Below are 106654 nucleotides of genomic sequence, written 5' to 3'. Positions count from 1 at the left end.
CAATTATGGGTTGGGGTACACGGTGGTAGCCCGTGGCTTTCCGAGGCTTGTTTGATCAACATGTCCTCTTCTCTTTTGGTATTTACATTTTTATTTTATAATGAAAGTTAGATGGGATCCTAGACTAACTTTGTGAGAATGGAGTCGCGCCCATTCTTGCATCGCGCTAAACTTTTATTTTAAATGGTCATTTGGGACCAAAATGATTTGATGGATTGGACAACCTCGTCTATTGCTTACTCCAACTAAATTAATTAAATTAAATATAAAGAGTCAAGTGTTTGGAATTGATTAGCAAGTATGTTAAGTCGATTGAATTGTTTAAGTGTGGAGTCTTGATTAATGAATTTATGTTGTATGTTTATTTACTTTAATTAGTTGAGCATGCTAGGCTTGGTACGTTGTAGCTTGTATGTACTCAGCTTTGCTGATTGCGTGCTTTTGTGTGTTTTCTTTTGGTCATGGCCTTCGCCTTTCAATGACCTTGTGATGATCCAATTATTACACTTGTATTATTGGGGAGCAGTATTGCACAGGTTAGCTTGATGATGTGAAGTTCGGGGATTTGACATACGCATTGTCAAGGGATTGGTGTGATTGAGAGTATTCGTTCTTTGTGTTGAACTTATTTATGTTTTACTATTTTAATTATGTTTTGGGATTTTGAATATTGGTTTGGTTTTAATAAGGGCCTTTATGGTTCCAATTTGTAAGCTTTGATTATTGGTTTCTAAACTATATTATTTTAATATTTAAGTTGGATTTCCGCTGCGATACTTTGATAAAGCCTTAACGTTTTAACACGTGGCGGTAACATGCCAATGGTTCTCCTCTATTTTTATTTAAAGTAGGTGGTTTGGAAAAGGGAGAATTATTGGGGTGTTACACAATTGGACTCCCAGAGGGTATTAGGGACCATGGTAAACATTTCGGCAATTTTTATTTCCGGACGAAAAAAAGTCAGAAAATTCCAAAATTGAAGGCTAATATCCACGCTTTTTGAGAAATTTTGGAGGTTTCGGGGCCCGGTGTCGAAAAGTCTTGAAATTCTATGGGATACATCTCGGGGTCATATAATACCGTTTGGAACCATATATGATCATTATTTGTGGTCATAAATGTTCGAGGTAGGCTTGAGTTAATGAAATATGTGCAAGTTGTAAACCGGTAAATTGGTCGTTCAAAGGCAAATTAGATGGCTCCACCCACCTAATTGGACCCCCGGAGGGGATTAGAGACCATGGTAAACATTTCAGCAATTTTTGTTTCTGGACGAAAAATGTCAGAAAATTCCAAAATTGAAGGCTAATATCCACGCTTTTTGAGAAATTTTGGAGGTTTCGGGGCCCGGTGTCAAAAAGTCTTGAAATTCTATGGGATACATCTCGGGGTCATATAATTCCATTTGGAACCATATATGATCATTATTTGCTGTCATAAATGTTCGTGGTAGGCTTGGGTTAATGAAATTTGTGCAAGTTGTAAACCGGTAATTAAATTGGCTGTTTAAAGGCAAATTGGATGGTTCCACCAACCCAATTGGACTCCCGGAGGGTATTATGGATGTAATACCCCGTATTTTTAATGTATTTTATAAATTATTTATTTAGTTATAAAATATATTTTTGGTCAAACTATTTTAATTATTGGATTATAAATAAAGCAAGTATTTATATTTGGGTCAATAAGTATTTAATCCAAACGTAGCCCATCTTTATTATGAACCCAATCATCCTATTTTTACTTTTGGGCCACCTATTTCATCATTTAAGTCCATTATTTTTATGAAACCCAAACATACCCTAACCTACTCTACACTATAAATACTCCATTTATCCCCAAAATTTTCCCACACAAAGTCAACAAGTCAAAAGGTTAGTTTCTCCTTATTTTTCCTTTTCTTTTCCCTTTTCCTTTTTCCTTTTTCTTTCTTTTTCCTTCTTTTTCCCTTCCATTTTTTTTTCTCTTGTTCCCCTTACGTGAGGTCCATGGGTGGGTTCCATGAACCCACTGCCAAGTCACCCTCCAGCCGCCGGACCACCTTGTCGGACGATCACCTTCCGTCGACCACCAGCAGCCGGCGGCTGTAGCCACCCCAACAACCATCGGTGGTCTTCCTCCATTCTCTCTCCTCTTGTTTTAATTATTGTTCTAACTATTTATAATTTGGGTTTTTGATTTTAATTGTTTAAATATGATTAGTATGTTTGGTAATTATATTTTAATATAATGATTAAAGATGATAAATTTTAGATTATAAAGTGTTAAATTTTCAGATTTTATGAAGTATTAAAAGTTAGGGTTTTAATTATTAAAGTGTTGATTTTTAGGGTTCTAACTTACAATTGATTTGGGGGTTTTATATACCCATTGATTGTAAGTGGTAATAAAGGTTAAAGATTGTATCTTTATGGAGTTTTAATGAAATTTTAGAGCATGTTTAATTAAACTAAATGTTTAATTTGGTTTGGAATATTGAAAAAGAATTTTATTATGTTTCATATAATTTTTATTGATGCTATAAGCATGAGGAAAGAGTTATATATGTGTTTATGTACACGAGGAATAAATTGTATGTTGGTGCCTTAGTGCACTTAAGGTGTTTTTAACACCGAGGGATAAGATTTGTGGCGCTTTATGCGTTTAAGGTGTCATTGGCACCGAGGTAGAATTAAAAAGGATTCAACATTAAATATTATGTGGTCACTAATTATTCAAGAATTAAATTGGTGTGTTTGATTGTTTGAATAATCATTGTTGATTGAATGATTATGGTTTGAGGTTCATCACTGAGTTTAATAATCAGTAAATAACGTAAAGTAAAAGAGATTACGCACCAAAACTCTTGGAACGTATATACCTCGAGTATGAACATATGGGGGGAGTTATGGGGTTTTGTATTTAACCATAACTTCTACTGGAGTACAGGACGCTGTACATTCCTTTTATTATTATTATGCGCAGGAATTCCGCCACCTATATGTGGTTTTTGATGCTGGCACGGTTAGCTCCCGTGTCAGTAACTTCAATTTATTGGGGGAGGTTAGTGGGAAACCCGTTCGATGCGTAATCAACGCTAAATAAATTATTTAGTGTCTAGTGAGAATTTTTATTGAATGTGGTATGCTTGAAAAATAGGTGCAACAAGGTAAGTAGTGTATTGATAGAGAATTGTATGCTAGTGTGTTAATTGCGCTTATGTACTCAGCTTTGCTGATTGAGTGTTTTGTGTGTTTATTGGCCCTATGATGACCCATTTTTAATGGAGAGTAGTGGAAATAGGTAGAGATAAGCTTTTCATGTGTTGAAGCATATTCATGAATGGGCATGAGTGAAGAACATATTATGCTAGTTTCCATAAGTATATGATGTGTTTATCGCTTTAACTATTTATGATAATATTACTATGCATGACTAACGAAAAGGGTTTTGAATTTGGTTTGGTTTTAATAAGGGCCTATAATGGTTCCAAGTTGTAGGTTGATTTTATTTGACTTTCGTTGACTTTACTTTCGTTTGGTTGATTTCTTAAGCTGACTTGTTTTTGAATGGTTTTGAAATTAGTCTTCCGCTGTGTGTCATTGATAATTGCCTTAGCCGTATTCACGGTGGCGGTAATGTCTTATAATTTCCTATTTCGTATTTTAAAAGAGTAAAACAGGTATTTTAAAGGAAAGGAATTTCTAGGGTGTTACAATGGAGCATGATAAACATTTCGAAAATTTTTATTTCCGAACGTAAAAAAGTAAAAAAATTCCAAAATTGAAGACTAATATCCACGTTTTTGAGAAATTTTATCGGTTTCGGGGCCTGGTGTCGAAAAGTCTTGAAATTTTAAGGGATACATCTCGGGGTCATATTATGCAGTTTGGAACCATATATGATCATCATATATTGTCATAAATGTTCGTGGTAGGCTTGAGTTAATGATATCAGTGCAAGTTGTAAATTGGCAAATTTGTCGTTTAGAGGCAAATTGGATGGTTACACCCAACCAATGGGACTCCCAGACGGTATTAAGGACCATAGTAAACATTTCGGCAATTTTTTTCTGAGCGAAAAAAAGCCGAAAATTTCAAAATTGAAGGCTAATATCCACGCTTTTTGAGAAATTTTGGAGGATTCGAGGCCTGGTGTCGAAAAGTCCTGAAATTCTAGGGGATACATCTCGGGGTCATTTAATGCCATTTGGAACTTTATAAGATCATTATTTGTTGTCATAAATGTTCGTGGTAGGCTTGAGTTAATGAAATCGGTGCAAGTTATTAACCGGTAAATAGGTTGTTTAAAGGCAAATTGGATGGTTCCACCCACCCAATTGGACTCCTGAAGGGTATTAGGGACCATGGTAAACATTTCGGCAATTTTTATTTTCGGGCAAAAAAAAAGTTAAAAAATTCCAAAATTGAAGTGTAATATCCACGCTTTTTGAGAAATTTTGGCGGTTTCGGAGCCCGATGTCGAAAAGTTTTTGAAATTTTAGGGAATTCATTTCGAGGTCATATAATGTCGTTTGGAACCATATATGTGTAGGAGTTTATATGTACTACGCAGCGGAAAATCATGAATCATATTCAATCAAGTACTTAATCCCAAGAACACATGCATAACACACAAGACACATAATCATACCTTTGAAGCGTGAATTTCACGTAGCAATTGATTGACAAATCATGGAGAGAATAGAACCCAGGTGTTGCTCCTCTATTTAGTCCACGAGCTTCGAACGAGCCGTCCACCAATACTAGATTGGTCGAATGATTGAGGAAAACTGCGATCACCACCTTTAATGGACTAAGCCGATCGACCACCACGAACCACCACAACCGGCGCCGAGGAGAAGAGAGAGGAGAGTTTGAGAGGGTTGGTCTCGTGTTTGCTAATTTGGGTTTTGATCTTACTGATCAACTGAATTCAAGTTACTGCAAACCCTAGGCACCTAATTTATTTATAATCACATTATAATTAGACTAGGGTTAGGAAGCCCAAAACCCTCAAACTTACTCCACATGGCCGGCCACACTAGAGGATGAGGCCCATCATGGGCCTTGTCCTCTCGTGCTCGATCTAGACCCTTTGTGTGACCTTATAGGATCCGTTCAATTGGGCTTTGGGACTTTGGGCTATTTTACTAGCCCAAAGATCGTTAGTACCTCTACCTATATATGATAAAAAGACGACCCAAATGTTCGAACTTAATTATCTCCATAATTTAATCCATTTATATATCTAGTAAGTGCACACGACGAAGACATAAATCCTTCAATATGATCATTATTTGTTGTCATAAATGTACGTGGTAGGCTTGAGTTAATGAAATCGGTGCAAGTTGTAAACCGGTAAATCGGCTATTTAAAGGAAAATTGGATAGTTCCACCCAGCCAGGTGTACTCCCGAAGGGTATTAGGGACTATTGTAAACTTTACGGAATTTTTTATTTCCGGGCCAATAAAAGTCAAAAAATTCCAAAATTGAAGTCTAATATCCACGCATTTTGCGAAATTTTGGAGGTTTTGGGGCTCGGTGTCGAAAAGTATTGAAATTCTAGAGAATACATCACGAGGTCAAATAATGCCGTTTGGAACTATATATGATCATTATATTTTGTCATAAATGTTCGTGGTAGGCTTGCGTTAATGAAATCAGTGCAAGTTGTAAACCGATAAACTGGTCGTTTAAAGGAAAATTGGATAGTTCCACCCACCCAATTGGACGCCCGAAGGGTATTACGGACCATGGTTAACATTTCAGAAATTTTTTATTTCCGGGCTAAAATAAGTCAAAAAATTCCAAAATTTAAGGCTAATATCCACACTTTTTGATTAATTTTGGAGGTTTTGGGGCTCAATGTCGAAAAACCTTAAGAATTAGGGGATACATCTCGGATCATATAATGTCGTTTGGAACCATATATGATCATTATATGTTGTCATAAATGTTCGTGGTTGGCTTGAGCTAATGAAATCGGTGCAAGTTGTAAACCGGTAAATTGGTTGTTTAAAGACAAATTTGTTGGTTTCACTCATCCAATTGGTCTCCCGAAGGGTAATAGGGACCATGGTAAACATTTCGACAATTTTTATTTCTGGGCGAAATAAAAGTAAAAAAAACTCCAAAATTAAAGTCTAAGATCCATGCTTGTTGAGAAATTTAAAGATTTCGAGGCCCGATGTCAAAAAGCCTTGAAATTTTAGGATTAATTCTCAGGGTCATATTATGTGGTTTGGAATCATATATGATCATTATATGTTGTCATAAATGTTCGTGGTAAACTTGAGTTAATGAAATCGGTGCAAGTTGTAAACCGGTAAATAGGTCGTTTAAAGGCAAATTGAATGGTTCCACCCACACAATTGGACTCCCAGAGGATATTAGGGACCACGGTAAACATTTCGCCAATTTTTATTTATTGGCGAAAAAAGTTCAAAAAATTCAAAAATTAAAGGCTAATATCCACACATTTTGAGAAATTTTGGAATAGTCTTCGGGGCCCGGTGTCTAAAAGTCTCGAAATTCTAGGGAATACGTCTCAGGGTCATATTAATGTCGTTTGGAACCATATATGATCATTATTTGTTGTCATAAATGTTCGTTATAGGCTTGAGATAATGAAATCGGTGCAACTTGTAAAACGGTAAATTGGTCGTTTAAAGGTAAATTAGATGGTTCCACCCACCCAATTAGACCCCTAGAGGGTATTAGGGACCATGGTAAACATTTCGACAATTTTTCTTTCCGAGCGAAAAAAAGTTAAAAAATTCCTAAATTGAAGGCTAATATACACGCTTTTTGAGAAATTTTGAAGGTTTCGAGGCCAGGTGTCGAAAAGAAATGAGATTTTATTAGATACAACTCGGGGTCATATAATGACGTTTGGAACCATAAATGACCATTTTATGTTGTCATAAATGTTCGTGGTTGGCTTGAGTTAATGAATTATGTGCAAATTGTAAACCGGTAAATTGGTCGTTTAAAGGCAAACTGGAAGGTTCCACCCACCCAATTGGACTCCCAAAGGATATTAGGGACCATGGTAAACATTTCGGCAATATTTCTGGGCTAAAAAAGTAAAAAAATTCCAAAATTGAAGGCTTAATATCCATGTTTTTTAAGAAATTTCGAAGGTTTCGGGGCTGGTGTTGAAAAGAAATGAGATTTTAAGGAATACATCTCGGAGTCATATAGTGCCGTTTGGAACCATAAATGATCATTATATGTTGTCATAAATGTTCGTGGTAGGCTTGAAATAATGAAATCGATGCAAGTTGTAAATCGGTAAATTAGTCGTTTAAAGGCAAATTGGATGGTTCCACCCACCCAATTGGACTCCCGGAGGGTATTAGGGACCATGGTAATTATTTCGGCAATTTTTATTTCCGGACAAAAAAAATCAAAAAATTTCAAAATCAAAGGCTAATATCCACGTTTTTTGAGACATTTTGGAGGTTTCGGGGCCCGGTGTAGAAAATTATTAATATTTTAGGGGACACATCTCGAGGTCATATAATGTCGTTTGGAACCATATATGATCATTATATGTTGTCATAAATGTTCGTAGTAGGCTTGAGTTAATGAAAACCGTGCAAGTTGTAAATCGGTAATAAATTGGCCGTTTAAAGGCAAATTGGATGGTTCCACCAACCCAATTGGACTTCTGGAGGGTATTAAGGACCATGGGAAACATTTCGGCAATTTTTATTTCCGGACGAAAAAAAGTAAAAAAATTCCAAAATTGAAGGCTAATATCCACGCTTTTTGAGAAATTTTGGAGGTTTCGGGGCCGGTGTCAAAAAGTCTTGAAATTCTATGAGATACATCTTGGGGTCATATAATACCATTTGGAACCATATATGATCATTATTTGTTGCCATAAATGTTCGTGGTAGGCTTGAAATAATGAAATCAATGCAAGTTGTAAACCGGTAAATTAGTCGTTTAAAGGCAAATTGGATGGTTCCACCCACCCAATTGGACTCCCGGAGTATATTAGGGACCATGGTAAACATTTCAGCAATTTTTATTTCCGGACGAAAAAAAGTCAGAAAATTCCAAAATTGAAGGCTAATATCCACGCTTTTTGAGAAATTTTGGAGGTTATGGGGACCGGTGTCAAAAAGTCTTGAAATTCTATGATACATCTCGGGGTCATATAATACCATTTGGAACCATATATGATCATTATTTGTTGTCATAAATGTTCGTGGTAGGCTTGAGTTAATGAAATATGTGCTAGTTGTAAACCGGTAAATTGGTCGTTCAAAGGCAAATTGGATGGTTACACCCACCCAATTGGACTCCCGGAGGGTATTAGAGACAATGGTAACCATTTCAGCAATTTTTATTTCCGGGCGAAAAAAAGTAAAGAAATTCAAAAAATTGAAGTTTCAGCAATTTTTATTTCAGCAATTTTTATATCCACGCTTTTTGAGAATTTTTGGAGTTTTCGAGGCCCAGTATTAAAAAGTCTTGAAATTTTAGGGAATACATCTCAGGGTCATATAATGTCGTTTGGAAGCATATATGATTATTATTTGTTGTCATAAATGTTCGTGATAGGCTTGAATTAATGAAATCGGTGTAAGTTGTAAACCAATAAATTGGTCGTTTGGGACCATGGTAAACATTTCGATAATTTATATATCCGGACGAAAAAAGTCCAAAAATTCCAAAATTGAAGGCTAATATCCACGTTTTTTGAGAAATTTCGAATGTTTCAGGGCCCAGTGTCGAAAAGTATTGAGATTTTAGGGGATACATCTTGGGGTCATATAATGCCGTTTTGATCCATATATGATCATTATATGTGTTTATAAATGTTCGTGGTAAGCTTGAGTTAATGAAATCGGTGCAAGTTGTAAACCGGTAAATTGGTCGTTTAAAGGCAAATTGGATGGTTCCACCTAGCCAATTGGACTCCCGGAGGTATTAGGGATCATGGTAAACATTTCGGCAATTTTTTATTCCGGGTGAAAAAAAGGCAAAAAATTCCAAAATTGAAGGAAATATGCACGCTTTTTGAGAAATTTTGGAGGTTTCAGCCTTGATACAAGCACGAGAGAATGATTATTTCTCACGGATAAGCACCTAAACCGACTCCCAAAGGAGTTGATAGATTTGATTATTAGCAAACGTACTCGACATTGTAACCCTTTGTTGCTGCTCGGCTGCCTCCTAACATCTTGGCCGCACTATCCTTCACCATGCTATTGTCGCTACTTCTCCCTCCCATTGGTGTGCTTAGCCCTTATAATCCACTACTCATCTTCGGTACGTTCCCTCCAATACATGTCATTAGAAAGTGCCACTCGGTTGGTTGAGTGTTGAGTATTATAGTGCTATATACCACCGAAAAGACGTAAATTAATCAATCATCATCCCCCTAGCATTTCTAAGGCTCAAAAAAAATCTAGTCATATAGAGGCACTTGAAATTCCATGCTAAATGAGCAAAGAGTCAAAGACACCGAAGTAATGGGAGGCTAACTTTATACTAGTATGTCAATCCCTTGAAAGAAATTTAGCCTGATCAATATAAGAACTTCAGATCAGCGGAAAAAAGTTACAGTACATCAGATAGAGGACATAATGTTATAAAAACCAAAAAAATAATCAAAGCTCTGCTTTGAGCTTGTTTCTGTGCTTTGATAAAGAGAGAGAGAGATGTGTGTGAAGGACTTTTTCTAAGGCTCAATACCACCCCAGAGTGTATTCATGCACAGATTAAGCACCCATTTGTCAAGATATTATAATTTGGGTCAAGACTCAAGAGTATGTTAATTGCACTATAAATCTGATTGACATCAATTATACCAATATATTTTGTCATTAGTATATGGGTTCATTTACTTGAAATACAACCCAGGGCCAAGTGTTTGCTAGGGATCATAACAAGACAAGCAATACTCGGGTTTGACTTGGCTGGTTGGATCGACTGGAAAAGCTATGAGTCTATGACGCAAGCTCAAGATTGAAACACCTTGCTCAATTCAGCTGGCAAAAAGATTTGAGCTCCAGCCTAACTCAAGTGAAGTAAATACAAGCAGTTTGCAAGCTTCGTCCTAAGAAATAGTACTGCGTATTAGCTTTGCTTGCAATTCCTAATGCTAAATGTAAAATAATACAATACTTAATTTGTAATTCCTCTATAAACATTTAGGAGATTTTCACTAAGGCAATTTGTTTAATGTTGAAATACAAGAATAATAGAAGATGCATTAAACAAAAGTTGGAATGCGCTTTTATGAGCCAAGCACAATTTTGTTTGTTACACAGACTTGTTATACCAAGTAAAGTTCAAGTTCATGGCAAACCCGTTCAAGTTCAGGGCAAACTCGTTCAAGTTGAACCTTCATAAGGATAAAACTCGAGAAGCTGACGAGTAAGTTACCACTAAGGCAATAATCACACCACACAAATAAATAGCTCAAAATGCCAAAAAGGATAACCATGAGAATAATTACTCATAAAGCAATCGTTGAATTACTATTAGATCATAGAATTTATACACAAGATTCATAGTAGGATCTAAAAACCCCAAAAGGCAGGTCCATCCACCCCAAAAAGATCAAAAGGGGAAAACATAATTGGGGGGGGTCAGTCTAAAATCTAAAAATTAAAAGGGCATATAACTGAAAATGACAGATGATAAAAGGTGACCTAGTCAAATAAGCTTAATTAAGATTCATTAAGCTTGTGCTTTTTATCAACAGGGTTATCAACAGGGTTGTTGTTGTTATTGTTGTTGTAATTAAGCTTCTTTGAAGAGCCCTTAGCGAGGTTAATTGGGTATTTAAGGGCATTAAGCTCAAGCTTTCTAAGGGCAGCTTTACCAAGATCAACCCCACAAATATCAGAGAGTCTTACAAGGTATAGTAGCACATCAGATAGCTCTTCTCCTAAATGTTGCTTCTCTTCTTCCTTCCAACCTGGTAATCCTCTTGGCACCTCCCCTTTCCATTGAAATATCTCAGATAGTTCTCCTACTTCCCCAACCTGTAAGAAAATCAACGGCGACACTGATCAGTAAGAGTAAGGCGAAATAGCTAACATGTTAGCTATCAATTTATCGAACAAACAACAAGTCTAATATTACTTTACTTGTTTGACGGACAATTTTGTTGATTTATTAGGTGTTAGATTTAGATAGCAAGCATGATTAACATCTTTTCTTGAAATTATAAGCATTTAAATTGTCCACAATATAGCCAATATGTTCCTTTGATTTAACAAGACCCACATCAATCAATTGTTCCTTGACTTGATCAAGGTATAATTTTGTCAATGTACTAGATGTTAGGATCACAAACATGATAAGCATATTATATCGAAAAATTGAAGCATTGCTAAATGTTTGCTATTGAATTATCGAATGAGCCCCACGTCAATCAATCGTTCGTTAACTTGATTATTTAAGGACAACTATGTCGATTTACTAGGTGTTAGATTGTGAACATGATAATCATCTTTTCTTGAACATTATAATCAATTTCAATTTTCCCACAAAACTAAATAAAATTATAATTATGTGCATGACACACAATTAGCTAGGAGTACTTTTGTCTCAGATCATCTACTACTACTACTATGGTACAAGGACCACAAGATTTAGCCATTTTTGGAGTTTTTTGTATTTTCCTTCAATTTTCCACCTTTCATCTTACAATCCAAAACCCAGAAAACCAATAATTCTAACTCAAATGGGCATTCAAAAAATCCTTGAAATACTAATGAACTGATAAATTTTTCAAAAAAAAAAAAAAAAGGTTCTATTTTTAAAAGTGCAAAGAAAAACTCAAAAATCCAATAATTATTGTGACTAGAAAAAGTTTTTGAGTTTCCCAGAAATTTGCAAAAGTAACAAACTTTGCTGAAAGCTCCCCTTAAAAATACAAAAAACCAATGCATATACAAAAGAAAAAGAATTTCTACATTGAATAATGTATTAACAAAGCAAGAAACAAATAGTATTATCACAAATACAACAAAAAAAATTAAGAGAAAACAAAAAAAAAATGGTTTAATTGGTAGAAATTTCTAGGGTTTAGCATAAATAAAATGGGGTTTAAGAAAATTACCAAAGCTAAAAGGAGATTTCTTGGGCTATGAAATTGATCCCAATCTCTTTCCTTAGCAAAATCCGCCATTTTTAACTTCAAATCTTCGAGACTGACACTGTTTTTCTCCTCACTTCCTTCCATCTTTCTCTCTCTGCAATTGGAGTTTTGAGATTTTTGTTATTGTTTTTGTTGTGCAACCAAGTATTGTTTTTTGTTTGAACCTTTTCAATTTGTTGGTTTTGGGCTTTTTGGGAAGTGAGTAGACATACTTTCTAGTCAATGGCCAATTTATTTTCTTTGGCTACGTGTAAAGCATATTTTGTTTAACATTTTTCCGACCATGGAAGTTGAAACCATCTCATATTAAATTTATGGTATAAATATTTCTAAGAAAAAAAAAATCATTGTATGAATGTACGAGTATAACCATATGGAATAGAGTACTTTCTAGTAAAGGCCTGTTTTGATTCACTTGACTGAACTGAACTGAATATTTTATGTGAAAAGGAAATTAAAAAATGAATTGAAATGAAATTAATGCGAAGAGAACAGACTATAAGTACTCCCTCCATTTCAAAAAAAAAAAAAAAAATTGGGACACTTGACTTTTTTTTTTTTTTTATCAACTTTGACTATGGTTTATTGTTATTATATTACGGGCCTGTACTGATACGATTATTTTCAGTTCAGTTCAGCTCTAATAAGTTCAATTCAACTCAATTTAGCTCTAATAAGTTCAGTTTAGCTCTAATAAGTTCAGTTTAGTTCAGTTCAGTTCCTAATTTCCTTCTCTTATAAATATTCATTTTAGTTCAGTTCAATTTCAGTTCAGCTCTAATAAATTCAGTTCAGTTCAATTAAGCTCTAATAAGTTCAGTTCAGTTCAGCTCTAATAGGTTTAGTTCAGTTCAGTTTAGCTCTAATAAATTCAGTTTAGCTCAGTTCAATCAATGTGAACAGGCCCTACATCAAGTGATCACCAATTTATAGTTAAATGGCAACTTCTTTTTATTTATTTATTATTTATTTAAACAATAAGTTAGTCGTATTGTGAGAAATATGTAATGGGTTTAATAGTTTTAATTAGCTTAAGTCCAAACAATGGTTATTAATAAGTTTTAATTAAAATAGTTTGGACATGTTGGTGAAAAATTAATCGGAATAACAAAACAAATGATGTATCTACGCGTGTACGAAGAACATTTTTCTAAAAAGGTTATTCCCCTCATAGAAAAAGGGTGGAGAACGGATATATTAAGCTTTTATCTTACGTGTTTGTGTCAAGTGGCTAAGACTTTTATTATAAATATACGTAGTATATAAGCCACTTAGCCCACTTGTCTAAAATAACACTTAGCCCATTTCATAACTCATATCCAATTGTTTATAATATAAACAATACATCATCTTCTTATTCTTTCTACAGGGATAACCTCCCACTCGGCCACTCATAACATAATTATTAGAAATACTCCAAGATGACAAACTCATATAATAAAGTTTATTAAGAGTTAGGTTCAGCTAATAGCTTAAAAAAGTTTCATACTCCGTATATAGGAATCAAGAAGTTCAGTGAATCCAATTACGTGAAAAATCGAAAAGTAGCACGCATTGTGATATTTGTCAAGGTAAAAGAGGAGGAAGAACAAAGGTATGGATGCTCTCCTACACGATAAGAAAGTATCCTAGTAACACCTAACACGGCAACACATACATGTGCGCACAACAATTATAAAGGATGTACATACACAAACACAACTACACAATACATATAGTTCACGGCAATTATAGTTGGATTCCCATCCATCAACTATATACATTTGCTTGGAAGGGAGTGGGGGGATTCCCTCATCTCCCCCTCGACTCTCAAACGTTGACCTGCAGAGCTATATTGAATTAACCTGTGAGAGATTCCAGTTTTATAGGGTCTTTCATCTTACCTTATAGTTGGTGTATATAATCGATTTTTTTTTTTTTTTTTTTTTTTTTGTTAAAATTAGCTCATTTTTACTTGACTTAATTAATTTTTATCAAACTTAAATTATATTGACTAAATATTATTTGAATAAGTTGAATATATAGAACATATATACAAGATAAAGCATTACGACATTAGGCCTATCTCCAAATTTAAGAGTACACCACTTTCAAGAGGTCACATGGAATTTTTTTAGAGTAGGAACCCATAGTCCTATATCATGATCTTATCCCATATACATTACATTACCAAACACAAAATTGAAGCACTAGATTGATACCGTAATTTACTTGCAAACATTTATATGATGAAAACACAAAATTACAAAACACACTTGAAAAAAAAAAAGATATATCCGAACATACCAAGTTCACTAGCATACACATATGCATTAAAAAGTTGGTACATACATACTATCTATGATAGATAGTACGATCATCACTACCATTTTATGCTTAAACAAAAACTCTAGGAGTAGAATGAGCACCAGCACCACCATTGCAGTCCACCTCTCGTAGCTCCGTCCTTAGGCCTTTCCCTTCTGCATTTGCCAAGGGATGGATTCCGTGCTCCAACCCCTTCATGTATGCTCGATTTTCTCTTTCTTTTTCAAAGTTCACATTGTACTTCTTCTCCACATCTATATAGAAAATGCAAAATTAAGCACAAGAATTCAAAAAGTGTACGGATTGCATTTAGTTAGTTGGAAATAAATCCTTATTTGGGAATTTTATTTACCTCCGCATATATGAGAAAAGTCATAGAAAAACGTACAATATCAAAGCCTTAATTACAAAAATGACGACAAAAGAAAACCATTTTAATATTATATATCCAGGCCAACATCTAGCTAACAACTTTTTTCTTTTTCAATAACAGTTAAATGAACTATGTGTTAGAGTTAAACTATGTGCAATCCACCATCCATCAAATATTGTCTATATCATTATGGACGTTACCTAATACATTAATTCATATTCTAAAATAAATTACGATTTAATTAGAAACATGCAATCAAAACCTCCGATTTGTAAGATATACCTGAAGCAAGATGACTATAGAGTTGTCCATCACGAGTTAAAGCCATCATAATTTGGGGTAGTCCTAAGGGGAGATTATCCCCGCGATCAACCTGCCAAAAATGGATAGTCTTCCCATACGTTTGAGCCACCTTAGCGAGGTCCGGGCGCTGCATAGCGCCCGGAACCCCGGGTAAGAACAGCACCCCACTCTTAACCTCGTACTCATGAGAATGCCAGAGCCGCTTCTCGGCATCAGGCAGCGTCATGAAGAGGTTCTCTGATACGATATACTCGATACCGATCAAGCGGGCATCGGCCTCGGGGCTGTCATAGATCAAGCATTGACGCATTTCTTCGTTTTGGTGTCCGCAAAAGTGGTGCGCTTCTACTTGACGAGTCATGTCATTTCCGTAGAAGTGGAACCTATGGAGAGGGCAAAGTTTTGAGATCGAAATTAAAGTACTACTTCCGTTAAATGTTATTTGTAACTTTAGAACATTTTATATTTTAAAAATAATACTCCAAAGTTGCATATAATAATTAACAATTAACAGAGGTAGTAATTATGGATTTGCATGCAAAATATTGGCAAATTAATTAAATCTTTAAGCATTACAAATAGATTTACACATATGTTTTTGATTAATCAAATCAAATCTTTAAGCTTTGAATTAATTTTCATTAATAGTTAATTACATAAAAATAAAGTCAAAGTAGTATATCGACATGTATACAAAGCCGACTAAGTTATTGGGAGGGTGAGAGGGAGTAATCATTAAGTTAAGATTATTCATTGGTAAAAATAAAGTTCAAACGAATTAATCAATAAGCTACGATTATTACTATGGAAAAAAAATCATTATCAATTATATTCATGTTGATCTCAAATAAAAAATTATACAATAATGACGTGTGATCTTGTTAAGACTCATTTCAATATCTATCCATATAAGTTCATAACATCAACTTTAATTTTAAAATTTTTTAATTGAAGATAACTAGAAAAAACTCACAATCAAAATTATACATTAGCAAACATATATAAGCAAAATAATATATTAGTATGCATAAAACTTTTCAAATTGTGCATGTAAAAAAAATATCATCGCAAAAATAAATTAGAGAAAAAATTACGCGCAGAGATGTTGGTGGATGGCGTTTATAGGGCCAAACTTCTGAACCGCGGCGGTGGCGGTCTCGAGCATGGTGGTGCTGGTCTTAGTCGGCTCGCCGGGAACTACAGGATGAGTTGCCATCTTGTATGGTTGTATCTTTTTTTCCTCACACTTGTATATTTTTGATCAACTTATTATTGTACGTGTTAGTTCATGTTCAAAGGCAAAACTATAGTAGTGTTTATATTTTTGGGAAATAGGATGTATTCAACACTTGGGTTTTCATGCAACATTACACGTACATGCTTGAGAGGAGATCTAGATATAACGTGGCTTCTTTGCCTTATTTTTATTTCTTTGGGAATTTGCCATTTCTTTAGGATCTGCCACCCATACGCTCGTATGATTTAGCCAAAGCTTACCGGTTTCGGATTAAATTAGTATCGCAAATACTCTCTTAATGTTTACTTTATTTAATTTTTGATATTTGACTCGCACATGCTTTGATTATCTATAAGAAAAATTATTTCAATTGATCTTGTTAATTTAGTTGTTCGTAGTAGTTTCATAATATCTTAATTTTGTATAAAATCATGTAGTTTACCATAGTAATGATCAAATGCATTTTTTAGAGATTGTAAAAAATCTAATGGGGCCAACATTAAGGGCATATTCTCATTAACTATACTGAGTTGAACTGAAGTGAATTGAAAATAATCGTATCAGAACAGACCCTAAGATCGAAAATTTTTCTACAAACTTCACCGTTAAAAAAAAATAACTCTGTAGCGATATACTTCCTGTTATGTTACCTTTGGTTGGGCCTTGAATTGGATTATTGAAGTCCAATATATTGGGCTGATTTTGGACTTTGTTGAAGCAACACTTACTAGCCTAGCCCAACCCACTTATCATTTTATCAAGCACAGTAAAACTTAATAGGTTGGAGTAGTTGACTAGTTGGTAGTTGGTACCGTAATATACTGGGTAACTGGAGTAATATGACGTAGGACGTACAATAGGGGAGTAGGGGACAACTCAAAACCTTGAAGATGTTATGAAATATATAGAAATTAGAGGATTAAGAGAAGAAGGTAATAAGAGAAGTATTACTACTTTTATGTATTACTCTTGGTAATATTTTTGTGCATCATACAAGTGAAATTACATGGCTATTTATAGTAGTAAGAACCACTATTACATTGTGGGCTATAACCTTAGAGGGTGGCAATTAGGGTTGGCTACTACATTAAATGCAATGAAGAATTGGAGTGTGGACATTCACACCTTGACTAATTTAATTAACTCTTAACACTCCCCCTTGAATGTCCATACAGAATAGGGTATATGTTGCCTCGTTAAAACCTTGCTAGGTAAAACCCTTTAGGATAAAAGCCATAGCTAAGGGAAAAGAGTACAACAATACATTACTATATGCTTTAGTGTACTGCCTCATTAAAAACCTTGTCAGGAAAAACCCATTGGGATAAAAACCTGATCGAAGGGAAAAAGAGTGCAGTGCATATAATGCTCCCCCTGATTTTAACATAGTTTATGAAGACGACGCATCCCAATCTTGTGGACCAACCGCTCAACACTCTTCGAAGGTAGGGACTTTGTAAACAAGTCTGCAAGATTATCAGATGATTGGATCTGTTGGACATTTATCTTCCCTTCCTTCTGCAAATCGTGTGTAAAGAACAGTTTTGGGGATATATGTTTAGTCCTATCACCTTTAATATATCCTTCAGTTACTTGTGCGATACATGCAGTATTATCTTCATAAATGATGGTTGGACTTTCAGTTACTTCTTTCATCCCACATTCTTCTTGGATATTGCCGATCATTGACCTTAGCCATACACACTCACGTCCTGCTTCATAAAGGGCAATCAACTCAGCATGATTTGATGATGTCGCAGTTAAGGTTTGCTTTGTTGATTTCCAAGAAATTGCAGTTCCACCATAGGTGAACAGATATCCAGTTTGTGACTTGGCGTTTTGTGGGTCTGATAGATATCCAGCATCTGCATATCCGATGAGGGTGGCATCTTGCCTTGATTGATAAAACAAACCAAGATCTTTTGTTCCTCGTAGATATCGTAGTAAGTGTCTTACTCCTTTCCAGTGTCTCTTCGTTGGTGCGTTGCTAAACCTGGCTAACAAATTCACAGAAAAAGCTATGTCTGGTCTAGTATTGTTAGCTAGATACATTAGAGCCCCAATTGCACTTAGATATGGTACTTCAGGACCAAGGACATCCTCGTTTTCCTCTCGAGGTCTAAATGGATCATATTTCATAGTCAAAGATCGAACAATCATCGGGGTGTTTGTTGGGGTCGCTTTGTCCATGAAAAAACGTTTTAACACTCTTTCGGTGTAGTTAGACTGATGGACGAAAATACCATTATTTAAGTGCTCAATTTGCAATCCAAGGCAAAATTTAGTTTGTCCAAGGTCTTTCATCTCAAATTCTTTCATCAAGTATTTTGCAGTTCTTTCAAGTTCATTTGGGGTTCCAATGATATTCAAGTCATCAACATAAACTGCAACAATTGCAAACCCTGATTGTGATCTCTTAATGAAAACACAAGGACTGATTTGATTATTCTTGAACCCTTCTTTCATAAGGTATTCACTAAGACGATTATACCACATCCTCCCAGACTGTTTCAATCCATAAAGTGACCTTTTTAATTTTATGGAAAGTAAATGTCTAGGCTTGTGGTTTTCTGGTAATTTTAGTCCATCTGGGACTTTCATATAAATATATGTATCGAGTGACCCATATAAATATGCGGTTACTACATCCATTAATCGCATCTTTAGTCCTTCTGAGACTGTCAAGCTTACCAAAAATCTTAACGTAGTTGCATCAACTACGGGAGAATATGTCTCCTCATAATCAATCCCAGGAATTTGAGAAAAACCTTGGGCTACAAGTCTTGCCTTGTATCTTACAATTTCATTTTTCTCATTTCGTTTTCTCACAAATACCCACTTGTATCCAACTGGCTTTACACCTTCTGGTGTAAGGGTTATTTTTCCAAACACTTCTCGTTTTTCGAGTGACTTTAACTCTGTCTGCATTGCCTCTTTCCATTTTGGCCAATCATGCCTGCAACGACATTCTTCCACTGTTCTTGGTTCACTATCATTTTCGTCAGATGCCATTTCAATTGCAATGGAATATGCAAATATTTCATTTACGATAACATCATTTCTATTCCAATAATTCCTGGTAGAAACAAAATTTATTGAAGTTTCATTGTTATCGATGTTATGGTCATCTTGTTCATCCCCTTTCGGATTATCATCTTTTTCTCTATTCTTATCTGTACTTTGTCTTTCTTGACCTTCTGTAAGGGGAATATTGTCGATCTCATCAGGTCTTTTTAATTTTCTTGGTTTAGAGTCTTTTGAACCAAGTGGTCTTCCACGCTTTCGGCGTGCTAGAGATTCATTTTCAATGATCTTATCACCAGAAGGAATTTCAATTCGTGCAGGGGCATTTTCAGCTGGTATATGTGATTTTGTCACTTTCTTTGCATCTATAAATGCATCAGGCAGCTGATTTGCAATGCTTTGTAAATGAACAATTTTCTGAACTTCTTGTTCACACATATTTGTTCGTGGATCAAACATTGACAATTGTGTTGCATTCCAAATGATTTCTATTTCTTTCTTTCGTGGGTCCACTTTCTCTCCCCCTAAGGCTGGGAATACTGTCTCATTGAAATGACAGTCGGCAAATCTGGCCGTAAATAAATCACCGGTCATTGGTTCAAGATATTTAATTATGGAGGGTGATTCAAACCCAACATAAATTCCCAGCCTTCTTTGTGGACCCATCTTTGTTCGTTGGGGTGGAGCAATAGGAACATACACCGCACAACCAAAAATTTTTAGATGTGAGATATTAGGTTCTCGACCAAAAACTAATTGTAGTGGTGAGAACTTATGATAAGCAGTTAGTCTCAACCTAATTAGAGTTGCCGCATGTATTATGGCATGACCCCAAGCAGATGAAGGCAATTTTGATCTCATCAATAATGGCCTTGCAATCAATTGTAGTCTCTTAATTAATGACTCAGCAAGTCCATTTTGTGTATGAACATGAGCTACAGGATGTTCTACAACAATTCCAATCGACATACAATAATCATTAAATGTTTGGGATGTAAATTCCCCTGCATTGTCAAGCCTTATTCTTTTTGTTGTATGGTCTGGAAATTGTGCTCTTAGTTTAATAATTTGAGCAAGGAGTTTTGCAAAAGCAACATTTCTACTGGATAAGAGACTTACATGTGACCATCGAGTTGAGGCATCAATTAATACCATAAAATATCGGAATGGTCCACATGCAGGATTAATTGGTCCACAAATGTCTCCTTGAATCCTCTCTAAAAATGTTGGAGATTCAGTAGCAATTTTGTTCATAGATGGTCTTATTATTAATTTGCCAAGTGAACATGCAGAGCATGTTAATTCATCTGATCGAGGGATTTTAACATTCCTAATTGAATGTCCTACTGAATTTGCTATAATCTTGTGCATCATTCCTGTACCAGGATGACCCAAACGATCATGCCATAAATTTAGCAGATTCTTATTATCTAACTTCTGGTTAGATATCAAATTTATTTCAACTGGTCGTATATCTATATGATATAACCCTGAAGAATATGCTGGCAATTTCTCATACACATGTTTCTTGCCATGTTTTTCTGCCGTGAGGCATAAATATTCTTTTTGATCCACTATCATTGTTTCTAAATGAAAACCATTTTGACGCACATCTTTAAAACTTATAAGATTTCTTCGAGATTTACTCGAATATAAAGCGTCAATAATGATTAATTTTGTTCCATTTGGGAGTATTATGCAAGCTTTTCCAGAACCTTCTATTAGCTTGGCTGACCCAGAAATGGTATTAACATTTGCTTGAAATAATTTTAACTTTAAAAAATATTTTCTATCCTTCAGAATAGTGTGTGTTGTTCCACTGTCCAAAAGGCATTGAAATTTGGAACCAACTTCGGGCAGATCCATATCTTCATAAAATAATAAGTATAAGATTAGTTTAAGATAATTAAACTGGACGTACTTTATTAATAATGAATAATTAAGAGTACATAACTTGAACATGAAAAAAAAAACATACAAGAAAAGTACATAATGAAAACATAATACATATCATAGTAATTGATGAATTATCTAAACATGATTATTCTCTCCAAAGATAAATTCACCACTAGCTTCACCATTGTCTATGTGGAAATCAGACACATCAAGGCTAATTCCAGGGACATTTTCTTCATTAACATAATTTGTTTCGGCATGTTTTTCTTTCCCTTTAATGGAAGCCTGGTATAGTTCTACCAGATGTTTGGCCGTACGACAAGTACGTCCCCAATGTCCAGTCATGCCACATCTATAACATGTGTCTTTTCCTTTTGTGGTGGCTTGATTTTTGTTTCCTTGTTGATGCCCCCTTTGAGTGTTGTTTCTAGGGGGAAATTGGCCTCTACCACGGCCATAACCACGTCCACGACCACGTCCGCGGAAATTTCCACGACCTCTGCCACGGTTATTATATTTTCCACGTCCACCTCTATGAGCAACATTTGTCTCGGGTGGATTTGAGCTTTCTACAGCATTTGTTTCATTGAATGCTTGAGACCTAGTTGGTCTTAGGTTGTGATTCTTCAACAGAAGATCATTATTCTTTTCAGCAACCAATAATGTAGAAATAAGCTCAGAATATTTTGCAAAGCCTCTTTCACGATATTGCTGTTGCAATACAATGTTGTTAGCATGGAATGTAGAGAGTGTTTTCTCTATCATTTGTACTTCAGTGACTGGTTGATCACAATATCTCAATATTGATACGATTTTATATAATGATGAATTATAATCACTGACAGATTTAAAGTCCTGAAATCTCAGGTTTGTCCACTCAAATTGTGCTGAAGGAAGGAGTACCCTTTTATGGTGGTCATATCTTCCTTTCAAGCTATCCCATAGTTCTCTGGGATTTTCCACCATTAAATACTCAGTTTTCAAACTGTTATGTAAATGATGCCTTAAGAGAACTATAGCTTTTGCTTTCTCTTGATCAGTTGGAACTTTAACTTGAGCAGGGGCATCTTTTTCGTTTCCTGGGATGGTAATTTCTTTGATTGTATGTTCCAATCCCTGAGCCTTCAAATTCATTTGGGCATCAACTGTCCATTCAAGATAATTATGTCCAGACAAGTCTAATACGTCAAATTGTCTTTTCATCAAGTCTCCCATTTTAACTACAATCAAATAGGTAATTATTATTAAGCCAATTAAGCAAGTGATAATTAAAGTAATCAAATTGTAATCATAATAATAATCCATTTAAAACATATTTGCTTCTCCCCCTTGGGTTATTATTATGATTTACATAAAGTTAAGCTAAAATTAAACATGATAATTACGTTAGTTAAACAATGACAACAACAATAATAACAATAACAATGATAATAATAACAATAACAATAAATACTACTACTATCACTACATCACCGACAACGACAACAACAATAATAATAATAATAATAATAATAATAATAATAATAATAATAATAATAATAATAATAATATTAATGACATACATTAATGATAAGACAAAAGAAATATTTATTATAACAAAATGCACTTATAATCTACCTAGAAGACAAAAAAAACTTGAAGTACTACGGAGATTACATGCATGAATTCTCTTTGTCGAAAAACCGAGCGCTACTTATGTAAAATGATGAAAATCATCATTGCCATTAATAAAACTACTAGGGCCATAATTAAAACTAAATATAGTTTTAATTTCCTTAAATCTTCTTCGAAAGTAAAGGGGTGTGGTGGTTGTCGGTTGTCGACGGGGAACATGGTGTATGACCGGTGTAAATGGAGGAAGAAGAAGAGGAGATAATTTGGGTAAAGTTTAAGGAGGGGATAAGGTTTGTATGGTGAAATAAGGGGGTGTAATCCGCCTTTTATAGGGGGGTAAATTATCCGTTTCAGCTTTACACTACTGTAAAAATATCATACAATGTTCTAGTAGACTGGTAAAATAATCGTAATCAAACTATTAATATTTACAAACGTAAATAAGTATCACACTGGGATGCAAGCCGTAGTGGTCCGAGAACCCTAATCTATTCATGAGGTCAAGGGTTCGAAAACTGAAAGAAGCATAAAAGTGTGTAATCTAAAAAATTAAATAAATATAAAGGCTGCATCATTTTTTTCATTTTAGTAATTATGCACAAGTAAGTAAGTATAAACATGATTTGTGTGACCATGAAATTTACTCTATTAACATGCATACAACAAATATTTCCACATGCAAAAGTAATTATATATTACTTTCTATAACCATGCATGAGAGTTACCAAACTAAGTATCATAAATAAGGTATGTATTGATATCCTCATTTTTAATCAACATGGCTAATAATGTGGAGTAATTTTGTGGAGAAATATATTGTGAGTTTCTGGTATAGAGGATCCCATATGGGCAACTATAGAGCATACTCCTCAAAATATATTTTGTGAAGGAAATTGAATCTTTGTAAAAATTGGATAATCGGTATAAGTATACCTGATTGAAGATGGTGCTGATAACGTGTTATGAAATATATAGAAATTAGAGGATTAAGAGAAGAAGGTAATAAGAGAAGTATTACTACTTTTATGTATTACTCTTGGTAATATTTTTGTGCATCATACAAGTGAAATTACATGGCTATTTATAGTAGTAAGAACCACTATTACATTGTGGGCTATAACCTTAGAGGGTGGCAATTAGGGTTGGCTACTACATTAAATGCAATGAAGAATTGGAGTGTGGACATTCACACCTTGACTAATTTAATTAACTCTTAACAGAAGAAGAATTTTGTGTCTTTCTCTACTTTGATCTTTCAAAGCACTTCCAAGCTTTTTCTTCAAACTGAATTGTACTTCGTATATTAGTTATTTATTTTTATAGGAAGTATATATTTAATTTATATTCTCCACCTTTTTTTATTTATGTTTTTTCTATTTTTAGGAAAAATAATAATTCCAAACCTTACATGATAGATTAAGTTATTAAGATAAGCATGCATATAACTCAAGTGGTATTGCAGCAACGACTTTAGGTGCATAAGATTTAATGGACATTGTGAAACTACAGTAAATAGTATAACTTGACATTCTATACGAGAAATACTACTACGGATTAGTAATATCATATCCACAAAGCCATATGTAAATGAAAGTATTCTACTTTAGGATAGAACACTTTTTTTTTTTTTTTTTTTTTTTTTTTTTTACGACGGCAACTAAACAAAACAACTAGTTTGAAAAGCTATGTAAATTAACCCTACATATATTAGCAATCTGATGGGCTTGTACGATCTGATCTTTTCCTACTTTGCAATTGATACAGCTCTGCAGCAGCTCCCTGTTTGTATCAAATCTTGAATTTGTCCAAAGAAGCATTACTTAAAAGTACTATTTTTTTATTGTTTTTTTTTTTTTTTTTTTTTTTGTTAGAAAGAAAAATGATTTCATTAATAAAAACTAGTTAAAGTACACATTTGTAAAATCACACAAACAAAAGGATCATATGAAGTATGAGAATACTTTTCTAGGAAAAATCTACAAGACTTTACCTCTGAAAATATTATCTAAACCCAAAAATTAGTTACGAATATAATTTCACCAAATTTTAAAAATAATGTTCATGCACTACCCATGACTCACTAGCATGTCTCTCATGGTGTGATATACTTGTGACAAGTTAAATTAATATCGTGCTATTTCATAACCGTTACTCATGCTTGACCTGACCCAACCCAACCCAACCCGACCATGCCTAACAAGTAACGAGTATGAAACTATAAATCACCAAGATTATCGAAAAGAATTGAAAGTTTATGCCTTATTTAGATGATAACAAAATTTAATTGCGAATGAATTCTAACCGTTGATATAATCTAGATCTGACGTGTCAAAGATCTTCCTCCTATGTTTTCATTTCTTCACCCTCTCTCTGGAGCTTTTCACTTTAACGCTGCACCTCTCTCTCTCCTCCATTGAAGCGTACTTCGAGTTCTCCATTGAAGCGGTTTTCTGAGCTTTCTCTCCTCCATTGATGCAGTTTCTGAGGTTAGATGTTTTCCCCATTTTGATTTAATCATCAAATATCTATTTCACAATCTAGGGTTTAGTTTCGTACTGTTGTTAACATTTTTTGTCAGTAAAATCAATTTAGGGTTCTTTAAAGGTGGATTATTGGACTTCTGATTATAATTACTGTAGTTTTGAAGGATTATAACGAGCGATTTTGTTGCTTGAATTTTGCTTTGTGCAAATTTACGTTGAATTCTTTAACGAGGAGATTTTTTTTATGTGATTTCGAGCTTAATGTGAAAATTGAGTCAAATTTGGTTGCTAATGTGTCGCATTTTTCGAGCCGAATCGAGTCTACGAGCCGAGCCTTCATGAGTCTAGTAGAGACCCTGCCAAGCTTGGGTTTTGAGGGTTGTTAGAGCTCTGAGCTCAAGGCTAAATCTGATTAAGCTCGAGCCGAGTTTACTGCCCGGGCCTTTTTTTCGGAAGGCCGGTGGTTGGCTTGGATAACGCAGTGTTGCGTGCCCGCCCCTCCTGGCCTGGTTCAGGGACGGGCATGCATGTATGAATTGGCTAGATGGTTGGATGTTTGTTTATTAAAATGAGGGTGCTTTTTCTTGTTGTTATTGTTGATTCAGCTAGAGATTCGCGGTAGTTTTGGCAACTATGGCTTCCAAAGGTCCAAGGTCTAAACTTGATCACGAGTCAAGAGCTCGACGTCAAAAGGTTAGATGATTTTTATTTGTTTTTCTCTTTGTTCAATTTCAAGAGTTTCTGTTAATTAAGGTCTTATGTTGCAATACTTGCACATGCAGATAATCTATTTTAGGTGTTATAAGCAGAACATTGGAGTAATTGTCGTATGTTGGAACTATAACGGAAAACGTGCTCGAATTATTATTTGATTTTTAAAATCTATAACTTGATGAACATTACACTTACATGTGCAAAATAACCTATATTTGTAGAGTGCAAGTTCAAATTCCACTTGGTGTTACTGATCTGTTGGTTGTTGTATGCGTGAAAGTATTACAAATCGTGCGATAGCCTGAGCTAGATACGTACTGATCATAATCCAACTGCTTTCATGCTAACATAGAGGGAACAATTCAAGGGAGGTATCTGGGGATTACTTAAAGTTAGTTCCATTACTGGAAATCATTCTGGCTAGCTAAGATGCCTGAAGTTTCTGACGGAATAAAGCTCTTTTATTATTTAGCAAGAGGATACTTAACGTTTACAATATGTTCCGTAGAGGTGCCATGAGCCCATGATATATTGCTCGATAAATATTGTATTTACAACATTCTTCAATAATTCCATGGAGGCGCCATATGATTTTGAAAATTGATTCACTTAGCATGTGATATTAATTTTAATTTTAATTAGTCCATCATAGACAGGGCTTTAACAGTTTAACTCCCGCTATATAATAACATAACATAAATAATTTTCTTAAAATGCTACTGCATTGATATGAGTACCATGCTAAAAGGATTTATCAGCTGCGCCTTTCTTTACTAATCAAATCAAGAGTAACATAACTTCAGAATACATTATCCTTGTCTCCTGGAACCATGCTAAATGTCAACTTAACCATGGGTTATGTGTGATTTTGTTGCTTTAGTGTGCCTTGCCATCGGTTATGACTAGTTCCAGACTCATCAATATATGGTATTACCTTTTATCTTCTGTTATAATATGCTGTACTATCTCTTGCAGGCACTTGAAGCACCTAGAGAACCTCGCCGCCCCAAAACACATTGGGATCATGTTTTGGAGGAGATGATCTGGTTATCAAAGGTCAGCAGCTGTGTTTGTGTGTTGTAATTGCTTTTGTTTTGAAGTGTTCTTCAGGTTTGCAAATTTAGAGATGGTGTGTCAAACCAGCCCAAATTTAATTACGATTTTTTTTTTTTTTTGAAACCATTATGGCAGGACTTTGAAGCAGAGAGGAAATGGAAGTTAGCACAGGCAAAAAAAGTAGCTTTACGTGCAAGCAGAGGCATGCTGGATCCGGTTACAAGAGAAGAAAAGAGAATGAAGGTTTAGCTCATCAACTTTCTATTTAGTTGACAAAAGATTATAGTTCACTTGCACAAGCACGAATGTAAAATTGTTTGAATATATTTGTTGTTGCATGTTATTAAGGGCCTGTTCACATTTACTTAATTTCAGTTCAGTTCAGTTCAGCTCCAATCAGTTCAGTTCAGTTCCAATCAGTTCAGTTCAGTTCAGCTCTTAATTTCCCTCTCACATAAAATATTCATTTCAGCTCAATTCAGTTCAGTTCAGTTCCAATCAGTTTAGTTCAGCTCAGCTCCAATCAGTTCAGCTCAGCTCAGTTCAGTAAATATGAACAGACCCTAAGTCTACTACCTTATGCCAATTAAGACAATCCTTACTGTTGGCGCATTCTGTTGTACATACCTGTTAACAGTCTAAAATTATCGTCTTTCTCGATTTTCTCTCTTATGCTGGTCATTTTTAATTAAACAGGAAGAAGAGCAGCGAATGAGAAAAGTTGCACTCAATATATCAAAGGATGTCAAAAAATTCTGGACTAAAATTGAGAAGCTGGCAAGTTAAAAAATATGTGGAATTGGTATTTTCTCTTAAGATAGCTGCCTTGATGTATGAAGCTCTCTAACTTTACACCTGCTCTGAAAATCACTTATACAGGTGCACTATAAGCATCAGTTAGAGCTTGATTGTAAAAAGAAGGCGGCGCTTGACAAGCAGCTGGAGTATCTCTTAGATCAAACTGAAAGGTGGTCTCGAAATGACCTTTGCATGACCTTTATTGTCTTTTTTGGTCTCCATATGTAAAGATTATATGGTGTTACAGTTGAGCATGTGGAATGATGAGGAATGAACAACTTGGTGGAATTCACAGGTATTCAACTATGCTGGCAGAGAATCTCTTGGGCACGTCAAACACCTGTCCTTCAGGACAGACATCAATTCAGGAGAATACTAGTTACTCTCAGCAGAAAGAGAATGATGAAAAACCAGTGGATGAAGGATCTATGGAATTGCTTGCTGGTAAGTGGCAATGTGGTGTATTTTGCTTGTTTTACTTGCAAACAAGAGATATTTTGCTTGTTTTACTTGCAAAGAAGAGTGCCTTAATATATTGGTGATGATGCATTTTCTTCAGAGGCTAAATCAGATACAGAGATAAAAGCGGATGCTATGGATGCTGATGATGATTATGATGTGTCATCTGAGGATGAAGCGGTGAGCTCACAACTCTTCTACTGTTGCCTAATATATGGAAATGTGGTATAGTTTTCTTAAGGTTTTCATTCTTTTGGAGATCCTATCATCAAAATTGAATTGATGAGAATCTATGTGTTGTTATCGATCTTAGTTGGAAATTTAATGTTCTTCAAGAGGGTATCTTTATTAGTAAGAGCCCTTAGAGGTCTTGCCCCTTGTGCCACATAATCAGTCGAGTTTATACATTTGGTAGTGAATTTACCTGGATTAGATGTTTTTTATTGCTATTGAATGTTTAATGTGTTCCAAGATGAAATATTGTATGTAGTTTAGAATTGAGTGGTAAAACTTAATCTCAAAATTGAGCAGGCTTAGTGGACCAGAAGGAAAAATAAGTTCTTGTATTTCAGTTAGGAAAGTGAGTGTAGCTCCAAAACTTTATAGTGAGTTGTTAAGCTGAATTTTGTTCTGTTTAGATTTAAACCTGTGCAACACTTGCTCTTTTCTTCATTAATGTGATTAATTATATGCGTGATTAGATCCTTCGGTTTTGTGCTAGCTTTCATCTTGCTTCAGATATTCCTCCTTCCTTTCGGTCTTTTGGGTCTAGGGCTTAATCTAATTCCACAGAGGTGGTCTGATCAAACTTGGCTATTTACTTTAATTATTATGCCCATGTTGAGGGCTTGTCCATTGTACTCATATCTTCAATTTTTTTAAGCAATGTCTATCTCTTGTTTATGGTCATGTACTTATCTTCCATGATGTGATATAGGAAGATGACGAGCAGACTATTGAGGAAGATGAAGCTCTGATTACTGAGGAAGAGAGATTAGAAGAGTTGGCTGCCCTACAAAATGAAGTAGACTTGCCACTCGAGGAGCTACTCAAACGCTATTCAGTTAGTGAAGGTAATCTACTGTAAAAGTTGTGATGTCTTGTTTGGGCATTCCCATTTTTGTTGTGACTGCATTATTAGAGTGAACTATTGTTGAAGCTATCCTTTGTTTTAGCTGAAGAAAGTAATGCTGAGTTTTTCCTGTTGTAACAGGGAACTGTGATGAGGTTGGCCCTGCTCAGGGTAAGTCAACATCTTGATTGTTCCTTTTAAAAATATTTATATATAGGCTCCCTTCATTTCTATCACATATTTTTTCCCTCAGTTACCAACTTAATTAATTTCTTTTAATCTGTTTGTTTGTACATCTTCCATGGTGGATTCTTTGCTTAATTTTAGTCAATGGAGAACATTATCCAGAGGGACGTCAAGTTTCTGTTGAAAGCCCTGATGAGGCTGGTTCAGGTAAGAGTGTGATCTGTGAACTGACCAAGTTTCTGTTAGTTTTTGGATGTTACTAATTCTCAACACGAGAAAGCTCTTGGAGTTTATGATTAATCTGTAAAGCCTTTCATAATTGGCTTGTGACTTGCTATAGGTGATGAAACTGATACTCTTGCTGTAGCTAAGGTAGATGCTGACTGCTCATCAGAGTTCATTAGTCGTCGTTGTGTAAGTTGTATGTGTTTATATGTTGTTCTTTTGTTATGAAGGTTTAGAGACCTGTTTGATCCAAAATATTTGTTTCCAGGAAAAACGCAATGGCCATGTATCTGAAGTTGAGGTCTGTTCGCCCAAAAATTCACCTGATGTCACAACTACTTCTGATTATGTAGATAGGGAATATAATTCTGATGATGAGCTGGTATGTAGATTCTTTGATGTAGTTGACTTGTATCATCTTTTATTCCTTTGGCTGAGTGAAACTGGCAACTTACATTAGTTGATTTTGTTTTTTGTTCCAATCTTGTTGGTTTGAATATTTGCTCAATATATGTTGTCCGTATTAACAAAATGGGAAACATGTACTCAATTAAGGGACACAGTTACATTAGTATTGTGCTAGTTTTCAAGGAAAGTTGTATGTTTTAAAAGTCAAACGATGGAGCTGAAAGGGAGATGGGAGTTTGCAGGCTGGCTGAATTTGCAAGGGATTAGGGGTTAGAGTGCCAACCAATAGGCTTGTGGAAATGGATCAGGAATTATAGGACTGATTTCTCTCCCAGAAATAAATTTACATCAAATTGTGTTTGTCCAGGAAAGCTCATGTATGTTTTAATGACTCAGAAGATCGAGCTGAACAATAGACAGAAGTTGCAGGCTGGATATATTAGCAAGGGTTTAGGGGTGGGAGTATTGACCAGTAGGCTTATGGAACAGGAGCAGGAAGTACAAGAATCCTCTCCCATAAATAAACAAAAAAAGGGAAAGATTGAAAAAGAGATTGAATGACTACCTTGTTTAAATTCTGATTTTATTTTTCTTTGAATAATGTGAAAAATATACTATGCCATACAAAAGACCCAGTGTCCAGCAGTCCAGGAGAAGTAGAGTATAAAGAGCTCTGGAATTCTGGATGTACGCAGTCTTTTCCAGTTGCCCCTATGATGTAATAAGTCATGTGAAATGGGGCTTTTGGAGTCTGAAGATAGCTGCATCTTTTGCGCGTCTTCTGATTGACTTTGAGTGTTTGGGTAGTTTTTGTTGGGTAAATAGTGGTTTAGAGCAGATGCTTAATGTTTGTTTGCATATTTTCTGCTGCTTTCTTTTACCTTATTTGCTTGTTTCATGAAGCTTTGCTGATGTGTTCTGCACTGTCCAGGCAGATGACGAGTTTATCATTGCCACTGGAGAAGAGAAGGTATGGCTCTATGTAACATTGCTGATGTGTGACAGTAAGATGTTGTAAGCTGGTCCATGTCTACTTCACATTTGCTTTGTCAATTCGTCATATGCTATTTAGTTTTATGTTGGAATCTTCGCGATTGAACATGATTTATCTTGCACCATCTTCGTATCAACAAAAGTTGTTTACAATTAATATAGAGAACTATATTCCAATGCTCTTTCACTGCTCTCATAATGTACTTCATTTCTAAGTCCCTATTTCAGCCTTTTTTTTTTTTTTTTTTTTTTCTCATAAAAAGAATTTTGGCTCTAATTCAGTCTTTTGATTTGCATACATGAAAAACAATCTGGACTGGTTCTGGCATGATTGGTTCTAGTCTATCAACAAATGAATGAGTAAATCTTTGGTTGTTATTTTCCTGGTAGAACCTTATAGACAAGTTTTGATTTTTCTTGAAGTTGATGCTTCAACCATAGAGCTTGGTTGCTGTTTCCATGAATTGTGGTAAAAGGTCAGTGATGCAGCATCTTATGAATCATCTAGATTACTGGATCTGTACAGTTTCTCTTTGTTCCTCTAATTTTAAACTTTTTTGATTGTTGGAAGAGAGAATGGAATGGAAAGAGTCTATGTTAGGAATGAAAAGGGAGTTTGTTTTGAATTAGGGTAGTGAAAAATTTAATTAGTATTTAGTAGCTGAAATTACCAATTTTATGAGGAAGTAAACTAAGAGATGAGTTAAGAGCTATAACCATCTATTTGCAACCATTATAATTGCCAAGGATTTGACTACTCCTGCTTACAAAGTTAGAAGTATAGGTAGGCTAGGATGTGCATAACCATAAGATGATGATTAGGGAGGATTTTGTGGTACATTTGAAAAGGAAGAACTTAAAGGTTTTTTAGGTCGTAATCCTCCTTGCCAATGTCCTTTATTTGAGCCTTTTGTATAGCCAAATCAAGGTATTAGGTTCTGGGTGATGTTGATGTTTCTTGATTTGTACCTAATTACTTCTAGATAGACAGATAGTTCAAGGGCATGAGTTTTCTAAGCTGTTAACCTTCCTTCTGTAAATGGGTGACACCCTGCTGGTATGTTTTGGATATATCTCCTTTATATGATTAGAGAGGTTATAATGGAATGAAGATATATCTGCTGCTGTGTGCTTTTTGGTAAATGTTTGATTGGGGGTGGAGGAGATGATAACTTGTTGGAGAAATTCACTTCTACCTTTTTCTTTGGAGACTAGAGAAGAAAAAAAGGGGGTGGGGTACAGCCGGCAGAGGGAGGACGGGTGTTTTTTTTTTTATTAGAGGGGGTGGGGTACAGCCGGCAGAGGGAGAAGGTGTGTGTGATTTTTTATTCAAGAGGGGAGGAATCGACTTGCTTCAATTTTAATTCGTAAAATGCAGTGGTTCTTTTTATCTTAGATTACTGTTCGTAAGTTTGATGGGAGTTATGGAATTCTTTCTTAATGAAGTTGTTATTACTGTTTATATATGGGTGTAAGCTGTATATGGGTTTAGTGTTATTCAAATAGGATTACCCTGTCCTTTTGTGATCTGTGACTATGCTTATTGATCTAGTCTTAAGCTTTTTGGATCGACTTAAATGGCTTCTCATCTAGTTTTATGAGGAGGCTTGTCTACGTATGGCAGGAGTAAAGGACTGCTATATAAGTGGAGTAGTGTGGTGCAATAGAGAAAAATGGATGTGCTATAATTTATCCAGTAACTCACTTATATTAAAGCCACTGCCCACTGCCTTAAATAACTTCTGGTGATGAACAATATCATTAAGTCATCTATGTAGCATAGTGTTCATGTATTGTTATGGTTCATCTTACTGGTAGCCTTGAAACAACAAAATTACAAATATTATTGTAATAATATGCAATGCATTTACATAGGAAATGGTGGACTCATTGAAAAATTTAGGGAGTTACATGTAAAGGGGTAAATGTTCCTAGCGTAGTTACTAGGGAATAAGTATTCTTTCTGGTGGATTTGGAGTTGATCATATTTATCCATTCTAAGTATTTTCCCATTTATAATGTCCAGTGAAGCTTATCATAGATTCACATGTCCTCTCTGGATGTGGTAATTGGATAGTAGGGGGAGAGAGGAATGAGATAGGTAGACAGATCTGACATCCTCTCACCTGTAGGTTCTCCAGCTGCCACCACTCTAAAGTATGCAGATCACCTTCATAACTTTCTTCAAGCTGTCATTGCTTATTGTCCATGGTGATTGCCTGCATCACTGACCTCTTATTTTATGCCTGAAATAGATCTGAGTGACTAGATCTAATAGAAGCCCTATTTTAGGGTGAGGGAAAGGAAGAGGAAGTGAGGTGCTTACCACTTACCAGTGTCTTAGAGACAATGAGCCTTATGTTGGTGTTGGAAAATGACCTGAGATATTAAGATGATGTTATCTATGGTTGAAATTGTGGCAAGGAGGGGATGGTAAGGAGATACTTGGGTTTTGGGGTGGGGGGGGGGGGGGAGAAGGGTGTTAGAATACTTGGAAAATATTGATTATCCTTACATGTGGAGGAGTAGATTACTTGTTCATTTGTTTAATTTATTACCCTCAATTGGTCAATCCACCCTTAAATATTTCCAGAATCGTTACTCTTTGATTATTGTTGCTCCTCTATCCCTTGATCAAGGTACCCCTTTAGTCTCTGACATAGCTTGTCCATTTTATATGAAGGGTTTTATTTTATTTATCTATTTATTTTTGTAATTCAGTTGTGATGTCTTATGACATATCCCTCAAAATATCACTTCCATATCTATGCTCTTGTCCTGGTTGCCGTGGGTTGAAAATAACCCAAGATATTATGCAATTCTTACTGCTTCTACTTGGCTATAATACTGATTTGTATTGCTAGGATGATGAGACAACCTTGGTCGAGGAGGAGGAGTTGGCAAAAGCAGAGCTTAAAACGCCTGAAGATGAGGTATGCACCATTGAATGCAAGCTTAGATTTTTTTTTTTGTAATTGTTGTCTATTTAGGAAGCTTTTGTATATTAATTTTTTCTTGGTGTGTGTTGGTGTTGGGCAGATTGCATTATTGCAGAAAGAAAGCGAGATTTCCTTGGAAGAATTGCTTGCAAGATATAAAATGGTTGGTTTCATATCCTATATGCTTTTCACACTCCAATGGCATGGTAAACATGTTATATTTATCTTTGACTCATTGTGCTTCGTCTATCAGGATTCGTCCGAGGCTGGCTCTGCTGATGGTGAATCAGATTATTGTTCTGCTCACTCTGACATAGAGAGTCATCCAGCTGAGGAAGTGTCTGACAAGGAAGCCCAAGATATATCTGTAGCTGCAGATGACTCTGGGGAGATTAAATCAATTTCACCTGTCCCTGATGAAGAAGCTGTTGCTGGTCCTGTGATGAATTCTGAAGAGGAGAGTCAAAGAGAAGCTAGGATTGCTGATGCAGCCGCTGCTGCCAGGTCTGCACAACCAACAGGAAATACTTTCTCCACGACTAGTGTTCGGACAAAGTTCCCCTTTCTTATTAAATACCCTCTTCGTGAGTATCAGCATATTGGGCTTGACTGGCTTGTTACCATGTATGAGAAAAGACTTAATGGTATTCTTGCTGATGAGATGGGTCTAGGAAAGACAATTATGACTATTGCATTGCTTGCCCACCTGGCTTGTGAGAAGGGAATATGGGGGCCTCATCTCATTGTGGTGCCAACCAGTGTCATGCTTAACTGGGAAACTGAGTTTATGAAGTGGTGCCCTGCATTTAAGATCTTAACTTACTTTGGGAGTGCAAAAGAGCGCAAATATAAGAGGCAAGGTTGGATGAAACCCAACTCTTTCCATGTGTGCATCACTACTTACAGACTTGTTATCCAAGATTCAAAAATTTTCAAACGAAAGAAGTGGAAGTATTTAATTTTAGACGAGGCTCATTTGATAAAGAATTGGAAATCTCAGCGTTGGCAAACTCTCTTAAACTTCAATTCAAAGCGACGCATCTTGTTGACGGGTACACCATTGCAGAATGATCTAATGGAATTGTGGTCTTTAATGCATTTTTTGATGCCCCATATCTTTCAATCTCACCAGGAATTTAAGGACTGGTTTTGCAATCCTATATCAGGCATGGTGGAAGGACAAGAAAAGGTGAACAAAGAAGTGATTGATCGCCTTCATAATGTCTTGCGACCATTTATTCTGCGTCGTTTGAAAAGAGATGTTGAAAAACAGCTCCCTATGAAACATGAGCATGTCATATACTGCAGACTCTCGAAGAGGCAGAGAAATTTGTATGAGGATTTCATTGCTAGTTCAGAAACCCAAAGCACTCTGGCTAGTGCCAACTTCATTGGTATGCTAAATGTTATAATGCAGCTACGTAAAGTTTGCAATCATCCTGACTTATTTGAGGGTCGCTCTATCACAAGTTCTTTTGACATGGAGGGGATTGAGATGCAATTGAGCTCAAGTGTTTGCTCAATGCTTTCACCTGGTCTATTTTCTTCCACAAATCTTTCTGGCTTGGGGCTCTTATTTACACATCTAGATTTCAGAATGACATCTTGGGAGTTTGATGAAGTTCAATCTATTGCTACTCCTCCTAGTTTGATTGAGCATCGTGTTTGTCATAGTAATCTAGAAATTGTTAGGCCTAGATTTAAATACGGGAAGAAAGGTTGTGGGACTAACATTTTTGAAAAGATTCAAAAGGAAATTCTTAATGTGAGATTAAAAGAAGCGGAACAGCGGGCTGCTGCCATTGCATGGTGGAATTCATTAAGGTGTGAGAAGAAGCCTGTATACTCAACAACTCTACGCGAGCTTTTGACAATAAAGCATCCTGTTTACGACATACAATGCCGCAAGGCAAACCCTGTGTCTCATGACTATTCGTCAAAGCTTGCGGACATTGTTTTGTCACCTGTGGAGCGATTTCAGAAGATGATAGATCAGGTTGAATCTTTTATGTTTGTTATTCCAGCTGCACGAGCTCCACCACCTGTTTGTTGGTGCAATAAATCTGATACATCTGTTTTTATTGATCCAAGCTACAAGGAAAAATGCTCTCAAAAATTGCTGCCCCTTTTGACTCCAATACGTCCAGCTCTTGTTCGAAGGCAGTTGTATTTCCCTGACAGGCGTTTGATACAATTTGATTGTGGAAAGCTCCAGCAGCTTGCTACTTTGCTGAGGAGATTGAAAACAGAGGGTCATAGAGCATTAATCTTCACTCAAATGACAAAAATGCTTGATATTTTGGAAGCTTTTATAAATTTGTATGGATATACTTACATGCGTTTGGATGGATCAACTCAACCGGAGGAGAGGCAAACTTTGATGCAGAGATTTAATACAAATCCTAAAATATTTTTGTTTATTTTGTCAACACGCAGTGGAGGTGTCGGAATAAATCTTGTTGGAGCAGATACGGTGATATTTTACGACAGTGACTGGAACCCTGCTATGGATCAACAAGCTCAAGATCGTTGTCATCGCATTGGACAGACCCGTGAAGTCAACATCTACCGTTTAATAAGCGAGAGCACCATTGAGGAAAACATCTTAAAGAAAGCAAATCAGAAACGAGCTCTTGATAACCTAGTAATACAAAGCGGTGGCTACAATACTGAGTTTTTCAAGAAGCTTGACCCAATGGAGTTGTTCTCAGGTCACAGAATAGCTCCCATTAAAGGAATAGGAAAAGAGAATAATTCAGATAATGGGGTTGAGGTTCCTGTTTCTAGTGCTGATATAGAGGCTGCTTTGAAAAATGCTGAAGATGAGGCAGATTACATGGCACTGAAGAAGGTTGAAGAGGAAGAGGCTGTAGATAATCAGGAATTTACTGAGGAAGCAATTGGGAAGTTGGAAGATGAGGACCTGGGAAATGAGGATGTTATTAAATCTGATGAAGCTGCAGACCAGAATGCATTGGTTACTGTTTCGAATGTAGAGGACATTGCTGTTGCAAATGGGAATGATTTGGGTGGAGAGAAGGCTCTCACGTTAGCATGCAATGAAGATGATGTTGACATGATTGCTGATGTCAAACAGATGGCAGCTGCAGCTGCAGCTGCTGGACAAGAAGTTTTATCCTTTGAAAATCAATTACGTCCTATTGATAGGTATGCAATGCGTTTCCTGGAGGTTTGGGATCCCATAATAAACAAGGATGCAATAAATTATCAAGTTCAGTTGGAGGAAAAGGAGTGGGAGCTGGAGCGTATCGAGAAGTTAAAGGAGGATATGGAAGCAGAGCTTGATGACGACGATGAGCCTCTTGTGTATGAGAGTAAGTTTTTCCAAATCATAATGAATTTTAAGCAGTTTTCTGCTCTTTGCCATCATATTTTTTCAAATGATTCCTGCATTATTCTTTAGGGGTAATAGAATTTGCTGAGCTTGGTTACTAATAAGGATCTGAGGAGTGCACTGATTCTCTCACATTTTATTCCTTTGTTTAGTTATGCACTACATTAAATAATGTTATACTAGTCGCAAAATAATGTAAAATTATATTAGTACCCCGATTGTCTTTTAATCCCAACGTGAGGGATGCACAAGAGAGGAGAGGATTCATGAGGAGAGAGAGAGTGAGAATCTTTGTCCAATAAAGTTGCAGTAATTTTACAAATTACAAAAAAGTTTTACGTTGCAATTAAAAAGGAACTGAGGAAAATCTTTGATAAGAAAAATAAAGTAGGGACATTATTTGAATGTTTCCATGGTGCCCATCTCCCCCAAAAAAGAATCAAGATGGCATTTAATTATTTATTATTCATGTTTAGTCTTTGTTTCCCATGGTTTAGAAAGAGGCTGAATGGTTTTGAAAAGGAACTAGGACATAGACAAATATTAAGGCAAGGATTTTCTTTCTTACCTCATACACTAAAAGCTGAAAATATAATATGATTGCTGGCCTTCGCTTGTTAATTTTTTTCAAATCAAATCATGGATCTGTATACTTCTGTGATTTATTGTGTGATAGGCCCTATAGTGGCTTGAAGTGCATGTGTTACATCTGGTAGTTTACATAGTCTATAAACAGGTAATACCAACTTTGATTTAAGCTCCAGCTTTCATTTAAAACTCTTATTTGAACTCCTTTTTATCAGAATGGGACGCTGAATTTGCTACCCAAGCTTATCACCAGCAAGTTGAGGCTTTAGCTCAACATCAGGTCGGTGCTCAACTTTATATTAGAAACAAAGCAGCTGAAGGGTCTAAAAGTTATTTGCTTGTAATATTTTGTTCTGTTGCTGATTTAACATTATATCTTTACTGTAGTTGATGGAAGAACTAGAAAGCAAAGCCAAGGAGAAGGAAAATGGGGAGGAAGTGAATGGTGATTTCATCAAGTAAGAGAGCACTCTGATGTTTACCTGTCTTTCCTTAAATGCAAAACTTTCAATCAAGCAATGAAAATCATGAATTACTTTATCTATTTACTTTGGTTATAATCCTGTTTTGTCAAAATACTTTCAATGCAGGAATGAAGCATCTGGTGGTGGTAAATCTAAGCCAAAGAAAAAGAAACCAAAGAAAGCAAAGTTCAAATCTCTGAAGAAGCACTCTTTGTCCTCCGCATCCAAAGCTCTTAAAGAGGATGACGTAGTAGAACATCTGTCATCAGATTATGAAGATTATTCTCATGAAGCAGTTGATTGTGCAGATGTAAGCCCAACTTTTATCATGTTAAAAAAGAAACGAAAAAAGAACGAAACTGCTGCTGCTGAAGAAGAGACATCCACAAAGATCAAGCCCAAAAAGGCCAAGAAGACTGCTCTTGTACCCACATTGCCATCGATGGAACCAAACTTGTTAAGCATGTTCAATGAAGAATCAAGAGATTCAAAATCATGTGAGGATTCTACTCTTGATTTAGAGCTGAAGCCTGCTAGCAGGGGTAAAATGGGAGGGAGAATTTCAATTACAACTATGCCAATGAAGAGGATATATACTATAAAGCCCGAAAAGTTGAAGAAGAAGGGGAACTTGTGGTCAAGTGACTGTTTCCCTTCACCTGATTCCTGGTTGCCACAAGAGGATGCAGTGTTATGTGCTCTTGTACATGAGTATGGCCCAAATTGGAGCTTGGTTAGTGATACTCTCTATGGAATGACAGCTGGTGGTTTTTACAGGGGACGATTTCGACATCCGACTTTGTGTTGTGAAAGATTTAGGGAACTTGTCCAAAAATATGTTTATGGTGTCGCAGATTCTCTCAATAATGAAAAATCAAGCACTGCTGGACCTTCAAAGGGGTTACTGAGAGTTACTGAGGTAAGAGTTTCTTACAAGAATTTGTATCAAATCCCCCCTTCCTTCCCTAGCAAACACACACACACACCCACTCACCAGTTTGCTCAATCATATTTCTACAAGCTCTGGGGCTAGCTTACTTGTGGACTTTTTGGAACGAGTGCAAAAATCTATTCATATATTAAATGTCCTTTTTTCAATGTTTTGATTTATGATCCATGGACTACAATATTATGTAGAATTTCTGACTTGTGGAAGTTGGGGACGCATCTATTTCAGCTTTCCATTTAGATATTTTAGACTGCTGGATCATAATTCATGTGGTTCATGTAAAAATACTTATGGAAAAATAATGTTCAATTTTTGTGTTTCAAGATTTCTATATGTTTGGTGTGTATGTTAAGATGTGATTTGGGGTGACTTCCATGGTATTTGTGACTTTATACTTAAGCCTGGGTCAGTTAGTTTCAAACTTCAATATGTCTTATCCTCATCTTATCCTGGTCTTCTGGAATTTGTGGTGTTTTCCTTCAAATATCATGATTGTTTGATGTTATCATATTTCCCTGTCCTGTTCTTGCCCTTTGACCTGCAACCCGGGGAGGGAGAGGGTGGGGGGAGGGGGGTTTTCTTTTGAATTGTGACCTTGGACAGGACTAAAAAACCTAAGCAATGAAAATGAAAATTCTCAAAGGGATGGTGACTTGGTGAGTAGTTAGTGGAGTGGACATTGGACTCGTTCACATTTAACATTAGTATATAGCAATTAAATTTGAACTGGATGACAGCTTATACGTAATTAGTAATAATTGATGCACTATTAGTCCAAGCAAGGTTCCTATCCTGCACAGCTAGTGTAGCAGTCAAGTGGTGGCTGCCTCAATGATACTATAATGAGTACTTATTCCTTGATAACCTTTCTAAAGCCTTCTTTAGATTGAAAAGTTGGAAAAACTATTTATGTTCCCTCCATCCATTTTAAGTGCCACATCCCTCATCGATATACATATACCAGTTTAAGTTCCACAATTACATATTTGGAAATTGGATATGTTGACACATCGGCTGAATATGTTATCTAAATTCAACAGTTAGCTTAATTACTTTGTGTTATGGGCATATGGGCTGTGTGGTTCTTATCTGCTTAAATCTTTAGTGAATATAGAGTAATACCTTGTGGGGAGGATTCTAATCTTCATTGGAGCAGGAAGCACCCTGAGTTGAGTCAATATATAATTATGCAGAGCTTCATGTCTGCGGGTTGGACATTATTGATTATACTTGTGTGTTTAGCTTTAAGCTTAAGCTTTAGCTTTGAGATCCTGATGCAGGAGTGAATTCAGCTTTAGAGTTTAGTCTCTCCATTAGCTATTCAGAATCAGTTATGAGTTTAGTCTCTCCATATATCAGATTCTAAGTTTTTAAATTCAATTCTGAGAACACACCCAATGTAGTGTAGGTGTGTAGCTTAAGCTTTGAGATCCTGACTCCAGAGTGAATTCAGCTATGGAGGTAAGTCTCTCTATTAGAGATTCAGAATTCGTTATGAATTTGTGTCCCTAATAAATCACTTAGCCGCCTTACACCATTATAACAAATTCTATCCTAACTTTGAATTTAGAACACATCCAGAGTTTAAGCAAGCTGTCAAATATTTTTAACATACCATCTTTTTCTAAAAAAACTGTTTTTCTGTAAAGCTACACTATTGTAATTCCTCTCGTTGAGTATTGGATGTACCAACTACAGAGCCCTTTTTAAGTCCACTTTGAAACTTGCGACTAATGGACTAAAAGTGAGAGCAGTCCATCAATTGAGTGTTTCTTATTACTTCCCTTGGCAGTTTTGTCAAGATCTATATTAGCAAAGTAAAATAGGATTGCTAGAAGGCAGAAGAAGAGATCTCCAGCTACTGACTCTAATAAGAAAATTAGATTCACCATAAAAGTAGGGACAACCTCGGCTCCTGTAGTCACAACTTCCTTTCCTAAAGATCGAAAGAGTAAGAGCTAATCTTTTTATCTAACCTTACATGGGGCTACCTGTGAACCAAGGAAGAAGATTTTACAGCCAACTAAGGCATTCAGAGTATACTGGGGATTGACTTTCCCTTCCTAAAATATGTTATGATTCTTAAGAACCTTTGCATCTTGTTGCAACTGCTCAGATTATATTTTGTGGCAGGATCACATTCGGGTCCTGCTAGATGCTGCTATGGAACAACCTGATTCCGAGTTACTTCTTCAAAGGCATTTCACTGCTCTGCTCACTTCAGTATGGAGGATGACATCCTCACGTGATCAGCAAAGAAGCCGTTCAAATGCCCATAACAGCTTGTATCCAAGTCCAAGCATAAGGTTGTTTGGTACATCTGTCAATCCAAATGCTCAAAATTCAACCAAAGGGATATCTAAGAAAAAGTTTGATTTGGGTCAGTGTGGAAAACTTATACATGGAGCACTGCTTGATGTGGAGAGTGTGGGCTGGAATGACAAAACCTCCCAGTCCAGCCAGATGGAAGAGGACCCACCCACTATTGAGAAATTGGATGTCACAGTGGAGTTCAGAAGAGAGAGAGCTGAGATAGGTGACTCCAATGTTGGTTTTCCATCTGTGGTACCATTGTCAATACCTGGCTTGGATCCATTACCACCTGTTAAATCACCTTCAAAGGAAAATCAACTTAGGTCAACTCAACATCTGGCTGAGAGTCGTTTCAGGTATGTGTTCTATTCCATGGAATTGGTTGCTGAAAGCAGTAGGTTTGTGGCCTCCTTGGCAACCTCCTAGTTGAGTTAAGAAACATATTAAACATTGTAATACGACTCGTTTCTGTAGCATCTTCTTCATACTGAATGCATTTTCTTAAAACTTGAATAGATGAGGAAACCAAGCATTAGAATGTTTAACTATAGTTCTTGGTGCTTTGTTATTACTAATTTCTGGATCCCAAGTGGTGGTCCATTGAGCGGGAACTCATGGACTCATTTTGGTAATGTCAAAAGATAAATTTTTCAGGCCACAACACTTGTATTCTAATACATATTTCATTGAATATTTGTTTTTGCAGGGCCTCTTCAAGTGCATGTCTTCATGGTTTATTTGGTTGGGCATCCTCTGCTTTTCCAATAATTGAATCTCGTAACCGCTCGTCACTAAAATCATCTTCATCGGGGAAGCACAAGCTGGCTTCTGCTGAAACCAGTAGACCTTCCAAATCAAAGGTCAGAAAAGTTGCAGAAGCTGCTGAGGCTCATATCCCGTTTGCAGAACCATTGCTCCAGTTATTGCCCACCATACCTAACCCTCCAAGTACCATTTCTGGTTCAAATCCTTTCGGAATCTCAGATAGTTCTTTAGAGGATCATTCAATTGACCCTCCTTACATTGCAGAAGAAATTCCTTCATGTACAGAGAATGTTGAGATAATACCCCATTGCTATAATCCCAGCTTCATTTCAGGTCTTGAAGATTGTTCGTTGACTGATTTTACGGATATTGGGTAAATTAGGAACCAACTTTGGTATATGTTGAATTTGGGTTAGTTTTTAGCTAAGCTTGGCAATTGAGCCCCCCAGCATGAAGAATTACCATGCTGGCTCTCTGGCAGTTTTGACCAACTGATTGTGCGTTCGGGTGCACTATTGAACTGCACAGTTCTTGCCCTCTCATGCTTGTGGTAGCTGCATTTTCCTCAGTTACTCAGGATAACACAAGGGCCTAAAGGCTAGCTTCCGGAGAGTCGTGGTGCACACAGACAAATTTTAGAAGGCCACTGAATATGCAAAGTACAAGAGCTTTGTGTTGGTGACACATTTTTCCTGATGTTGAGGCTTAGGTATGCAAACTAGCTTAGCGGCAGCATTCTTTGGAGAGTACAACTTCCAGAGTATACCATTTTGTAAAGTAGTTAGGCATCAGTAGTCCTGATGAATAGATGTAGCTCTTGTATATATAATATACTAATTTGATTCTAGTGTGTAATCAATGGTCTCTTGGACTCAAAATGCATAATACCTCCTTTTTTCCTAATTTAATTAATTAATTATTTAATCATTCATCGTCCCTTCTTAATCACCCGAGTAGCATATGTTCCTTCTGCAATGCTAATTAGCAACTTAGCACATACGATGATACGAAGTATACTACTATGTGTTGAAGTAGTCTTAAATTGTATGAGCAGAGGGAACATTGTCCCACATGGTAAGAAAAGGGAAGGTTGTACTAATGTATTCAAGGGCATGATTAAGTGGCTAATTGAATTAGACACTTTGTTTTGGGCTATACTACGTGAGTTTAATATATATAGTTATATATCTAAAGTCATAGCATAGCATTTAGCACTTGGCACATTGGCATTATCATTAAAAACAGATAAATTACGTTTATTTGTTTTTTGTAAAATCTGTTGGAATAAGATAATGTCAGACCGTTTTTATGAATCAAAATAATAACTGTCATTGTTATCTATAAATTAAGATGGCATGGTTTCATTTAGTGCATTAATTATTCTTGATATTTTTCCCTTTTCATTTTTTTCTCTCTGCTTCACATATTAAAACGCTCATGGAGATCAAAAAATTTGTTGTGTTTTTTGTTCTAGAAATAAGATAATCCTGGGGATAAATTAGCGGATATCTCCAACAACACTTATAGTGGGGGCTAATATTATCCTAAGGACAGTAATTAGTATCACGTCCTATCTTATTGTATTACTTAATTATTTGTGCAGTGTGTAATCTTTATTCTTTTAATTGTTTTATATACTCGTTTTTCTAACACTATATAGTATTTTGTAGCATTGTGGCACTTTGATTTTCTCCAAATGTTTAATGTATGTACTATTTCAAAAGTGTTGCGTCAAATGAGACTGTACTAATTCATCATTCGACTATTAATTAAGTACTAAATATGTGTACACAAGAGCTATGATAGTCTTGGACTCTTGGATGAACCTTTAACTTCACCATCTATACCCGTACTCTTAAGAACTTGTTCTCTTCAATTTATTTAAGATATAATTATTTATTCTTAATAAAAATATATCGGATTAGATATATTCAAATCATACCTAAACTTTTAGTCATCATATAAATGTATTATGTGAGAGTGAAGGATAGCTCAAGTGGTAAGAGCTTCCTTCCCGGTTTCAGAGGTTCTGAGTTCGGTTCTCATCATCCGCCCTTGTGGCACTCTAAACAAACAAAAAAAAAAAAAAGTATAATGTATAATCTTAATGTAGATGCCACGTGTAATGTTGAGTTAGTTATTTGGTTAGCAGTTGAGTTGTTAGAAATAACAGAATCTGTTATTCTAGTTGTCTATGAATGAAGAGTTTGTACATCAAACTATAATTCATTCATCGAATTATAATTCAACTGCTAACAAAATGACTAACTCAACTCAACTGTTAATTCATTCATGGAAAAACAAAAAACTCCTTTATCTCTCTCTCTCTCTTCTCTCTCTAAATCTCTCTTCTCTGTTCTATACTATACTGTTGTTTGAAGCAGTACTCCTGCATTATTGATATCAAAGCAAAACATTAATAATTCATCGAATTTGAGTTCAATCTTGCATATAAACTATTTGATTAAATGCTTGAGTGAACCCAGTTCTTGAATTGAATTTTGTTTGTACAATCTTGAATTTTGGCGCCAATTTCTAATTGGAGGAAAGATATGGATCAGCAGATTAAGTCTCTGGAAAATCGGATGAATGCCCAGGAAGTTTGGAATGCAGAATTTTCCAAGAAGATGGATGATAAATTTGGAAAAATTGATGAGAAATTTGATGAATTGATCAAATTGTTGCAGACCATGAACAGTGCTGAAAGTCAGAATCCAAGTCCATCTTCTCCATCCAAGAGTTCAAGCAAATCACAACCATCATCCTTTTTTGACAGAAATAATGTGAGCAGACCTTTAGGTATGATTCCTAAAACTGAATTTCCTAAGTTTGATGGTAGTAACTAGTAATGCATCCATTTGGGTTAACAAGTGTTTCAAGTATTTCTGTTTTTGTAAGATTTCTGTTGAATAATGGGTTGATTTAGCTTCATTGAATATGATTGACAAAGCTGAAACATGGGTTATGAATTACTTGTCTGCTAGGAGAACTTTGGTGGTTAACTGGAATGGTTTTGTCACTGATCTTAAGGCTAGATTCAAAGAAAATAATTGGAATGTTGTTGAACTGACTTGAATAGTTTAGTAAGTTACAACAAGATGGTTCATTGGAAGATTACATAGATAATTTTGAAAGTACAAGATCTATGTTGATGGGTATTCATGTCTTGCCTGATAAAGTATGTTCTTGATAGCTTTATAAGTGGTCTTAAACCTTCTGTGAAACCATTTGTAAAAGCACTCAAGCCTGCAACTATTTCTCAAGCAGTTGAGTTTGCTAGATTGCAAGAAGAGTCGTTGAGTCGAGGGACAAGTCTGTTTTGAAGGGGGAAAGTATGATGTAGATGCCAAGTGTAATGTTGAGTTAGTCATTCTGTTAGCAGTTGAGTTGTTAGAAATAACAGAATGTGTTATTCTAGTTGTCTTTAAATCAAACTATGATTCAGTCAAGAAATAACAATAATTCCTTTCTCTCTCTATCTTCTTTCTCTAATTCTCTTCTCTGTTCTATCCTGTTCCATGCAGTAAAGTTTAGTTCCTGCATTAAATCTTTCCGTTGTTATATTTGTTTTTTTGTAGATATGGATTGGGATAATCTAGACAAGAAAGTTGTTCAAGTTATTACTCGAATGCCTGAGTATGGCATACCAGTGGATAAATTTGCTAGTACAGGATCCATTATATATAATGATGGTGAGCACACATTAATCCTAACTTGCGGGCATAATATAAAAGAGTTTTTTGCTGTTCCAAATGTCACTTTTGTCATCAATTTTGGCAATAATGAGAGAACTCCGGCCATTGTTGTGACGAGGATGGAGGATGTGAAAAAAGAAGTGAGTATCTTACATTGTAATTGCGGTCAAAATAGAGAGTATTTAGAATTTTTAGACGGTTGTGAGGTGGGTCAAATGCTTGCTATGAGTTCTCATGCGTACGGTCATCCTAGGATCCTCCATACAGTGGGGAGGGTGGCTTCTATTGAACTTGCTGGTAGCATATTTGATTTGTCTATCAAAAACATCATTGAGTGTGATGTTGAAGGGGGTAGGGGTTCGTCCGGCGCTGCTTTAGTTAGCGGAGGAGGAAAATTAGTTGGCATATATTTCGGTGCGACTTTGGTTCCGTGTGTAAAATCAAAGAGTCAAAGGGTTGATTCAACTGAATCAGCTGGAGCGTTGTATCAATCAACCCATGGCATGCGCCTTGGGATCCCAGTTGGAGTAGTATACGATGTGGTTCAACAGTTACATGCGAGCTATGGGTTGGTACAATTTGAGCGGGTCAAGGCATCAAATGTGCATAATTTCTTGAAAGAAATTGTTAAAGAAAAATTTATTGCTTCTCCTCCTCCTTCCTCCACTTCGTCTGAAGAACAGGATAATTCATACACACCAATGTGCTGTCTACTCTCAGGTATTCATCAACTAAACTCTCTTAAGTTATTTTCACCAGTAAGTTTTCCTAGCCTATATGAAGTGATATTTTTACACATTTTATTAAAGGAAACAATGAGAGTGACAAGATTTGTAATCCAAATCTTCAAGGTATTCATGGACGATCACAGATGCTATATGAAGGATACACTGATTATCCCTTTTCTAAGGTTGGGTAATTTTATTGTTTTTTTTTTTCTTTCTGCATTGCACTAATTTAGCTAGTTATTGCTCTTTTTTGGTGTTTTTGCCAATTTATCTCATCTTCATGTGCATTTGGTCGATTCTATTTCATGGTTAAGGTTGAGAATTGTGTGTCTTATAAATTTTTTAACTGTATGATCAGTACTACTATGAGGTACTCGTAGTTGTTGAGTGATGTATGGAAGAATTGCATTAAGTGCATCTTTTTATCTTATTTTTATTTTATTTTTCTTTTTGGAGGTGTCTTCAATTCAGAGTTTGAGAATTAAACATCTCAGTTTTTTGCTTCGATTTTGGTCATGACAGAATTATTTTGTGTTTCCCTTTTCAGAGCTTGGATGATTTAAATCCAATGCAATCTCTTAATTCACTGAGGGAAGTACTGATGAAGGGTCTTCAAAGCAGCCTTCGGAATGATGCATCTGATGCAGCAATTGGAATGCATCAAAAGGTATAATTTGGATTTAAAAAACATGATCTTCACTTTCAAATCCATAAGATATAATCTCATGAAGTTGTGATTTGTCTTTCTATAACAGTTACCCTTGCAGTGGCATCTTTATGATGAGATTGGCCTTGGAGATTAGTCTTTTCTTATTGAAAGCAGGTATCTTTTCTGTCTAAGCTAGTTTGACAATTTTGTTGGTTCTCACTGTATTACAACTGCAACCCTTTTGTCTAAGCTCATTTGTCTTAATTTTTTTTTTAACAATAATAAAAGTCATCTTGGAAGGATAATTATTAGGAAAAGATAATAAGAGTAAGGCAATAGCTTGTATAAATATCCTATGATGGTGAATGAATAAACCAAGCTTTCTGATTACAATTATCTTAACAATAATATCTCTAAGCTTATTTGTCTGTAAATTTTTATTTTTTTTTGATGTTATGTGAATCATGATATTCGAGCTCTTCATGTTTGAATGAGGAGTTTCTACTTTCTATGAACATCTTAATTCTAATGGTGACAATGACAATGTTTTTATTTGATCTAGCAGGGTTTGTTGATTCTGAATATGATGATTGTTCCTTGTCTCAGAGCATATATACTCATTTAAGCGAGGTCTAATCCACTTCCATTCTTCTCGTCTTTAGAACTTAAGTAGGATGTAATTGTAATTAACTCAATTCGTAGCTCTTTGGAGGAAGATCAAATTCGGCTTTAATAATTTTGTGAACCTGCTTCTGTAAGATATTTGTCTTCAATTGTTTACACTTGTAATGTCATTATGACTTTATTGCTTTAGCAGGTTTTATCGAACAAGATATGAAAATTGAACATTCATATTGCTTAAAAAAATTATTCTTTACTCAATAATAATAATATTTTTCTTTGCACAAAAATACAAACAAGGTCTTCAAACCCGCCACCTTCCATAGGGCTAGAGATTCTTCATCATAGGCCCAAAGCCCAATTACCACTAGACTATTTATCCATCCATTAAGAATACTAACAACTCAAAACATTTTGTTCACAAATGAAAATGTGTCATTTTAATTTTTCCTAAAATCAAAACACAATTTTTTTTTTTTCAAAGTAGAATTCATCTATGCTATTTCCTTAAAAAAAAAAAAAAAAAAAAAAAAAAAGAAAAGAAAAAAAAAAGAATTCATCTATGCTAATGCAAAAGATATAGTTTTTAAAGATAGAAATGACTCATTTCTTTGTTGAATTTTTTTTATATACATTCCGGTGCACTCAACTAACTCAATGTTAGTTTTCACTCTTCATTAAAAATGAGTAAACAAATACTCATGAGTGCATCGTGCATAGATGTATATAACAAATTTTTTTTTTTTTTCTAATTAAAGTTGAATTTTACTATGGATGCACATTAATCTTGGTTAAACAATCTTTATATAAATAAAAATAATGTTTTTTAAAAAAGTTTTCACCTAAATTAATCTTTAATTTTAAATAATTTTGTTGTCAAAATATTTTTTTAAATAATTTTAACATTATTTTTATTTGCAAGTATATCACATATATTAGCACGGGTATATTTTTATTTAATGCCGTTATCTTGATTTTTCAGGTGGTGCTCCATTGAACTATGCTAAGATCCTTTTGCCTAAGGGATGTCCTTCAATAGTAATAGCTGCATTACATGAATAAAATATGAAGGTCCCATAAATTTTTTTAAAAAAGGGTAGTCACTACTTCTAAATACGCACTGAGGGCACATGCATGGTCTGTTAGTTGAGTGTTATTGTGCTTCTTGTTGTCATGTAATTACGTTGCTAATCGGAAAAAACAATAATATTCTAGAAAATTTAGCTAAAAATTAAAATATGCTAATTGTGAAGAACAATTTTGATAAATAAAGAAGAAAAATGAAAATTGGAAAACATTATCAAACATTGACTAATTAAACATGAATCTAATTATTTGCCCCGTTGTTGCCCCCTTACCCTCATATCTCTATTTGTTTCTCCATTATATTGAAATTATTTATAAAATTTGACCAAAAGCAATCACTAATTTATAAGAAATACGAGTAATATTTATGCACGATCTTATTGGATTCATTTCATTGTATTAATTTATTATTATTATTATTATTATTATTATTATTATTATTAATATTATTATTATTATTTATTTGCACAAGTGAGCTAGCATATAGCCATATACATGTTGATATGTACATTTTAAGCAGTGTCTTGAAAATCATAGAGAGCCAAATGGCGTAAACAATGCAAATAGTGACGGATGGAGTACCTTTTATAAAGAAGTTATACTTAAATTCTTGATAAGGATTAAGGAATAATCCTACATCCTCAAATAAGGAAGGTATTATGAATCTAATTTTTTTGATTGATAAAGAGGGTATTATGGTGCGTGCCCAAATTAATTATTATTATTATTATTTTTTTTTTTTTGACCCAAAACAGCTTCTTTATTAAAAACGAAAGAAGTTAAGGTACATCATTAGCAACAACACTAACCACACAAAGAGGGACCTCCTCAATCCACACCCTCAACTCTACATAACTTCTACTCAGATTTGCTAATTTATGTGCCCAAATAATATTGTACAAGTATAATTTTCCTTCACTTTCTATCTACAACTACATGTCTACATACTCTATATATGCCCCTATTAAGGGAAAAAAAAAATTAAGGAAAGAAAGAAAAAGAAAACATTGTATGGCCAACTTTTTAGTTTTAACATGAGCTTTAATTCAAGGGGAGGGTCCTCTCATTATTAACATCCAACTACACAAAAAATGATATAAATGCACCTTCAATTATACATCCTTGGTACATACCTGATACCTCCCCCTTCTTTTACAATCAACAAATATATAAATCTTAAATGACCACAAATCTTAAATTCATTTCTATAACTAAAAATAAGATAAACTCCCTACTATATCCTTATATTGCTATTATTCCTCCTTTTATCATCAAAAATACAAAAAAAAAAAAAAAAAAAAAAAAAAAAAAAAAATGCCATCAATTTATTCAATTCCATTCAAAAAACTCCAAAATCCATCTTCCTTAATTTCTCTTTTACGTAACACAAACCCTAATTATGAAACTTCATCCAAAAAATCAACCTCTAAACCCTCATCTTCTAAAGGCGGTCTTTTAAAGATGTTCAAGTTGTTCCCACTCCTTACATCCGGGTGTAAGGTGGTGGCACTACTCGCAAAGTCCCAGGCCACCACCTTCGCCGTCCCATGATAGCCGATCATGCAACCATCATCACCCTCTTTGGCACGAGGCGAGGTCGTATAACCCTAGCCATCCAAGAAAACCCGCATAGCATACCTTTCTTTATGATTGAGCTACCTATCCTTAGTTCAACTTTTTACAAAGAAATGTCATGTGACATTTTAAGGGTTGCCCTAGAAAGTGAGACTAAAACACACAAAAAAAAGGTTATGGAAGAATTTGTATGGGCTATTTATTGTAATGGTAGGAAAGTAGGGTACTCTATTAGAAGGACTCAAATGTCCGACGACGAAGTCCATGTTATGCAAATGCTTCACGGTGTGTCTATGGGTGCCGGAGTTTTACCTCCTTCACCTAATGATCAGCAACAACTAAAACCTAACTTTAAAACCTAACCGATTCTAAGTGAGATTTGGCCACTAAATAGAGTTTAATGAAAGTTTGGGTTCACTAGAGATTATGTGTTTTTTTTTTTTTTGACACCATATAGAATTTGTAAAAGTTGGAGGCCGCCACGTAGAATTTCCCAATTTATGACTTTCCCTACATGTTATGGTGCATCTCATGGACTTATCTATCTTCATTTAATCAATTGTGTGCATTGCCTGCGTTGAAGGCAAATTTTTAACTTTACATTGTGTATGAGGAGTGGCAAGTAATAATGTGAACACAATTATCAATCTTATTATTAGGGTTGTGTACATTATTAATTTATTAAATTTACTTTTTATCATAGAGTGAATATAAATTGATCAATCACATTGAATTTTGCATTTTCGCTCCTAGACTGTCAAAGACGAAAACACAAGAAAGTGGGGGGGGGGGGGATGAAAATCTCTTTCCGAAAGAGTCACTATGACTTATTATTTTTCAATACATGACTTTGATAATTAATATATGTGATTATGTTATAAATGAAACATATAAAATTTGATGTTTGAATTTTATAATTAAATATAGGCCATGTTCACATTTATTGAACTAAGCAGAACTAAACTGAACTGATTGGAGTTGAACTGAACTGAACTGAACTGATTGGAGCTGAACTGAACTGAACTGAACTGAACTGAATTAAGCTGAAATGAATATTTTATGAGAGAGGAAAATTAGGAGCTGAACTTAATTGAACTGATTGGAGCTGAAATGAACTGAACTGATTGAAGCTGAACTGAACTGAACTGATTGAAGCTGAACTGAACTGAACTGAAATTAAGTAAATGTGAACAGGCCCATAGTCCTAATAATAATTCACATAATAACAATTATTTTACATAACAACATGCATACATAACAACAATTGTTTTACATAATGTTTGTGAATGGCCATACTAAAGACATGTAAGCAGTGTAAAAATCAAATTATTACAATCAATTTAGAAAGGGGAATATTTCTAACAAGTTAAATCACACAATTGTTATAGTTGTATTGGTGGAATAAAAGGATCAAATCATCGTCAATTCAATGAGAAAAATCATTACTATTATAGGATTGAGTGAGAGTGAAGGGTTGGATTCAGTTTTGGATCATTGGACAAATTAATGCAATTTCCTAGTCAACAAGGCAAGACCGTCAAACAAAGACTTTTGGTGATTAGAATCTTAGAAATATCTCCATTTTTCACATGAGTTGTAGACCTTCTCTAATGGTGAGACTCAAGTAAATATTAAAAGAGTATTTTCCGTGAATTGTTTCCTCCATTGCACATCAATATTTATACAAATATACAGGGAATTATCTAGGCATAATTCTAGGCAAATATCAAGGAAACTAACTTAAACATATCCTATAAACTAGGAAACAATATATACGTTGACTAAGCTAATTATTTACATAATTATCTTAACACACCCCCGTAGTCAAAGCGGGAGGGCCACGGACGCTGAGACTATCCCGAAAATCTTCAAATAGTACACGTGGAAGCCCCTTAGTAAAAATGTCCGCAATTTGATGTCGAGTAGGAACATGAAGAACTCGAACATCACCTCGCGCAACCTTCTCCCTAACAAACAGTATATCCATTTCAATGTGTTTAGTTCTTTGATGATGCACTGGATTACCCGAGAGATATATTGCGCTAACATTGTCACAGTAAACTAAGGTAGCCTTCCTTAGTGGACAATGCAATTCAAGTAACAAATTTCGAAGCCAGCAAGCTTCGGACACCACATTTGCGACTCCCCTATACTCGGCCTCGGCACTTGACTTGGAGAGTGTAGGTTGTCGTTTTGATGACCATGATACCAAATTATCCCCTAGATACACACAATAACCCGACGTTGAACGCCTAGTATCGGGGCACCCTCCCCAATCTGCATCAGTGTAGGAGATAAGAGACAAGGTAGAAGAAGGGTATAAATGTAGCCCATGTTCCTTAGTACCCTGAACATAGCAAATGATTCGCTTGAGAGCGGCCATATGACATTCCTTAGGGTCGTGCATATGCAAACACACCTGCTGTACTGCGTATGAAATGTCTGGCCTCGTAAATGTGAGGTATTGCAAAGCCCCTGCCAAGCTGCGATAATGAGTGGGGTTAGCATAGGGAGTACCTATCGAACCCACCTTCGGCTTAGTATCAACGGGTGTGGCTGATGGCTTGCAAGATGTCATACCTGCCCTTTCAATTATCTCCTCTGCATACTTGCGTTGTGAAAGAAAAAGACCCCCTTTGTGTCTAGTAACCGCAATGCCGAGAAAATAATTCAAAGGACCTAAATCCTTCATAGCAAATTCGGAAGCAAGGAGAGACATAATAGAGCATCGAAGAGCATGAGATGAAGCTGTCAAAATGATGTCATCCACATACAATAATAGATATGCCGTTTGTGAATCCGAGCGATAAATAAACAAAGAATTATCAGACTTGCTATTAATGAAACCAATAGAGGACACATAATCAGCAAACCGTTGATACCATGCCCGAGGTGCCTGCTTAAGGCCATATAAGGACTTATCCAACAAACACACATAATCTGGATTAGTCTTATCACGAAAACCAACCGGCTGATGCATATAAACTGTCTCCTTTAGCTCACCATGTAAAAAAGCATTTTTTACATCAAGTTGATGAATAGGCCAAGCTTTTGACAAAGCTAGGCTAAGAACAGTCCGAATAGTGGCCGATTTGACCACCGGACTAAAAGTCTCTCCACAATCAATGCCCACCTGTTGAGTTTTGCCATCACCTACAAGATGGGCTTTATGCCTCTCAAAAGAACCGTCAGATTTCACCTTATGAGTAAAAATCCACATAGAACGAATGACATTAACATTAGGCGGACGGGGCACCAACTCCCACGTCTTATTTTTAATAAGAGCATTAAATTCATCATCCATAGCCATTTTCCAATTAGGGTCACGTAAAGCATCTATTGGGTTACGAGGAATAGGAGATTTTATAACCTTAGACACAGTAGCAACATTACAATATTTTTTATTAGGCTTAAAAATACCATGTTGGCTACGAGTGACCATAGTGGGACGAGGAGTGGGCTGAGGAGGGATGGAGATAATGGGTTGCACGGCTGGTGTGGGTGGGATTGGGGTAGGAGGAGTGTTTGGGCTGTTGTGTGATTGCGGCCCAGAAGAAGGAGGGGAAGCCGTGAGCTGTGAGTGAGAGTGTGGGGCGGGATTTCGTATTGGGCTGGATGGAGCAGTCGGCCCAGCAGAAAGAGGAGAGGAAGAGGAGGCTTGTTCATGCAAGGGAGTGTGGGCCGTGTTACAAGGCCCAGGAGATGAAGCAGCCTGCATATGGTGAATGAGATAAGGAGAGAAACCATCATCCAAAAAATCATAAGAAGTGGAAGTGGGAGTATGTAGCTTAGCAAATGGAAACACGGTTTCATCAAAACGCACATGACGACATATGATAATTTTGTTTGATGAAAGATCATAACATTTATAGCCTCTATGGTTCGGAGGGAAACCTAAAAACACACAAGGAGTGGATCGGGGTTGGAGTTTATTTATTGTGGTGGAGGGGAATAAAGGATAACATAGACACCCAAAAACCCGTAGATGAGAATATGAAGGTTCCCTTTGATAAAGAACACTAAGAGGAGACTTGTTGCCTAGCAACTTGCTTGGTAAAATGTTATGCAAATAAGTGGCCATTTGTAAAGCATGGTGCCAAAATGAAGGAGGTAAAGAGGCATGAGAGAGAAGAGTGCGAGTGATATTATTAAGAGATCTCAATTTTCTTTCGGCTTTACCATTTTGTGAAGACGTATGTGGGCAAGAGAGACGGAAAGACAACCCATTTGACTCAAAATATTCCCAAAAGGAACTATTATCATACTCCCGCCCATTGTCACATTGGATGTTTTTTATAGGACGCTCAAATTGTGTGCGGATGTAGGATTGAAAAGCTAAAAATTTATCATAGACATCAGATTTTTTAGCCAAAGGAAAAGTCCACACAAATTTAGTAAAATCATCCAAAACAAGCATGTAATAACGATGTCCCGAAGAACTCAAAACAGGAGATGTCCAAAGATCACTATGTATAATATCAAACGGCAAAGTAGTAGAAGACATAGATGAATGAAAAGGCAATTTAATGTGTTTCCCTAGTACACAAGAATGACAAAGGCTTGAACTAGTTGGCCTATTACATTCAATGCTTTTATTACTACGAAAAGTATGTAAAATACCCGACCCGGGATGACCTAAACGATCATGCCAAAGAGAAGGTGCTAAAGCTGCAAAACTCGATGGAGAAGAGAAATTTGTGGAAATGGTGTTGGTGAGAGGATAAAGATCACCCGTGCTATTACATCTCATTATTGGCCTCCCCGTCCGATAGTCCTTCACAAAGAAACCATAAGGGTCAAACTCAACAGTCACATTATTATCGGTCGTAAATTTCCGAACTGAAATTAGATTTTTAATGAGTTTGGGAGCATGGAGAACATTGTTTAGGGACAAGGGAGGATTAGGGGAAGAGAGAGTAGTATGACCACAACCATTAATTGGAATAGTATGACCATTACCAACAATAATACCATGATGATTGCTCAAATTAAAATAAGACGAGAGATTACCGTTGGAGGATGTCATATGAGAAGTGGCTCCGGTGTCCATGTACCATGAGGGGTCGGGTTGATTCAACGTCATAGTGTGCATAGCCGCTTCAATGTCCGTTGGAGCGTACTGCATAGGCGGAGTCGAAGCTGCATAAGCTTGTGGACGAGGACCCAATAAACCAGGTTGCTTAGCTTGTGGACCTTGAGGACGAGCCCAACCCAGATTGGGGTATGGGCAAGGAGGGGTAGCCCATTGTGGCACCCATCCCCAACCCGGGTACTGTGCCCATTGCGGCTGCTGCCACGGAGCTGGAGGTGCTGCCTGCCACTGCTGCTGCTGTTGGCCGGAGTGCCCTTTGCCACCGCCTTTACCACCGGAGTTGCCACCCTTTCCACCGGACCCGCCGCCTTTGCCACCGAATTGCTTGCGGCTGCCCGAATTTTTCTGTTTATTGCGACCACGAGAACCCCCAGCATTATCATGACCATCATCAGAATTATCCCGGGACTGAACCACCATGGCTGACGCCCCTGTTGCGGCTTTTTTAGCGAGACCGGCCTCCTCCAGCGTAAGCATTGACCGAGCCTGAGAAAACAGAGGAAGGGGATTGCTCTGTCGAATAAGGGTCGCAACACCCTTGTAAGCTTCGGTGAGACCCGAAATCAATTGTAGAACCAACCTATTATTGTCCACCGGAGCAGCAACACCGCGCAATTGACCGGAGAGACTCTTGAGATGCTGACAATAAGCAGAAACGTTTGGAAAATCCTCCATTTTGGTGGTCGAAAATTCCTGTTCAAGGGTCAATGAACGAGAATTCTGATTATCCTGAAATAAATCACGCAACCTATCCCATGCCTCCATTGCCGTAGCGTCTGGTTCCATGATTGTGAGCAATAAATCGTTGGAGATGGTGGAATAAATCCACGAGAGGACAGCAGCGTCCAGAACAGACCATGTCTCCTTTTCCTCGTCAGTGACAGGGACCTTCACCTTCTCCTTAGGCGGAGGAATAATATGGTCTAACACCTTGTGAGATCGAGCATGAATTTTAAACAATTCAGCCCAAGTAGAGTACTGTGCGTCCTTTAATTCAAGAACAACAGGGATGTTATGCTTGATATTGTTGACAGTAAGAGCAGGGTGGAAAGAGGATTTTGATTCCCCCATAGCAGAGAAGAAGAAGAAGAGAAGAAGAGAAGAAGAGTAATGGCGGAAAGCTAGGGTGCAGCGGAAGATTAATCGCCCTAGACTGCTGATACCATAAAAGAGTATTTTCCGTGAATTGTTTCCTCCATTGCACATCAATATTTATACAAATATACAGGGAATTATCTAGGCATAATTCTAGGCAAATATCAAGGAAACTAACTTAAACATATCCTATAAACTAGGAAACAATATATACGTTGACTAAGCTAATTATTTACATAAATATTTTAAGGAAAGAGAGTATTTTTTGCTATGTTGGTATCTAAACTTAGCAACTCCAAAAGAAAGTTGCTAAGTTTAGATACTCAACTTTGAGTCTCATTTGACAAAAAGTGTGGGCCCTTGTTAATAAATTATATATTTTGTAATTTATTTAAGTTTTACTTTTTTTTATTATTATTTTTTAATCTTACAATAATTGATGGGCCATAAATTGAAAGTGACATTTGTATATTTTAGAGAGTCTCACCATTGGAAAATTATATTTAACATGAGTTGCTAAATTGAGAAGTGGGTATGATCTTACCATTAAAGATAAAAAAAAACTCATTTTGTATTTCAATACTTAATGTTGAGTCTCACCATTGAAGATGGTCTAACTTCCAACTTATATATATATATATATATATATATATATATATATATATATATATATATATATATATATATATATATATATATATATATATATATATATTATGTGTGTATACATATACATAGGGGTGAAAGTTCGGTTTTTGGTTTGGTTTTTTGCCCAAACCGAAATCGAACCACCATAATTCGGTTTCTTGATTTTGCAAACCACACCACACCACTTTAGCTTTGAAACCGAACCAAACCAAACCACCTAAATTTCGGTTTTCTTAAAAAAAAAAAAACCGAACCGCACCAAATTTTCATATCAAACATCATAAACATCAAATTTTGCAAAAAAATCCAAACTAAAACACAACCCAGATCCGCAAACATTCCTAGACATAATTACTATAATATCGAATTGCTATAATTTCGAAAAATTTAAGATAAAACCCTAATTTCATTGAACTAAAAATTGGAATAAAAATCATCGAAATATCAGAAAAAATTGGAAAAAAATTAGTAGGAAAAAAAAAACACAAACCAAATTAAAAGAAAGAAAAAGAGGACAAACCTCACATTCCACCGAAAAAACGTCGAATTTGGGTTTTTAATGGTCAAATTCGACCATGAAAACTCTAGATCTAGAGTTTTCATAGTCGAATTTGACATGAAAAACCTTTAGTTGATGGTGTTCGAAATCAAAACCTTTAATATAGTTGATGGTGTTCGTTAATGGTGAAGCGAATTCGGAATTTATTAATCAAAAGCTCGATGTTTTCGTTAATGGTGGCGAGGAGAGACAAGAAAAACGAAAAGAAAAGAGGAGAATGAGACAATGAAAGCGAAGAAGATGAGAGAGAATGGGCAATTGGGCGAAATCCGGGAAAGAGGAGAAGAGGAAAGGAGAGAGAAAGGGTGGAAAGAGAGAGAGGGAGGCTGAGAGTGATTAGGGTTTTCTTATTTTTCATTATATACCTAGAGTATTTAGTTTTGGGCCAGGGGTTTTGTAGGATTGGGCTTATAATTCGGTTTGGTTCGGTTTTACAATTTCCCGAACCGAAAACCGATTTTTTTTTAATTTTTGACACCGAAACCGAACCACCCTCCCAAAAAACCGAACCGAATAGTGTATATATATATGTATACTTCATAAGTCCACTGGGGAAGATGTTAGAAGTGTAAAATTTTCAAACACATGTAAGTGTCTAATATTGAGAAAAAAAGAGAGAGTTGATCATTGTAAGGCTAGAGGCTACTCCTCCTATTGCCATATGATTTTGGGATGAAACCTTCTAAAACTTATAAAGTGGACGTGCGCTCTCTCTACTGGTGACGTATGTAGCCCGAACTCATACTTAACAAAAGATCTTAACCAATGCCCCTATGATAGAGTCATGACCCCTGCTATTTTATTTATTAGTCAAATCCAAAAAAACAATTGTTTTATGTATTACAATGAATATATATAAAAAAAAATTGTATCACGGAGTAGCGGTTAAATAATTATATTTTAACAAATAAAAATGAAGATTTTAAGACTTTGCCTCTAGTACTTTTTTATTTATCAATACTCTGTCATTGATACTCCAAAATTTTTGTAACCATCTTTCCTTATATGGTATTAGTTTTAAAATGTATAACAAAACATACGCAAATTAAATATATTTTATTAATACTTTTTCTCATTTAGCTTATTACTTCGTATTATTTAAGGCTATGTATAACTTTTTTCTTTAAAAAAAATGGAAAAAAAAAAAAAAAAAAGTGTTTTTAAGAGAATTTCCTAGTTGACAATTACCAAGCCCAATCAAATAACGAAGGGTTTGGGCTTAGAAAAAAAAAAGTTTTCCCAAAGAAAGCTGAAAACGTGTGTGAAATAGCTTGGGCCTACTTGGCCATTGAGATTTTTTTTTTTTTTTTTTTTTTTTTTTTTTTGACAAGAGGCCATTGAGATTAAGAGAGTAGTACATTTGTTAACGTTTGTTCAGTGTTTCAATGTTAATTGACACATTTTAAAGTTCCTTTTTTTTTTCTAATACATTTAACCTAAACTTTTTATTTTTCTGATCTGAACTTATCCCTTAGCTTCTTAGGTGACTGATAACAAAATAGAATCGTGAGAAAAGGGTGAAAAGAACTCTCATCGGAAGAAAAATAGAACAATGAAATCGTAAGCTCTCAAATAATGATCATATTAGATAAGCAAAAATAACGTGAACTAAATCAACCTTTACCAATCGGGGAGCGAATCCTGTGTAAATTCAGTAAGGGCCTGTTCTCATACGTTAAAATTCAGTTCAGTTCAGCTCAGTTCAGCTTAGAGATGGCAATGGATCGGATTTGGATCGGGTGGAGCTTCACCCGCATCCATCCATTATCCTAATTGCTCCATCCACATCCATCCGTCATCCGCTTCACACATCATCCATATCCATCCGTCCATCATCCGCGGATGAAACGGGTGGAGCGGATGACAAAGGGATGAGTACTAAAATGAAAAAAAAAAACACAAAAATTTTAATTTTCGGTTATTTATATAATAATTTTTTTATTTTATTAATAAAAAAAAAACAATAACAACATATTGTTTGAAAAATTAATTTGCAACAAAAAAAGACAAGTAACTTTCTTGACATTTTATATTTTATTAGTAAAATTCTTTGATTAAAAATTTAATATATGTTAAACGGGTGGGTGGATGGTTAGCGGGTGAAAAAAATATTATCCACATCCGATCCGATCCATCACCCGCTTCATCCGTCACCCGCTTCTCATCCATTTAATTCGGGTTTTTGTCCATTTATTTTAAGCGGGTGGAGCGGGTTAGCGGATATCCACTTAATATTGTCATCCCTAATTCAGCTCCTAATTTCCTTCTCTTATAAAATATTCAGTTCAGTTCACTCAATGAGAACAGGCCCTAAACTGTTATCGAGTTCTTCTTCGTTTACTCCGTAATACTTTTAAAAAACTCCGTATTTCTCTATAACAAAGGGGAAAAAAAAATAGTGCAGCGAACACGTACTCTACTCTACCGTCGTAAACATCTACGCCGTCGCTCTTTCTAGCGTTAATTGTGAGGTTAGCTTTGATAATTGTATCATTCATCCTGTATACTGTGATTATGTTCCTAAATTAAATCAAAATTTGGTTTTTTTTATGGGTTTTAATTCGATCAATATCTTTAATTGAATGCTTTACTTGATTGCTGAAAATCTTCCCATCTATGTTATTGCATTTAGTTATGAATGTGTATTTTCTTAAAATTTAGTTTTGTGTTACTCTATGGTAGAATAAATTCTCAATCTTGATTCTTGAATATACAATTTCTAATGTAGGGATGTAATCATTTATTTACAAGAATACTCACTAATGATCATTAGTAGTCATTATATTGTCGATTATTTATTGGACGTGATTTCTCCAAATTTGTTTTGGTGATTATAACTCGTTAAACCCCGAGGTATATTTGCTAGGTGATGATGTAATGTTATGTTATGGTGATTAGGGTAATAGGGTTAATCTAGGGGTGATAATGAGACTGAGCTATTCATGAACTATTCGAGCTCAATTCGGTCAAAGCTTGATTCGTGGTGGCTCGACTCAGGTTTGGTCTCGGCTCGAGACCTTAACGAGCCAAGCTGAGTTATGTCAAGTTGGACTCGAAAAGTTCGTGAACAAGTTCTATAATTTTTTTCATATAAAAAAATCATGTATATAAATAAGTTCGTGAACAAATTCAAACGATCACGAGCCGAGCTGACCATAGTTCGGGCTCGACTCGCCCGATTAGCACCCCTAGGTTAATGATTATGTAAGAGAAGCTAATGAGATTCTTATTAAGGAAATTGCGCGATTTATAACTTTATAAGCTAATGAGATGCTATTAAACTAAGCTCTATTACCAAAAATCAAACATTTCGAGTCAATGAAGTGCAGCCAGAAAAATATGTTGTTGGTGCATAAGAAAGGAAAAATAATGTAAATGTCCTTAGGTTACGTGTAATCAAGTTACATACTTCTTGTTTTGATGTTAGAAAATTTATTACTTGTTGAAGAGGTTAGCGGAGGAGATTATGTTTGTCTAGTTGTCAACAAATATGCCAAAGGTTTTTTTATAGGCCTTTACTTTTGGTGATATTGATGCTCATATTAGTCATATGACAATGGTTCATCCAAAAGTTCGTGATTTGGGTTGATGAACAGGCCTCTGATTAACACAAAGCTTAAACTAATGATCGCTTATATTTGCATATGTTCTATAATTGCTGATTTGAGAAGAACCTTATGAATCTAGGAAGTCATATAGTTGTGTGGATTGAGGGTGGCTATACAAGTTAGCTTTATAAGAGAGAATGCTTGTGCATTGAATACAAATACAATAGCGTTGTCATATCCCTTGTTTCTGATGCTTGTAGTTATATAACTTATAAACTTGAATACTAGTACATGATTGTTAAAATGGCTGATAATAGTTTTCGCTTTGACAAATGATCATAAGTTGACATAATTTTCTTCTTTCACAACTGCTGCTATGATCACATATAGCAGCCACTCTCAGGTTTCCCCTTTGTGGGTGAAATGATTGGCCGGCGGCTTTCTTTCTGCTTCAATTTGTGTGTGTATATATACATGCTTCAAGTTTTATTGAATAGTTTCCGTCTACAGGTAATTCATCTGGACCCAATATGCTGCCCAAGGAAAATCAGGATAAGGTTCCAACTGTTCAAAAATTAGGAAGTGAAGATGACATAGAATCTGGTTTTGTTATAGTAGGAAATGAGAATGAGAAGGTTATTCAGCTGGGTGATGAACAAGCCTCTATTGAACACAAAGCTCAAAGTAAGGATCTCTTTTATTTGCATATGTTGTATTATTGCTGGTTTGTTTATGGGGTTTTCTTGATATAATATTACTTGTTTATGGTAATGTATGTGAATGCAAATTGATGTTTATGATTGGTTAGTTTCTTTTTTAATGTCATCGTTGCTTTATTTGTGAAGAATCGTATGAAGTTTAGGAAGTCATAGTTGTGTAGATTGAGGGAGGTATTCAAGTTAGCTTTATAAAGGAGAATGCTTGTGAACTGAAGTCTGAATATAAACACAACAGCTCATATCCATGTTGCTGGTACTTGCAGTTCAAATGATCATGAATACCTGATTTTTGAAATGGCTGATAGATGTTTTCGCTTTGACAAATGATCATAAAGTTCACCTTTTTTTTCTTTTATAACTGGCGATTTCCTTCTTTCACTCAAAACTTACTCTGGCTCTATATATTGTTGTTAATATTTGGTGTTTTTAAATGCAGGTAATATATCTCCATCTTTTAAGGGAAATCATGATAAGGCTCTTGCAATTGAGAATGCGTTCCCCAAATATTTGGATTTTGCAAGAATTATCACGATAGGTGATTTAATGTTGGTTCCCACGATCAAGTTAAAGTTTGCTTTTGGCTGCCCAGGGGGGGTAAACAATCTTTTTCCTAGTGGATGGATTATGAAAGATATGGCTGCCACAGGTTTTCGCGAATCTAAGTTTTTTTCAAAAAATGTACCTTTGTCAGATGAGGACATTGATGTTACTTATTCAGTTCCTCGCAAATTCATTGATGACTTTGAAATTATTGCTCAAGGAAGTTTTAATTTTCGAGGTTCTAAATTAAACTCGGAAGAGATATATTTAGAATTTAAAAAAAAAATTAGTTGAGAAATTAGGTGTTTATCCAATGAAATATTTTGGGACCCTTTTTAAAGTTTCAGTCGCAATGCAAGACGATTTGAGTGAAATGATGTCAGGTACTTTTTTTAATTAAATACTTTGGATTGCTTTGCTTTATTTAATTTCATTTTCCTATTACACAAAGAACTTAATACTTGCTTGCAGTTTTGTCTCAAGAGAAGCCACCCACTATTGTTCTTAAGGGTATGCCTTGTGAGTGGTTTGCTGACCATCACTCAATGGAGAATCTTCGAGCTCTGTTTCATACTTTTGGGAGACTCAGGTATTTGAGCAATTTTGACTTAATATTCTTTTATTTTATACATTATTTGCTGCCAATGTACCCCTTCCTATGTTGAATTTCTTGTGTTAACATGAATCACACTTGGCTTATTCACTAAATTCTTGAAATTTATCATTATCTTTTTTTTTTGGTGTTTTACACATTTTTTTTCCCCTTAATTTATTATTGAAGGAATCTTGATATTGATGACAATAATGTCTCCATCCAATTTGAGGACCCCGAGGAGTGTTCCAAAGCATTAAAAAAATTGTGTTCTTGTTCTTTGAAAAAGGTATGTTCTTAACCTTACTAATTGCTATATAATTGCTTAGCTCAAAATATAGGGTAATTCTTTTTTTTACACAAACCGGAAGCACAAATTTTATTAAGGCATCAAGTTTGCAATATTGTTACAAATGACCCCTTGTAATTCAAGAGGGTACTCTTCAAGCCAAACTCGAAACTCATTAAAATTGCAACTTAACTTAGCTAAACAATGTGATACTTCATTACCCGATCTCTTAATGAAAGAGAAAGACACCCTTTGACAATCTCTCGAAAGCCTCTAAATATCCTTTACCAACTTGCCAAACTCGTTTGGAAGAGTAATGCCCTTCTTCATATGATGAAATAGATTGATGTCCGTTTCTAGCACAAAATATCTGAATCCTGCTTCAATTGCAACCTTGAAGCTCTGCCTCATTGCAAATGCTTCGCCCACATCAACCTCAAAGTTACCTTGAGCACACTTGCAGCAAGCCAGTACTACATCTCACACACTGTCACGCAAGATATCCCCACTCCCAAGCTTCTGCTGATCGAAGAAAGCAGCATCAGTATTGAGCTTATACACTCCATTACCAGGGGCCTTCCAAACTGACCCCATCTGAATCACAGGCTGCTTCACCACGACCTTCTCTAATTCATCAGCATACTTACCAACAAGGCTAGCAGCTTTGTGAATGACTTCCAACTCCAGCTTCCTTTTACCTTCAAAAACCCATCCATTTTGTCTCAGCCAAACTCCCCAAGCCAAACATCAAAACATATCCCACCGGCCACCACCTAGCCTCGTTAATATTTTCCTTCATAGCAGAACACCATTCTCTGAACCCACCATCCCGTCCAAGCTTAACATCCAACCTTAGCGCCGAATATCTCCAAATCACTCCTACAGTCGGGCACAATAGCAGCATATGCAAAACTGATTCATCCTCTTCCCCACACATTTGCAGCAAAATTACTTCAAGTAGGGAGGCTGTCCTTAACACAACACCACTGAAAAAAATTTCACTTTTGGCGGAATGTGAGCATGCCAAATAGTCTTCCACTAGAACTCACTCCTTCCTATTGAAGTAGAAGCTCATCCCCTCTCCTCCTCCTCAATCATCAAGTTATACGCACTTTTTACATTGTAATTTTCATCCTTCAAATAATGCCACGTCCAGGCATCCCCTTCATCAAAAATTGGAATAGGAATGCTGCTAATATTGACTACTTCCCTCTGGTTGAACAGCTCACTAAGCATGGCCAGATTCCATCTCTTATCATCCCATAGCTTATTGACAAAATTTGGGATGTTTTCTCCTACGCCCCTCTGTGACATAATACGAAAATCAGGTAGCTTTTGTACCCATGGGTTGTTCAGATATGAATGCTGCTCTCGGACCCAACACTCTTCCTTGCCCCTTTTTCAATCACATCCTTCACACTCAAAATTGACCTCCACATAAAGCTCGAATTAGAGGCAACTTTTGCTTCGAGAAAAGAAGAGTGAGGGCAATTCTAAAGATAGATATGAAATTTATACCTGCAAAAGATAACCATGCAAATTCTTTGCCTTGGAATCAGTTTTTTTTAGTTCATACTTCATACACTTTAACATTTGCCATGCACTCCCTCTCTATGGTATTTAATGAATTACTGTGGGGTACCAGGCTACCAGATGTTGTGTTGAAACCATTCTGTTGGTATATGCTTGAGTTTCGTCAATTGTTTTAAAGGAATCTCCCCTCTGCCCTGTGAAATAGTTGAATCTTGGAGCCTGCATGAGTTATGAAATTGAGACTTTTGAATCATTTAAATACTTTTGTTTGTGATTTTCATCGGTTTGGAATAACATTCTTGATTTTATTGTGTAGATAAATGATTCAAGGATGGTTGATTATAATCTGACATTGAAGGACTTGCCTGATTCTAGCATCGCCCAAGAAATGTTGACCACCGACAACTATCCTTCTTTGGAGGAGGATGATTCTATGCCAGTTAGCAAGGAAACTTTCAAAGGGCAAGACATGCATGCTTTGATGGTTCGAATGACAGAAATTGAGAAGGAGTTGAAGTATTTGAAAGCTAAGATAGAGTCATCTTCTGCTTGTTAATCTGACTAAGCTAGTTAATCTCACTAAGTTGAAGTATTTTTGTTGTGCATGCTCCTAGATTTGTGATTACTGTTTTTGTTTTTCTAATCCGTTTATTCTTGGAACTGTGAGTACTAGAGTATGTTTCTTGTGAATTGTGATGCAACAAATGTCTCATGCAACAAATCTTGCGGAGAACTTTTTTTTAAATTATTATGAGTGCATGACATGCAATGAAAATCAACGTAGTGAGGGGAGCTTACGTGACACGATGACGTTGTTAGAAACGCCTTTTAATATATTAGTATAGATATATTATAATTATTTTATTGAGAAATACTTAATGAGACAACACAAATCTCCGTAAAAAAAAAAAAAAAAAAAAAAAAAAAAAAAAAAAAAAAAAAAAAAAAAAACACAAATCTAATAAGACTCAATTTGATAATTTTTTTCCTTGATAGTACAAAAACGAGGTTAAAGTTCTTTTAAATTAATAAAGCATGGGATAGATACTAATAATTAAAATTTAATTCAAATCAGATTAGAATTTATTAAATTAGACCTCCTCATTTCAAGTGAAGATAACAACTCCAAAATCACAAGGGTATGAATTTGCTTGTGTGGTACATTTGTATCATCATATGGACATTTACGTGCCCACAAGTGCTTGTAATTGTGTTTATGTGTGCACATAAGCACATAGTTACATAGTACTCCTTTTGCTCCAAAATTATTTTTTAACACAACACGAAGCAAATATATTACAGGCTTATAGCCTCAAAGAGTTGTTTACAACAAAAGCCTACCTCTGCACAGTCACTAAGGACAACAACCCAAAACAAAGGACTAGAAGCAGAGGAGAGAAACAGCAGTGTTGTGCTGAAACTAACACTAAAACTAGGATCACTATCATCATAAGGATGGATAGTGGTATAAACCTTAAAGTCCTGCATATAATACATAAGATAGACAAGATTAAGCTTAAACATATAATCTAAATTACTTATCATACAACCTATATTAATAATAATAACAGATGTTGACATCCACAGCATCTGTTATTATTGCAAACAGTAAACCTAAAGTGTTCAAAATTAAATGTTCGTTAGGTAACACTAAAAGTAAGAAAAGTGAAGGAAATATAAAATCATTTATTAAGTGCATTGGAAATAGTTCCAAACCTAAAGTGTATCTTCATTCAGGGGTCTTGACCTTAAAGTACTCAAAATTTGTGAGAAAGTTGTAGATTTCTTGTGTTTAAATTAAGAGGAAGGATTTTGATTTTAGGCAGCTCTTTATTTCATTGACAAAGCTAGTGATCTTGCCTCTATTATTCTAAATGCTGAGCGTGTGATAGCGACCCAGAAGAAGATAAATACTGAAATTGGCGTCAACAACACGAACTTTTAACAAGGTGCATATGGTAGCATAAACTTTGACTAGTAGCTGTAACAACACCAACTTCTTTATTGGGTGCACAAAATATCATAAATGAAACCTAGAATCGAAAATTTATCGAATATTAATATTCTATTAACTGTTTGCAATTTTTGATATCATATTTAGTCCTGGAGGTCCAAATTGAGCCAATACTTTGACCGAGACATTTTTATAACATGCAAATCGATTTTTTTTTGTAATTTTTATGCTAAAGTTGATCTCAAATTTGATTCAATTGACCTCCAAAACCTCATTTAATAATTTTTCCCCATAAAAAAAATTGAGGCACGCAATACTAAAAGATTTTTTATAGTAATAAAATATTAGATACCATGTCTTCGTCAAAATTTTTGGTATCAAGCTTCATTTATGATATTTTGTGCACCTAATAAAAATGTTTGTGTTGTTAATTTGTTATAGCTACTAGTCAAAGTTCATGCTGCTACTTGCACCTTGTTAAAAGTTCATGTTGTTGAGGCCAATTTTGCCATGTATATATAAATATATTCTGAAAGGAGAAAAATCATTAAGAAACTTTCAGTATTCATACAAATATCTAATCTGTATAGCTAATGCTACAGTCTGCAGAACGAAACCAGGTTCCTTCCATGGACGTGATAAATTTATCGTGCTAGTTTACACTTGCTAGTACGGTATGATGGAGGGCTTTGGCCACCCAACCAGTTCACAATAGGCAAGTTGAAAGTAACAACTTTCCTGCATACTTTTATCCAGCATACCAAGAATCAATTTTGTGCCAATGAATTATGCATAATCAGGCATCACTCTTTTAAGAAATGAAATCGGCTGTGATTCTTCAGGAACAGCTTTCTCAAAGGAGACATAGTTTTCTTCTTTATCGTAGATATGACATGTAGTCATGATCGTTTTCATCAAACGCCAATTCCATACAGCCTTATTTAGGTACTGCCATAAGCACGGAAAATGTCATTAACTACCACAGCCATAACAACCAAGATAACTAAAAACAATTATGCTAGCCTTTAAAACGATACGGAGTATATTGTAGGCAATCTTACTCCTAGAAAACCAGAGAGGCAGCAAAGAGTAAAGACCGTCGAAGAAAATCAAAGAGCCTGATTCATCAGTATTAGATGAAAGGGGAACCAAGCATAAACAAGCCTGATAAAACTCAGACAATGCATGGGATTATTGTGGCTTATGAGTAATGAGAATGATTAGCAAAATGGAGACGTATATTCTTATGGAAAATTAATCAACTGTCTTTCGGAAGTACCATCAAAGCTATTAAATCTCTAAGTAATGATTAACTAAGTTTGAACTATTAATTCTAAATAAAAAATACTTCGTAACTACTAACTGGCTATGAAAAAATACAAAACAAAGGAAATTTGAATTGCACAAGCTGCAGAAAAAATAATTAATCATCACCAAGGACTTCCCATCACACAAATCCAACACAAAAAACATACCTTTCCCCAGTTCTCATTTAGGGATTGATGAGCTGCTCGCAAATTGTAGCTTGGAATTTTAGGAGAGATATGATGAGGAATATGCACATTGATATCATGGCACAAGACCTCTATCCTGGATGTAAAAATGGAAGATGTTAGCGATTAAAACTATGAAAGATCAAGCTATAGTTTTCAATGCTAAGATGGGTTACAGAATACAATACCAACGGGGATAGTCACAATGCACAGTTCCATTAAGCTGGGCCTGTGCTGCATTCCACTCCTTTGAATCCTTAAATGGTATGTGAGGCGCTGTATGATGGACTATTGTGAAAGTACTCATCTATAAACAAAGAAGGAAATAACAATGAGCACACATAGAAGTGAAGGAAAAGAACTTCAAGAAGATCCAACAACTACCAGACAGTTTAAAGATGCAAAAGACATGATACTCATCACTCGAAAATTTTGTGTTGTAAGAAAAAAAAAATAAAAAAGAAAGAAAGAGCTCTGTTACCCAAAAATGGTAGCCCAACCAAGGCATTAGCCAGAACTTGATCCATCCCACTATTCCAGTCTTATATATAATCAGGGGCCAAGCTATAACCATAAATGCGGAAACAGCAGCTATGCTTATTGTGGCACGCTTTACTTCACTCTTTCTGAACTTCTTCAAATCAAAGTGAAACCTTAACCTGCTCACATGAAGTGACGTACATATTGAATTAACTATCGTAATCTGAACATAATCTTTGGATTGCAGATGTTGATTAAATTTTTAACATCATACCAGTGAGCTACTGACATCCAAGTTCGAAGGGGGCCATAACCTAAAATTAGAGCTTTACGCAAGGCAGGGGATTCCTCTATATCTTCTTTCATGATAGGAAGCCAGGCTGTATCTTCACGCAACCTGGTTAAAAGAGCCGAATGGGCTGTCAATCCCTTTGTGAAACATGAGAAGCTAATGTCTCAAGTGGCATCATGCTTGTCTAAGCTCTATGCTGAAGCATTAAGCTGGCCTACATTATCAGATTGTAAGGCTTTCTTAAAGCATACATGCAATAATTTAATAAGTATTGAATCAGCAACGGAAATCGTAAGAGGAAGCGGAAAATAATGCAAGTTATTAGGAAAGGAACAAGTGCAGCAAACTATATTGTTGGGGGGGAGGGGGGGGGGGTCTACACTCTAGAGGAACACTCTATACAAAGCTAAGTGATTACTGTTAACTGCTTACATATTAGTTTTGGCATGATGCTGATCATGCTTGAAGCGCCATGGTTCATAAGGATATATAAGCGGCATAAATGCAAGAGTCCCAACAATATCTTCAAGTAGCTTATTTTTTGAAAAGGATTTGTGAGCACAATCATGTCCAATCACAAAGAACTGAAATCAAAAGAGAAAATAGGGATTCAAAGTCATAAAAGCAAACAATTGGCAAAGTAATGTAGGAGTTTATAGATGGAAAGATAATTTATACTGAACTTGAATAAAAGGAACATACCCCTGTGATAGCAGTGCCTGTCCATGCCCAGGCAAGAGGAAGCAAGTACCAAGGGGCTTTAGCAATCATAAATATACCCAAAGCATACGAAGTCACACTTATTAGAACTGTTCCCCATGCTTTCATGTCATTTATCTCAAACACCTAAGCAGAAATTGGATTCCCTGGAATGAGTCTACATGTTAAAACTTTAATTTCAACTTCAGAAGCCAAAAAAAGCTTTACCTTCTTAGGAAGGGAGGTAATTATGTCCCTCATTGTCACATCATCAGGAAGTGGTTCACCAATTTGCTGGAAACCATAGCTCTCTGCTAGCTGTTTGAGGTGATCCGTGTTATTGGTAGGGGGAAGTTCTGACGGTGGTGCAACAGGGACAGCAACAGCCTGCACCAAGGTTGGCTTTCTTCTCGTACCTTTCCATTGTTGGTTAAGTCTCACATGGCTTAACTTTCTTAGGCATGGTTTCTGCCATTTTATGCAAGATATACCTGCCAATAAAGCTAGCAGCGTGGATCAATAAAATTTTACTCCACAGGCATGTGACACAACCAATGTATAAAAAAGCTCAAGATGCATCAAGGCAGCTTGGAGTTTCCTGTGCTAGGGGCCCAGTGTGCCTTGTTGAAGTGAGGTACATATAATAATAAATAAAAGTAATTGTTGGTGTGCCTCAATATGCTTTAAGGTGCATCTTAGCTGCACTTCAACGAAATCTCTTAGCCTAGACCACAAAAGGCGAATGACCCCTAACGTCCTGCATCTCAGCGCTTTTTTCAAACACTGAACACAGCTTACATGTGTAACTTCTAAAATGATTCATTCTGGGGCATCCAACATCTCCAATTTGAGGTTAGGACATGTTTTTTCGAATAATTCGTAGAACATTACATTCAACAATTAACAAGTTTCGATTCATAACCAATTACTGAATATTGAGGAAATACAAGTTGATAACTGATAGCTTGTTGATATCAGGGGTAATATTGTCTTTTAGTCAGTTAAATGAGGGGCACGAAGGTCCATGCGAATAAAACAAGTAAGTTCCCGTAATATCATCCCGTTTTAAAAGAGTTGAATGGTAACGTCGTAGTTGACGGAAATAACAAAGGTTAACTTTCCGTTCATTTGCTCCACCTTCAACCATAACCCTAGCCGGAGGAAATAGAAGAATCAGCGAAAATCGGCGAACAGAATTCGTTGCTAAAACCCATACTCGGCTACACCCTTTCCCCGAATCGGACCCCCTTTCCCGGAATCGGACCGAGGTGCTTATTCGGATACATCTTTTCCCTGAATCGGAGGTCAACCCTTTCCGAGCGTCGGAGCAAGGTTCATATTGGACTCCACCCTTTCCCAGAATTGGAGCAAGGTTAACATTCGGGGTCACCTCTTTCCCAGAATCGCAGCAAGGGTCATGAATCCCCCTAGGAAGGTACTTTATTAATGTAATAATCCTATCAAATGTTCGTTAATTGTTGTTGCTTTTGAATTGTTATGTGGGCGCATCTTTGAAATTGCAATTTAATAAGTAGTGGCTTCAATCTTATTGATAGGCATTCCTTATCTTGATTATGATGTGAGTTATGGAATGCATCAATCAATTAGTGAATTATTTGTGTTTCTAGGATGAACCTATGGAGGGAAGCAGAGGTATGAAGAGGAAGTTGAATTTAGGCCATGGTCTCAATTCGTTTATGGTTTCCCGATCTCTCTCTACAAGTCTTCGTTTAATGGTTTCTCTCTCCTCCTACCACAATTTCAGAATTTTAGAAGACGGCGTTAACTTCCAAGTTAGTTTGGTACCGTTGTAGCATTTATTATTAAAAATTAAAAAACGGAGTCCAGAACACAGTGCCAATATTTTATTATTACTTTTCACAAAAGTGACTTGATATTAACAACATTCGTTTATAACAGATATCAATGGGGTGTGCCTCCTGAATATTAAACTAGAATTGCCCTCAGCATTCTGAAATTCACTTGATGAAATCATATCCACAATAACCCTTGCCTAAGATTATAAAACTGGTTGTACTAACCATAACATAAACACATAAAACTCAATTAATGATACCCAAAATCATGGGACAAGCAATTAACATTAATAATTTCATATATATGAAATACAAGATGACAAGAGCAAATAGCAATAAGCCAGAAGACTATCCCTATATCTAACAATAAAGAATCAAAAACCAAAATTAAAATGGTTTAACTTTTGTTCTCAAAGTAAGAGAGAAATATAAGTACATGAAAACATGTTCCAAATCATATACTCTCTTAGTCCAAAACATACATGAAGATGATGAAGTATATAACTTGTCAGCAGCAGGTGTCTTCTAATGTGATAATTTCAATGGTCTTTGCATTTAACACCTAATCTATGTTACTTGGACTCTTTCATTTACCTCACGTGCCCGTGTCGACACGACTCGTGTCGGACACTGACACCGACACTTGGACACTTCATTTTTAACTAAAAACAAAACTTTTTCAAGAAAATGGGCGAGTCCGATACTTGGACACTCGTGTCTAATTTGACACTTCATCCGAGTCCAAGTAACATAGCACCTAATTGTCTAATAGCCTCCATATTACCCATTACTCAAGACCAAGCCATTAAAGCACTGTACAAACAGTCAACACCTTAACGGGGCAATGTATTTCTAGATAGAGATATAACTGGTGGATAATCATTAAAAGTCTAATAACAGCATAAACTAAGCTTAGTGTGGTGATGAGGGTTGCAAGCAATGGAATGAACAAAGAACCTAACTATTCAAGAAATTGTTCCTTTCATGTGCTATCCTTACAAAGTTAAACAAATTGTTCCCATTCAAGAAGGATGCCTGACCATCCATCATATGACACGGGCCTATACGGCGAATTCAGTGGCATACTTTAGATTTTATTAGATTTCTTAAAAGGGAAACTTTTTTTAGGCATTTTACTTGCATTCTCTTCATAGATGTTGAGATTGTTGACCCATTTACTTAGGGTCTCTCAAAGAAGCTAAATGACATTTCTTGTTGAAACATAATTCTACATATCTATCAATTACCAGAAAATTTTGTTTTCAATCATTTCTACAACCACACAATAATAATTATTAACAACTCTAAAATCAAAAGTAATCACTATAATTAACTCCAAAACAGCAACAATCAAAATTCTACCATCAAAGTTCATAACTTTAATGAATCACAAATTCATATATTTATACACCATACAAATACAACCCAATTCATATATACAACTTCCTTCCAATGCAGCAAATTATAAGCAAGAACAAACAAAAAAACAAAAATACCCAAAAAGAAAATGATAAGAAATGAGTTACCAGCAGCATTTTTAGTCGATAAACTGGGGTTTCTGGAGATATATAATGCCAGAGAAATGTGATTGCTGGTAATAATTGCAGACTCCATTGTTATACTTCCTCTGTTATTCTCTCTTCTCTCACCTTAAAATGTTAAGGAGTGAGAAGAGAGATGAAGGGGAGAACAACGAAAGGAGGAAAATGTGAATACTTTGTTTTATTTGGTTGGTGGCGGCCCTCACTCAATCCAAATCCAAGTTGTAGCACTTCATCAACTCGAGTGGTTCTCAAATTCTGAATTATAGCCACAAGAATGTCAATTTGGCTGTCTTTATAAAAGGAAGATTTGGATTTTGGAGTTGGACTTAATATAGTGGTGTGACCCGTCTCATACAAATGACACAATACGCGGGGTTAAATTTAGAGGTGTTACTAGGTTAGGTCACGTGACATGCACAATAACTTTCAACAACTATTTTTTAATTAACATTATATTTAATTATAAAAAATTAAATCTAGCTAAGTTATTATTAATTTGTAAAATGAATTCATTATGAAAGTCTATTATTAACAAAATAGATATTTTAAAGTGTATATGCATGTATGTATATTTAAATATATTTCTCCAACAAATTTATATCGTTTTCTTCTTTTTTTACCAAATGAAAATCTTAACAACATGTATTTAGCCCGTAAATAGATTTCTTTTATGTACACTATAATTCATTTTCTCTTATGTATGTTGCATATTTTTTTTTCTCAATAATCAATTCACTTAAAATATTTTTTCATAACTTTCTTGGCAAGCTTTTCATACATGATTAAAAAAAAAATCTTTTATAAAAAATCTTTATTTTATTAATGGTAAAGTAGTATGTAACTCTACATATGTCATAAATTATGTTAAATTTTTCTTATCTTTTTTCTTAAGGAAAATCTTTTGTAATCTTTTTGTAAAATTGTAAACAAATGCAACTTATGGGAAAAGAAACTTATTCATTGTTTTTTTCAAGGCTATTAGCTCAACAGTTAGAGCAATGTACAATAGCGTGCATGGTGTGGGTTCAAGCCCCACATAGCCTACACTACATCACACTTGTTTATTATTGGTTATGTCGTGTATCACCTTTGTTTGTGTACTATTGGTCGTCGTAATTTCTAATGGGCATAACGCTATCATTTTAATTAGAGTCACTCTTGTACTTAGTTAGGGTCACTTTTGTCCTTCTTTAGGGTTATTTTTGCCCTTGATTAGGGTTACTTTTGTCCTTGGAGTCACTTTATCCTTTATTAGATTCACTTTTGCCCTTGATTAGAGTTACTTTTGTCCTTGAGTAGGTAACTCTATCCTTAACACTAGTTTATTTGTTTATTTCGTGTGTCACCATTGTTTATTGTTAATACTTCTAATTATGAGCATAGCCCTATTGGTTAGGGTAACTTTTGAGCTTAATTAAAGTCACTTTTGTACTCATTTTGGGTCACTTTTTCTTTCAAGTAAGGTCACTTTTTCACTCGAGAAAGGGTCACTTTTTTTTTTACTTGGTTAGGGTCACTTAATCTATAATTTTGAGTCACTTTTGCTCTATATTAAAGTCATTTTAATTTTTCTTCACTTTAATTAGATTCACTTTGCCCTTGATTAAAGACATTACTCAGTTAAGGTCACCTTTTTTCTCTAGTAAGGTCACTTTTTTTCGCTCTAGTAAGGTCACTTTTGCTTTGATAAGAGTCACTTTATCCTTAATCAATAAGGTTATTGTTATCTAGCTTATGGCTATGTAGGACTTGAACTCACATCATGTACAAGTAGTACAACTATTGCACATTGCTCTACCATTTGAGCTAATAGCCTTGAAATCAAACACTTGCACAAGCATTCAAAGACCATGTATACCCAAACAACCATATATAAACATTTTTATTCGAGGGAGCTCACTTTAATTAGAGTCACTTTTGTACCGAGTTAGGATAACTTTTTTCCTTCGTTAGGGTCACTTTTGCCCTTGAGTAAGGTCACTTTGGTCCTTGATTAAGGTCACTTTTGCTTTGAAATAGGGCCACTTTATCCTTAAACTTTTGTTTTGATTAGCATCACTTTTGCTCTTGATTAGGGTCACTTTGGTCCATAACTAGGGTCACTTTTGCCCTTGAGTAGGGTCACTTTTGCTCTAAAATAGGGTCTATTTGGTCTTTAATTAGGGTCACTTTTGTTTTGATTAGGGTCTATTTGGTCCTTAATTAGGTCACTTTTGCCCTTGAGTAGGGTCAATTTATCCTTAATTAAGGTCACTTTTATTTAAACCAGAGTAACTTTCTTTCTTTTACATTTAGATAACTTTTATTTAATTCTAAAATAACTAGTAGAGTAACTTTTATTTAATTTTTTGGGTTTTTCTAAGCTATACCCCTCAGGTTCTTTGAATTCTCAGCTGTACCCATGCTTTTTGAAAATTCCCAGTTGTACCCTCCACCTCACATTTTGTAACGTACAGTAACCAATACGTTAACTCGTCGTTAGGAGTGTTGTGAACAGTTAATGACTTTAGTATAGAGGCTATTTTCCCGCCCAAAATTGTTAGGGTTTATATAAGGATCTTCCTTAATTCATTTCTTCTGTACTCCTTCCCTCTTCACCATTTTTCTTGTAATTAATGGCGAACTCTAGGTGTTCATTTATATCAACCAGTGAATGGGACTTTATCAGCCCCAAATGCAATTGTAGGCCTCCTTTGGATTGCAAGTTGCACATTTCTACTTCAACAAGGAACCCTAGGAAGGCGTATTGGAGGTGCGATTTTTGCAGATTTTTCAAATGGGTGGGGCCTGAAACCATGATTTGGAGAGGACAGCGTGCCCCACAAGGTGTGGATGGTAGATCTGACATTGTTGCGATAATGGAGTTGAAGCATGAAATAGCGGATTTAAGGAAAAAAGTTGCTGAGGGTGCCTTCAAATTGGGGTTGATTAAAATTGGGGTGATTATGTTTGTGTTGGCTGTTATTGTAATGAAAATGTAAAGGGTTGCTCTTTAATTGGGGTTGTTATTAGTTGATATGTATGGTATCTTGTTGACTGATCCTTTTGGCATATTAATAAACTTGAATTCTCAGTCTATATATAAATTTCTGCATTAATTTAAGTTGATATTTTGCAATTTAAGTTGATACTTTGCAAGTAAAACTACACAAATGACATACTATTAAGGAACTGAAATCAGGTCATATATAATGATATAGCAAAAGTAATCAGTTCATGTTTGTGACTAAAAAACAATTGCGACCCCAAAAAATAGCCTGGTTACATGTTTACAATTTGATACCTAAAAAATTACATGTTTTCCCAAAAAAAAAATACAGCCTGCCTTATCCTAACAGTTCATTACATCCATCTTTGCCCAAAATACATCATTCTTGCCTCTTCAAATATAAGACTGAACTGCAGTAATTACTGAAGTGATTCAAGCCTCTTCAATATCTTGGCTTGTTTTGGAGATGTGACCCTTTGGTTGTTGACTGATGGTTGAGTGACAGATGCAACTGATGGTTGACTGATAGATGCACCTACTGGTTGGGAAGATGAACCACATTGCTGATAATGATTGTTGTTTGTTGTACCTCCATTTCCTGCATCACATCTAGCCTGAATCATCCTTTCAATGAGTGCAAAATCAAGATCATTGTTGGCATGTGCTTGTGCTTTCTGAGCTTTCTTTCCCTTGTAGTCAGTCTTTTTTGGCACTGTCTTTCCTTGCTGTTCTGCAACCTCCCTGGCAGTAGGACCACCCTTGCAAGTTTGAGTGTTGTGTCCAAATGCTTTGCAGTTGCTGCATTGGACAGTTGCACTCCTTTTTCCTTTTCTTTGCTCCCCTTCCTCTCTCCTCCTATTTCTTGAAGGTCTTCCTATGCTTCTCTTCATTGTTAGAGGGATTAGAATAGGTACACCTTCAATGTGTGGCCATTGGTCTGGATCAGGAATAGGTGAGATGTTGCCACTATAAGCTTGTCTATACCTGGCTAAAGTGAACCAGTCACTCACATAGTTAGCTGGGTCTTTTCCTTCATGTAATATGGCTTTGATTCCATGCTTACATGGGATGCCACTCAATTGCCATCTCCCACATACACATTTTCTTGCAGCAATGGAAACTGGTAGCTTAGCTCTTCCATCATGTATCTCATAATTGCCTCTGCCAGAAGGGTAAGCTTGGCAGACCCTACTATCCTTAGTCAGAACCCTCAGTCTTTGCCTAATGCTTGGACATATGCCATCTTCCCACTGGTCTGCAAGCTGCTGCCTGGTAGCATGTATGACCATGGCTATTCTTCTCACTCCTAAAAACATAACAAAAGAACAAGTAACAAAAATAACAAATTACATAAGAATATGCATTTGAAAGTCTCCTAAAATAAAAAGTCAAGTACAACAGTTATTACCTTCCAGTAATGTTAAAATAGGATAAGTTCTATCCACTCCAATTGTACTATTAAAACTTTCCACAAAATTATTTGTGTTCTCATCACTTTTCAAACTGGGGTCAAACTTCCATCTGGTCCACCTGTCAAGTGGTCCAACTTCTTGAAACCACTTCACTGCCCCTAACCCAGCATGCTTATGTAATTGAATCAAAGTCTTCCTAAAAGTGTACTCAGAGTAAGCATTGGTGAATGTCCAAAAAAGCTTATGCATTAATAAGCCAGGGTAGTCTTTCTTGAAGTTTTTGCAGAGGTGTCTTGCACAATATCTCCTTGGCACCTTAGGCCACACAGCATCCAAAGATGGGTCCACTCCCTGCAAAACCAAGGCATGAAGTTAATTAAATAAACTACAACATAAACACAAGCTAAGTGTGGTTGTAAAGTGAGTGTATGTCACCTTCTGTCTATCACTCATGATAGTCCAGTCAGTTATCCCTTCTGCTGTCAAAATTTGTTTCAAGTGGTGGAAGAACCAGGTCCAACTGGTCTTGTTTTCAGAGTCCACAACAGCTACAGCCACAGGAAAGATCTCATTGTTCCCATCTAGGGAAACAGCAGACAACAATATGCCACCATAGTTTCCTTTTAAATGACACCCATCTACACCTACTAACCCCCTGCAACCACTTATCAGTCCCCTAAATTGTGCAGCAAAGATGATAAAAATGGATGAGAATTGCAAAGCCCTCTCAGGCTCATGGATAGTTTTCCAACAGCAAAAAGCAACAGAACCTGGGTTAGCTCCCTTCAACAGCTCACAGTACTTGGGCAACTCATTGTATGATTCATCATGCCCCCCCTGTATTACCTTCATTGCTAACCCTTTCATTCTATAAAGAGTAGAGGTGGCCATAGTAAGCCCATACCTCTCCCACAACAAGGAATTCAAAGTCTTTCCCTTAATATCAGGGTTAGCTCTAATATCCTCAAGTAGTTTACTTGCAGCCCATTCACAATTGCACATGGGGTTATTAACAAGATTCAAATCACATGAATGACCTTTCCTGATCTTTTTTATAGCCCATGTGTGATTATCAGCTAACCTTGCAGCATGAATCCTCCATTTACACCTTTCATCTGCACACTCTGCAGTGTATCTGAAGTTGTCTGCCCTTCTTACCACTAAGGAAAATCCCTCCTGTATACAGAATTCTCTCAACACATCCCTAAACTGATCCTTGTCTACAAACAACTGCCAAGGCTTCAACTTAATATTACCAAACTCTGTTTCCTCAAATACTTCTCCATTCATATACAACCTATTCATGTATGACTCATCATCACAAACCCATTCATTTGTCCTAAATGGTTCCCACCCACCATCCACATAATTCTGATTCAGAAGGTCATTAATGTCACCCTCCTCATAGTCCATACTGTCATCACTTTCAGACTGTCCTTCATCAGCACCTTCAGGTTCATATTCACCATCAAAATCAGAGTCACTGATATGTAAACCACCAATACCTTCATTACCCATTTCACAATTTTCAGTTTCAACCCTTGTCCTACACCTCTTTCTAGTTGACCTTATTGACACATTCATCTCAGAAACATTGCTGGTACCTTGTGTATGAACAGGGGGCACCCACAAACCCTTCCATTTCAGTGTTGACTTAGGGACCTTTTTACCATGTGGGAATGGGACAGGCTTTAGAAGTGTGTTTTTTGAAACTGGGTTACTTTGAGACTGTAAGGTGGGAGTTTGGGACTGAATAGGGTCAGTTTGGGTCAAAACTGAAATTGGATGGTTGTTTAAAGGTTGGCTGAACCTTGGGCTTCTTCTTGGGCTTGTAAAAGTTGAACTTAATTGGGATTGGGCAGGAGATTTGAGTAAGGGTGGTTCAGCTGACTTAGGAGAACTCATTCTTGGGCTTTTCCTCACTGGACTGTTAAGGGACAAATCAACATCTGGTGGGGACTCTAGTGTGTTATGAGAATCTGAAATTTGGGCCATTTTGAAAGCATTGGGCTTGGCCCTTTTAGGAGGTAGCTTAGCTAATGGGGGTTTTGATGCTCCAGGTTCAACAACATTCTCACTGGTTTTACCCAACCTAACCTTCTCAGCTAATGTCCATATGAAATTGGCTTTGTTTGAACACCCAATCCATATATATAGTAGCTCCTTCAACTACCTCAAACATTTTCATCAGTGTTTTATCATCAGTTAATGCATGGCTTTTTTGTGCAGTACAATAACTTAGCACAGGATATTTGGGAAGTTCATACCCTCTAGAGTTAAATTTATCAACCATTTCATTAATAACATCTATAAGCAAGCACCGATCAACATCATCAACCTTAATATCAACAGTTTTACCCAGAAAATTCAATTTCAACAACCTATCACCCATTCTGCAATTATACAAACCAATTGCAAATTAAATACGACACAATCATCTTACACAACAAGAACACATGCATTTCACAAGAATTTAAGCCCAAAACATAAGCACAAATATACAACAAAATAAATCAATCAAAACCCTAGAATTTCTACCAAAATTTAATCAAACCCTAACCCTAATTGTGTAAACTGAATTTCGGCCAAATAATCAACACATATTCAGTTAAAAGAACATAATTTAAGATTACACTGACCTTATGACTCGAAAGTTTTGGTTATTGCTTGATGAACACGAACTGCACCTACCCACTCTTCTCTTACTCTAAATTCGACCAGCTACTTCAACCTTGAAACACAATTGTAGAAACCCGATGAAAAGCGCCACCTTTGATTATGAAAATAAGTGGAAAAATCAAGGGTTTTTGGTTTTCGGATGATCGTCTCAGATGACCTAAGAACAGAGTGAGGTGAGAGTTTGATCAAGATACGAGAATTTGAAAGGGTTTTTAATTGGGTTTTTTTTACATATTTTTTTATAAGTTTTTTTTTAATAAACGCCGTTAACCATCCCCTACATCTGTTAAGTCTAGAATACGTATTGGTTACTGTACGTTACAAAATGTGAGGTGGAGGGTACAGCTGGGAATTTTCAAAAAGCATGGGTACAGCTGAGAATTCAAGAAACCTGAGGGGTATAGCTTAGAAAAACCCTAATTTTTTTTACTGATATAAAACCCAATATCTTTCTCACATATCTCTACCTTTCCCCTGCTAGTGCTACTGCTTCAAAACCACTATAAAACCCCATCCTAAATATCATCGGATACATCAATCCGCTCCTCTACAAGTCCACCAATTTCGCCACCACAATCTCCACCAATTTTGTTTATAGTGAATTTTTTATACTTATTATCGTATTTGTTGTGAATTGGAATTATAATGTTTAGGCCAAGTTTTAAAATTGGGAAGAAATTCTGCTTTCCTGGTATTCCGTCGTCTTGGTGTAGATGTACGGCATTAACATTTAAACAAGAACAAGATGAGAGGTCCAAAAGATGTATACTGTCTCCTCTTAAGATTCCATTTGAATATAGGGAAGAAATCAAGGCTATTCATAAACAACTTACTGAAGAGGATCTTTACAACGCCTATCTACACTTAAATGCAGATCGTTTAAAAATTAAATCTCCTTTTGCATTAACAAAACGTGATCGTTTTGAGATGGGAGGTTATTTGTGGTGTTATGAAAATCATTATTCTGTCAAAGATTTTCTAAGGAGTCAGATTCCGGAATATCATCCTGATTCCACAAACAAAAAAAGTATTGAGGAAGGCAAGAGTTTTGATGTTATGTCGTTGATTTCGGGTTGTGACCTGGTCCGGACTAATGGCGAAGTGGTTCCAGTTGATAGTCTTAAGGGAAAGAACATCGCAGTTTGTTGTGTTTTTGTGCCGGTTTTCTGGCTTTCAAGTGAGGCAAGCCAGATCCAAGGGATACCGACTTCTTGTTCTAGGATTTTTGGGAAAAATAATTATGAGATAGTTATGGTGTTAAAAATGAGAAATAATTGGATTGATGATGAAGATGCATTTTAACCACTTCTTATCAGGCTTCCCAGCTTCCTCCTGCCTTGCAATCCCGTTCTCTGACACGTTGCGTCGTGACTATGTATGCAAGTCCCTTGGACTTGTTTCTGACGCAATGGCTCTGCTTGTTGATACCACTCAAAAGGTTGTGTTGCACCAATCAATATTTCAAAATTATCGGGGATTTTTGGGTCTTAATAATTTGTGGGTTTCTTGGCACGAAACTCATTTCAAGCTTGATGCACTTTTGGATTGCAAGCCCTCTGATTTTGTTTACAAGATTAGTCCTAAAGGGTTAGGTGTTGGGGTTGGGGTTGGAGACGTAGAGAAGGTGTCCATTTCGAAACTGAAAGAGAAGCTTGTGGGCTTGTACCTTTGCTATGATGGAGGCTTCATTCGGACACTCAGTCTGATTCATCAAGAATGTAAAGCTCGAAATCTGGAGTTTGAGATTGTCTTGGTCTACATACCCATCCGCAAGGATTCGAGTGTGAATCCACAGTTGTTCCAAGAGGCAATCAATTATGTGTTACACCAGCTGAATGTATCTATTTCTTGGTGGGTCTCACCATTTGATGATTTTGTAAGCACCATACTCGGTGGTAGTTTCGACGAGGATCAACTAATCATCCTCGATCCTCATCAGAATTTTCCTGAACTCAATGGAAAACGTGTTATTGAGTTGTATGGTATGTTTGGATACCCCTTCACTCGGAAGGCTGTTGTTCTGAGATTATTGGAAGAGCTAAGTGCATTCACTTTAGAGTCTTTCCTGGTTTACGGGCCACAGGATTATATACTTCGTAGGAATATCAATAGTAATAATGTTGAGAATGTTGAGAAAGTGCCAGTGGCAGAACTGCGAGGTAAGACTGTTCTCCTTTGTTTTGCGATCAATCCTCCGATTATCTATGAGTGGTATAACCGTACTAAGAGAGCTACATATCCTGATCTAGAAGTGGTATTTGTTAACTTATCTAAACACCCGAAGGACAAGGATGATTATAAACAACTTCCAATCCCTTGGCTAACATGCCCTTTTGACCCCGAACACGTAGATTTTTTATTGCACAAGTTGAACAATTGTTGGCCTATTGCGTTTGCATTTGGTAAAGATGGCAAGATTATTTCATCAAGAGCAGAAGCCATTCTTGATTCATACGGAGCTGATGGTTTTCCATGTGATGATGGCCGCCTGTGTGATGAGGTCGTTAGTGACATCAAATCTTCTTTTTATGTTGACGCCTTTGATGATGATATGTATGTATAGGTGAGCAGTGGCTAATCCATTCAAACCTTAGATTTTTGGATGATGGTTTTAGTTTTTTTTCAGAATTTATCAGATTTTTAAGCAGATGATGGGTTTCTCTTCACTTCCATTTGCATTGTTTTTCTCTATTATATTTTCTCTATTATGTTTTTCTCTTCACTTCCATTTGATGTGATTGGTGCTAAACTCAGTAACAACCCTAACATAAGCACATAACCTGGTGGAGTTGCGGCTTCTGTGGTGGCAGCTGCCAGGATTAACCAAAGTAATGAGCAGCTTAGCAAATAACTCACCCCCTCTGTATGCATTTAGCAATTTACATATCTGCTGATTTAGGACAATATTTCCTGTATTATTTACATTATGTATGGTTGACATATCTCTTTGCTTGTTTATGCCCTATTCTTTACGAACTTTTATTATTATATAGTTTTAGATAGACATGTTGAAGTGTTTCTTCAAAGGATCTTCAATGAAGAGGCGGTTGTAAATACAGGACTGTTCTAGTGTGTACACTGAACTCACAACTAATGATTTATACTTTGTTTATGAGCTACTGTATAAGAATATTTAATTTGTTGTATGTAGTCGAGCTAGAGATCTAGCAGTTAGATATCTAACACCATATGAAATATAAAAGTGCCGATATTTTTTCATTCCTCATCAACCCCTTCCTGTTATATATCTAATTTGCTTTTCTTTTTCTTATTTTTTTGGGCAACGGGTTTCTAACTTGTTAGCTGTTTATACTTTTTCCGTCATAATGCAACTACCAAAGGAATAGACGAAAATTGAATGGTTAACAGTTTAAAAGGGATAAGATTCAGGATGAAACTTGTTAGAGTGAAAGCATTCATGACATGGCCATCTTACAGTGTATGCAACTGCAGCTTGGTATACTATAATAACCTTCATTCTCTTAAAAACCTTCTATAAACAACATCTTGGATTTGATTTTTATAAGGTTCTTAAGAGAATTGTATTTTCCTAAACTGTAACACTACTGTCCCTAATACTCGTAATAGTAACACCTTTAAGAATAATACAGGAGTAGACAGCAAATACAGCAGAAGCTTTTGGTATACAAATATGAAACTTGCATTTATTTTTTCTCATCTTGGTTTTGAATGAGGGGAAGTGAGTCTAAGCTAGTTCTAATGTGACGTTTTCCACTAAAATGGCCGGTACTTCCAAACAAATTGGTATTGAGGAATAAAGGTTGATTCGGTGTTGGTATCTCGCAATTTCCACTAGTTAGCATGTCAACCACCTGAGCCATGGATGGTCTTTAAGGGACTGAAGCTTGAGTGCAGAGAAGACCTATCTGAAGCACTTTTAATACCTCCTCCTGAAACTCGGTACCCAAGTAAGGGTCAACACAATCATATTGTCTGTCTAATCTGTAGAGATTCCAAACCTGTAAAACAACAAGAAGTCTCAGCAATGTTCAAGATGAAGAAACAGAGATGATTATAATAGTTTCATTACTATCATACACAATTTATGGTGATTTGAAGCATATACATTGTAGAAGGGATAGTGAATCCTGTATGAATCCGTTCTTCCTACTACTTATTATCTCGAGAACAAGTACCCCAAAACTGTAAACATCTGCTTTCTCAGTAAGTTGTCCTTGAACCAAATACTCTGGAGCCATGTATCCGCTGCACCAGCAACACTACAAAATCCCTAGCTAGTCATGTCTTAAGATTTATAATTGCGGAATTTAGGCCTCATTCTCTCCAACTTAGAACAAAACTTCAGTAAAAAAATCAGTTTTACTCAGTAATTGCATATAACAAAAAGCACTAGTGAATCAATAAGAACTAGTTTTTATTGGTAAAAATCAGTTATAATCAGTTAAAACAATTTCAGTTCAGTAAAAGGAGAAGGAAACCAAGCCGGATATATCAGCAAGTGAATTAAATGGCTCCTTTGGAGTTATAGCAGGAAGTAACTTTCAATCAACAAAATTACACAATAGATTGGTTTTTGATGACTTACAGTGTTCCAGCAATTCCGGTGTTCAGATGACTCCTACCTGAAGCAATAGACCTTACCAAACCAAAATCTGCAATCTTTGCTTCCAATTCAGATTCTGACCCCCTTTTTACAGAATAAACAATTTATATATGAACCAAAAATCTCATGCAAGTTCCTGTATTTGGAATATGGATGGGAAAAAAATAAGCAATACCAAAGAGATGGTGATCAAGGCTCTTCTTAGGCATGAACTCGTAGACCAGGGGACTTTCAGACCCTTCAATGCTACATCCTAGCAGCTTAACAAGATTCTTGTGTTGAATGTCTCTGATTAAGTTTACTTCGTTGAAGAATTCCTTTGCCCACTGTGTTGTGTTGAAAAAACGTACATTCGTTTAACAGCGATTGCTTGACCATTTGGGAGTGTCCCCTTGAATACGGAAAATTCCCTATTTCTCATTGGGAGAAACGAAAGTTGTTTCTCATGGGGGCATTTTCGTGAATAAATCAACTACTTTTTCATTATTGTGGGCTTCACAGTTGAATAAAGTTAAATAAAGTTGTTAATTTATTTACGAAAATGCCATGTGAGAATTTTGTTTCTCACAATGGGAAACTGGAGCATCCTCCTTGAATACAAGTATTCCTGCTCCACCTTGGCCGAGTTTATTCAATGGGTCAAAGAAATTTGTTGCTTCCTCAACGACTTGATAGTTGAATTTTAGACCAAGTTTTGCTAATCTTCTGTTGACTTCATTTTCTCCTGTCAAATGTATGAAAAACAGTTTTTATGAGAACCTAGTCACTGTAAAAAGAATGATAATCTGATTATTAAATTGATCTTGTTCACGAGCGCCCCGGGGCGTTAGATAACAATAAATTATATTGGTTGAAATGGTATTAAGTTAGGAATTCATGACAAAATCACGCGTCGTTCGGTGTAATTAAATGTTAATTTTACTCTAATATTTGCATTTTAATTCTCTTATCTAACGCCCCGGAGGCGCATTAGCTTTTTCCTTATTAAATTGCAACAGATTAGTATATCTTGATTTGGTGGGTACCTTTTTTCCATTTGGGAATTGGGAGTATCTGATATAGGCCAAATAAGTAGAGAAGGAAAGGGCGAAAGGAAAATGAACATTGCAGATTGGCAGCAATGTATTTAATATCTATGTTTGTGCAGTCGTGAAAATTTAAGGTCACATGATCAAATTCTCTTAATTATAATTATAGATTTTGGATTAAAAAATTATGTGGGTTTAGTCATATGATCTTTATTTATTATTTAAGAATAACTTCCTTTTGAAATGTTTGAGAGTGCTTTGATGAATAGTATGGGAATATATATACCCTAAAAAAATATTTGATTACATATTTGTCTTCATTTAAAAATTTCAAGAACTCTTTACTTTTTTTTTTTCTTATTACTTTCCTACCGATAGAAAAAAGTTTGAGAGAACTCTTATATATAGTGTGCGTGCGGATATATGTACCCCTAAAAATATTTCTTTACATATTTGCCCCCATTTAAAAGCTTGAGAAGCTCTTTTATGTTTTCCTATTATGCTTTAAAAAAAAAATTAAATGCTCAATTTAGGCTAATTTGAGTGATTATTCTTAAATAAAAAGTTGTGTTCATTTCAATTATATTCAAAGCTACTCCATATGTCTTTTACTCTCCATTTCTGTGCAATGCCTCATTTAGTTGATTCTTCCTAATAACTTCTTTAAATATATCAAACAATTATATTTCTAAAACATTTTTTTTTTAATTTGTTGATTCCTCAATAAATGTAAATTAACTCTATAAAAGTTTCAAAATTGCACAATTACACAACAAAAAAAAAAAAAAAACATATTTATCGCCTATATCCAAATAATTGTAATAAAATACCATGCAAATAGGCATAGGATCGATATTAAGGACAATTATGAAAATTCTTTTCAAGCTACTAGCCACATCGCGTATGTCAAATCCCCAGTAAGTAATTAAAAGTACCACTCTATATTAAACCTGTTCAAGATGGGCCCGGCCTGACGGCTAGCTCGAATTCGCGAGCCATGGACTTAAAATAATTCAGCCCGAAGCATTCTACACATTTTTTTTTGTTTTTTTTGGTCTGGCTCGAAAAGCCGTGCATGTTAGGCTCGGTCAAAATTTATGGATTTGGACAAGCATATTCGGCCTGAACCTTAGCCTGACCCGATTTGATGGTTTGGATTTTTAGGCTTAGGCCCGGCCCGAACCACCCAATGATCACTTATACATGGTATATACTTCATATTACTCCTTTGTTTATAAATACTTACAACACCTACCTCTTTCATCCCTTATTAATTACAAGTACAACATACACTTCCAATTCTAGTTTGGGATTGGTCGAGCACTATTAATTTAATATTTCACTAATCCCACATGTATAAATTCTTAATTGGTTCTATCTCCCACAAACAATCAATAATACATGTTAAGATATATTAGAATAATATATCATTGACTTTGTATATTCTAGTTCCTATTATTGTGCTTCGTATATAGCTGTTTCCTATATTGTAGCTAGATTAGTGCCTTGAGATAAGGCTAGTATATTGTATATATTGATAGGATCATGGAATGGAAAAGCCACGGAATTAGTTTCCTTCATGGTATCAACAGTATAGGGTTTCTTCCGCTGCATCCTACTGTCCTGTTCCGCCATTCTTTCTCTTCTCCCTTCTCTTCTTCTTCTTCTTCTTCTTCTCTTATCCCTTTTGCACTGCAGCCATGGCCGAATCCAAACACACTTTTCATCCGGCCTTTACAGTGTCAAATATCAAAAGCAACATTCCTATTACTCTTGAAATGGAGAATGTCGAATACTCTGCTTGGGCAGAACTTTTCAAAATTAATGCTCGATCTCACAAGGTTCTAGACCATATTATTGCTCTGAAAAAGAAGGTGGCTGCCCCTTCGACCGATGAGGAAAAGGAGTTATGGTCGACATTGGATGCAACCGTTCTTGGGTGGATTTATTCCACAATTTTGAGGGACCTTATGCACACAATTATGGAATTGAACCTGATTCGACGGCAATGGAGGCTTGGGATACACTCAAAAACATATTCCAAGACAATCAAAATTCCCGTGCCGTGACTCTTGAACATGAATTCTCTAACACTGATATGGAGGATTTCCCTAACGTCTCGGTGTATTGTCAATGACTCAAGAGTCTCTCCGGCCAATTGAAAAATGTTGTGGCACCGGTGGATAACAACAGCCTTGTCCTTCAATTGTTCTCCGGTTTAACCGAACCGTACAATGGGGTTGCAACTTTGATAAGGCAAAGCAATCCTCTTCCTCAATTTTACCAAGCCCGCTCCATGCTCACATTGGAGGAGGCAGGCTTGGTGAAGAAAGTTGCAACGGCGTCGGCTTCTGCTATGATGGTGAGTGCTCCTCGTGATGCTGCCAATTCCGGGGGGGATTCGGGTATGTCTCGGGGCAAGAACAAAAATCAGAAAAAATCGGGTGGTCGCAAACAATCCGGTGGCGGTGGTCGAGGTACCAGTACCGACGGTAGTGGTGGCGGCCAGAGCTCTAGTGGACAGCAACCCAGCCGCGGTGGTCCGCAACAACAGCAGCAGGCCTGGGCTGCCCCTCCACCATGGCAGCAGGCGCATCAACCGTACCAACCTTGGGGTTGGGCTCCTTAGGCTGCACCTCCTTGCCCATTTCCCACCCAAGGCTGGGCTCGTCAGCAGGGCCCAATAAGACAACTGCAGGGGGTTTTGGGCCCACGCCCACAGCAAGCCTACATGGCTTCTCCGCAACAGCAGTCCATGCCATATGTCTAGACGGATCTTGAATCGGCGATGCACACCATGACGTTGAGCCAACCCGATCCCTCGTGGTACATGGACACCGGTGCAACCTCCCACATGACATCCTCCAATGGTAATATCTCGTCTTATTTTAATTTGAGCAATCATCATAATGGTATTGTTGTTGGTAGTGGTCATACAATTCCAATTCATGGTTGTGGTCATACTACATTGCCTTCCCCAAACCCACCTTTGTCCCTTACTAATGTCATTCATGCTCCCAAAATAATTAAAAATTTGTTTTGTGTTAGGAAGTTTACCACTGATAACTGTGTGACCGTTGAGTTTGAGCCTTATGGTTTTTCTATGAAGGATTATCGGACGGGGATGCCAATAATGAGATGTGATAGCCAAGGAGATCTTTATCCCCTCACTACCACTTTCACAAATTCAACTCCATCAACCTTCACAGCTTTAGCTTCCTCACTTTGGCATGATCGATTGGGACACCCGGGTCCTTCTATTTTAAAGGCTCTTCGTAGTAATAAAAGCATTGAATGTACTCGTGATTCTAGTGCTAGTATTTGTCATTCTTGTGTACTTGGTAAACACATTAAAATGTCGTTTATTTCATCGAATTCTAGTACTTTTATGCCTTTTGATATTATTCATAGTGATTTATGGACATCTTCTGTTTTAAGTTCTTTGGGTCATCGTTATTATATGCTTGTATTGGATGATTATTCGAAATTTTTGTGGACCTTTCCCTTAGCTAAAAAGTCGGATGTGTTTGACAAAATTTTAGTTTTCCAAGCATTTATTCGTACCCAATTCGAACGACCTATTAAAACCTTTCAATGTGATAATGGGCGGGAATATGATAATGGTTCTTTCTGGGCTTTATGTGAGTCTAATGGCATGTCTTTCCGTCTTTCATGTCCCCATACCTCTTCACAAAATGGTAAGGCCGAGAGAAAAATTAGATCATTGAATAATATCATTCGTACTCTCCTTGCTCATGCTTCTTTACCCCCGTCATTTAGGCATCATGCTGTGCAAATGGCAACATATCTCCATAATATTCTACCAAGTAAATTTCTAGAATATAATCAAAGTTCTATACCAAAAGGACCCTTCTTACTCTCACTTACGTGTTTTTGGGTGTTTGTGTTATCCCTTGATTCCGTCTACCACCATTAACAAACTTCAACCTAGATCAACACCGTGTTTTTTTTTGGGATTTCCGCCGAATCATAGGGGTTACAAATGCTTTGATTTATCTTCTAATAAAATAATTATTTGCCGGCATGTTATGTTTGATGAGAATATTTTTCCTTTTGCAAATTTGTATACTCCCTCTTCCCATGATTATGACTTTTTGGGTGATGGACTCACCCCATATGTTGCTCATCATTTGCAATCTTCTGGGTTGCCCTCTACGGCCCCCTCTCCTACTCCATTTACACGAACTGGGCCTCCCTGTCCTTCCTCTCCTCCAAGCCCAGTTCGGCTCCCCTCTATTTCCTTTCCTCTAAGCCCAGTTCGGCTCCCAAGTCCTTCCCCATTCTCTCCTAGCACGCAAGTCACTGGTGGACAGAATAGGGCCCCGCCGGACCGTGGGCCTGTTCAATCAGCCACTGCCCAGTTGAGTCCTACCCAACCAGTTGACCCAAATACCTCCACGGCTCCTCTCCCACCTAACTCATATCCACAACCCTCCTCTTCTACTATTGTAACTCGTGGTGAAAATGGTATAGTCAAGCCCAACCCGAAATATAAAAATTTCAGTGCTATGACGACTAATGTTACGAAATCCCCTTTTCCCCGTAACCCCATTTCTGCTCTTACTGACTCGAATTGGAAACTGGCCATGGATGATGAATATAATGCTCTTATTAAAAATAAGACGTGGGAGTTGGTGCCCCGTCCGCCTGATGTTAATGTTATTCGTTCTATGTGGATTTTTACTCATAAGGTGAAGTCTGACGGTTCTTTTGAAAGCCCGTGTTGTAGGTGATGGCAAAACACAACAGGTTGGCATTGATTGTGGGGAGACTTTTAGTCCGGTTGTCAAACCGGCTACTATTCGGACTGTTCTTAGCCTTGCTTTATCCAAGTCTTGGCCTATACATCACCTTGATGTCAAGAACGCCTTTTTACATGGTGAGCTTAATGAGACAGTATATATGCATCAACCTCTTGGTTTCCGTGATCATACTCACCCTGATTATGTATGTTTGTTACGAAAGTCTTTATATGGTCTTAAGCAGGCATCCCGGGCATGGTATAAGAGGTTTGCAGATGTTGTTGCTTCTATTAGTTTCACTAATAGTAAGAGTGACAATTCTCTATTTATTTATCGTCAGGGGAAGAATGTGGCTTATTTGCTATTATATGTTGATGACATTACTCTTACTGCTTCTTCTGATACTCTGCGGCGTTCTATTATGTCCCTTCTTAGCTCGGAATTTGCTATGAAGGACTTGGGTCATCTTAATTATTTTCTTGGCATAGCAGTGACAAGACATAAGGGTGGATTATTTTTGTCACAACGCAAATATGCAGAGGAAATTATTGACCGAGCAGGGATGGCTTCGTGTAAACCTTCGGCTACACCTGTTGAGGTGAAACCGAAGGACAGTTCTATAGGTTCTCCTTGTGCCGACCCTACATTGTATCGTAGTCTTGCAGGGGCCTTGCAATACCTCACATTTACTAGACCGGATATATCATATGCGGTCCAACTGGTTTGCTTACATATGCATGATCCGAAGGAGAAGCATATGGCTGCTCTCAAACGGGTTATTCGTTATGTACAGGGCACTATTGATCATGGTTTGCATCTGTATCCACTTCTATTTCTTCTCTTGTCTCATATACAGATGCAGATTGGGCCGGGTGTCCGGATACGAGACGCTCCACATCCGGATATTGTGTGTATTTGGGTGATAATTTGATTTCTTGGTCCTCGAAACGACAGGCTACTCTATCTAAGTCTAGTGCTGAGGCAGAGTACAGGGGTGTTGCTAATGTAGTTTCCGAGTCGTGTTGGCTTAGAAACTTAATTACTTTTGGAGTTACATTGTCTGATTAAGAAGGCAACCTTGGTATATTGTGATAATGTGAGTGCTATTTACCTTTCGGGTAATCCGGTACATCATCAGCGTACCAAACATATTGAGATGGACATTCTTTTCGTTCGTGAGAAAGTGGCTAGAGACGAGGTCCGAGTCCACCATGTTCCATCTAGGCACCAAATTGCGGACATCTTCACGAAAGGACTACCACGGGTATTATTTGAAGATTTTCGAGATAGTCTAAGCGTCCGTCCTCCTCCCGCTTTGACTAAGGGGGTGTGTTAAGATATATTAGAATAATATATCATTGACTTTGTATATTCTAGTTCCTATTATTGTGCTTCGTATATAGCTGTTTCCTATATTGTAGCTAGATTAGTGCCTTGAGATAAGGCTAGTATATTGTATGTATTGATAGGATCATGGAATGGAAAAGCCACGGAAATAGTTTCCTTCAATACATCCATTACCATCCACCTACCCCATGTACATTAATCTGTTAATTTGATTATTTCCATGTAATATTCAAGTGCTCAACTTGAATTAATATTTAATGAAAACCATTAATCCGTAGGACTATTTTTGACAAGATGGATGGATTATTGGCTCATTGCCTTTAATAATGTAATTGTATTGGCTTTGATTAGCCAGCGTGCACCATTGTTGGGTCCATGAGATCGTATTTTGCGGCAATGGATTAGTATAAGTTGCATTAGATGTTAAATCGACACATCAATGTAGACAACGACGACTTTGAGCAATTTGTTACAAATATTGAAGAGTTGCAGTAATTTTATTAGTATAAGTTTGGCCTCGCCCTACCTTCAGCAGCTTTGGGGGATCTCTACCATACACCACCTTGAATGGGGTCGTTAACCCGGTTGATGCATGGTAAGAGGTGTTGTAAGTGAACTCGGCCAATGCAGCCACTTACCTAAGCTACTCAACCCTAACCTTCTTCCCTATTTTTATATATAAATAAGCATCCAAAAATACAAACAAACAAAAGCTGTCAAGGATACGCCTACCCCCCTTATAGTAGTTTGTGCTCACTTGTGTCCTTTCTTGCACTTCCTCACATATGTGATTACGCCATGTGGTAGCTCCTTGCATACCCTTCTCAATTTCTAGTGAAATCTAACAATAATGGAAAGGAAAGGGTGGTAATTTAGGGGGGGGGGGACGATTTTTAATTTTCACATTTCATCACCTGCCCTATGCTAAGTTAATTCATAGCACAAATGCTATGAATCAGCATAGCTTAAGCATCATTAATGGCAAAAATTAGGAAGATCGAAGAAGATGATACTTGATTAATAAACTGAATTACAACAGTTATGTATGATAACTCCACTTTTGAGAGGTGGATTCTCTCTCAATTTAGCTTAGTAAAGCTAACCCAAAATCACTCGTCAATATTCAACGTAATAATCTCTTCCTAATCTTCTCTTATTTATAACATTTTGTTTAACAAACTCCCTAACTTATTCCCCAAGCTTTTTATAACTAATTTGTAAGTAGACTGTCTAAAATGGCCCTCCCACTTACATCATTTCCTTATAACAAACCATAAGTTAAAGTAACAAAAAAAAAAAAAAAAAAAAAAAAAAAAAAAAAAAAAAACAAATTTACCGGGTTGCAGTAATTGGGTGGGTAATGGATGATTGGGTTAAGGTCAGGCAGAAGATTGTGGATGACGAAGTCGTCCTAAGAAGATAAAATCAAATCAACGTCATTTGATATATACTTCTCCCCACATAACACCTCTTATGGGCTTTGTTTTGATGTTGTTGGATGATTGTTATGCCTTCATAAACAAATGACCCTTAACTTGAGTCTGTACGAACTCAAAGAATCGGGTCATTGTACGTAATGTCGACATCATCCAGTTAAAGAAAGAGAGAAAAAAAATTAATATACATACAAAACTCATCTTGTTTAAGAAAGAGAGAAAAATTAATATACATACAAAAATCAATAATCAGGAATATGGCTTTTCTACCATCTTAAAATTTAAAAACTCATTTTTACTATATTTACAATATAAAATGCTCACTTTTTTCTACCATTTTCTTCTCTTATTAAAACAATTGTTGAAATTATTTCATTGCAAAAAATAATGATAAAACTGACACTTGACAAAACTACATTTTTTATTTTTATAATTGGGTTCAAATAACGTGAAACAAATTATATTTAAATTATTAAAATTAACAAATTACGTAAAATTAACTATCGGTTATACTGCACATTGTTAATATATATAATTGTCATATATATATATATATATATATATAATTTCCCTTTTCTTCATTTTCCCTTCCCACTCCGAAAAGTTAATTTTCTTACAAAATAAAAATCAGTGGTTTAAATTATATAATTATTAAATTTCTTAAACAAAAGACTTAAATTGTGAATTAAGAAGTGTAATTACCACCATATTGCATTGTAAATGAACGGATGATATATGTAGACTTACAGACTAAATATGAATTAAAAAGTAAAAGTATTATACAATATTGAAACATTACTAATATCAATCAACATAAATAATATCCCTTTTGAATTATATAAGTTTAAAATTTTTTGAAACTACATTTAAAAATGGAAAATTTGTCAAGAATAATACCACCTTTCAGCCATCTTCCAAAAATGAAACCACCTTTTGTTTATTTCAAAATAATACCACCTTTAATGCCTATCTGCTATAAATGGAACAAAAAACCGGTGACCTGTTTTACAAGTAGCAATTGACACGTGTCATATTTTGATTGACCAAGGTTTTTTAAAAACATTTGTCTTTAACAATAATGATTTTAAATTAAAATTATAAAATATACATATTAAAAAAAAAAAAAAACTGAAAAAAAAAAAAAATTCTCCCTACCCAACCCCTGTCGGCCACCGGACCACCACCAACATACCACTGCCCACAGAAAACCACCCCATCCCCTACCCCTTTCCGTTCTCAGCCCCCTCTCTTATTCCTTTTTTTCGATTTTGGCCACCTTTACCTTTTCCCTTTTCGTTTCCGACCCCTCCTTTCCCCTTTTCCGATTCCCCTTCCCCTTTTAAGATTTCAGCCACCCTCCCATTCCCTTCTCTAATTTCAAGCCTCCCTTCCTTTTACTTTTCCGTTTTTATCCCATACTCCCCTTTCGCTTTCCGCTTTCAGTCCCCCTCCCCCTTCCTCTTCACACAACCATAAGTTTCGATAGGTTAAGGTTAGTTTCGGCCTTTCGAGGAGGTGGTTTAGTAGTTTTCAGTAGATAAGGGTTTCGAGAGGTTGTTATCAAGATGAGGGATCCGAAAATGGGGAAGGAAAGGGGAGAAGGAGCCGGAAAATGGGAGATAAGAGGGCCCGAAAGTAAGGGATGGTGGTTTCCGATGAAAGGAGGATGTGGCTCTGTAGGGAAACCATTTTTTTTTAAAAAAAAAAAACCAAGGTTTTTTTTTTTTTTTTTACATTTTTTAAAATCAAAATTATTAAAAAAATAAATTAGCCAATGAAATTGTGACACATGTCACTGGTAACCTAATTAACAGGTTACCAACAGGTCACGTTCCATTTATAGAAGAACCATGTGAAAGGTGGTATTATTTTGAATTAAACGAAAGGTGGTTCCATTTTTGGAAGATGGCTGAAAGGTGATATTATTCTTCGAAAATTCTACAGTAAATGACGCGTACCGCTATGTACCACTAAAGCAACGTACCGCAATGTACCACTAATAAATTTAATAAAATATATTATTTATTTTTTGCATTTTTTAAACACAAGTTGACTTTAGCTAAGATGGTGATAAATTGCATTATCACTTTGATTAGTAGTTCAAGGATCAAATCTTTGTGATCACCATCTTTTTTTTCTTTCTCATATTTTTAAATTTTTATTTATTTCACATCATACAACCTCTATGGATTACTCGTAGGACTACTTTATATATAAAAAAACACTTTATATATAAAAAACACTACTCTATAGCTACCAAACTACTCTACCCCGCGTCGAAAAAAAGTTGGGAAGGGATTGACAAACAAAAAAGGAATGTGCCCTCTACCCTATCTGTACAAATAGAATACCCCATTTGTACAGAATGGTAAAGGGTCTATCTACGATCGACGATGATCATAGAAATGAAAATATTTTTTTATGCTTACCAACTCGATCTTGTTGCCCCTGGCAACAAACATGTATGAACCATTTCACGAAGGATATGTCCGGATAACCCAAAGTCTCGATAGTTAGCTCTCGGTCTTCCGGTCAAAAAACAACGTCGATGGAGACGCGTAGGTGCACTATTACGTGGTAGAGATATTTAGATTATTTGTAGAACTACTTTATATACAAAAATACTTATCAATTTTGAATCTTTATCAATTTATTAGATCCACCAAAGTTATAGTTACTCATTCTTGTAAACTTAATTTTATTAATTCTACTAGATTAGGTCCCGTGCCATACACGGTTATCTTATTTACTTCATATATTAATTCTACAAAACAAACCGAGCTAGATACAAATAAGATGTTTATGGACAGCACTAGAAGCTAGGCTATTCTACGAATACAGTAGCAATTTCTTGATAAATAAACTGATTTTGAAACATAAATAATACGAAGTTTAAATCTTTGTTTTCAAATTATATAAATCTATCTCAAATTTCATTATAATTATCAACTTATCATAGAACTAGAAATAAACACTAAAACATAAAATTATTAACTTTGATGTCAGGTCAATCATCAATCATAAACTAAAATTAATAAAAAAAAAAATACGATGTACTGTGCAAAATGTAGTCGATCATTTAGCAAGATTTCTACCTCTTGCTACACAAAATATAAGATGCTAGGTATAATAAAGTGGCAGTTGTGTTTTTAACATCATCTCCTTCACCATTAATTATATACACTACTGTAATTAATTAAATCAGGGTTTGCAAAAATTGAATTAACATTAACAATATAAAAAAAAAAAAAAAAAAAAAAAAGAGGAGAATCACGAGGGAGAAGAAGAAGATAACCTAACAAATGCGTGTTGATCGAGAATTCGAGATTAAGGTTACGTTTTTCTTTTTAAAACTAAAATTAGGGTTACATTTCAGGTTAATAAAAAGACAGATTGATATTGAAAAAAACTAATAAATTACATCAATTGAATCTTTAAATTATAGATGTGGAATAAAGTTGTCCCCAAATTACAATTTACTTCAAGCTTTAATTGTGATGAATGAAAATAAGCGAAGGAGAAAAAAATTGAAGAACGTGAAAATAAAATAATCAGAGTTAAGTGTTTTTTTAATTATAATTTACCTATATATATAATTTAGCAATGCATAGCAGTACATAACGTTTATAGTACATAGCGGTATTTGTCATGTACTGTAGACTCTCCCATTATTCTTGGCAAATTTTCCTTTAAAAATAGGAAAAATGCACATTAATAATCTCAATTATTGCCGATTTATTTCAAATAATCCCAACTAAGATTTATTTTTTAATAATCCTAACTATGTCCTGACTTGGCCTCCATTAGTCCCAAAAACAAAGGGTACATTATTATTTTTTAAATGCTACATGTCAGCCCATGATTGGCCTAATATTAAAAAAAAAAACATTTAATAATCCTAAGTATAAGCGATTTAATTCTAATAATCCCAACTAAGGTTGATTTTTTAATAATGTAACTTTGGGGTCAGTTTGCCACTAGTAGTCCCTGATAACTAGTAACCTAATAAATAGGTTAATTTTTTTTACAAAAAAAATTTAATTACATATGTCGCATTTCTATTGGTCTAGAAAAATAAAGGAAAAAGTTTAAAAAAATTAAAATTAATTTTTTTTTTTGATTAAAAAAGATAAGCCTAAACACCAGCCCTTCCCCCATCAGCACCTCCACCGCCCAGCTTAATCTCACCGGGTCGTCGCTCATCAACCATCCTAGTCGTGGACCCTCCCATTCCCTAATCCACCTCCCAATCTCTCAATAATAAACCAAATCAAAATGAACCGGCGCAGGAGAGGCGTTTTTTGGAGTGAGAGTATAAGGCATTTTTAAAACAAGTTACCAATTTCACGAATTGGTAAAAGGCTTGTTTTAAGAAGATAAGGGTATAAGGTAGGATTGTTTTGGGATTTCGAATGGGATTATTTTGGGATTTCGAAAATGTGGGATTATTTTGAGTAAAAAAGGCAAATGTGAGATTATTTTGAGTAAAAAAGGCAAATGTGGGATTATTAGTTTCCAATTTTCCAAATGAAAACCCTTCAACTCCAAACATCAAATCTATTTTCATTTTTTTTTCTACGAGAAACTAAATTATTATGTTCTACTCAGATCCGAAAAGGAACTGAACTGTTTAAAACCCGTTTTTTGGAAACCGAAAACTGACCTGACCTAATTTTTTCAAACCCAAAACTGAACTGACCGAATTTGTGCAAACCGTTACTAACCCGACCCGTTATCAAGCCAAACTGTTACAACCCGAAATTGAAAGCAACCCAAACCGATTACATTTAAACCCAATAGTAACCCGACCCGTTTTAAACCGAAAACCGTTAAAACCCGATAAAAATCCAATAAACCTAAATCGTTCCAACCCGTAACATGTTGTGACCGAACCAGTTATAATCCGTAACCCGTTGTGACCGAACCGTTTACGACCCGTAACCCGTTGTGAACAAACCGTTTAAACCCGTAACCCGTTATGACTGAGTCATTTACAACCTGTTATCCAATATGTTTATGATCTAATCTTTTTCAACCCACTACTCGATAAACTCAACTTATTTATGACTTGACTTGATTATAACATGACTCGTTCCTACCCGTTATCTGACTAATTCGACTCGATAATCATCCGACTCAATTTTAACCCGATATGATTTGATTAGAAACCCGCTTCAAATTGGGTTAACTCGTTTTCAAACCAACCAAGTTCAATCTAAACCGATTATAACCTGAAACGATAATGTTTGGACCCGATTTCACCCGATCTGTTTTGAACCGAAACCCATTTTCAAACCGACCCAGTTAAACCCAAACTGATTATGACCCGAACCAATTACGACCCGTCCTGATTAAGACCCGAACTGTTTTTAACTGAAACCCACATTAAACGGGCTAAACTCGTTTTCAAACTGACTCGGTTCAACCCAAATTGATTATGACCCGAAACGACTAGAACCCGACCCGATAAGGACCCGATCCGAATAAAAACTGCAATTAAAAAAAACCAAACCGATCTAACCTGATAATTTTCAAAACCGACCCAAACCGACCCGTTTATTATTTCAACCCGTTATAAACCGACCCATTATAACCCAAAACTGATAAACCCAACCCAAACCTGAATTGTTTAACCGAATTGACACCCCTACTCTCAAGTCTGAATGCAAAGAAGTAACATACATTTTCTTGTTTTGGTTTAGAGATGATGGGATTGTAAAGTGTAAAAAAAAAAAAGCAAAGAGATAGATGTTGATATGTAATGTGATGATCAGAGAAGCACATGCAATTCCCCAACATTAACAGTTCACTTTTAATCCCATCTTTTTTTAACGACCTTTCAATTTCATTATTTCCTCCTTTCCCACTTCATATGTATACCTTTATTATATATTTATGCTTGTTCATATAATCTTATCTTGACATTACCACTTATTCTAAGTAAGGCCCCATGTTTGATCTTCACTATTCTTGAAAAGCAGTTCGAAATTCGCTTGTACTGATCTATAAGATAAGATGGTATGAGTTTGGAACTAAGAATGAAATTGTGATTATATGAGTGTTAAACTTGACTCTTAATACCATGCATGCATTTGTTTGATTTTGTTTAAGAATAAGTACTTTTCTTTTATTTGGCGCAGGTTGAAGGCTTGGTATATGCTATCTCCTCCTTGAGTTTATTATGATAACCTTAACTACTTTATAAGGTTTAGGTTTACAAATCAAAGTTTTTTATATGTTTATTTTTTAGTTTTAATCATTCCAAACACATATTTTACATTTTCATTACGTGAATCTAACCCTTTTTATTTTTCTTTGAAAACAACGACCCATTGAATAAAGAAAAAGGAAAAAGAAACACATGAAAAAGTTGGTGGAACCCTTAAGGAAACAATGAACTTGAAATGAGAAATTTAAATAGTGCTTACTCAAGGTATATCTATGCTTTTTCAACCAATTATGTGACACGAATCTAGCTCCCATACGAACCATGTTCTTTGTTGTTTTGATAAATGTTAGCTAATCATTGAAATATTTGCTTGTTTTGTTTATTAAATTAAAATGGTTAAACTATAAACAAGTAAAATTCTTCTCAAGAACAAACTACGTAACACCATATATATGATTGAAATCTTGATGATGAGCTTAATGTTTTATTGATTATAGTTATTGTAAGCTCTATGATATAATTTCTCGTGAACATTCTAGCCTATATTATTTCATCAAAATAAATCATATAACGCTTAAATATGATTATCTCACTTATAATGTATGCCACTTTTTATTCGCCCTAAAACCAACCATTTAGTTAGGGCTGGAATACATAATCTACATTTAAAAATAAAAAATAAATTACATAATTTCTTTTAAATAATTTATTTAAAAAAAAAAAAAAAAAAACCTAACAAAATCCATCATTTTGTCTTTTGATTAGGTAAATCATCAATCTTGCCCTAATCAACAGTAATAAACATGTCATACCTTCTAAAAGCCAGCCCTCATTGATAGAGAAAGGTATATTGATTTGGCCTCTTACCAAATTTTCTGGCTCACATAACTTTTTTGTTTTGATGAGCTGACTCAAACCACACCTAAACCAATTATTGAGTACATATACACACTACTCCCTTATATTTTTAGTTAAGACATAATTATGATCGAATTTTTTCCATCAATTATTTTTAGCACAAACATACATACATAATCCAATTGCTTGGTTATTGCTATCTTAATTTGCATGTCATGACTCATTTATATCATTTCATTAGCTCATAATTGTCAATCTTAAATTTGGTCCTAACAAATTCTACAGCATTTGATCATTTGGTCACACGGTTCTCTGTACACCTAAAAGTCGTATTAATTATTGCTCCCTAATTTATAATAAGCTAAGGGATAAATAAAACAATATGTGAATATTATGTGACAATTATTATTGTTTATTTTCAACCACAAAACCGAGTAGTTGCCAATGTTTTTTTTTACTTAATATAGTAAGTTTTATAATCTTTTTACTTAAAGGTATATGTACTTTAATTTCTATGTGAAACTATTATAGTCATTGAATTGGTTCAAACAAAATGATAGATAGCTTCGTATAACTATAGGAGTTAGAGATAGAGCTAATTACCTAATAATAAGATTATACATGCAATGATGCAATATTGTATTAAGTTCGCTTAATAGCAAATATTTATAATATGGGTAAAATTATAAATATAATCATACATAAGTTTTAATCTTGTGTACGTAAAGCTACTATATAAAAATAATGATATAGACAAAAATTGACACAAAGTCTAATTCGATAGTAGATGTATATAGGAATAATATACGAGTTTGATGTGTCGGCTATTAAATACGTAGTATAATTATCTACCTTTTTTTAGACAAGAAATACATACTTCGTGCATTTGTACTCAATAATTATGACAAGTACAATAAACAAAACATGGCTTGGAAGTTGGAACTTAAGGTTTTGCCAACTACATCGATCCTAAGTTAGGACAAATTGTTTACTAGATTTGTTATTGGGGACTTAAATACTCCATAATAAGCGATTAGACCTTCATCCAATTTCACATGTTTAATTTACGTCCTAGTTTACAATATGTTTTTTTTAGTGGACATAAAACAAACAAATAAATAAATACAAAAAAATATCCTTGCATTTTTTTTATAGCAATAATATTGTACATGTAGATTTGCACCTTTCTTTTTATCAAGGAACTTATCTTGACAAAGATATTACATTTATATGATTTGAATTGATATAATTAATTAAGTACAAAAATTAACACAAAAAATCTACTTAAAGGAACCTCTTACAAAGAAAATACTCAACTCAGGCCCTTCAGAATAATCAGGATTAATCATATACAATGCCTCAGAATCCTTAGACCCTACAACTCTATCAAATCTTGCTCTCAAATAAGTAAATTGATCACCATCATCTTTCTCAACCTTCTCATCATCACCATCGTTACGATAATCACGACTACGACGTTGTTGATGATCATTAGGTGAAGGAGGTAAAACTCCGGCACCCATAGACACACCGTGAAGCATTTGCATAACATGGACTTCATCGTCGGACAATTGAGTCCTTCTAATGGAGTACCCTACTTTCCTACCATTACAATAAATAGCCCAAACAAATTCTTCCATAACCTTTTTTTTGTGTGTTTTAGTCTCACTTTCTAGGGCAACCCTTAAAATGTCACATGACATTTCTTTGTAAAAAGTTGAACTAAGGATAGGTAGCTCAATCATAAAGAAAGGTATGCTATGAGGGTTTTCTTGGATGGCTAGGGTTATACGACCTCGCCTCGTGCCAAAGAGAGTGATGATGGTTGCATGATCGGAGATCATGGGACGGCGAAGGTGGTGGGACTTCGCGAGTAGTGCCACCACCTTACACCCGGATGTAAGGAGGGGGAACAACTTGAACATCTTTAAAAGACCGCCTTTAGAGGAGGAGGGTTTTTTAGAGGTTGATTTTTTGGATGAAGTTTCATAATTAGGGTTTGTGTTACGTAGGAGTGAAATTAAGGAAGATGGATTTTGGAGTTTTTTTAATGGAATTGAATAAATGGATGGCATTTTATTATATTTTTGGATTTTTTGATGATGAAGGGAGGAATATTAGCAATAATAATAAGGATATATAGGGAGTTTATTTAATTGTTAGTGATAAAAATGAAGTTCTAAGATTGTGGATCAATTATGATTTATAACTTTGTTTGTAGGAGAAGGGAGAGGTATGTGCCAAGGACATATAATTGAAGGAGCATTTATATTAATTGAGATTTTTTTTTTTATTATTTTTTTTTATTATTATTTAATGAGAGGACCCTCCTCTTGTATTAGAGTTCATACATGCTAAAACTAGAAAGTTGGCCATACAATGTTTTCTTTCTTTATTTCCTTTTTTTTAAAAAAAAAAATAGAGACATAGTCCACAGTTCCACTACCACATAGAGTATGTGTTCAGAAAGAAAGTGAATGAAAATATAAAATATTTGAGCACCATTAACACCCTCCTTATCGATCGATCAGTATCATGCATATAAGTTTTGTGGGTAATTGTTGAATACATTAATATTTAATAACTATTTTTCTTTTGAAAGAGTGAGATTAGGCCGTCCCATATTCTATTATTATTATTATTTTACTAGAGTATTATTGATTAAAGTTTTACATACATCAATCTTTACTTAAAAGGATATTATTGATCAAAATTTTATATCAATCGACAAACATGTTTAATTAAAATAGAACACTTTAATAAAAACAAAGGGAGTAGCAACACAATCTTATGGCAATAATAAGGGCCTGTTCTTATACGTTTATTTTCAGTTCAGTTCAGCTCCTAATTTCCTTCTCTTATAAAAATTCATTTTATTTCAGCTCAGTTCAGTTAAGCTCAATTCAGTTCAGTTTAGTTCATTTTAGTCTACAAAAACAAGCCCTAAGAAGCACATGTAAACACTCAAGAGTCAAGACTAAACTAACAGACCATGCATGTGCCCTCGATCAGTGCGTATTTAGAGGTAGTGACCACTTTTTATTTCAATGGGACCTTCAGATCAATTTTTTCATATTTTATTTGTTACAGATCAATTTTTTCATATATGCACCTAACAGCAACATTCTTTTGTACTCGTAATTTATTTTGTGAGTTTTTTAGACTTGATTTCTTCCAGACTTCCAGTTTCAAGGAGTAGTATTGTGCATCGTTCAAAGTTTTATGATAAAGAGAAAATTCCAAGTATTGTCCATCTTAAGTTGATGTTTCTGATCTCTAATATGACAAAGAGAGTACATACATATAATCAACTTTCATAACTTCCAATTCCTCCTAAAGGCTATATATAACACAGCTCCATACTCGGATTAGATATAAGCAACTATTGGGAGCAATAAACAGCTCCATAGAAGGATATAAAGATTATAAACAGCTTTGGGTATAAATTACTCCCTCTGTAATTTATTACTTGCTTCATTTTTTTTTTATGTGCGTAGCTTAAGAAGGAATAATTTAAAGTAGTAAAATATGATGGAAGTGTATGTGGCTGATTAAAGAGTAAAAAAAAAAAAATCTTACGTATAAAAGCGAGTATAAGTGAGAAGAAGAGAGAATATGAAAAATATCAATATATAACAAAATACTAAAATCTAATATATATATAAATAAAGAGGCATTTTTCGAGAGCATTCGACGCGCCACATAAAAAAAAAGGTATTATTTTGACCGATGAAATTTTAGATTAATAATTTATTTTAGAATTAAAAAATTCACTCGCCACCTAAGAAAAAGTGACGAATAAGATTTAAGAATTTTGCCACATAGATAAAAATAACGAATTGTGAACAATTTAAATTTAAATTATTTAAAAAAACTAATAATTATCTTTTTTTACATATATGGATATTATAAAAATTAGATATTAAAAATGTACTCATCGAAACGAATAAAACTAAATCTCATATCACTATGTTTTTCCTTATATACAAAGAGAAATTTAGAAGATTCCCCCTTTTTTTTTTAATAGTTAAAAGATTTTAGATGAGACTAACATTTTGAAACAGAACGAGTATATAAAAAAACGCATTTGCAAAGGAGTGATTTTAATCAATAAATAAAATGATTTGTCATTTATTTTTTATTAAGCAAAATTGAAGAATAAGGTTTGGGATTTTAAATTCAAGCGCCACGTAAAATAAATAAACCTACAAAAGATAACTTTAGTGTTAAAATTTTTTTAAAAAAAAATTATCTTATGATATTAGGAATTTTATTCAAATATCCGATGAATGATCTTCATATAAAAAAATCTTAAATTAATTAAAAATATTTATTAGAACCGTGCATCGCACGGGCTTATATCTAGTAAACACTAAGCTAGAATAACACGTATTATTTTCTGTAGTTTTTTTCCCTCCAAAAACCATTTCTAAAAAAATTCATATAATATCTACTTATAGGACATGTTAACCATTTAAAAAAAAAAAAAAATTTATTATTTTACATATAAATTCAGTTCATTGATAAATATCTACTTATATGATATTAGTAGTACAAATATTTATTTAACCTCTTTTTTTTTTTTTTTTTTGTCAAATTGGTTTATTAAGTGTATAAATTTTATTTTTGATACTTTAATATCAATCAATAACTATATACTAAAAGATACACTAACGTTGACACATGTCATTTCTTAGTGTATTCTAAGATTTTTTTTTTTTTCTTGAATGAAACCTATTAAAAAAACAAATTTCCGTAAACTTATAAGGTATAATTACTTAAACAAAAAAAAAAATGACATATCTTTAACACAAAAATATTTAGCTATAAAAAAACATTCTTAACATAATTTTAATAAGGGCTGGATCACATTTACTTAATTTTAGTTCAGTTCAGTTCATCTTCAATCAGTTCAGTTCAGTTCATCTCCAATCAGTTCAGTTCAGCTCCTAATTTCCTTCTCTCATTAAATATTCATTTCAGCTCAGCTCCAATCAGTTCAGTTCATTTCAGCTCAATTCAGTATATGTGAACAGGCCCTAATTTTTTCGTCATTTTATATTCACATAGCTTTCGTAATCCTTTATTTCGACCAAAATTTGTCAAATATATTTTTAGATTTTATTTTGTTAATAAAAAACTAATCGGTTATTAATTCATATATCGCCCGGGCCCAAAAACTAGTTTTAATTTATGGAAAATGCTATACATAGTCTATAGGGGATAAGCATTTAATATACTCTAAAAAATTGTTTAAATTTTAAAAATCATGACAAAAACACACTAATTATACCAATTTACTCGTGTTTTTGTCATGATTTCATAATTTTCAAGAGTATATCTAATGCTTATACATAGGTCTATGTATAGCATTACCCTTAATTTATATTACGTATCTAACAACGTTTAGCAATTTTAACAATATAATGTAGTTATTTCAGAAAAAAAAAAAAATAAATAAATAAAAAAATAAAAAAAAAAATAAAAAAAAATAGAATGTAGTAGCA

General features: G+C 35.4%; 7 protein-coding genes, 4 long non-coding RNA genes and 1 pseudogene across 15 annotated transcripts; 7 read left to right on the top strand and 5 right to left on the bottom strand.

Moving 5' to 3' along the window:
* Window positions 1–10418: 10418 nt before the first annotated feature.
* Window positions 10419–12297, bottom strand: LOC145631210 (uncharacterized). The gene is made up of 2 exons (XM_081683301.1): window positions 12074–12297; window positions 10419–10991 (listed from the first exon to the last, which is right to left on the bottom strand). Exons 1-2 carry the CDS (start codon window positions 12194–12196, stop codon window positions 10674–10676), a joined length of 441 nt encoding a protein of 146 aa, XP_081539427.1. The 5' UTR covers window positions 12197–12297; the 3' UTR covers window positions 10419–10673.
* A 2009-nt stretch (window positions 12298–14306) lies between these two features.
* LOC145631209 (oil body-associated protein 1A-like) lies at window positions 14307–16404 on the bottom strand. Its single transcript, XM_081683300.1, has 3 exons — window positions 16190–16404; window positions 15075–15478; window positions 14307–14673 (listed from the first exon to the last, which is right to left on the bottom strand). The coding sequence occupies exons 1-3, from the start codon at window positions 16309–16311 to the stop codon at window positions 14489–14491; spliced, it is 711 nt and encodes a 236-aa protein (XP_081539426.1). The 5' UTR covers window positions 16312–16404; the 3' UTR covers window positions 14307–14488.
* An 8815-nt stretch (window positions 16405–25219) lies between these two features.
* Window positions 25220–43564, top strand: LOC145632411 (protein PHOTOPERIOD-INDEPENDENT EARLY FLOWERING 1-like). Of its 3 annotated transcripts, none has more exons than XM_081684779.1 (22): window positions 25220–25352; window positions 25955–26042; window positions 27039–27119; window positions 27255–27362; window positions 27816–27896; window positions 27999–28087; window positions 28213–28361; window positions 28477–28556; window positions 29314–29449; window positions 29590–29619; window positions 29776–29841; window positions 29975–30006; window positions 30128–30241; window positions 31199–31237; window positions 34125–34193; window positions 34300–34362; window positions 34453–37534; window positions 38358–38422; window positions 38530–38600; window positions 38733–39525; window positions 41689–42224; window positions 42575–43564. In XM_081684779.1, the coding sequence occupies exons 2-22, from the start codon at window positions 25983–25985 to the stop codon at window positions 43008–43010; spliced, it is 6180 nt and encodes a 2059-aa protein (XP_081540905.1). In that variant the 5' UTR covers window positions 25220–25352; window positions 25955–25982; the 3' UTR covers window positions 43011–43564. The 3 variants fall into 3 exon arrangements, with proteins under 3 accessions (XP_081540905.1, XP_081540904.1, XP_081540906.1); XM_081684778.1 differs by having other exon boundaries at window positions 29975–30048; XM_081684780.1 differs by lacking the exons at window positions 25220–25352; window positions 25955–26042; window positions 27039–27119; window positions 27255–27362 and having other exon boundaries at window positions 27860–27896; window positions 28165–28361; window positions 29975–30048.
* A 1846-nt stretch (window positions 43565–45410) lies between these two features.
* LOC145631208 (uncharacterized) lies at window positions 45411–47062 on the top strand. Its single transcript, XR_014112373.1, has 3 exons — window positions 45411–45432; window positions 46212–46325; window positions 47049–47062. It is a non-coding gene; the product is annotated as an uncharacterized LOC145631208 (long non-coding RNA).
* Window positions 47063–47819: 757 nt separating this feature from the next.
* LOC145631207 (uncharacterized) lies at window positions 47820–48518 on the top strand. The gene is made up of 2 exons (XR_014112372.1): window positions 47820–47879; window positions 48271–48518. It is a non-coding gene; the product is annotated as an uncharacterized LOC145631207 (long non-coding RNA).
* A 2187-nt stretch (window positions 48519–50705) lies between these two features.
* On the top strand, window positions 50706–51597 carry LOC145631205 (protein MIZU-KUSSEI 1-like; annotated as a pseudogene).
* A 9054-nt stretch (window positions 51598–60651) lies between these two features.
* Window positions 60652–63105, top strand: LOC145632410 (uncharacterized). Its single transcript, XR_014112570.1, has 3 exons — window positions 60652–60852; window positions 62440–62613; window positions 63085–63105. It is a non-coding gene; the product is annotated as an uncharacterized LOC145632410 (long non-coding RNA).
* Window positions 63106–63109: 4 nt separating this feature from the next.
* On the top strand, window positions 63110–66284 carry LOC145632409 (uncharacterized). The gene is made up of 4 exons (XM_081684777.1): window positions 63110–63571; window positions 63660–63777; window positions 63970–64069; window positions 65919–66284. The coding sequence occupies exons 1-4, from the start codon at window positions 63502–63504 to the stop codon at window positions 66156–66158; spliced, it is 528 nt and encodes a 175-aa protein (XP_081540903.1). The 5' UTR covers window positions 63110–63501; the 3' UTR covers window positions 66159–66284.
* A 1756-nt stretch (window positions 66285–68040) lies between these two features.
* Window positions 68041–74090, bottom strand: LOC145632408 (omega-6 fatty acid desaturase, chloroplastic-like). Of its 2 annotated transcripts, none has more exons than XM_081684775.1 (9): window positions 73864–74090; window positions 70749–71023; window positions 70524–70667; window positions 70254–70405; window positions 69804–69926; window positions 69531–69708; window positions 69238–69356; window positions 69032–69146; window positions 68041–68504 (listed from the first exon to the last, which is right to left on the bottom strand). In XM_081684775.1, the coding sequence occupies exons 1-9, from the start codon at window positions 73949–73951 to the stop codon at window positions 68343–68345; spliced, it is 1356 nt and encodes a 451-aa protein (XP_081540901.1). In that variant the 5' UTR covers window positions 73952–74090; the 3' UTR covers window positions 68041–68342. The 2 variants fall into 2 exon arrangements, with proteins under 2 accessions (XP_081540901.1, XP_081540902.1); XM_081684776.1 differs by having other exon boundaries at window positions 70749–71011; window positions 73864–74088.
* An 8279-nt stretch (window positions 74091–82369) lies between these two features.
* LOC145633238 (putative nucleoredoxin 1-2) lies at window positions 82370–83524 on the top strand. The gene has a single exon (XM_081685506.1). It carries the CDS (start codon window positions 82370–82372, stop codon window positions 83522–83524), a length of 1155 nt encoding a protein of 384 aa, XP_081541632.1.
* A 949-nt stretch (window positions 83525–84473) lies between these two features.
* Window positions 84474–85911, bottom strand: LOC145631204 (uncharacterized). Of its 2 annotated transcripts, XR_014112371.1 has the most exons (4): window positions 85722–85911; window positions 85529–85630; window positions 85049–85202; window positions 84474–84941 (listed from the first exon to the last, which is right to left on the bottom strand). It is a non-coding gene; the product is annotated as an uncharacterized LOC145631204 (long non-coding RNA). The 2 variants fall into 2 exon arrangements; XR_014112370.1 differs by having other exon boundaries at window positions 85049–85630.
* A 16355-nt stretch (window positions 85912–102266) lies between these two features.
* LOC145631203 (protein MIZU-KUSSEI 1-like) lies at window positions 102267–103547 on the bottom strand. Its single transcript, XM_081683299.1, has one exon. It carries the CDS (start codon window positions 103220–103222, stop codon window positions 102428–102430), a length of 795 nt encoding a protein of 264 aa, XP_081539425.1. The 5' UTR covers window positions 103223–103547; the 3' UTR covers window positions 102267–102427.
* Window positions 103548–106654: the final 3107 nt, after the last annotated feature.

This window comes from Chenopodium album, chromosome 5 (assembly GCF_948465745.1).
Source record: "Chenopodium album chromosome 5, dcCheAlbu1.1, whole genome shotgun sequence".
Classification (NCBI taxonomy): Eukaryota; Viridiplantae; Streptophyta; class Magnoliopsida; order Caryophyllales; family Amaranthaceae; genus Chenopodium; species Chenopodium album.
The sequence above is the reverse complement of the archived record's forward strand: the minus strand, read 5'-3'. Positions and strand labels throughout refer to the sequence as shown.

Excerpts from the sequence above, each read along its gene's own strand:
- LOC145632409 (XM_081684777.1), top strand. The coding sequence starts at position 63,502 with ATGAAATATTTTGGGACCCTTTTTAAAGTTTCAGTCGCAATGCAAGAC. Across the intron at positions 63,572-63,659 it reads TTTGAGTGAAATGATGTCAG|TTTTGTCTCAAGAGAAGCCA; the intron begins GTACTTTTTTTA and ends ACTTGCTTGCAG. Across the intron at positions 64,070-65,918 it reads GTTCTTGTTCTTTGAAAAAG|ATAAATGATTCAAGGATGGT; the intron begins GTATGTTCTTAA and ends TTTATTGTGTAG.
- LOC145631210 (XM_081683301.1), bottom strand. The coding sequence starts at position 12,196 with ATGGAAGGAAGTGAGGAGAAAAACAGTGTCAGTCTCGAAGATTTGAAG. Across the intron at positions 10,992-12,073 it reads GAAATCTCCTTTTAGCTTTG|GTTGGGGAAGTAGGAGAACT; the intron begins GTAATTTTCTTA and ends ATTTTCTTACAG.
- LOC145631209 (XM_081683300.1), bottom strand. The coding sequence starts at position 16,311 with ATGGCAACTCATCCTGTAGTTCCCGGCGAGCCGACTAAGACCAGCACC. Across the intron at positions 15,479-16,189 it reads ATCCACCAACATCTCTGCGC|GTTCCACTTCTACGGAAATG; the intron begins GTAATTTTTTCT and ends CCCTCTCCATAG. Across the intron at positions 14,674-15,074 it reads CTATAGTCATCTTGCTTCAG|ATGTGGAGAAGAAGTACAAT; the intron begins GTATATCTTACA and ends TTTTCTATATAG.
- LOC145631203 (XM_081683299.1), bottom strand. The coding sequence starts at position 103,222 with ATGCCATCCATTTATTCAATTCCATTAAAAAAACTCCAAAATCCATCT.
- LOC145632411 (XM_081684778.1), top strand. The coding sequence starts at position 25,983 with ATGGCTTCCAAAGGTCCAAGGTCTAAACTTGATCACGAGTCAAGAGCT. Across the intron at positions 29,620-29,775 it reads TGAGGTTGGCCCTGCTCAGG|TCAATGGAGAACATTATCCA; the intron begins GTAAGTCAACAT and ends GCTTAATTTTAG. Across the intron at positions 34,194-34,299 it reads TTAAAACGCCTGAAGATGAG|ATTGCATTATTGCAGAAAGA; the intron begins GTATGCACCATT and ends GGTGTTGGGCAG.
- LOC145632408 (XM_081684775.1), bottom strand. The coding sequence starts at position 73,951 with ATGGAGTCTGCAATTATTACCAGCAATCACATTTCTCTGGCATTATAT. Across the intron at positions 71,024-73,863 it reads ATCGACTAAAAATGCTGCTG|CTTTATTGGCAGGTATATCT; the intron begins GTAACTCATTTC and ends CCACGCTGCTAG. Across the intron at positions 69,147-69,237 it reads CATTGTGACTATCCCCGTTG|GATAGAGGTCTTGTGCCATG; the intron begins GTATTGTATTCT and ends TTTTACATCCAG.
- LOC145633238 (XM_081685506.1), top strand. The coding sequence starts at position 82,370 with ATGGCTCTGCTTGTTGATACCACTCAAAAGGTTGTGTTGCACCAATCA.